Raw genomic sequence first — 142,787 nt, 5'->3', positions numbered from 1 at the left:
AATTTTGAACTTTTTCTCATTTGAATGTGGAAGAGAGTAGTTTGAACCGCACGATCCAACTGTGGTAAAAACCGGTTATCGGCTACGAAAAGGTTGCAGAAATGTCACAATACGGGCCTACGGCTCATTCACGCCATGTCCGGGGGGCTGCCGGCGCGGCATCTCCCACGCGTCTCTCCGCAGGGGCGGCGGCAGGCTGCGGCAGCGCTGTAGGAGCGAGGAGGGCGGTGGCGTTCAGGACAGGGCGGTGGCAGGCGACAACGGTCGGCATCAGTGACGGCAATCGCGGAGTCCTGATGGAAGTGTCTCTTGGCCTGAAACCGAACTGCTCTGTAAGTGTCATGCACTCATTCAAATTGGCCATGTCGGGCCAAGTCTGGGCCCCCCATATCGCTTCTTCTGCTGCCGGAAATCAGTCGAAAAGCTACACGGTTTATCCATGGTCTTTAAGAAAATACGGAGAAAAACAAGAGCAAAAACACAGGGAAACGATTTTTTTATTGACAGGAAATTGAGCGCGTTGTACGACATTAAGCTTAACAACACGATGGCTCAAATGCACTTAGAAGTCGAATCAGTGCGTCAATGACTCAGTCCAACTCGCTCTTACTCATCAAAACTCTTGAAATCACGTGGCCAATACTTCTCTCCCAACGCCTGACGCTAACTCATGGACAATGACGGCCTAAGCGCTCACTGGGGCTACTCTGTGAATTTGAACTGTCCCTTTGACAGTCTTGGTCGTGCTCAATCTACTACTAAGCTCGTTCTTTGCTCAAAGGACTTCTTCTTTGGAGACAAACAAACATACCGTCTAGGTATAAAAGTTTTAAAATTAATTTGTTCTTGTACGGCACAGCTGAACTATTTGAAAAGTAATGTACCTATTCTGAATTTGAAACGAGACATTTCACTTGCGGTAAAATATGCTGTAGAAATATATGGATCGCCATAGTTGTCTCATCGCGTTTCACAGCTTTCAACAACTTTTATGCGTAATCTGTCCAGCGTCTCGCTAACATACCGCGAAAGGATGCAGCGTGTGTTGCAAGGCGTCCGATTCCAACTGCTGAAGTTCGCCATTGGACGACGAAAGTGTAATTAGTCCAAGCAGCAAGTCCAAAATTATCAAAGCGTTGCTGTCCGGAAGTCGTTTTTCAGGTCATGGAAAAATGTATCGTGGTGCTTGATAGTACGTGATGACTCGTCAGCGTAGCTTTGGATTCCAATAATTTGGCCAAAAACTCACCCATCGGCAGGACAAGTTCAGTTTAAGTACAGCAGTCGATGCTTATCCACTGGCTAAATCTGACTTAATCGACCGAATCCACCATGTCCTCTGCTTGCACATCGATTGCGTCATTCAAAAAACATTGCGCACCATCCTGACCCGGACAATTATAATACGCCAGCATCATGCAAAATTCCCCATGAACAACAGGCACGGCACCATGCAGTGATCTTTAAAGGCTACATCTCGCAGGCTAAGAGATCCTACCATCAACTCAGCGCCCTGGCGATAACAGCACGCAAATTAATACCCAACTGAAGGGAATATTTCACATTTCAGGATAATGAAACAAGCATCAGATGTCGTGAAACAAGCTCACTTGTAGATAATGGTATATTTTCTAGTAGAAAAGGCTGCTCTGGACAACACATTTTCTCTGTTTGGTTAATATGCTCCTGGATACGGCATTGTCTGATTACGTCATCGCACCTTACGCAACATTGATTGAAAACCAACTAACGGCCGTTATATCTGAAAATTGTGCTCAAGAACGCCAGGTATGAACGACTCGATCATTATATTTTTATTAGTCTTGATCGCTGCATCGTTTGTGGACTGGCAAACGTTTCATGTTTCACGTTATAATGACGTTTATGACGTCATCATAACGTCGTAAGTGTCAAGTGAACTTGAAGTAGCCCCCTAAATAGTCTCCCAATCTTGGCGGGCGTGTAGCTCGTAAGCTGAAGGGGTTAAGGTCTTAAGAATGGCAGGGCTGTAAACTGCACCGAGGGATTTTTCAAGGTGGCTATCTTAGTTCACAGCCTCATAGAAATGTGGAGCACTCCCTTTAAAACGCAAGGGAGGTGTTTTACTAAGCCTGGAGCCAAAGTTACGGACCTAGTGCCAGTGGTAGCGCTTGTCGACAGCGAAAAGTAGGCCAGCGCAGCCATTGCACAGGTTGGAGCAATCAATGAAGGCTTTAAAAAGCGTCTTTTCCGTCACCGACGAAATTTGAAAGCGTCTGAATTGTCACCTGGAATCAAGTTTTTCAGAAACCGTTGCAATAATCTCTAAATGCAATAAACCACAAAGAGCAAAGACAAATTAAATGCAATACGGCAAAACCATCAAACATTTTCGTGTTGGTGAATTATTTGCACTTGAGTTTCATTTGTTGGCCAACAAACCCTAAACAAAGGTTGAGATTAACCTAACAGAATTATCAGATAAAGGCATGCTTACTAACCAGCCTAAAGGCATGTGGTTTCCTATTCAAATGGGGGAGAGGTGGGATTGTACCTCCTAACTAGGTATGCACTTTCCTATTTTTAGTTATAATTTTTATCCATTGTTTTTCATTTATCATAATTTGGAGACTCAGCAACCGAAAACTAATTTTGAATAACTACCCACCTGCTGCCAGCTGCAATTCTGTGGAGAAAACTGATTTAAGTACATCTCGGAGCCTAGCTGAGCAGTTTCTTTCTTCCCACATCCCTTCTTCCCCTTCCATCCCTTACCCCCACGCATTTTGCAAAACTGCATCCCTGTGGCCCTACATTTACCGACGACATGGTTCTGTAAGCACCTGAAACGATATCACTTCTATTTTCGTGACGCCGTCATACAATCGGGGCTGAAAGCGTTGGCGACCATTATCTTTTCAGGATCATCGCCGGTGCAGAACTGGCACTTTGTGACACATCCGAATTATTTAGGGCAAAATGCATGCAATATTGGTATCAGCAGACGCAAACGACATTTTTGAACATCTGCAGAATCTTTAGGTAGGTTTATACGCAATATGATGACAACTAAAAGGGTTTTATGTCATGCCTGTTCACCGATCAGTACGCTCAGTCTGACGTGCAATGGGCAATGTGAGAGGCCTACACCAGCGATGCTCAGCCTCTTGCCTCAAAGCTGCTGTTCCTCCCAGTAGCAGGAATCTCCAGATGAATTCTTGACATGTGTCGCTCCAACAACCTCCGTTTACCTCTGACGCTACAGCTCAGGTATCCACAAACAACAATCCTAGATAGGCAGGGCTCTTTAACCCTATTGCCTTAAAAATTGACGATAAGCTACGTCCTTCTAGGCAGTCCGCTTCTCACGATATGAACACAACCAACAACAGCCCACAGCCTTGCACTGGACCCAACGCATTACCGCGTGGCGAGCAATCAATCCCATCTGTCTCTAGTGATACGACGCTTCAAAACGCCGCTTAGCAAACTGAGCACGTTCGTCGCAAGACGCTGTAGCCAGCCACGACTTTTACGACTAGTAATAAGCCTAGTTATTTGGTATGTTATACTGTTTAGTTCGTGAAGCAAATCTCGGCTGAAAAATCTGTGAAAAGCAATGATCTGAGCAGCATTTGAAAAGCAATGTGTCACTTCTGATTTGTGACGTCAGCACTGATATAGCACGGTTTGTAGTATGTTTCTGTCACCTGCTCAAAACTATCCTGATTAAAGCTACTATGTTTGACAGTATTTTATGGCTCAACTTGCTCACGCAGCGAAACGTTAACGTTTCGAGAAGTGCTCACGCAGCAATCGTTAGCGGGTACAAATACTGAGCTTTGAGCTTCGTCGGGCTGGGATAGTCTGTCGTAATATGGTCTTGTTTGTTGAAATTCTTTTTTTTGTGCAGTATTGTCACCAATTGGTTTGCAAATATGTCAGTTTTTGTCACCGATCATATTCGGTATATCGCAAGCTTTTTCACCCCTGCAAACAATATAGGACAGGAGAAGAGTGAGGAGATGATCAAGGATGATATAACTCTTTTGGCCACTCTGTACCATAGCGAAGGTACGAAGATATTACAGGCATTCTGCCTAAGATCAGAGCATCTCCTGAATGGAGCGCAAGTGCGCTGCGGCGAACGCTGGAATAGGGAAACTTAATGAAGAGCTTGGCCTCACGTTCGGAGATGAGTGGCAAGGCCTTTCAATTCCAGAGACCTGTATCAGAGGGATGAACCCCATTTTTCTGGGAAATGTGTATACACCGAGTAGGATGTATAAACGGGTCTTTCATGGGAACTATGTTGTGGGTATGGGAGAGTCAACTTAGAAAATGTAGATAATGAAAATTCAAAACTACTCAACAGTGAGCCAAAAACAAAGTGCAGGAAAATACAGGTGCTGTTATGCAAATGCAAGAAGAATCCGAAACAAGTTGGTCAAGCCCCATGTTCGTATGCTTGAAAAAAAATGAGGTCAGTAACCAGTTTTGTAACGAGAAGCTGCTACTTACCTCTGGCTGATGGAAGTAATTTCGGCGTAGCTCCCTTTGTCCTACGCCGTTTTTTTCATGCCGAGGTTGAAATAATTTTAGTTCCGATGTAAGCGGCCGTTGCCATGACAACGATAGTTTTGCTTGAACCCGAGAGGTTTGGATGTTCATAATAAATATATCAACACCACTAAGATGGCATAAAATGTGTGGATATTAATGGGCTAGCTCGGTAATAGAGCTGTGATTTGTGTGACGATTGATTCTTGGACTAATTACCATCAATTTTTCGATTCGCTGGTCTTCACCTTTTTAAGATAAGCTAGTATTTACTTTTTACGCCACGAGGAACTGCGGTTACGCGCGCTAAGTAGTCAACCTTATTTCTGTACGTTTGTTACCTTTACAGGCATCGGTTTGTGAGGCCGCTATCTAAAGGCGCGTGCGCAATATACATTCCCAAATCGTTTTTCTTTCCTACCTTTGACTCTTCGCATGAGTGGCATATTAACGCCAGAAGGTTGTTCCAGTTTACATTTTAGTGACCTCGTTGCCTTCCTCAACTTTTCTGCTCCTTTGGTTTGCCTCCGTAGTGCAGGTCATCTTTCTACAGCGAAACCATGTGCGCCGCGAAAACGGCATTCCGGAGAGCGAATGATATGCGCGAAAATAAACTTGTGCTCATACTTGTTGCGCAATATGTACGCTTAGAGTTTCATAAAGTACCCGTCCTCTTTGAGCGTAAGCGTGTTGAAGCCGCCTCACTTCTCACAGTTATTGCAGACGGAGGTTGTTCATTGAAAGTTTTCGAAACAGGAAGATGAATGACGGAGTGATGAACTACGTCGCATTAGAAAATACAGGTACTTGCTACGATGCACTGGCTGTTGTTCCAGCCCTTCAAAACGATGAAAATTTCCTCTGGCTATATGCGAGTGGTGGTAGCCGTGGTAGTCGTGGTCGTCGGAGCTCGTTGAACTTGGCCCCTGGGACTGGGAGCTGGACATCGCATAGCAGTTCAGCAAGAGTGTCATGAATGATTATTTTGATGCGGTCCACGGCGTGCCTTTGCTTTGTGATTCCCAAATGAACCGGCACAACTGAGTTTGGTTGAGCGCTTCACTGTCGCAAAGCACTGTCAACACACCCACGCGATCCTGCCGAACAACAGGTACTAACCCAAGGCCCGATCAGTGGCCTTTGTTCACTTCTGAGCCGTCCCAAAGGAACAATAGGTGACACCTCCCTTGCAGCGAGCACGCATTTCACCATCTCCTGCTCCAATTACCCCGGCTCCGACGGCTCACTTGGGGGGGGGGGGGGGGGGCAACGGCCGCGATGCGCCACGCGCACAGTCTTCGCGCGCTACGCATGACCATGTGTTTTCAAATGGATAACACCTTTTTTTAGTTCTTGGAATGTCAGGACCAAACTACGTTCTTGCTCATGCAGATGAGAAAAAGCTCAGTAGCACAGAGGAAAATTGTTCTTTGTGCCCTGTAAAGGTTCATAATCCCTTGATCATTGCTTTTTCGGCAATAGCGCCTTCAATAATGGCATAAACGTATTCTGGACGGTTTACTGTTCATTGTATCGTATCGGTTTGTGTCGTGTTGGTTCATGGTATGATATAGGTAAAAAAACTTTTTTTAGCGAAAAAGATAGAAGCGTGAGGCAATTCGTATGCGAATTTAACGAAACGCTGCGCTGTGGCTTTGATTTCTCCCATGAGAATCCGTGGATCTTCTTAAAAATATCCCCATGATGGCGTTTAGTACAGTAACTCTGGTCGAAGGGCGCTTTGGCCTTGGAAAGCATCGTTTACTTGAATGGTTGTTGCGCCTAATGTTGCGTTTATAATGCCACTAGCCACATAGCTTGCTTAGCGACGCGCATTTTTCACTTACACACTATTCGCCAAATGCTTACGCGGCGCTGTGATAACAAACGTTCACTTGTACTGACAGCGCAATCATGACAGCGCAATACAGACCAGCGCAATCACGGTGGGAGGAAGTGTCATGTAGCTTAAGTGAAGATATTCGGCTCCACTTCGTCACAACGCATTTCCCCTCCGAGTAAAGCAGCTATATATCACCTCAACTCAATCACTGCCCACTCACTACACAGCCGGCGTTATCAGCATATCATTAACTCGCTCTTGCCATCATGATAAATCTAAAAATGGTTTGCTGAATTCAGTAAATATGTTGGTTTTCCTTCTCTTTCCATTTTACTTTGTCAGCACACGGGCTCGATGTGGCTCATTGCATATACCATTGTGCTGAACGGTTATGTGCAATTCAGTCACGTGTGGAGGCTGTAACTTGGATAAATGTCTGCAAGATGTCTACAATGTTCCACTCAACACGCAATGGTTAGCTTTCCCAAAATATCGCATAAAAGTTACAGAACATCTGCTCAGGGCACAACAGGGCTCGTGTCACCATACCCCGTCAAAAACAGCTGTCAAAAAATGTCAAACTAAACATCAGGAACAAACATACACAAACAAAAAATGAACAAAAGGTCAAACTAAACAGCAATATAACCCATTGCTGACATCCAAACAGTAAAAGGCAACAAGGTTTTGCTCTGTACGCACATGTCATCGGTGCCAATAGAATGCGCTATGATATTTAGTGTTTACCACAATTGCAATTAACAATTTGTAGGTTTGTCATGCTGGCAAGAGCACATCAAAATAAGGTTTTGCAAGCCTCCATCTGTGGTGCAGAATGCTTGCTGTAAACCTTTCCAGTTTTCCTGTTGCAGAGTAACACCAATACAAAAGCAACCATCAGGTTTTTTATTGGCGCCAGCGAGAAAAAGATTCAAAACAAAACCGTGCATGCATTTGCTGTATGCAGATCACCAATAGCTGATGATGATTTTTAATAAGAACCTCGACCGCTGCCTTTTGACCGCTGTTTTTTTCAAGTAGTAACATATATCTGCAAGCACATCAACAATCGTTAAACAACACACACACACATGGTGATCACACATGTGGGCTGAACAGCCACATGCAAGCATCGGCACCGGTCTCTGTGTCGGGGTCGACGCTGTGCGCACTGGGGCGATGACAGTCCTCACCCAACCCGCCGCGGCTAGTGTGTGCTCGTAGGAGTAAGCGTGAGTGCTTGTGGAAGTCAGAGGCAGAAAAAGTGTGTATGTGTGTGTGTGTGTGTGTGTGTGTGTGTGTGTGTGTGTGTGTGTGTGTGTGTGTGTGTGTGTGTGTGTGTGTGTGTGTGTGTGTGTGTGTGTGTGTGTGTGTGTGTGTCCCTGTGGGGTATGGGTGTGTGTGGGGGTATGTGTGTGTGTGTGTGTGTGCTTATGTGTGTGTATGTTGTGCGGGTGTGGGTGTTGGTGTGTGTGTCTGTGCGTGTTCGGCGGGGGGGCGGGGGGTGGGGTATGAGCTCGCACACATATCATGCAGGGTGGTCGGTTCTCGTTGGGTAATAACTCTCACTGAGCATGGACTGCTTGTCATTCTGTCATCACGTGAATGTTTTTCAGCTGTTACAATTGCATTTCACATGGTCTTGCTTAAGGTCTACTTTTGAAGCAAGCAATTTCATTTTGGCTTCACATTTCAGTTTGTGTTTCAAGTGAATCATCGTAGGCTGCGTTTTGGCATACCGTGACTCGTAAATAACTAGTTTGCCTGATATTACAAGAACTTTTCCTTGTTCCAGGTCAATCGGGAACAGTCAGGTTTCGGTGTCTATTACAAAGTCGTTTTGATAACATCCTAGGATTTCAGTATTGATGTTCTATATGCAGGCTTGAACTGTAAGACATTTCCAGTAGATATGGGCGAGTGGTTCAGCCTCTTGTTTAAAGAAAGTACAATCACCATGCTCTTTCACCCTTTTGCTCTTTTCAAATGCCTGTTGGTTGGAAGGATGCGAGTGGTAAGTTTGTGGTGGAGAAATATTATGCGTGTTAAATGTGAGGCGTTTATGACCTCTGTCATGATGTTCTCTTCGAAACATCTTATATCTCTCATACATTTCTCCACTGGCGTTGGTTTGCTCGCCGTATGCTTCTATGTTTAGATCATATGTATCATATGTTAGTGATGATGTTATATGCTAATTCAAATGCAATAGATAAATCAAATTTCTGAAGTGTACTCCAAATTCATATTTTTAAGCAGCATAGAAACAAAGTTCCAGTTTAGAATTCGGAACAGATTCTAAAGACAAACTGTTAATAACACCCAATGTCAAGCGCGCGTTTTCTCCGATGCATCGTCCCTTGGTGTATAAAATTGGACACGGCTTAGCGAGCTGACCTATGATGCGCTGGAGCCTGGCTGCAGTGGCGGCGGATATAATCCTGAAATGGACATTTAGCAATTGGGTTGGGTGCCACGCTTTTATCTCACTAGGGGGCATGCCAGCTTTTGGTATCACTGCTATGATGCCTGAAGAAGCATTAGGTATAACCATTCGGACCTAATGACCTCACTTGTTTCATTTTTTTGCAGCGATTCTGTTAACTCTTCAAAGCACAATGGCTGATATAGGAGTACGCATTCTTCGGCATTTGATCGTGTGATAACTAATGCTTTTATCAAGCAGACCATCAAAGCCAAATAGCATGCGGTGCATCTTGTATTTTTCAGAGGTCCTTAAAGAAAATTGTTAAGTGTTGAACACGTTTGTGTTCTTTTCTGTTCACCAACTATAAGAACAGGCACCAATTTTCTCACCGCGTTTCCTTTTTCCAAACCAAAATGTTTAGATCATTTTCCACTATTTTCATGCCACACGGTTTTAGATGTTGCAATGAGACCATTAATTTTAGGCTCCCTAGCGTTTCAAGTTTTTTACGCATTTTTTACATTCACGCAAGTGGTTTTGTACAGCAGTATTCTGCGTGGGCGTTGGATTACGCAGATAATGAGCCTCCTTTCCTTCTCTTTCATCCGTTTTGCTTTATGTTTGGAAAACCTTACAGTTTCTCCACGGATCATCATTAGAGTTGTTTCGTAGAACAAATCATGATTGCTGAGAAAGTGGACGAATTTATCATTGCGAGTTTCCGACAATAACTTTGGGGAGTAAACGGAAGAGCATACTGTTTCATCGCCTGTTCGCTACATGCCTCTACCATTATTATGTATTCGTCGTCAAGGACCGAGTCATTAAATTTTCATAGCCTTCGACCTCGCTGCGACACGCCGGTCTGCAAATTCAGTGATATGTGAGTTGCTGTTCGTTGGACCTATGCCTCCACAAATTACGAGGCTGTATTTATCGCAAAACAAAATAGGATTCTTCCTTACATTAACATTGGTTTCGTGAACGCAATCAAAGCTGTCTTTTTTCTGAATTCACAGTAAAACTGAAATCTGCTCTCAGAATAATGCGGTTACAGCCGCATTTGTTCCGAATGTCGTCTAAAGGGCATATCATTGTGGTTCTTCCCTATTTGGAGCATATATACATCCCAGCACCTATGCACCGGTGTCAATCTTGCATCCCAAGATGACATAATCGTCTCTGCCACACGCGAACTGGAACAGAAGGTCATGCTGAGGATTGCTACGAGTAAGAATTAACACTTGTCTGCTGTTGCTCGCATGGCACGCATGGTATGGGCTGCCTTCCCAAAGAAAATTGAAATACGGTAGTTTGTCTTTCGCGAAGTGTGTATCTCGAAGGAAGACCATGTCACAATCATTCCTCACAAGTACCGCGTCACGTCTCTTTGCTTGACTTAGCCTGCCAAGCCTCTGATGTTCATGAAAAAAGAAATTAGTAATTGCGACTTCCCAGAATCAGCTGCATGAGCACCCCTGTGACAATACATTTGTCAATGTGCATGTGTTTTCTTGGGTGTAGGAGGTGTGTGTTTGTGCACGCTGGTGCGATTGTGCGTGTTGGTGCGATTGCGTGAGTCACGATGTCGCTGATAAAAACAAGCTCGACTAGCGTTCCTATAATGGCCGGTGGCAGCGGCTTGTAACTTTTTGCCTTGAACACGCTATTTAATGACGAAGGTGACCTCAGCCGGCAGCCGGCGCTAACAGTACACCACGTCTGCGCCCGGCAGCCGGCGCTCGCAGTACACCACGTCCGTGCCCGGCAGCCGGCGCTAACAGTACACCACGTCCGCGCCCGACAGCCGACGCTCGCAGCACACCACGTCCGTGCCCGGCAGCCGGCGCTCGCAGTACACCACGTCCGTGCCCGGCAGCCGGCGCTAACAGTACACCACGTCCGTGCCCGGCAGCCGGCGCTAACAGTACACCACGTCCGTGCCCGACAGCCGGCGCTAACAGTACACCACGTCCGTGCCCGGCAGCCGGCGCTCGCAGTACACCACGTCCGTGCCCGGCAGCCGGCGCTAACAGTACACCACGTCCGTGCCCGGCAGCCGGCGCTAACAGTACACCACGTCCGTGCCCGGCAGCCGGTGCTCGCAATACATTATGTCCATTGGACTATTTCAGACCGCCGTGCATCGGAACATTGGCCGCTTCCAGCGCGGCAGTACCCTAGCTAGATTGGGCTAGGCTGCTCAAAAGTGCATACTGAAAGCAACGAAAAACAATGCATCAAGCCGGGCGAAGTACATAGTTGAATAACAGCCTTATAACGGGTGAAATAAAACAGAAAAATGAAGACATTGCAGGAAAATCTTGGCGTACACACAAGGAAAACACTCACGAAAACACAGCATTTACTTTCAAAATATTTCACACTCGTATCAACCACCTGGCTCTACGTTAGCCAACGAAGGTCAAGCAGCCATCACTGCATGACAGACACACGGCTCTCGTGACGACCGACCGCGCCAGAAAGTGAGCCAGACCAGAGAGACTCTGGCGGCCGCTACGTCTGGCCGGCGTGGTAGCCGTCAGCATCAGGGCAGGCGCCGGGCCGCCGGACGGGACGCGGCTGGCCGGCGCAACGGTGGTGGGTCGCTGGGCGCTGGGGCGGCCGGCGCCCGATCCCGATGATATCCGATGATTTAATCCATCTTTGGGTTTTTATGATGGCAAGAACACAGCATAATGGTGTTTTGGGTAGTTTTTTGCTCATGCTCATGTTTTACAATGTAAGCTTTCAGCTACCCCCCCCCCCCCCTAAGTTTTTCATTTGCAGGGTTTCGCACAGCACACACGGAAATGCAGCGTAGAAATACAGCAGAAAAACACAACACAGCATAGAAATAGGCATTGAGCATTTTGTTGAAAACAATGAGACATGAAGAGTGCAAAACAACATATTTTAGTTTTTCGCTGTTGGCATGCCATCACTGGCATACATCGGTAAGTAATCACAGCTTTTGATTGTTGTCTTCTCGCAAATGTCGCAGCTTCGACGCGAGCTGTGATATCCTGATACCACAATTATCAGGCAATGTTAGAAAGCAGGTCACCACATGTTTAACAGGGCTGTCTTAGCATCTTGGAAGCGTTCCTTCCCAATTTACACATGGTGTGCAAAATTCAACAATCATCCAAAAGGGTTATGAATTTAGCAGTGGTAAACGCCGTCTTGCGTCAATGACAAACGCCGTCGATGGTAAACGCCGTCTAGATGGCTGCGATAACGAGTCGGTGGTGCCCGCTGAAGAGAACTTTTCACAGGCCGCTAGGCAGTGGCCAGCCGTCAAAGTTCATGGTGATGGCGGACCGGTTGCAATGGTTGTTTGGCGGCCACGAACCTGCCGACACATTACTACAGACTGATCGTCCGTCCCTTATCACATTCTTAGACGTGATGACGCAGAGTCATTTTTATGCAACATCTGAGGCCATTTGTAGATTCAAACATGGCACGTGAAATTATACGCGAACAAGCTGATGGGGTGTTGTTTTATCTGATTCTTCTCATTGGCAGTGGCGGTCCTTTTTAAAACATCATTCCTGATAACATTTGACCTGGTGTTGGGCCATTCCCTGTCTGCGTGGCGTGCTAACCCAGGCGGCCTTTAAGAGGTCTGCTGACAGTTCGCCAGTACTTGACACTTTCTGAGTTGGTAGCTTTGCCATCAGTGTCATCAAGGTCCGATTGCCTCAAAGGCGTGGTCTTGTGTCTGGTCTATAGTTTTGTTATCACATGGTGAAATTTCAAAGGTAGCATTTGTCCAGAGAGTAGCACATGCACATAGAACTGAACTATTCCCATGCAGGTTTATCCCTGTACAACAAAGTTCCTGGAGGTGCAAAGAGGATGCACCTAGCACGAGGTGGTCTGTCATCATTGAAGCTGCTTGGCTCTCAACAAGACGGTGATGCATAAAAAATGATGTTGTTTATGATAAAAATTTCACAGCAATTCATGTTAAAAATAATAACAACTTGAGTTTTTTGTACGCTCGTTTTGCTTAGTCGCATTGCTATGCCGTTTATTGTGTTACATAGGTCATATCGGTGCGTTGCAAATGTCCAAGAACTGTTAAGGAGCTTGTCAATAATGCATAAATCTAGCCAGTATTCTAACGCACGTGTTGTGTAGGGAACCATACACTGCATACTTAGTCCATGAACTAGTGATGGCTTTGAGTAGAGTGGCAAGTGATGACAGTGATAATGCTGTAAGTAGGGTGTTGAGATGTGTGCTCAGATGCTCCAGTTTGGATGAAATACGCCTCACCAGGTGCATTTAGGAATAGCCATTATAGAAGCACCAAAACTGCAACTATTTTTTATTGTTTACATAACACTGCGTACATATATTCTCAAAGGGATAATTAAATAGTGCATCCACAGCCCCCTGTAATCATACATGATTTAAATTGGGAATAACACATTTCTAAAATGTCCAAGGCTACAGTAGCTTGGATCCAGCTACCATTTATCAGTGAATTACCACACAGAACGTGGTTGTTTCAGCACCAGTGCTAACGCCCTGCGTCCGTTTAACTGGATCGAGCTGCGCGTGGCCGGCCATGCTCTTGTGGCGTCTAGGCTAGTTACCCAGGCGCTGCGACCGACGGTCCTACTGCCGGTGCCGGCGGTGGCCGCTGCGACCGGCGGTCCTACTGCCGGCGCCGGTGGTGGCTGCTGCGACTGGCGGTCCTGTGGCTGCGACTGGCGGTCCCACTGCCGGTGCCGACGGTGGCCGCCGCGACCGGCGGTCCTACTGCCGGCGCCGGTGGTGGCCGCTGCGACTGGCGGTCCTTCTGCCGGCGCCGGTGGTGGCCGCTGCGACTGGCGGTCCTACTGCCGGCGCCGGTGGTGGCCGCTGCGACTGGCGGTCCTTCTGCCGGCGCCGGTGGTGGCCGCTGCGACTGGCGGTCCTACTGCCGGTGCCGGTGGTAGCCTCTGCGACCGGCGGTCCTACTGCCGGCGCCGGTGGTGGCCGCTGCGACTGGCGGTCCTTCTGCCGGCGCCGGTGGTGGCCGCTGCGACTGGCGGTCCTTCTGCCGGCGCCGGTGGTGGCCGCTGCGACTGGCGGTCCCGTGGTTGCGACCGGCGGCCCCACGACTAGCGGCCCCGCGACCGGAAACCCCGCGGATGCGACCGGAGCCCGCGAATGCGACCGGAGCCCCGCGGCTGCGACGGGAAACCCCGCGGCTGCGACAGGGAACCCCGCAGCTGCGACCGGAAACCCCGCGGCTGCGACCGGGAACCCCGCGGCCGCGACTGGCAGACCTGCGGCTACGTTCGCTGGTTGAGCCTGGCCAGGTTTGTGCACTCTATTGCGACGGGCTTTTGTGGTACCATTGCCCGCGCGACTATTCCCAACATTTGATGTCGATAAAACCGAGCCTTTGGTGCGTAAATTGGCAACAGAAGTTAGGGCTCTCCTGTCATAGGTTGCCATGCAATCGAAAAACTGGTTGGATGTTGTCTTCTTGGGTTTTCTTGTCACTGGGCTATAACTTTCTTCTCAAATGGTATGTGCTTTGGTGCTGTCTAGCGGTGCAGACGTAATTAAAAACCTTGTTTGAGTGAGTGTCCCACTTTTGGGGCAATGTGCAAAAACATTCTCTAGGGGAACATCAGGGCCAGTGACGTCTAACAATAGCACTGGGCAATGCCATTGCAGCACCGTCAAAACTTGGTAAGGATAACATTTTTAATCATTTTCATTCCAAAATACGCTGTCAACGACTTGTAGTAGCAATACGCCTCTCTTCGGTGTCGTCATGACAACCGCCGCGGCACCTCTGCATTGCGAAGATAAGAACGTTCGTCATTGGCCCAGGGGACGGCAAGGGTCTGTTACCGGGAAGCGCATTGGTTGGAGTTTAACCAGTCCGTCACCATGAGCCATGTGGTACTTCCACACCCACAGCCAAAGCACGCATCGAAAAGAGCCACTATGGTAAACGCCATAGGGGAGAAATCAAGGTCATAGTATAACGTGTCTTCGAAATCGCGGGGTAATAGCTTCCTCTTCGCTCATCTTTTGATCTCAACGGAGTTTTTCAAGTACGCGTAGCATTTATTACACAATCACTTTGACAAACGTGTATGTTGCAAACATAAAAGAACGCAAATAGCAGAAAAGCAAAGCGACTGAAATGCATTACTTTCATAGTGTAAGGCAAGGACCCCGTGAGGTTTCCCCTGCAGGAGTGGTCACTTCAAATCCAAATTCTGAGCTGTTCAGAAGAATTTCGAGAAACTGGTATCATGGAGACAATATGGTATCAAGTGTCTGATCTAACAACGAGTGAAAAACGTGCAAAACGTGGCATACTTCCTTTGAGAACATTAACACGTGCCCGGGTGGCCGGCTGGATACCCTTCGCTCGGTTGGGGGGGTCCCCCTCTCTGAGATCGCCCCTCCCCCTCCCCTGAGATCTCGGAAAATAAGAAAGCTGGAAACACCAAATTAACCTGTACGTGAGCTCACTTAGGTCAAGGTTTGAGATTCCTAGGTCAAATAACCTTTCTTCCTTCTTTCTTCCTAAACGTTTAGGTCAAATAAGACCAAACAAGGTCAAATTCTAGGGTAGTCTCCAAAGTGCCCCAGAACCTAGATAACTTTTTTACGCCGTCACCCAAGAACAGGTAACCAGGAGTGCCCCTCCCTCAATCCCAGCAACGCAGTAAACCGTACGTTGACACCAGAAAACATAAAATCAAGTCGCGGCACTCCCAGCTAGGAAGGTGAAACAAACGTAAAAAAGCAGGCGAAGAGGTGGAGCAGACCCGAAGGAATTGTGTTATGTGATAGGTATGGAAAAATCATAGATGAAAAGGCTTAGAGTAGTCATTAGCCAAAGTCAGCTAATGACAGCCTGCTATAACCGCCAAATAATCTATAACCACTCAATTCACCGTGTTAGTAAGGGCTATACAGTCACACAAGTCGGGGAGGGCAATTACCTGGTCATCTCTGTGCTGGGTTTTGAGCTGGATGTCCAGGGAGTCCACCCAGCTAAGCAGAGCTTGTTGCTGGGAGAACTCCCCGAGCCAGCGCCGTGAATTTCGGTATATGTGCATGACTTTATATCAGAAATTGGTTATGAAACATGGAAACATGAAGGAGGTCAAAAATGAAGTGCATTGGATATGTACAGCACAGGGATGGCAATGTCTTCAAATATGTTGGTTACGTTAATATGTATTCACAAAATGCTTTTGTTCGCCTCATATCCATGTCATTGGATTCGTAGAGATTGTAAATTAAATCGAATGATGCAGGGAGCTGTGAAGTTAGAAATGTGTGCATCACAATTAACATTTGAGATTTAGCAATATCCGATAGTTTCAAAATTTTGTATCGTTTAAAGATTGGCTCTGAGCTTTGTGGGGATACACATTTTCTATAAGACGCACAGCCTTTTTTGCAAAATTACCAACCGATCTAGTTGAGAAGCATAACTTATGCCCCAAATCAAGCAGCAGTAATTTAGATAAGGAAGAATCAAAGTGTTATAGAGTAGATGTGACATTGTTTTATCAATGAAGTACCTAACCCTACTTATTATTCCAGTATTTCTACTTACTATGCTTGCAACAAAACTAGTGTGGCTTGTAAACTTGAGAGATTTGTCAATGATTACACCAAAGTATTTAATTTATTTTTTATCTTCAATAGGTGAATTATCAATTTGCATATTTAGTCGGAAATGCGAAGAAAGGGTTGTGTAATGCTGTGTGAATGTTTTTGGTACGTTCAGGGAAAGAAAATTAGTAGCAAACCAAGAAGTTATTAGAAGCAAAAGCGTATTGACATTGTTTTGAAGTTCGACAATACTTTTATTTTTGAAAACAATCGCAGTATCATCAGCGTAAGACAAATCATGTTACTGCTTAACTTAGGCAAGTCATTTACGTTCATTAAAAAGAGGATTGGGCAGAGAATGGATCCTTGGGGTACCCCCATTGTTACGTTTTTCATTGTTGATAGATAAATCCTGATTTTTACACATTGAGTTCTGCCAGACAAATATGAAGAAATGATTTCATGAGATTTTCGTCGAATACCATATTTAGTAAGTTTACCTAAAAGAAGGTTAATGTTTACACTGTCAAAGGCTTCTTTCAAATCTAAATACAGACCAAACACATATTCCGTTTTCAAAAGCCTTAGTGATAGTTTCCTGCAGAAGAAGAATTGGCATGTAAGTACTTTTGTTCTTCTGAAATCCGACCTGATTTTGGTGAATTAGGTGGTTTTGGTTTAGATGACGGACGAGTCTATTATATATAAGTTTTTCGAGAATTTTGGACATAAACGGCAAAATACTGATAGGGCTGTAGTTATTTACAAATTGCGAGTCCCCACTTTTAAAGATGGGTTTAATGACGGCTTTTTTGAAAATGCCTGGAAATATCCCGAGGACAAACAGCTGTTGAAAAGATGGATAATTGCTGTGAGTATAACCTTATGAGATCACTTGCATATTTTGAATTAATATTGTCGACTCCAGCTCCGACGTTGTTTTGCCCATCGATTAGAAGAATTAATTCCTGTTCATTAGTGGGGGCAGATCCATTTCATTTTCTACATTTGTGATGAGCTGGAGGGGGTCGAAAGACGATTTAGGAGTCCTGTCTTTTAACTGTTGTCCAATCTCACTGAAGAAGTGGTTAAATGATTCTGCGATATCTGGATCGTCTATGATAATTTTATCATTAGTCCCAAAAATCCTGGTTGGGTCTACATCCTTTTTTGTTTTGAATTGATGAGAGTGTGTAATGTATTCCACGTTTCCTTGGAGTTCCCAGAATGTTTACGGAATTCATTACTGTCATATTTATTTTTGGCTAGCCTAAGAGATGCAGTTAGAATGCTACAGTAGGAAGTGTATGTTGCATTATTTTGGGGACTGGGGTTCTTCAATTTCTGTTCAAATAACTTGCTTTCACATGTAGTTGATAGAAGAAGTGCAGGTGACACCCATGGTTCGCATGAGCTGGTTTTTCTAGAAATGTACCTTGTGTGAGAAAACCTGGTGATCCTGGCATTGTAAATATATACAATTTGATTTGCAATAGCATCAGGTTCTGGCTCATTTTCAATATCAACAAGATGATCAACAAGGAATTGTTCAAATTCTTCCAGCCTTCTGTAATCAAATGTGGTAATGGGTGTTTGAACATCAGGGGAGTGTGGGTGTGAGGCATAGTTCATGGAAGCAAAAATAGGGAAATGATCAGATAAATCATGAAGGAGAATGCCTGTATGCATCACTTTTAATAAGACATTGCAGAATATGTTATCTAGAAGAGTACATGATGGATAGCAAGATTGAGTTGTCCTGGATATTGTAAGAAAGAAGCCATTTGAACACATGTTAGTGAAAAATGCTTGCACATTAGGATTGATATCAAGTGAAAACAGATCAAAGTTGAAATCACCCATAATACATGTTACTTTGTCCATTTTTTAAAGCCAAATTAGGCATTGCTCTAGCTCTGAGTTGAAGTGGTGTTTGTCAATGTTGGGTGACCTATAAATTTGGCAAATGATAATATTAGCATTATCACAGAGTAGTTCAGCACAAGCCACTTCAGTTGTAGAGAAAACTGGGTTCCAAAGTTGTATAGGATGAAGATGATCAGCAATGTATACTGCTGATCCACCACCTACCCCTTTTGATCTGCTGCAGTAAAAAGCTTGGTATCCAGGTAAGTCATAATGAGATTCCAAAGCTGGAGACAGCCATGCTTCAGATATAGAAATAACATGCCATGTTATATCAGTCTGGGCAAGCAGACTACTTAAATCATCCTGCTTCTTCAGGATTGAGCAAATGTTAACATGCATAAGGTTTAGTGCAGTGATGTTATGTGGAATAACAGTTTTTACCTTTTCAGGTAAATAGAATGTGCATGCTTCTCTTACTTTTTCATATCCATCATATGATAGTGAAGGTTCACTACCATCAATGTTTGAAGCAAATGGATTAAACACCTTACTATTTGAGGTTGAACCCAGATAGTAAGGTGTTGATGGAAAGGAAGGTAAAGAAATGTGGATGAGCTAGAATAAAGGTCTTAGAGGGAGTTCTGAAAAGGGAGACTATTTTAATCAGTTTAGGATGTTTTTGAATATTATGCTCAAGACTTCAAAATGAGAAAACATGTGCTGAATGATAGATGCCAAAAACAGATCATGTTGATGGGACTTTTCTGCTAGTCACTGCTTTAGCATGCAGGCATGACAAGAGAACATGGGCAATGAGCTTGACAAGTATCTAGAATAAACAAGCACATTATTGTGAGCAATGTAAGCCACCAAGCCAGGCACCACTGGCAAATTCCTCTTTACTAAAAATAAGGCATTACAATACAGTAAGTTGTATGTACACTGCAGCCATGGAGTCATATGCAAGTTTTCAAGAAAATCATAAATGTATGGGTAGTTAACTGAGGAATGTGCTGGCGGTAGCCTACCAGGTGACATCACTAACCAATGGACTCACTACTTTTTAGAACTTGAGAGCCTGGTCTCAGGCCCAGCCTGCCTGCCTTCAACTGTTACAGACTCTTCAAGATTAGCAGCTCTGTTTAGCACATGACCAGCACGAATGCAGTTCAGGGTCTGAGAGTATATGAACCTATTCTGGCCTGCTACACTTCTGTTCACCAAAGAGGATAGTATGGGTGAGTCTGTCATGGCTTTAATGATCTGCTCACTGTGAACCATGGCTGTATGCGTGCATATCTTTTGTCACGTGAGTTCCTTGCCAGAATGATGCCATTTTTAGTGTGGAAGTTCATGACCTGGTCATTTTCACGCTTCATATGGGCAAGAACTTTGACTTGTCGAGCTCGCTTATCAGTCAGGTTTTCATGAATGATGATGCCTGGGCCATCAGTCTGCCAGAATTTAGCGTGGTAAACATTGTTCCGATCATCCATGTCACCAGCACCCTTGTTTTGCTTTTCAGACAGTGGCATGCCACCACTCCACCCTTTATGTCTACCTTGAGTTCTTCTTTGATGACCTTGAGGGCAACACTTCTGGTCTCCTCAGTTGTCTCATCTGCCTTTGGCTCAGGGATGCCATCTCCACTGAGGATGAGGGAAGACTTACGCGAGTATTGCTCCGTGTCATCGACGACAGCCTCCAGATGTTTAACCATTTCACGAAGCTCAGAGTTTTCCCGTTTCAGTTTCTGAGTTTCATCTCTCAGGGAAGCTATCTCACGTTTAAATAGATCCGTTTCTTTTCCCACCGCCTCAGCTACGACATCCTTGATTTGTTCCATCTCCCCTCTGAACCCCGGAATGAACTGGTTTGGTTAAGTTACGTTAGATTTAACTATATCACATGAAAAAGTGGCAAAGTACACCTACTTGATTACATGCAAAGAAAAGAAAGAATTTACCTGAAGATATACGTTAGCGCCCTAGTACAAACCCTGCCTAGATCACTGAGTTTCGTTCGATCCACATGAGATGCGTCTCGTTCGTCACAACAAGGCACGTCCGCACACATCAAGGTCTGGAACACGACTCGAACTGCTTCCAAGCAAAAGTTCACATACTAATTTAAGGTCAGTGATCTTATTTGACCTTTTAAAGGTCATGGTAACGAAATGATACAAGACTGCTATGAATTTTGCATTTGAATAAGCGACAAAGATCACGCTAGGCAGTATGCTCCTAAAAACAAGATGTCGGCCTGGCTCATCTTAGGTCAATGACCTATTCTGACTTCTTACATGTTAATAGAAGATGTATAATGCGGTTCCTGCCATCGATAAATTCGAAATGAGCACCAGAAAGTATCCGATCCAGCACGCCCTAGAGTACCAAGGCAGGTTGGTTTTAACCTTGGTCTGACCTTCATACCTGACCGTAAGGCAACTTAATTTGCTCATGTAATACTTGTTTTGCCTAAGAAGGCATCTCAAAGATGTATGGCTTCGCCAAACACTTCGTTGTTGCATCAGATTGAACGATTCTCTAGATATTGCCTTTGTTGAAACCATGGACTGACCTGACATACTGCTTTGTAGATGGAATAATCTGGGAACTGCGCTAGCTTGCACGTGTGGCTCAGTCCCAGCACCTGCCTTCGCAATGCTAGTGGGGTGCTCCTGAGCCTCTACCAGGAGACTATCATGTCAATGATCATGACTATATATGATATTCGCCTGCGGTTTCCGCAAAACAGACAAACCTATTCCACGGAACTGGCGATTGATCGTGGGACGTAACCGGTTATTTCTGCGCCTTGCATCAAATGTCGCCTTTGAATGATGGCAGGACGCACTGCTGTTGTATTAAACAACATTGTATTGTATCGAACACTGACAAACGGTCGGTGCCGGCCAAATCAATTCTCCTGACCCGCGAACACAAGACGCTTCAATCTATGCCACGTGATCTATTTCACATGGCTGTGAATGTGAAAGGTTTGGACGTTTGGACGTCCAAACCCTCTAACCTGTATTCATGAGAATGCGTGAATACAGTAGAAGATTCACGTGAATGCTTCGCAATGCTAATGGGGGCTCGTGCGCTTCTACCAGACGACATGGACGACGTTCGAAAAGCCCCTGTGGTCATGCGTAGTGCGACGTAGTGCACCGTGTTCAAAGTGCGTTTGCAGGTCTGTTGTACCGTCATAAATAAAGCAGTTGTAGTCAAGTCTTTAAAGAATGAGGGAACGACAGAGGTGAGAGCGTACTCCTATAAACACCGTATGACGTACGTCCCATGGACGCTAAGGTGTTAAGGGATTTTAAACATTCGTCGCGGAGGCTTTTGTGTGCATTCAGTATGTTACCTGTCGGTCAAATCGTATGCCTACAGATTTTCTTGGAGAGGGTACGTTGGTTACAGGGCTGTTGGTTACATGAGGATACCCAGGGTCATTTCAGGTACTTGTTTCAAGTTTGACATCGCGTGACATCAGTGAAACCGAACGTCACGATCTAGAGATGTAAAATATTTTCAGGAACGAGTTCACATGGGGCCTTGCCCACCATATTGGTGTTGCTATGTTCATCAATTTTTAGTATTTCACGGGGTTGATTGACTACCAGAGGGCATCTTATTCAAGCTGCCACCAGAGCGTATTTGAAAAAGATGAGATGTAAGCCACTTCGTTGTCTCGAAACATATCACGACAAAGTGGAAAATGTGACCGTTTATTGGACATGAGTACAGCACACCCACCTACCAACAACAAAAAAGCGCCCCACAACTTCGGCCCTGTTTGCAGTTTATCTGCTTGTCATCGGAACATCACTGCTCTTCACTTGAAGCACTAAAAGCGAAAAATAGAAAACGCCATGCTTAAACCAAACCTTGATCTAAATCCAGGCTTACAATTGTTAGAAGTAACGAAATCCAAAACATTGAGCGGGGGGGGGGGAGCTTAGAGGAAGCACGACCTCTCCGTCTGTCCTTGATAACTTACGAACCGTTTTCGCAACCAAAATCAAAGTTGAATGGTGTCGATAGTGGGCCATTTAACGATTTTGACGGCAGTAAAATTTTGGGTCAGATAAAGTATTGTGAATAAAAAATCTCACAAGGTCACATCAGGTCACGGTTGGTAAATTGTTAGATTCCGAGATGCACAACTTTAAATTCTCAAACAATGTCAGCCGGTACCTACCGATTGCAATGCGTCAGAATATGAGCGTTGAGCGTGGTCCAACGGCCATTGACCTGAATGCTCCCCTCCATTGGCCTCATGATGCATTTGGCAATGTTCAGCCGCCTCTGACTATCACGATAAATAGGTAGCCCACACGCACACCGGTATGCAGAACAGCAACACAAGCGTCTGACAGCGCACGGCAATATTCGTGCAGCCTATCGTGAAGACGTGATGACAATGATGATGACAATGATAACAATTCAGGCCTGTCTTTCTCAGCCCTCACATGGCGCCCAATTAATCACTAGAACATTATGCCAAGATAAGTAGCACTGCCGCGAACCGTGAGATGGGAATTGAGGGGAAGCGGAGCGGAAATAATTCTAAACCAAACGCAATCGGTCCCGACTCACAACGTGAATGATACGACAGTCAACGGATAACGCAAAATACGATCACGAAGTAGCAACTCACAGAACGATCTTAACGTCTGGCGTTCTACGCTAGCTGCCTCTGCATATTGTGTGCTTCCATTGTCAAGGGGTGGAGGCCAGCCGGTCACCGTGCAGCAACAGGGTGACATCGGCTACCAGACAGTGAATCGATCTGTCGCCGGTTCGGGTCAATGTTCAGGCGGCCCAGCTGGGCGAAGGCGCATCCTGGCTACGGCACACTGGGTTGCCATACCCTCGCTGGTGAGCGTCTAGTTCTGGGTGCACCATTTTCATCACCTGCGAGAATGACAAGTGGTGATTCAGCCGCCAGCCATTATTGACGCGGGAAGCAGTCAGAGTAGATTTTGTCACTAGCAACCAGTGGCGTAGGCAGGGAGTCAGGGGACACGTGCTCCCCCGTTAGGTTATGAGGAGCCTCAGGGGTCTCTCCGGACTGACGATTAAAGGCTCATTGGCGGATCTGAGAGGCCGACCAGAGGTCATACTCAAGGGCCCAGCCCGCTAGGCCAAGCACTTCAATGCCAGCCAGAGTGCCCTTTGTGCCGATCGGAGGCCACCTGAGTGAGGGCATATAGGCCTTTAAGACACCCCCAAGGTCGCACAATTAAATCCTTGTCGGCATGGCCAAGGCCCCATTTCTCAAAAGGGGACGAAGCCGGGGCAAGCGATTTACATTGGTGGGGCCCTCTCATTTGTCATGGGTCCTCAGTGTCTAAAAGAGAGCTCTGTTTTGGCGAGGGACCGAATCGGCCGGGACAGTGTTCGAGGAAGCCCGAAGGAAGTCTGGAGGGCTCACTGGGACCGACCATCAAGGACCCGATTAGAGGGCATAAGGGCTTAAAGACTTGCCGTTGTCTTATTCAGGAGCCAGGCGTGCGGGGTCAGCCCTCATGTGGCAGCCGGAATGTCATTTGCACCAATCGAGGACACCTGCATGTCCATATGGGCCTGAAGGTCCACCCAGCGGCTGTCACGGGCTGTCTGGGACCCATTTTCCAAGCAGGAAAAAGGCCTGGACCCACGATTCGCATTGGTGTGGGTTGCATTTGCATGTTCAGAACACCCTAGTAGGACTGTGACCTCAGACGCCAGTCAGAGGGCCTCCATTTGCATGTTCAGAACACCCTAGTAGGACTGTTACCTCAGACGGCAGTCAGAGGGCCTCCATTTGCATGTTCAGAACACCCTAGTAGGACTGTTACCTCAGACGGCAGTCAGAGGGCCTCCATTTGCATGTTCAGAACACCCTAGTAGGACTGTTACCTCAGACGGCAGTCAAAGGGCCTCCATTTGCATGTTCAGAACACCCTAGTAGGACTTTTACCTCAGACGGCAGTCAGAGGGCCTCCATGTGGGCCAGGACCACTGACAACGAACAGTCAAGCTGGTGAATCTCTCACCAAGCTGATGAAGCTTGTAGACTGCACTGAACAGCCAACCCTTCGCCGACGACCGTGCACTTATACCCGTCGTGTAGTCCGCCATCTTGCCGGGTTTCGGCTACACATATGATTAGCAGAAATTTCACCCTTTCCACTACTCACAATTCAAATAGACAAACTCTGTTGAGTTTGTCCATTCGAATGCGGCTCTATATTCAAGTCTCAGGAAGAGACTATACTCATCCCTGGGATAACCACCCAGAACACAGAACAACCGCAGCCCAACATCTTAGAGACCAACAAATGACTAAACACTAGCAAGCGACTCAAGACCCCAACAACCCAGTCGCCTACCGCAGCGGCAGAGGGGACCATGTCTCAGGCTTCAGCTCGTACATGCCCGCAATACCCTATCGGCCACTAGCGCCATCTGTAGAGCTCATGGTTAACTACAGCCTCCACGTAATACAATACGGGAAGTGTTCCATCGTGACTGCAGTGGCTCCGGAATACTAGCGGGTGGTTCGGTAGACTTTAGTAGACTGCACATCGCCCAGCTGTGCGGGTGAGAATCGTGTGCGACAAACCCGCTGCAGTCAGCTGATTTAGGAGTTACGAACATGAGGGGTTATGATACACTAGGTCTTACAATACATTAGGTGTTATGATATATTAGGAGTTGTGTGACATTAGAGGTTACGAGCGTTAGGAATTACGATACGTTGGGTCTTGCGACACATTAGGTGTTATGAGACACTAGGTGTTATGATACCTTAGGGAATATGATATATTAGGAGTTGTGTTACATTAGAGGCTACAAGCATTAGGGATTATAATACGTTGGGCGTTATGACACATTGGGAGCTACGATGCATTAGGAGTTGTGATGCATTAGGTGTTGTGATACATTAGGAGTTACGATACCTTAGGGGTTATGACACATTAGGTGCTACGTACATTAGGCGTTATGAAGCGCTAGCGGTTGTGATACATTAGGCGTTCCGATACATTAATGGTTACACGCATTAGGGGTTTCGATACCGACCCCGCACTTCAGCTGTGGGAATGGGAGTACCACATGACCCGTAGTGATGCGCGGGTTCATACTTCAACCAATGCGCTTCGCGGTAACAGGCTCTTGGCCGCTGAACAAATCATAAGCGTTGTCTTATTTGCATCAGAAGAGGTGCGCAGAATAGTTGTGATGACGACGGCGGTCGCGACTGCAAGAAAAGAAGCGAAGTGCTGTTGCAAAGCGTTGACAGCGTAATTTAGACTCGAAAGCAATTCAAACTGATTGCAGTATTATGGACTGAGGGTGATGCAGTGGCACTACACAGCGCCATTCTAAGACGTAATTAGTCTCGAGGTTTCACTAGAGTATGCTTTTGAAATGCTCCAAAGGTTGGACACTCTTCAAAATGTGCAACTGAGTGGCGCAGCGTGCATTCGCGTGCACGTGCACGCGAATTGTTAAGCGGCGAAGTAGCACCTATCAGTTTGGGATGATCGGGTAATGTGTTTTATGCGTGTTTACCTAATGCCTGTAGGCACTGCGCATAATTTCATCACTTACCTCTCCAGATCAGCCAACGGAAGGTCACTTTGCAGTCGCGTACCCGTATGTTGTGTTCCTTAAAGCTCAAATGTAAATAAGCCGCCGGTGGAATTCGGAAGAAAATCAAATGCGCAGCACTGTGCTGAAAGTTTTCCGAAACACAGGCGGTTAAATCCGAACTTTTGATGAGCCATATGCAAAAATAATGGTAGTATCACAACTGGCAGTGGGCTTTGCTGTTCTTCACGACAAAAGGACCATTTTCAAATGGTTTGATGCATATTCGTATTGTTGTCTTAGCTCTAATTGCGACGGAGTATGTCGAAAAACTTTTAATGTAGCCTCAAACATCTTGCCCGGCAAAATAATAGCGTGTAGCCGGCTGTGGTTAATGCTGTTTTTTAGGGGTTTCACTTCATGCACGTGTGAAGGAAAAGAGGTTATGACGTGGAGATTAAACACTAAATAATGCACCGACGCACAATTATGAGGTAAGGAAAAACTGATTGGGCTTTTACTTCTAATCCGTTGCGTAAAACGGAAAGTAACTTGGCATTTCAACGTCCGTAAGATCCGCTTTCTTATGGGGACGTTTGAAGCAATAAGTCACTACACACTTGATTACGTTTGCCAATTCGTATGTGCATCTAGTGATGGTTAGTGCTTATGACATACAAACCACATGTTTGATCAGCGACCAGGTTTATCCTAAAACATCACAAAATATAGCAGAAGTGTAGTTTTTCTTCCTTTTCATGCTCGTGTCCAAAATTTTATTAAAGGGCAAAGCTCATTGAGAACTCATCATGCCTTAAGTTTTTCGGGAGCCATCTAGGTGAACACAAGAACGAATACGACCCTAAGAGGAAGGGACATCCACTTCCCTCTTGGCTGCGCCCGTATTGACACCCCGTCATGTGTTTTTTTGGGGGGGAGGGCTCATCTGTGTTGCGTCAGGCAAAATGCAAGAACATCGTGCGATATAATTTCGTCATATTCAGGCATATGATAAAGGCTGAAGATCTATATATACACCCGTTTAAAACATTTTCCGGCCGTTGTGATCGACACTGGTGTCCACTTTTCTCTAATCTTGTGCTCTACACGCACCCTTATGCGTACTGTTATGCTCTTTCGAATTAAGCGCTATTGTTTCGTGTAGTCCTTAGCAAAGTGACGTGCATTGGATTCCTTTGTTATATCGGCTGGAACAGTCTTCCGCACTGACTTTCTTTGAGGCTCGCTGTTATCATAAGCTTGCATTCCTTATGTGTGCAACGCCCACCACTACGATGACGCGAGCAGCCCAAATCAAATAACCGGCCAGTGTCTTCGGGGTGCGGGCCCGATGTTCGTGTGCTATTTCATAGTGCTGCGCTGGTGGTATTAAGTGCGCACGGATTCGCTCTCGGACTTTGGCCAACTACCGGTCTTGCGAAAGAAATCGGTAATAAAGAGGAGTCGCGATGGCAGGCTGTATGTTATTCGCTTACATGTCCAAGCTTTCTGAAAGGATCGCACCTGGCCAGACCACAACATATGATTTTCACGTGGCATAGTGATGCACTGCCCCCTTTTGATAGCCGTACGATACACAGCGGAACAATCCAGGGACGTATATTTGTAAAATAAGCTGGGCGGACCCAGAAAAAAGGCTCTGCTTCTAGAAGTTGACCAGTGTTTTTTTTTTCGAAGCTGGGGCTATAGCCCTCGCCATTGTATTGCAGGTCACATCCTTGAAACATTCTTTTGATAGAGAGCGGCAATCTTGATGGATTTAAAGCATCGCCATAAATTTTGTTGTATTTGCTTTGCTTCACAACCAGACACATATTCTGCAGTTTTTTTCTAGCATGCTCATACATAAGACAGTACCAATAGTGTTATTCCTCGGAGAAAACCAGGAGAGCGGAGATATACATGCGTTGATATTTCGGCAACCTGCCTTCATGGAAACGAATAGTCTTTTCAAGCTATTGATACCTATTTCACTAGCTCATTAGCAATATCATGGGTATTAGGGGCTGCCTGATGTGTGTGCATAATGTCCCTCCCTAATTCACTTCACAAGTTACGTAGTCATTGCAGTCATGTCATCGCAATGCTTTGCGACGGCTCCAATTCTGTGGCTTATTTTGGTGTGTTCCTCGTATGGAATGTGGCTAGAATGTTTCTCAAGGGATGTCAGTTTTTTCTCAGAGTCGGGGAACTTTTTCGTGCCCCGTAAATTTCGACAGATTTTCTGTAAAATAGCCCAGCATCCAGCGCAAACATTCTGGCTATTTCCAAGTCATCCAATTTTTTAAATAGCTATTCACTAGTTCAAGCACATGGTACTGCACTCGCGTGCCTGCCAGCTGGGGTTTTATTAAACTTGGCTATCCCACTGCATAGCGGCAGCGGCCACCAAATTTGGATAGGGCAGACGAGGTCACAAAACCATCACGACTGTTGAATAAAATAAGTGGATGCTAAATCATGCGCTCCATGCCTGGCGTTCTCTTAAATTATCATTGCTATGCAAAGTCATCATGTGTTCATTGTTACGTAAAGTCTTCATGTGTCTTGAGGTGCACTTGAGGTGCGCCGCCTTAAGACATTGAGGCACGGAAGCCGAACCGGGGATGGAGGCAGACAAATTCCTGGAAATTTAACATTGGCCCAGTGGGCGTTGGCTGGAAAGAAAAATCAAAATGGTTATCACCACCTTGTTTTCCCAAGGCAGAAGGACGTCCGTGGTTATATGCGGGTGGAAAATCTTATAGCAATTCCGCAGATTCCCAGCACAGTGTGTGATATATTTCAGGCCAGTTGGCTATATCAGTTATTAGTGTGTAAACGTGCGCATGTACAGTGGCAAAGGCTTCGCAGGGTTTTTATGTATTTTTCACCGACAGCTACGGTATGTCTTTGACACCCGATTTCAAAGTTTTTTGTTTGCCCATGGAAAAGTAACAGCGGAGTAAAATCGCTTACTGCAATGGTGACAAAAATATCCCAATGACACGCGTCAAGAAGACGTATGTATTATTAGAATACCCTCATTCTGGATTTTTAAGTATCCATGTTTCTCTCCATCGATATTGATGGCTGTAACAATATTATAAGGGAACATGTGCTTCCCGGGCTCCTCCTCTTGAATGATATCAAATACGGGGGCCTCCACGAGGCCTTGCCACTTTATGAAAGTCACGTGTGCGTTTCGAGCCCCATCTCAATCGTCATCAAACTATCCACCATGCCTATGACATGTTCCAATTCTGGCGCGACGTGTTTTGACTGGTGGGCGCCTTTCGCCGTGCTTCACCAAGTAAATTGTATCGAAATTTGTCAATAACTTTACATCAGGCGGATACCTCCTTCTGGACAAGTTATTCGCCCGGCCAGGAGGGGAGGGTGGCCGATGCCCCCCCTCGCTCCACGATTTTTTATCAATGTGACATATTGTGTGCAGTCTCGCTCAAATCTTTGATAGCTTCTGGGGTACTCAGGGCATGCGTGTTGACACCATAAGAGTGTCCCTCGCAATCCTGGTTTCAGAGTAGCGATGTCTTTTTACGAGTGTTGCACGATTTTCGAAGGCCGGTGGGTGCGGCGGGCGGCAAGCGACGGTTATGCGAACCACGCGCAGAAGGTTGGCAATGTTACATCAACGAAACCCTACATGATAAATGTAGCCTCCAAACAGATGAAACTACATGCTTTTGTACTTATAATTAAACAAGGGGCACGTCTTTTTATGTCCCATGCCACTACACTGCACGGTTTTGCGTATACGAGCATGCAAGGCTGATGTTTCAGGAAAATTTGACCCTGGACTTGGTCTAGAGAGATCAATCAACAACAGGAGACTTCTTACCGATCACGAGATCTCATTAAAGACCATTAACTGTTTGTTTGTTTTTTTGCGAGGTTTTGCCTTTCTTAGTTTGCAAACACCAGGAAATCCCCCTCCCCCACCCCACCAGTCCGCGTTACGAAAACCGGCAATCAGGGTTAAAATTAAAATTGCTGGACACTATCCTTTCTTACTTATTTCGTACATGTTGGTGTAAAGATATGCGTTTTAGATCATGAAAACATCACCTGCTACAGCAGAATGTCACATTTTATTACCAACATCTGAACATTGGCAGAAATTCCATCAGCAAGCCAAAATTGCCCTTTGTATGCAAGTAGCATGCACATCTAAGGTTATCTGTGATGTCTGTCTTGCGTAATGCAGGAGTGTTAAGTAAGGGTAATTTCTGTGGCACCGCCCAGTATCTATATTGGGTTGGGTCCGCTCAACTCCAATTCCTCTCGCCCCCCCCCCCGAACCAACATTTCTAGCTGAAAAATCACAAAAAGATGCAAGAAAAAAAGCTAACTGAAACACAGAACCATCTTCGCTGGATGTTGTTGACCATGATCCAGGGGCTGCTACCCTCCGCTTATTATGTACAAAAAAATTGGCTCTGCTGTCGTTATGCCACCACCACACAAACTACACTGACTTTTACTATCCATGTGGGCTACATATAAGGGAGGCTGTCTGCCTTCGCAACATGCACTGAAATGTATTCAGTGATTATGCTAATGGTCCCATGAGGACAATTTTGCAATTTATTATTCGCGAAACAGCGATGAAATATACCATATTTGCATTCATACCACGGCATACTCACAAGTGCAAAGAAAGTGCGCATATGAATGAGCACCGCAGAATGAATGACTTCCAGAGCTTTTCTTTTACAGTAGAGGTGCTATCATCAGGGAAAATCCAACATTGTCCTCAGAAACAACCAAATGTCAACCTTCCACGACCTCATTGGACAGTTGGACAGCAATACCGCATGTCGGGGCCTCTGACGTACCATGAAACCATAAAACCTCCTGCTATTTGAAGTAAAACTCTTGGTGAATAGTGAGATGGCAATGAAAGCTACCGCCTCATCGCCTACATATGCTACACCACCCCACTCCTGACTTGCATTGCCTTCCCATAGCCTGCATCATTGGCTATGATACCAAACCAAGATTCAGGTTAGCAAAGGGTTGAACTGGAATTACTGTTTGAATGTTATCAAAACATTGATGAAATATATTTTTGAATAAAGGTTTAGGAGGGGTGAATGGCAGTGTACCCCCAGTGTATTATGGCAGTGTATTATGGCAGTGTATTATGCAGTGTACCCCCAAAATATGGATGTTTCCCAGATTGCCACTCTTCTTTACAAACTTATGGGGGGGGGGGGGGGGTACAGAGCCCTGAGCTGAATAAAAAGTAGGAACACCCTTGATTTGAAATTGGCATTTCAGAACTATTACCACTTCCTATAATTCCCCTTCATAAGGAGTGCGATCAGACTTCAACATCAAACCCCGACAAAAGGCTGGTCGCTTGTGGCTGCCTCAGTGAGTCAACGGTCTTTTCGTTGTCTTGAAAAGGCGGTTCGGATAATCACAAGTCAATTTCTACCTTGTTCGGATCATCCGGCTTACGCTGAGGTGTCAATGCCTCTCGTCGCTGAGAAAATGATCGCCGCCAACGAAGAAAGCAAGGTCAAAAATTAACCCTAGGTAGGGACTCATGACACTGCAATAAGGGTGTCACTTGCAAAATTGCAGTGAATTGAAAGTCACTGTCCACCTCATATCAGTCGTATCGCAACGACTGAGACGTGCACTTGCGGCCCGATGAATCGCCATATGTTTTTTTTCAGTATTTTATATTGCCTGTTCGGGACACTGAAGGCCGGCTGTTGAAAACAGTGAAGTGGCCAGCCGCCCAGGCTACAGGAAATGCACTGATTTGTCGCCGACCTGTCATCGAGTCGGCCGACCAACTAAAAATCACAGGATAGTTTTGTCGCCGGGTTGGAAAAACCTAGAAAAGATACCATGGCACCCTAGAGTGCGGTAAGAAGTCCTTACGGAAACGTTTCCTGCTGTTGCGTGACGAAATGTGTTACCATGGACGCGTAATATCTATGTATGGAGACCTCATGTTATGCTTTGCGCGGTGTGCTGTATTTTTTGTCTCGGCCGCCAGCAAAATTCGTTGTCTAAAAACATATCTGGCACCGAGCTTTGCGTGGATGCATACATTTTTGTCGCCGACCTTTTCCATTAAGTTGGCAAGTTTTACCACTCCTGCTCGTAACTCAAAATTCGTGGCGCCGCCCCTGTCCTCAATGTTTGGGGAATGGAGGCATTGTCAGGGGGTAGGGCTGGAGCCACGGCACCAAACCTTTACGACTTTATGTTTTCTGGTCAAAAACCGCTTTCACGGTGACCACTTCAATAACATACTGACCTTGGATGAGATCAAAGACCACTGAAATGCCCGAAATCGCAAAATAAGTTAAACTATCCCATGCTGACATACACGTAGTTCTGCAATGTAAGTTGTGGGGCTAAGCGGGGAGAGATGGATTTAATAATCTCCCAGCATGCGTCCAAAAACTGGTGCACGCCATGTTAAACCTACTTGCTTTTAAAGGAAATGTTGTGGGGCTGGAGACTTCCCCCGAGGAAGTCTGGACTGAAGAGGAGAGGAGACTGAAGAGGAAACTGCGCCCCGGGCGGCCTGTGCATGAGAGTGATCGCCGTCAAACCTTCCCACTGCGCCCCGGGCGGCCTGTGCATGAGAGTGATCGCCGTCAAACCTTCCCGCTGCGCCCCGGCGGCCTGTGCATGAGAGTGATCGCCGTCAAACCTTCCCGGATCGATGCGGCACAGTCGACAACCTCCATCCTCTCCAGAACATGGCATCCTGTCACAACTAGTCTGAATAGTTCTTGGTGGATTTGGTGACCCTTGATCTGACAAAAGGTTACAATGTTCTTGGAATGATATGCTGTTGGCCATCGCACACTGTGTGGTGAAGGTTTGGTATCTAAAGGTCCCACAGGGGCGTAGGAACAGGGGGCCAAGGGAGCAATGACCACCCCACTCTCAATGCCCGCGCACTTGACGAGGTGTGGGGACAGCAATGTTAATTACGCTCCTCATCACCCCTTCGCGAGTTTAATTTGCGTTACGACACTTTTGCATCACCTTAAACGTGCATGCCGATTTACCTAATTCATCACCCATCTTCCTCAAACCGCACTGGAGGAAACTGCTGCATTTAGTAAACGACAGCATCTTATTTTATCGTGTAAGGCAAACCACGAAATATATGTCCGTGTTTCAAGCTGCATTAGCCCTTTCTTTTTTATTTAAGCCCAAATAGCATGCAGGGATAGTTGTTTAAGACCAGCACCTGTGACATTTCGTCGGAGAAGTTTACCTTTTAATCAGATAGCGTAAGAAGGATCATTTTACGGTAGTTGCATGAAAAGTCGGCATCATATGATACGCCAAGTACCTGGTTACACTAAAACCCCAAAACCGATCTACATACGGAACTTATTTGAGGAACGAGTGCACCGTCTTCCTTTAAACAAATGCAGATCATGGCGGCTTCGTTGAAGGAGAGTCAAATGAATTCCTGATTGACCAATTCATGTTTAAGGCAAGCAGTGTCCCGAATGTTTATTTCCTGCTTTGGTGTGGTGTAAGGGAAGATAGCTGTGAAGAATGTAATGTGGCAGGTGTCCCGTCTGCGTTAGTGATGCTGATCCATAAACATCAAACAAGGCATTCACACCATCAGTTCTCTATCAGTCATGTGGAGGCAGCCGGTACACGGCAGAGGCCGCCTAGGAGTGGTGCAGGGCTTGACAAGGAATATCCGAAAAGGTTTTTTGCTTTTTCCTTGGGTTTTAACAGGAAAACCCGTTTTTATGGTATTTGTTACACCGTTTTTGGCAGGAAGTATTCTGACCAGCCTATGCCCAGACTATATTTTGGCGCTTTTCTGTGGCGGCAAATGTATCCGCGATGGCGCAGAATGCTCACCAGCTCGTGGAAGCTCAGCTCCCCAAGAGAGCAATGTTGAAAGAGACGAGTACTTTTTAGGAAGCTAGGAAGTTGTATTTGCCGAATGGTATAAATGGGTCGAATAAGTAAGGTTGTGCACCAGTAAGAAACAACTGCGGGCGTATATCTAACATAAAACCATTATATTTACTTTTTCAGCATGTGGTACGTGAATTAGGAGCGAACAAAGCCCCTCATCTCTACGTCCCACGTCCAGGCGCCGGGCTTGCCTCCCGGTAAAGGATCCTGGAATACATGCTTAGCCTGCCCATGGCTGGAGATGGGGATGGGGATTTGGGGATTTAAGATCCAGGGACCTCAGGCCATTGAAGTCCAATTCAGCATAAAAGGGTCAACCCCTCCCCGACTTAGCCCGGCATTGACCGGGCTCCTCAGCGGCACACCATTGACCGGAGGGGGCAGATTTGACCCCTGCCTATCTCAAGAACGGCTGGGCCGAATTAAAAATATAATGTCCAGTGGATGAAACTGTGGCATGCGGTCTCAGACTATAAAACAAAGTCAATTTTAAGTGTATGTTAATGCTGCAGGTCTTGGTCAAATTCTGAAAATTATACTTTGGAATATATCATCACTGCCACGACACACTGGCCTTAGAAACGTATCTCATGGTGTGAAATCGATGCACCCTGGTCAAAGCTGCTACATAGGAAGATATCCAATGTTACGCACGCCGTATCAGACCTCGAAGCAAGGTCAGGTGCCGTGCGAATGGGAGTTGAAACCTTAGTCTTAATGTCTGTTTTGGTCTGACAATAGTATTAGCCTTATTCCTCGGAAAAAAAACAGGAGAATGGAGATATAGTTGGATTATAAGCCCAACTATAGTTCCATTTCTCTCGTTTTTCTCCGAGGAATAAGGCTAATACTACTGTCATATCTATGTGAATAATGGTCCTCGCTATTGCACGGAACAACTTTAATTTTGGTCTAATTATTTTCGTCATATTTGAACCATCTAAACCCGAAGTGAAAGAGCTTGGACGCAATTATTGGAACCAAACACGTGAACAAGAGCTGTTACTTGTTCATAAACCGTCTAAGGTCAAGGTCAAGTGGATGACCTCGATGGCGAATAAGCCGCTGGATCTATTTTCGCATTGTTTTCGACGGCTCAGACCTGCTGACGGCGCAAGCTGATACCCCTCAGCCCTGCCGCCAGTCACGCGCTCGTCGGCTTGCGTGGAAACTGATCAACGGCTTGCGCCGCCCCGCTGCCGCGCCGCTGCGACAGGCCAAGTCACGGCGCCCGCCACCGCCGGCCCGGGCCCACCTGGGCACGGGCAACATGCGATGCGATGCTTTTCAAGCCATAACTGAGTAGTTGTCACATGCGGTTGCTAGAAACTTGGTACAGGCATCCCTCATAGTCGTACCTATGACACCTTCATGTTTTCCTAATTTTGTGTTTTTTATCAGTAATTTGGTAGCGGAACATGTCAATTTTTCAATGCGGAATAATGAGACAACACAACGACAGGTTACATAAATGATTTACTTATTTGGCCACATTTCCCGTTGACAGATGTAAAATGCGTTCTTTTTCGGCTTCTGTGTCAGTTTGTCTACGACTATGCGTTTCTATAAAAAAAATAAACCGGCAAACATAACGTCACCCTGACGTCACTCACGCTCGATCTCTCATGGCCTTACACTTTTTGTTTTATTTTGACACCAGGCGTACAGCCTTTTGGTTATCGGTCACTGAAAATCTCGCAACGATGGCCCGAGGTATTTTCAATTATGAATATTGGAGAGGGGCAGCCAGATTTGACCCTCCCCGGTCCAATGCCATGTTAGAAGAACCCGTTTTAGACACTTCTTAGAGGGAGCGAGAAAGGCCCTTTAGTTACGGTCTTAAAAAACAGAGTTTTGAGAGAGGCTGATGTACAGGCCAGATGTCAGCGATAAATAAGCCTGCTGCATAGTTTGATGACCCGTGGATTCTCAAAATTTGGCGACAGATGAACCATGTGTTCCTTTTCGAACAGCGACTTTACACGTGCCTCCAAGAATTTCCCGACAGACTTATTTCCGGTCCCACCCCACTCCAACTACCTTTTTCATACGGAAGTTCATTCTGTCTTCCTTTGTTCGTCTGAAGGGCAGAAGACACGCATTTTTTAAACTTGGGCATCAGTCAAGTTGACCTTTTCGTAATAAATGGGTTTTTCGTCTCCCGACTTCCATGGCTTTTTCTGGACGGGACCTTTATGAGGTGCTATGCAGGATGGGAAAGTGGTGTGGCAGGGACTCGAACCCAGGGCGGACGGGTTCTGAATCGAAGACCCAAACCATTACACCACTATCGCCCACAAATTTCATGTAAAAAGTGATGCTCTTTTGAGCATCATTTTTTACCAAGATTTTTCCGTGCATAAGGTCCGTTCAAATTTCAGAAAAACGGTTCTCATAGCGCCGTTTTGAACTGCAAAGCTCCATATCAGCTATTCAGACCGGCACTTGATGGTCTACGGCATCCATAACCTTTCCAACGGGGTCAGTAGCAAATCAGAATCCTCTCTGACCATACGCGGATCCTCTTGGTCGATCCAGGCCCCATCATTATGATGGTGTCACGTTTCAGTCAGCGTTTCAGTCAGCGCAAATTTGGCCAAAAGACACCAGGTAACTCCACACCGCTACGCAGAGAGCCGCCGTTACCTTGCACTAGGGGGCAATGCGCATGTAGGCACTTTATGCATGTCAGCAGGACCATGTATAAGACTGATCCATTTTAAAGCAACTGAAGCATCCCTCAGTAATCTGAGGGTGTCTGAGCATCAGAATGGATGATTTGTGCTGCAAGGTTTACGAATATCCGGAGGGTCGTGAGGATATGCCGTCTAGTTGCCGTCGTTATACTTTCTATATAAGACCCTGCATTGTCGACCACCGCAAAGTTACCACGGAAATATGTTGTTTATAGTTTGGAGATCCAAAGAAGCTTCGTACTTACTCGTGCAGCTTTGAGCTTTTCTCAGAATTCAAGATGGCGGCCGCCGCCATTGTAATTATTTTCTTAACGTCGAGCTATCGCGCTCCCGGATCAATGCCAGCACCCGGTGATCATTCGTGCCACTAGCTAAGAATCCGTTCATTGCAACCACTGCCTCGCCTGCGACACCGCAATTGCAGCCACGTATAAAGAAGAGGATCCGTGTTCACTGTGGAGCAGCCAAAGCACTTCGCACGAAGGAAGAGCACTCCATAATACTCACACGACATATATTGGGTGTCCTCACATCTATGCAACTCAATATTAAGTCGAAAGCACTGCTTTATTGGGAGTAAAAGCCGATTGAACAATGGCACGCCACAGGCACGCCAAACCGAGATCTCTCGCGGATAAACACGCGCGCACCCACGCATGCATGCATACACGCACGCACGCATGCACGCGCCCACACACACACACGCACGCACACACACACACGCGCGCGCGCGCCGTCACCACCACCACCACCGCCTATCTCGTAAAGGTTGCCTCCCCCCCCCCCTTTTGGCCGGCCCGGGAAGACCATGGTACGGAGTGCCCCAATTCATGGGCACTCCGCACCTCATCGGCCTATGCATGCGTATGACTGCCAGCTCTCCGAACACCTGTTACTGGCGGTCTCGACCGGGATCGATATTTTATTCCGCACCGTGGCTGACAATCATTACACATAACTACCCCTACTTCGACAGCTGACCAAAATCCCCTCTCTCTGGGGGTGAACAGATCGCAACAGTCCACATCTTTGATATGCCTACGAAACGTCAAATCGCCGCACTCATTAATCTTTGATATGCCTACGAAACGTCAAATCGCCGCACTCATTAATCTTCTGCACTTGCGCAGCGACAACATCGGGATTTCCTGAAGCCAAATCCGAACTGTTTCATCTGCAGCGAGACCTGGTCCACTGCCAGGACCGGTCTTCATTGCTGTTCGTTCACGCGGCCGCAACACGCGCTGCAGGCGTGAGTGCTGTGAGACATTTATCCCTCTTCCATTTCCGTGTCCAAACACCTAAGCTACTCCCCCTTCCACCATCGGCATGCAATAGCTGGCCGTACTGATTGCTAAACGACATTCCATTCCTGCTCTGGTCACAAGCTACATTCATCTTCGCCATCCTGGTCCTGTACCCTGCTGTACCTAGCCCCTCATGCATGTCTCCTTTTGCTGTCCCCTGCAAAATATCTATCGGATCCTGTTCTTACTCATTCCCCGTCGCCTTCTCGCGCCTCGGCGTCTTTACCACGCGTTGGTTCTCTTTTCAGGTCTCCTTGATGGCTCTCCTCCTTTAAACTGTTCACTTCCATGCCTGTGTATGCCTCCCATACAAATGTTTCCACACTCCATCCAGCACGCCGCATTTGCATCATCCTCACAGTCATTCTGACAAGCGTGTGCTGCCCCGGGTTTTCTGCTACGTTGGTGGTTGTCAGCAATTGGTATTGACGCTGCAGGCCGTCAGCACGATCGCCTGCGTCACCCCCATGCTATTGGTAATTGCTCTACTGGACCACCCACATTGATCCATATCGCGCGGGTGGCAGCCCACTCCTTATGGCCTGTCCCATTTTGGGAGACCCCCGCGGGTACACTAACAAATAAACCAATCGTAGGCCCGCATTGCACTGGTCCCGCGTTAAGGTCATCTCCCGTACATACTCGTTTTTCGCATTTATGAAAGCTAGTCTGCATAATTCCCCCCCCCCCCTCCCCCTCCTCATTTGTTGATAGATCATTAATGTGTGTGGTAACACGAACAGCGCGTACGCCGCATTGTGCACGGCGTAGCAGCATCAACTTCTGCACCTTAATCACACTGTTCAGCTGCACTTCCGCTCCCGTCTAGCATCCCACCTCCGCTACGGTCTTCCACTGACTCCTCCCAGTCCCGTAATCAAGGCGACTGTTTCTGCGGGGAACGGCGCACGCGCCTTGGACACCGCTTAGGCTCCGCCGGCTCACTGTGCACAGGCCCTTGCCGCTACCCATCATCGCTGAATAAATCGAGCAGCGTTCCTCCTGTGCGTGCACTGTTCCCGTCGCTGTCGGACCCGTCCAAGGCTCATTATTGGTCGATTGGATGGTGTGTGCGATGCCCTCCCTGGCCTGATTATTGTCGCCCCCTCCGCGTGTGCGTGTGTCCCTTCGGCTGATTACCTGCAGCGGCTGGTCTCCCCCGACGCACCTCACGCATGCGCGTTACTCAGGAACTCCCACCGTTCGTGCTCAGAGCCAGCTTGGTGGGGTACCGCCCCCCCCCCCCCTCCCCCTCCCGCGATTGACGGCGGCGCTGCGGTCGGTCGTCTCACTGCTTCCCCGCGATTGACGGCGGCGCTGCGGTCGGTCGTCTCACTGCTTCCTCGCGATTGACGGCGGCGATGCGGTCGGTCGTCTCTCTGCTTCCCCGCGAGTGCGCCATTGTCGTAAATCCAGTCTGTCGGTATGCACTAGCCGTCCCTTTGCGTGGTTTACTCGCTGTGTAACAGTTCGCATTGCCCGCTTTATCTATGACTTTAAAGCCGACCTTCCAAAGTTTAGCTAGCTTACGCCTTTGCCCAGGCGCCACGCTAGGGGTGGCCAGCAACACCTTATCTCCGACATTTAATTTCCACAACCTGGCTCGTTTGTCCAACAAACCTGATTTTGCGCATCGCCTCTGTAACGTTTTCCCTCCCCTCCGCGAAAGGTTTTCGTGTTGTTTTCAGCAGGCTTCCGCATAGTCGTGACAACCACGCCATGCCGCCGCCTCGCCAAATCCCGTCACTGCGTCTGCCGGCAGTGCCGCCAAACTGCCATGTACCAGTCAGAGCGGCAAGTATTTGGTGGCAGCGTGCACTGATGGCTTTGTTACGAATTGGTACGGCGCAGTTCGCAGATCTCGATTTGTCTCACGTACTTGAAATAATGCAAGGATTTGCCGCACACGGCAAAGATCACCGCCAGACTTCCCTTGGCAAAATAGGCAAAGGTAACTCCACCGGGTACAAAACCCGGCTGGCGCGCACCGCGGAGTATGAACCGGCCGAGCCCACCTGGTGCAGAGCGGCTCCCGTCCCCTCATCACGGCCATCAGTATAAACATGGAATGGCTATTTCGTCGGGAGAAAAAAATCGGGATAACGGAGTATGGAGTTCTTGCACAGCCTACGCTACAAAGATTGAAACGCCTCCCTGCACTACCCAGTACACAAAGACGGTGAATTCTTTTTCAGCATGTGCAGCAATGGCTGAGCTACTTTCAAGAAGCCCGGCATAAAACTTTTGTAGACGTCTGCGATGCCGATGCAACTTCGAATTTCCGTCTCCTTTGCGGGCTCAGAGCTTTGATCTATAGGTTGATATTAGCCTTGTCATCCACTTGCGTACATTCGGCTGAAATCACGTGACCAAACCGTCGCGCGGACTTGCAAAAAAGTTTGGCCTTGCTGGGTTTGTAGCGCACATTGTGCAGCGTTGCACGCTCACATGCGGCCTCTAGCGTCTACAGGCATTTCTCCCCGCTGTCCCCCAAATCAAGTCATCTAGGCAGCAGTGCAATTTTCCCGTCGCATTGGTGGAGCGTAGACTGCACCTACCACTCTCTGCTAGGCTGTGGAAGCATTTTCAAATCCCATCAGCATCAGCAGCAAGTCCCAGCAGGGTGAAAATTACCGTGCACTGTTGTGAATGTAGCGTGTTTTTTTTTGTACCCTGGTTAGACCCGAATTTGGTAAAAACTCCTTGACATTGGCCATGAAACGGAAAACCTCTTGTGCCGGCCTGAAGCCACGAGCATTCGTTGCATTTTTGTCAGGGAATGGCCCATTGTCTCAGTAATCGAACTCGATTGACAAACGTCTGGCAGTCCCCGTTGATCCGTGTTCGATGTGGCGCCGGCTTTCTTTACAAGAATGCTAGGGGACGAAAACCGTCCAATGCTTATTCCACCAAATCATACCATGATATCTCTTTTAACTGGTACCTGAGTTTCTGTCTTTGGAATCATAAGCATGGATATTACTTTTATTATTATTAGTATTGTTACTGCTGCGCGAGCCTTGGTGAAATCCAGCGAGTGGCTATTCTAACGCTACAGTACATGCTGCATAGATCACAGAACACGCAACACGTGCAAATGAGACGCAATGCCAGCAATGCACACACGATGTTACAAAACATGAGCGACTTGTGATACAATCAGCACCTGCACGTCATGGCCGGTTAGTGGATTTAGGTAAGCTGAAAGGCATTGCTTTGCCCTTGAACTCATTTAAGTTCTTGCGCTGGCGCGTGGCAGCAGGGAGGCGATTCCACGCCGCTACGGCTCGACAGGGAAATGTCCTTTTCACGCACTCCAAGCGAAGGTGTTCTACAGCGCACGTCTGCAGTACAGTTTCGTCATCGGTGGCTCTAGTGTGCGGCTGAGATGCTTCAGATCGGCGCCTGATCAGATTGCTGATAGCCCGTGGCCCATCGGGCACGTAAATGGCGCGATGCAAGCATATGCAGTCACGGTGGGTGACAGCCTCGTTAAAATTGGGCCAATATAGCTGCTTTCGGGATTCCGTGACGTGATCTCGTCTGCGCTTGCAGGCAAAAATTCTGACCGCAAAGCTAATATCTTTATCCAGGCGCTGGCGCTGAACGGCTCTTGTCGGGGCCCACGCAGGTAAGCAATATCTGATGTAAGGGAAGACCGGTGACTCAACTAGTGACTTTATTGTTGAGCTGGGAAGCTCATGCCTAAGCTTGTTAACAGCTATGAGAGAGCCAAAACAACGGTGAGTGATTTTGGCCGTTTGATGCTGCTAGTTGAGATTTGTATCAATGAGCACCCCTAGTATTTTGATTTACTCTGAGGTAGACCGATGAGAGCTATCAAGATTCACACTCAGCCCGGCGGCTTTGCGGGTGTTGGTAGGTGTGCCAGCAACAATCAATTCAGTTTTTGATGGGTTGATATTCATCACATTGTGACGAAACCATACTGAGATTGCAGCCAGATCGGACTCAACACACGAACGCAGCTGTGCGAGACCACAGGCAGATGGTAATAATTCATGCATGAGCTGCATGTCGTCTGCATATGACACCAGTTTACACGTACCTGACACATAACGCTGGATGTCGTTGGTAAAGAGGAGGAACATCAGTGGTCCTACTATGCTGCCTTGAACCACGCCATACGCGACCTCAATGCTCGGCCCGTTTCCGGCCTTCATAGTCAGTCGGCGGCCGGTGAAATAATCCGAAACCAGTGTGGTGAAATACTGTAGCATTCCCGTTTGGTTAAAAGAGCAGAGCGGTCCACACAATCGAAGGCTTTTGGCAAGTCAGTTGAGCTAATGGTGGTGACCATACCAGCGTCCATGCTGTCGTTTATAGGGCTAACTATATCGATGACTGCATGTTCGGTGGAGTGGTGAGGACGGTACGCATATTGTCAGTCAAAAATATAGGCGACAGCACTGATTTCGCTCCAGGTCTTAGCCGTATCGTTTCATGTGCGATTTCAGTGCGTCCCGGATCATGACTCCCATCTGGCGAATATTGACCTATGTTGGCGCAATTGGGTTTCAAGTCTTTCACGCGCGGTCTTTGAAAGGGGATTCAGTGGGAACCGGTCGAGAAAGGCTTGTCTGCTCTCCCATCGTCACGCTCAGTTCCAGGACTTTTTCAAGTTTGGACTTTGGCCTGTCCTTGAAGGTGCATGGGCATCACCCACATTATATTCCCCAGGTTCAGAGTTTCCATCATTTCAGCATTCTCCACAACCTTCAGAAAATCAATGACAAACGTTACCTCCCATTACGGATCGGACGTCGGTAATTTCCGCAGGGCCCCTAAATTCCGTTCACGGGCCTCCCATACACAAATATTGGGCAGCACCTTCTTGATGAATGCTCTCGTCGAGTTCATTGGCGTGTTCTGGGTCGGGTGGCGGCATGTTTGCTATCTCAACGTTAAGGTTTTCCCCGTCCTGTCTGACATTCGCAAGATGTAGCGCGCACCGTCCTATATCGCTCACTCCTTCACTTCACGTGCGTCAACATGATGGCGCTCACGCACCTTTGTACTGGCACTGAGCTCTCATGCTCGGCCACTCTCACCTGTTCTCACTCTAAATCGCTCTTGCCTCTCGGTGCCTACCGCCTGTTGTGACCTCCCCTCGTCTCACGTGCCACCTGAACTGCTCGTCCCTCTATCTCGCCGTTCCGGCGGAGGTGAACGGCCATCTCTCGGCTGCTCGAGCTACGCCTGTGCCTGCAGTTCCTTCCGTCCTTGAAAGGTCCCCGGGATATTTAAGGCGTGGTCGCAAATCACCCATCCCTTTTACAGGAGCTGTTCCATGCGTGTGAACACTACGGATCAAAATGGGTCGGCAGTGACCAGCGAAGCAGAAATTTATTCGTCCGCCGGCACTCCGCACCCTCGAACAAACGGACTCCACAAAGGACATACCAGACCTTTCCGTGGCAACTGAGCACATTGGTACAGAGGACATCGGGACTCCCCTTGTGCCCAGGAGCGAAAATCTAGTCTGCCCAGCTGAGCCAGCCGCCAAACGTGCACACTCCGAAGAACTCCAGACCTCCCTGTCGTCAACTATGTTCCCGGTTGATACGCACCACGCTTGTTCTGACTTTCTCAACATCGAACTATCGCTTTCATGAATCAACACCAGCACTCGGTGATCATTGGTGTCACCAGCAAAGAATCCGTCCATTGCAACTACCGCTCCGCCTGCCACACCGTAACTGCAGCCCCGCATAAAGAACAGGATCCGTGTTCACTGTGGAGCAGCCGCGGCGCACCGCGCGAAGAGAGGAAAAATACCATTCACACGACATGTGTTGGGAGCATTCACATCTCTGCAAATCAATGTTAAATCGAAAGCACTGCTTCACTGTGAGTGAAATTATATTGAAGAACTTCATGCAAAAGTGAGCACGCACGTAAAGACGCGTACATCACCACCCATCTTGAAAAGGTCGTCTTCTTCCTTCGCCCTACCCGGGGAAGACCATGGTGCCGAGTGCCCCAATTCATGGGCGCACTCGTACCTCATCGGTCTACGCATGTGTATGACTGCCAGCCCTCTAAACACCTGTTGCTGTTGGTGTCGGCCGGGATCGATATTCTGCTCTGCACCGCGGATGACAAATATCAGACACCATCTGGAATACTGGCCCGGGTTGAAAGTTGTTTCCTCTGGGTAACTTAGAGGGCCGTGTGACACCATGTTGAGGAGGCTTTCTAGGACAGAGAGTCTGTTTCTGCAGCCATTTTGCACGCACGCTGTCAAGTTTAATGTCAAGTATAAGGTCAAAAGTCAAAAATAATCACGAATAACGAAAATCACGTCTGTTGGTTGATATGTGCCGCTCACTTTTTTCTTAGGTTCATTGTAAGGGAACCACTCCTAAGCTGCATGTGATACATACCATAACTATGTAAATATGTATCATATACACGACGCATGTTCTATCGAAAACGTTTTTTATTTCACTGGATACGTGTGGTCGGGTCGTCATGATGAGGCCCGGTAATGTCAACTATAGCGAACATTTTGCGAAAGTCTTCGATGTAAATACTTAAATGTTGCTTGGGGAGCCAAATTAGCTCGGTCCTTACCTGCGCAACTTTGCGCATGTCTGAGAAGTCAAGATAGCGACGGTCGCCATCTTGAATGTTGGTCCGGTTTCAAAGTTTTATCTCTGCACATTGAGGGTCATATGGCACCACTTTTTGGTTATTTTTTATGGCAGGGAGCCCATTTCTACTGCTATTTTTAATGTTTGGGTCAAAGCCAAAGTTTGGTCGAAAGTTTAAGGTCAAGCATGATCATGAACTGCCAAAACTCCCTCTGTTAATGGATATATGTCGTTTGTTGTCTTCTCGTAATTATTGTCGGGATACAACTCGCAGCAAGTGCATGTGTTATAGGTCATGATGATATGAACATGTGTTGTATGCACGACGTATGTATTATAGGATACGATGACGTATACATGCACGGATGTACTAACGTGTCCGTTCAGAAACTCGCTGCCGCATAGCGCTACTCTATGAGTGGCACGCAACTCTGCAAGGACGCGATATCTTAGCTCACAAATCAAGCTACTGTAGCTATATACCGAGGGGAAGAAACAATCAAACAAGAATGCCTTGACGGGCTATGACTACGAATCCCCAAAAGTTGCCGAAGCCCCATTACAGTGACTTTGATTTGAAGCGAGGCTGTCTGCTGCCTAGGAAACAGTGCCAGCCGAAAGGCGGCTAGACCAACGCATCTGGCTATAGGTCAAACTGTGCAAAATCGCAAATAAACATAGTGAAATCACGTTCAAGTAACAGTTGGTGAACCTCTGGGTCCAGAGTAACAGCTCCTGTGCTCAGTGCGATGACTGATCAGCATTCTGCTGACGCTCAATACCACCCTTGCTGCAATCGTCTCTGTGCCATTCCTGAGCTTCCGCCAAGGAGCCTGCCGACATCCTCCCGGTCGAGTGCTCTCGGGCCGGCTCCAGGTTGTCACTCAGCTCCTGATATGATTTCTTTCCATCAAGAAGACGACATGCGGGAGCACGGCTATAATGCGGCGGCAAGCCATTGGCGGGCTGTTCCAGGCCTTTCCGGTGGTCCTGCTGGTGATGCCGCCAGCGAGCGATGCGTCCATAGTTAATCTCACGGCAGATCTCCGGTGTCCCTTCACAGCTCAGGGCACCGGAGGGAGTGCACATCATGCCAGTGGGAAGTAAGTCGTGCATCATGAGTGTGCATCACGGGTGTGCATCATGCCCGTGTGGGTGAAAGGTGACATTGGTCTGGCGCTAAGTGTCGTCAGATTATACTAGATGTGCAGTTTGATGCCTGTGACGGGCAGCTGTGAGATGGGTATGCTGCATCCTGAGAGCATTGAGAGCCCTTTAGAGAAACACAAGCGTAGAGGGAATGGTGTTTAACTGTCAGGCGGCTTGTCGACCATCGGCACGAACACAACGGGTGTCTTCGACTTAAGGGCAAAGCCCGCCACCGACCGTTCAATGCTCTTGCGGAGCATTGAAACCCGCCCATTCGGCCGGCTCTTCAGTCTTGTGGAGTTCCGACGGCCATGCTACGTTTCACTCCTGACTGAACCTGACGGCAGTGGAGTGGATCAGTGACCCTTCAGCGAGCAGAACCTGTGTCAGGAGCTGACGTGTGTTCAGGTTGAAGGGCCCCTTGTAGCGCTGTACCTGCATAGCCTGGTGGGTGAGTGGCGAAGAGAACACCTCATTATCGCCTTTCTATTGTTGAGGCTGTATTCGAAAGGCGCCAAGAGGCACCAGGAGCTGAGGACTGCCTGGGGGCAGCCAATGAACACCTAACCAGAAGCACGTGAATGTAGTGCCTCTTCAAGACCATACTGTTAGCGCTCATGCTCCTGCGCGAAGTGCGAAACGACTATGTCTTCCTTCAGCAAGACTGTCTCAATGCAACGCACCGTATTCTTTCGTGGCAGGTCACCAAAGTTATGCTCGCTGACAGAGCTGACACGTGAGACAGATGAAGCACCTTCCCCAGCGTGCCAGGGAGGAGCTACTGGCGGGCCCGCACGTCTAGTGACACTCGAACAGCGAGACCGCAGTGCCGGCGGATCAGATGTTGGTTGACCTCGGTCAGCTGATGTGCCGCGTCGTCTGGCCTGTTCTTGGGACTGCAGGAGGCGTGGCTGGAAGCTTTGATACTCTCCTGGCCCACTTCACTCCTATCCCCCCCCCCCCGCCCAACGCGCTTCCCCGTTATCCCACCACCACGAGGAAGAGAACCTGGAGATATCGCCGACATCGGTTGGAGCGCTGAAGTCTTTAACAAAAACGATGTTTGGCTTAACGGAAATTGCATCTTCAGCCATAACTGTTGTCATTCAGTTATGGCTGTGCGCGAGTTTAAAGTGAAGTCGCGCGTGCGCTTGTTTCAAACGTGTTACGTTATTTGTTGCATAGGTTGATTCTGGAAAAGAATGCAGGTTCTCAAACAAGCATTGGCTGACCTTTTTCATTTTGCACCTCAGTTTGGTCCATTTTATTGAACACTAATGAGACCGATTACTTTTGCCGGGAAAGGGACACTGGGACAAACACTAAAGGTTATATTAACGTTGCCGCCAAAGTCTGAGGGGTCATTCCGTTCAAGCACTGCAGGTTGGTTACCGGCTACCTTTTGGTGGCACTTGGGGTGGCATTCTAGTGTATCCGGAGGCCGTCAAAGAGATGCATTGCACGTTGGGTCCCCTCCAGACGTGCGGGCCCGCCAGTAGCTCCGGGCGAGGGAAGCCCAGGAGTTGGTCCCATATCCTCATTTACTGCACGAGATTCCTTTTCGCCGTAAGTGGTCCATTAATTCGCGCTATTGGCACAGCGACTCCAGTTTACCTTAAAGGGGCCCCTTGGCTTAAATGCGCAAAAGCAAAAGACGCACCGTTTGACATTTGAGGGCCCGGTCTCGAGTGCCCGCCACCTTAATGCGACTTCCGGCCAGGCTTTTCGGGCCCTCAAAGTGGGACCTGGGAGGAAGGAGACACATGTCCCTGCACCCCCCCCCCCCCCCCTCCCCTCTGCTTGCGTTACTGCTCTGCAGTGGCTAGAGTGGCCCCATAGCATCTAGAAAGTTTCATAAGTGGCCGGGGAGGCCCTGAACAGGAGGGACATCGAGCTATTCATACGACCTCTGGGCGTCCAGACTGCCTCTGAGCGGCCGATATCCTGATAATGAGCCAGAAAGGCCCTGAGGCGGCTGGAGCGGCTAAAAGGGCCCTGATCGGCTAAAAGACATGTTCAGGAGGTTGTGAGGATACAGCCTGGAGCTCTCAGCAGCCAAGCAGGTCGCTCAGCGGCGGCAGTTCCCTGGCAGTCACTAAGAGCCCTGGGCGTCCAGAGGGCACCTGCGCAATGAGAGGGTCCACTACCAGCCGGAAAGACTCTTGGACGTACAAGTGGCCCCTGAGCGGCCAAAAGAGTCTGGATATCTTACGAGACTCCGCCTATCCAGCGGGTCATATGTGAACATCTAAATGGCTATGGCGATCAGTCTTGGTCGCTGATGGACCGAGAACGGGACCAGATCAACCAGACGAGCACTCAGGTGGTCAGAAGGCTCTTGAGCAATGAGAGGTACTCACTGGTGACCGGATGGATCAGCGAAGCCCCTGAGCAGTCTGTGGGTGCGCCGCCGGCCATGGGCTCCGCAGTGGCCAATGGGCTCAGGTCCCAGGTTGCAGGAGAGCAGCTAAAACAGCTCATGAGCAGCCAGAGGGGCCCTGCACACACAAAGGCATCATCTGAGTGATCAGTGCATCCTCTGAGCAGCCAAAGAGCCCTGTTTAGTTTGAGATCTCCGCAGGGACCAGTAAGGAATTTTGAAAGGCCAGGAGGACATTAAGTAGCTAAACTGGCCCTTAAGCAAGTAGAGTGCTCCTGGTGACCATCAAGTCTGTAAGGAACGTCCAGAGGGTGCTATGGTTTGTCTGAACCTCCAATTTGACAAAGAACCATATACGTTTCTTTATCTTAACGCGCCCGGGTGGCCGGCTGGATACCTTTCGGGAACTAAGAGGGCTAAATACATCAAATTTACAGGGTGTGTTGACCTGTACGTAAACTCGCTTAAGTCAAAATTTTAGATTCCTAAGATGTAAGTTTCAGGTCAAATAAGGTCAAACAAGGTCAAATTCTAGGTCGATCTCCAAAGCGCGCTCAGAACCTAGATACATATTTCTAAGCAAAAGGTTACAAGCCCATTTAAGGTCAGTAACCTTGTCCGACTTTTGAAGGTTATGGTGACCAAAATAATACAAGACCGCTCTGTGTTTTGCATTTGAATAAGCGACAAAGACTACGCTAGGCAGTGTGTTTCTACAAACAAATTGTTGACTTGGGTCATTTTAAGTTAATGACCTATTCTGACCTTTAGAAAACCGATAGAAGATGCATAATGCGGTTCCTGCAATCAATAATTTCGAAATGAGCACCAGAAACTATCCCATACAGCAAGCCTTGTAGTTATAAGAAAGGTTGATTTTGACTTTAGTTTGACCTTCATACCTAACCTTAGGTTAACTTAATGTGCTTATTCAATATTTGTGTTGCCTAAGAAAGCATCTCAGAGACGTATGGCTTCGTCTAACGTTCCGCTGTTGCATCAGATTGAACGATTCCCTAGAAATTGAATCCGCTGAAACCATGGCCTGGCTTTGACCTGTCATAGGCCAGCGACCTTACCACATACACAACGAAATTTTTGATACCGAACAATTTGCCATTTAATTGTATACAGCTCTGAAAAATGTGGCGCTGCTTTGCCGCGCCGTTCAGAAACCATTCTGGAGAAGTCCTTTGCGGGGGTCAATTTGACCCCCACCCGAGCGCGTGTTGAGGAGAGTGTTCCACATTTGAATGAGATGTTGAACTGAAATAGACATCTTGAAGATCACTCGATGGCGTTCACAGCCCTGTACGTCTTAATTTCTAAACCTCCTAAATTCGGAGTAAAGTGCCAGAGAAAATGTACATACTTTTTGCAGGAGAATACTTCAAGGTCACTCGGACATTCATGACGCCGTGAACACGTTATTCAAATCCTGCCGGCCCGTTAGCCATGCGGTAATCAAGGCCAAGAAATATATGATTATCGATTCGTTCATAACTGGCTTTTGGGAGCAACTTTCCAGATAAATTGGTTCTCATGTGGCTATAAATTGGCTATCAATCAATGCTGCACATCGTACGATAACGCAATTGAACAATGACGAATTGCGCTTCTAAGCAGAGGAATTGAGTTGTCTAGAGCAGTCTTTTCCACTTAAAATGATGTCAATGGTTACAAGTGTGTTTGTTTCATCATGCCTGGTGCTGCTGCAATATATTCAAAAGTGGAACATTCCCTTTAACTATTTGTGCTCATTCAGGAGCTGTGGTGATGACATCACTGCGAGACTAAACAAGCTCCGACTCATTAAAGCAAGGTAGGTCAACACAAATCTTCATATTTTAACACGCGCCCGGATGGCCGGCTCAACACTCTTTGCTGGGGTGGGGGTCAATTTGACCTCCTGAAATCTCAGAAACCAAAGTAGCTAGAAACACTAGATTTGCAAGGTAGATTTGCTTGTATATGAACTCACTTATGTCGAAATTTGAGGTTCCTAGGTCATAACCTTGAGGTCAAATAAAGTCAAACAAAGTCGAGCTTGGTCTATGTCTATGTCCAAAAGTCCATGGAATCTGTTGCGGTCCTTGTCAATAATAAATTTGAAATGAACACCTGAAACTACCCCACAAAGCAAGCACTCGAGTACAAAATTAGTTTAGTTTTGACCTTGGTCTGACCTTCATACTTGACCCCAAGCCAATGGAATTTGATGTAATTCGAAATTCAGTTGTGTATTACCTAAGAAACTATCCTAGAGATGTACAACTTCGTCTAATACTCCGTTGACGCTTCAGATTGAACGATTCCCTAGAAATGGCCTTCTCTGACAGCCAAGGCTTGACTTCGACCTGCCATAGGTCAGTAGCCTTGCACAGTACACCTAACTTTTATGTGAAAAGATCTGCTATTCAATTGCCTACAGCACGCAGTTTGACACGGCCACGCCGGTCCCTTCGGAAATCACTCCGGAGGAAACTTTCTGGGGGTCAAATTGGCCCCCACCCGAGCGCATCTTCAAAGCAAAACTGGCGAAGTGATGCTGTGCCGGTTCCGCGTAGGCCGCACCTACGAGACACACTCGTACCTGCTCTCTGGGGCACATCCGACAACTCTCGAAGACGTAGAGCAGTAATTTGTAGGAGATGAAGATGTAGTTGTCTCCGGCGCCGAAGAGCTCGTTGAGTGTCGGAGATCCGAGATTGAACGGAGCCGGTATCTCAACTTGAATCATGTTCGCCTGACCTGGCTTCTATGAAGTTATCTGCCGATCGGTCCCTGAGCGGTTTTTCTCCTCCTGAGAGGCGTCGACTTCAAACTCCTATTCTCACCAACTTAGACTGCGCAGACGGCACATTCCATGTTGTTTGGACGCATGTTTGGCCGACGTAAGTTGTTAAGTGCATTTGCGAGGAACATTATGCACCTGGATACGGCAGTAGTAGTAGCACTATTGCTTGCAGAAAAGCCATGAGAATGGAGATGTAGATGCGTTATAGATGCGTGCGATATATATTTTGATCTTCCAACGGGGAATAAGGCTATTACCGTTGTCTTATCCATGATTTCGCCTACTTACATCTTACTGATTTGGTACGCAGCCGAGAAGCACCCCGATAGAGTATGCAACTGCTGTTCATCTGTCCATACCCACTATTGACATTTGGCACGCGAGTGTTTGACAAAGTATCTTAAAATCTGGGCATGGGCGCAAATAACGATTGCAGTGGACCCAAAATAACTAACTAATGAATGGCATTTCCTTCAAACTTAGAGGTCCTCACTGGCTGCCATTCTGGTGATTCGAGAGCCGGGCCCCCTGAGCGATCCGAAATACCTCAGAAGGACACACCATACATCGGTCCGCTTCTGGGCACAGGGAGCGCTCTGGCCGGGGCAGTTAGCCCCGGCTCGACGCACAGGCACTCACTGACGCCACAGAGGCGTCAGTTTTTTTCCGCTTTTGCCAGCTATTGGACTCTTGCACCTTACCGGTGCAGGAGTCCAATAATTGGCAAAAATTACAAAAAGCGGCAAAAGATATACCAAGGGCTGAAGCGTGGCACAGTTTGGTACTGGGGCCTTCTTACATGCGGCCTTTTCATTGCCTGATTGTGAAACCTTTTATTAAGATGCCCTGTAAGACTCGGAGCGCTGTGCCTACCTCATCTTGTTCAGAAAATGGTCCTCTTGACGACATAGCTTCCCCTGTTATGCACTGTGCGCCCCCTGGTCAACACAAAATTCCTCATGGCCTCAGACTCTCCGAACGATGCAACAGACCTTTCAAGTGGCTTTCGCGAGGCCAGGCCTTACCCTGCTTGGAATATGGCCGTCAGGCTTACAGTGGGCTGACGGTTTGGCACTCTTGGGCTCTGGCCAGCAGTGGGACCCTTGTTGTCCCAGGGCCGGCGTAGGGGTGATCGGCGCGGGACGCCCTCTGACTGACATTCCACGGCACGGTCCGGGTAAGGTCCGTCCTGTGGCGGATCGGGGTTCGTTGATACGACTTCCGGCCAGCCCCTTGGGCCCTTCGAGCCCCGCAGTGGATCCAGTTTAGCCCCTGGGGACCTAAGGAAACACGTTTCCTCTGTGCCACCCTGTCTACGCACATGGCCCGCGAGCTGCCATAAATATTTTTGGTCGGCGCAGGGTTTTTTTGAGAGGCCAAAAGGGCTTTGAAAAACTAGCCTGGAAAAGCTAACCTAACTAACTAACCTTATCTTCTGAGGGTCGTGAGGACACGACCAAATGCTTCTGGTGGCCAAACGGGCCGCTGTGCGGCCGGTGGACCCTCAGAGGCCAGGCGAGCACTTACGTGGCATGAAGGACCCTGCGCGATCACAGGTCCCCAATGGTGACTGGGGCGGCTCTGAGCGACCAGCGCAGCCCTAAACGGCCCGAGGGGGGGGGGGGCAGACGCCGGCAAGCGCCCCTCAATAACCGGAGAGGCCCGCGGTGGCCAGAATGGCCTGGAACAACTCAAACGGCCCATGTGTGGCCTGGTATGCCCTCGGCATGTGGGCCCCGAGCGGGCAGTGAGGCCCCTGAGCGGCCAGAGCCCTGGGTAGTCCCAAGACCTCCTTGATGTCCTGCGGAGACATTGAAAGTTCAGAGGGCTTTAAGTAGCTATAAGGGCTCTTACACTCTCCCTGGCAGGGGTGTTGTGGCAGGGGGCCATGGGGCTATGGGCCCCTACTTTTGAAGGCTGGGGCAACAATGTTACCTGCCCCCCCCCCCCCCCCACTTTTCAGATTTAGGTTGCGTTTAGCTTACTTTTTACTACCTTAAACATGTGTGCTGATTTACCTAGTTCACCAGTCATTTTCCTCAAGATGCGTCATCTTTTTCGCTTGTCATTGGCCATTTACAGACACGGAGACGACGCCGCGCAGCCTCTGGAGACTGCAACACCGGGCGTTAGGCTGTTGACAAGATCTGCGCGAGCGCATGTTTCAAACCATGTTACATTATTTTTCTCAGTTATCAATTCTGACTGAATGTTGAAAAAATTGGATGGACATGGGCTAGCCATGCTAATACAAATTTGGAACCCCATTTCGATCTGCGATCTACGTGCAGGGGTCGTCGATATCTTTGCAGAACACCGTAAAAAATTGAAACTTGAATAAGTGTGACAATTATTGAGCCAGGAATTTTGTTGCGTCGATGAGGACTCCTGTTTTGATTCAGGGGCTATTGCGTGTGTCGGAAGGCCTCCCGCGTCAAAGGGACCAATGTGATATGATGTGTCCTTCTAAGAGCCTTCGAATCGGCCAGGGGATCTCGCGCCGAGCCACCAGAATGGCAGCCGGAAGACATCCCGCTGTGAGACGGAATGGCCATTCAGTTCTTGACCGGGAACAGTAAGGTGTCCATAGCGTTCTATTCAAAGGGCCCCTTGCCCGGAAGGAAATACGGGGTCTCATTATTGTTGAATAGAATGTGTCGAAGTGGGTTCAAACGCGATCAGAGCCACCCAGAACGGTCATTCCTTTGCCGAATCGATTAGGGAAACAAACTGCATCGAAAGCCTTGAACATGCGCGCCCACAAAGGAGCAAGGACTGCGATGGCCTGGGTTGCAGCTTCCGTCAAACCAAACGGCGCTGGCGACACCAGGCGGCGGTCGCGGTGCTAATCTGGCCTAGTTACAGCAACACGAAAAATAGAGACTATGCCTTGACTTTTCCAGTTCCACTACCAAATTCCATTACCACTTCGCGGTACTGGCAGGGTCAGTCTGTTGTTATCATTAATTTCAAAGTCGCAGAGGTGAAATATACACCCAGACTACCCTCTTAATGCAACATTTGACGTCCGACGCGTTCATAGATTTCAGAAGCCTTACCATTTTCGCCCACTTGTTGGCCACGGTTTAGTGTACGCGGCTGGGCCGACGTTGCGCGGTCTACGGAGACTGCAACGCCTGACATTGGGTTTTTGTTGCTTGAATTTGCGTGCGCGCATGTTCAAAACTGCATTACATAAATTGTATCACTAATCGATTCCGACTGAGTTTTGAACATTTCCAGACACATGTGGCTTGGTCATGTTAATACACATTATTGATCCATTTCGATCTACGATCTACCTTCGCGAGGTCCGTAATATATCTGCAGAACCCAGGAAAAAGCTTCTGACAAAGCTTCCAAATTATATCGGTTTAAAAAAGTGCGCTGCACCAATCTGAATTAAAAGCGCCGGTTGTTTGTTCCTTGCAGTCGTTCAACGCCTGATTTCTGTGGTTTATTGACTACAAAATACAAACCGCATTGATTTCGCGGTAGCTTTTGGCTTCTGTTTCTATTCTGATAACAAGGCAAAGATAATAATAAAACAAAGAACATCGCGTCCGGTGTCAGCAAGTAAGATGACCTTTTTAAGGAGAGGGGTCACTGTCGGGGGAGGCTTTCGCCAACCCTGTGCCCAAATACACAACCATATCAATTCAGTTACATTGAATGAGGGGCAATTGAGCATCCATCCGGGCCAAGTCATGCCCAAGGCAGGCAGTTGCCCGAAAGCTTATTTTCTGCGGTGGTGTGGTGTGATGGGGGGTAATTCGGAAAAAGACATTGTTGCAGGTGTCCAATATATGTTTTGCACAACAGTGGGTGGTAATACGGATCTATACATATGCAGCAAAGCAGCCATGCCATCGGTTTGCAGTCGTGCAGGGGACAGCTGGGCCAGAGCAGTAGCTGCGGACGGCTGACGGGAGCAGGGCCCAGATAGGAAATATATGACAGAAGGACCTTCATTTTGTGAGTTGGGTTTTTGCAGGAGAAACTCTGGTCTTAGGGTTTTTGTCATATCGTTTTTGGCAGCTAGTATTTGAAGCTTCCAAATTTGTTTCCGCCTATCTTATCTCTTGAAAAGAAGCTTGCGAAATCTTGGCATATGAAAACTGGCGCACTATGGGCCATCGATTTGCACCCAATATTCTGACGTCTACGTGAGTCTACGTCCGGGTTGTATTTTGGTATCTACCCTGTGGGGGCAGGCGCCTCCTCAATCACCTAAAATGTCTAACCGCTCGGAGAATTTCGCCTTCCCAGGGAAAACAATGCTGAAATGGAAGAATGATCTTGGGAAGCCTGATAACCTTATTTGCCGTATGACTTAAATGGGTCGAATAGGTAAGATTGTGCGCCAGTGTGGAGACAGCTGTAGGTGTATATCTAGTATAGCAACCACGGCATTTCATTAGTTCCAAAATCTCTTGTGTGAGTTAGGAGCGGACAATAACCTCCATATCTATCCCCACCCCCACCCCCACCCCAACCCGTCACCGGGCTTGCTTCCCGGAAAAAATTCTGAACCATATCTTGAGCCTGCCGCATACTTTTTGAAACGTTTCTGCGCCTATGATGCCAGGTGTACACTGTTAGTGACCGTGATGGCCGGAAAGGGCACTCTGAACGGCCAGAAGGGTAGCGGGCTCTCGAAGTGTGGCTAATCGAGCATCCAGAGAGGGCAAATCGTTGTCGAAACTTTTATTTTACAAATAATAATTTTTTGCGAGTTTCCCATTCAGTGTGGCCACTTTTTAATCGCGTTGCGCGAGCCGAGGAGCCTTCTCACGGGCATTTGGGCAGCTGGACCCACTATCTTTGGACTCCTGGAACCCCCTACCTTTTCACCCACTTTTGAAACGATCTTACGTCCATGCTGTCCTATAAAGGCAGGGAGCGTGGGATCGAATGTAGCCAATTTTTCCAGTTTAGGTACTTTGTTGACTAGAAATGACCCAAGCACACCTCCTTACTCGCGCTTCTGGTTATCAGCCATGGCACTTCGAATGGCAAAGGTTTGGAAGCATTTGGCCTCAAGGGCTCGGAGCATGAGGTCTTCAACAAGTTTGGTTAGTTGTTTAGTCCTCGTCCAAATCTGGTAGATCGTTCCCCAGCGCCAATCAGCTGTGTGAAATGACGCGAGATTTCCCGGCGCGCCGCCGCCGACAAGAGGAGGTCGTTCGCGGGGGTGCTGTCGGTGTCTTCTTCGGTGCAGGGTTATTGTGACGGGAAGTGGGCCGTCTCACATCCTGCCGACTGGCACAAGCAAGGGAATTGTTTCGGTGTCCATTTTGAAGAACTTGTGACACGTGACAACACCACGCTCCGAACATCCCCTGCTTCAATTGACCAGTCACCCCTGCTTTCCCCGAATCTCGATCGCCTGTCTTGGTGCCTATTGGCACGCTCTCATGTGCCATGTTCTACAAGGGATGTGCACATTTGCAACAGGCAATGGCGGATAGTAATGTTATTCGTGATTACCAGCTGATAAATTCATGGTTTGTCAACTGTGTAAGCGCAGAAGCCAGACTGAAAAAGGTATGCTTACAACTGTGCATGAGTTCTATGTGTGAGTGGTATGGTAATTTGCCTATGATTTTTCAGCACAGTTTATTCCCTATTTCCACTATTCATTGATCTATGTGTGGTTAGCCTGCTGCTTTCCCACAGCTGCATTGTGAGGTAGTGTTCTGTTACGCCTTGCTTATAAATTCCCATGATGTTGTGTGTTTGAGACAAAGTGTGTCTAATATTTGCATCATTTGATGCAGCATGTTTTGCAATAGCTTAAGTTTTGTGCCAGTTTGTGTTATGTGGTGAGTGCACTTAAACATTGTTGGGGACGAGCAAGGTTGATGGCTTCAGTCCTCACTTTGTGATGAGTGTACTAGAGATAAGTGCTTGTGGGCATTTTCAAGCATTGAATGTGTTTTATATAACAAGCCTTTTACACAAGTTTGTTGAGCATTATATATACATCATGATGTTCACTAATTCACTCAATACTGTTGTACCATTGTATCAAGACAACTTCTTGTACCCAGGTGTCATGCACCCTAAGGGAGTTGGTACATTGAGTATCAGAACTAATGTCAGTCACTTTATCACAAGTTAACTCTGGCATCACACTTGTGTCACATTTTAAGGTGTTTTTTTATTTTGTTTGGTAAATTGTATGTCAGCATAGAAACATTACATTTGAAATGCAGTGGTTGCATAATTTCCAAAAAAGATGTTTATGAATTATTGTGTTAAGTTTTTTTTTGACTTATTGTGTTGCATTCACATGTAATATTGCTATATTGAAGTAATGAAGCTGGTCCGCATTCTTTTAATATTGCTCAATTGAAATTTATGCTTTGAATGGGGCAGTTAACATTATTCCTGATTAACTGGGTTTTGTTTGAAGTTGCATGTCATTATTTTAGCAGTCTAAATTTTAAGCAATATTTTCAGGTGTTGGTGGTCCTGTATTATGCCCCATTCTGCACTCTAACTGTGCTTTATTTAGAGGGTCATAAACATTATTGGACCTCGTCATGATATTCACCAATTTGCGTTGGTTTTCAGGCGCTGACATGTATGTGTCAGGTTTGTCACACGTTCGGACCTCGGCTGCATGCCTGTCTGAGCTGCATCTATTTTGGCTGCCTGAAACCCAAGCACATCCACAAACATGCCAGTGAAAGAAATCACCCGCTAGGTAAGGTTCATTCTAGCTCTATGTGGAATACTGGGCAGGTTTACTGCTTTTAAAGCAAGTGCTGGTTGCCATCTCATCACAGTTTTATGCTTATTTGGTGTTATCAAGCATGGTCATAGGTGTGTTTTGGGCAACAAGACCCTGGTTGATTCTGCTGACCTGACTGGACTCATGGTACCTCCATGTCACTGGTTCAGGTGTTATCCTGAAACCCATTGATGTCAAGATATATTCCCAAAGGTGTGCATGTGCTGTGATGTGTAGGTCAGCACATTGAGGGTCACACCCTAGCCCACACTTTAAGCATGCATAGCAAAACCCTTCTACTCTGATGCTGTGCCTAGAACCCCTCCACTGAGACCTATTCCCTGATCCCTTTAAGCATGGATGCATTTATAACCTTTGTACTACCTGAATTGGCTGTGCCTTTCAGCCTGTCTGTAGCAGATGACTGGCCCAGTCCCCCTCCACAAAAAAAAAAAAATGCTGTGAACCCTCCCCCATTCAAAGACCAGTGCAATCCATTGTTGGAGATCTGTGCATGGATCTGCCATGTTATTGACATGGCCCATGTGGTTACCAATAGAGACTATGAGACTATCTCTTGAAAAGCTTGGTACTGTCCCTCCTTTCTCTTTTAAATATGTGCACCATGGCCTTTTCATTGAACACCCCTGCCTGGACCACTTCATTGAAGACCCTTGCTCTGACCCCTGCTGACGACCCACGCCTCCTAACGACGTCCATCGTCCTAACAGCGCTGGACCTGACACACGGCTACGTCTACTGCTTCGAGTGCAACGACTACACCTACAACTGGACACTGCGCAAGATCTGCCGGCGCAATAAGGTGCTGGCGGCCAAGGCGCTGGGTGAGTGCAGTCGGGGACGCGGCAGCGTTCACCAGGTGTAGCTGTGGCGGGCCCGTGACGGCCCAGCAGTGGGGGCAGCTGTTCCGTATGGCTGGGTCTCATTCTCATCCAGTCTCGGCTATCTCGCGACGGACCATCCCTGGGACGCCTTTGCCTGCAGCAGCCGACACGTGATGCTTTCTATGATATACGACAGTCATGCTCGCGGCACGCACTCGTATGATTCAGAAAAGACTACATTGGTTGATGAAGCAGACCAAGTTTAATAATCAGGGCTCGTCTGGGAACTCGTCACGACCACACCACCTAAATCGCATGTGGAATATTGATGGCTGGTTTGCTCTGAGAGATGTGACTTTTTGTGAGTGGGTGCGTCGCACGTGGCGCTCCTGTCTGCGGCGTCAGCGACCGTGATGGCCATATTGGTGCCCAACTACCATAGCGCGACCGGAATTTGAAACCGGCCCGCAGGCGGTCGCCCTCAGTCCTACCCACTCGGTCACTGCACCCGCTCCTGCACCCGCTCCCACACGCCGTTCGAGGTGGCATTGCTGAATAAGTGATTGCGCGTTCAAAAATAAAGGACTTCCGAGACGCATCGGGGGAGCTGCAGTATCGTCGCGATAGTCTCATGGCCTATGGCTGAGACGCATCGGGGGAGCTGCAGTATCGTCACGATCAGTATCGTCAGTACCGGGGGAGCTGCAGTATCGTCACGAGATAGTCTTATGGCCTGTGGCCGAGACGCCTCGGGGGAGCTGCAGTATCGTCACGAGATAGTCTTATGGCCTGTGGCCGAGACGCCTCGGGGGAGCTGCAGTATCGTCACGAGATAGTCTTATGGCCTGTGGCCGGGACGCCTCGGGGGAGCTGCAGTATCGTCACGAGATAGTCTTATGGCCTGTGGCCGAGACGCCTTGGGGGAGCTGCAGTATCGTCACGAGATAGTCTCATGGCCTGTGGTCAGAGCGGTAGTCGGTGTCAGAATCAGCGTCGGAGGCGGAGTCAACGTGTGTGCCGGGCTCAGGTGTCAGATATTTCGCGGAGCGAAGGTTTTGTAGTCACCGCTGTGCAACTAGAACGTAACGCCGCGTTCTTGGTAGATGCAGTCTCTTTAAAGCGCCTTAAGATCATGGCGAGGTGGCCTACAGTGGACATCGCGTGCCTTTGGGGCATACATGGACATCCTCAGTCGGATTTCAACCCGCAGTGGTTGTGTCTCGAACACAGGGGATGTGCCTCTGATCTTAGTTGGAGCTAACCAATAATACTAGTCGGTGCAACGAAACCCGGCTTTACCCCGAGTACTGTTATTTGTGATGGTCCGAATTTACCTGCCCTGGTGCAAAAGTTGATGTATTTAGCGACTGTTGTCAGGATTAGAATAATCCTTAACATCGCCTTTTCTGGACTGCTTTGTTTGCGTCACATCGCTTTTTAAGTGTGCCGATGGTCATCTCGGACCCGTTCTCTGTCGACGTCATCCGCAGCAGAGGTCATAGTGCTTCTCGGTTGGTTGTCTTCCCCCGACAGTACCATATGTAGAGGACGCCCTGAGTGCTCCTCGTGTGCCCGACCGGGCTCTTCGCTGAGGACCAGCACCAGCTGTGCCGGTCGCTGCGCGGAGGGCGCGTATCGACTTTCTGTGCTCCGCTGGTGCAAACACCTGTGGAAGAAGCGCGTTGATTCCGTGGCTGGGCGGAAGACACGCCCTGTTTCCTTGTGGGACTTCGCGGATGGGTCACCACGGCCCTGGCCACACCTCCCGGCGGGGGCCGCTCATTGGTCGGTGCGGCGGTCACGTGCCGTTCACGTGAGGCCGGCGATGACTCAGGCGCGCGGCCGGGCCGGTCGGCGCGACTCGGTGCCGGGCCTCGCGTGGCCTCGGCTCCGATCGGCTCCCGCCAAGGCCGCTGGCGTCGCCCTGAGCAGCGGCGTCCTGGCAGCGCTCCTGTCCGGCACCGCTCCTGTCATCCCCGTGCGCGGCGAGCACGCCCGACGCGGCCCGCTCCGCCCTGGCCTGCCCCGCCCCGCCCCGACGCCGGTGTCGCGACGGACGCTACCCCGGCCGTGCCAGGCGGGGCTCACTCGCGGGCAGCGCGCCTCGCCGCCGGCGTGGCCTCCGGCGCCGGGGTGCGACGTTTGGCGGCGCTATTTAGCCGGCGGAGATCTCGCGGGCGCAGTGACGTGCGGCGGCGGCGCCTCTGCGCGCGCCGCCGCCGCCGCCGGCACGCCCCGGGCGGTGCCCTGCGCCGCTCGATGTGATAACGATCGCGGCAGACTACGCGTCCACTGCGTGCTCCGGGAGGACGCGGCCCGGTCGATCAGCTGACGCCGCGCGGTCACAGCTGACTACCCAGAATGCCGCGGCCCGTCAGCTGACGCGCGACGCCGCCGCGCTTCCGGCCGTTGGCCACGCTCAAGGTCAGGGTCAAGCGGGGGGGAGGAGGAGGGCGCGCTTGTCGCTGCGTGTGGCACGCACACCTGTGGGCAGTCATGCGCGTGCGCCGGCCGTGTGGCAGCGCAGTTAACGGGCGTGCCCCGGGGCCGTGTGACGTCACACGGCGACAGCTGATCGGTGACGCCGCGCCGGACCGGTGCCGTCCGAAGGTCGGCTGGCGCGGCCCACGGAGGTGCCAGGAGCGCTGTCACGGCCGACCCTGAACGCGAGAGTCTCTCTCGACCGCCGGCGTCAGGGCCCGCCACACTAGCGTTATGCGCAGTGTGTCAGCTTTAGGCGGCAGCCGGGTCTAAACCCGACGCTCCGAGGAAGGTTGGAGCGGAGCGGCGGCCAGCGCGTGTTGGACCGCGGCGGGCGCGTGCCCGCGTTACGGGTTTGAAGGGGTTACACGCAAGCTGGACCCGGAACGGCCTGTCCTCCGGGGCTGGCCCCACCTCAGCTTGTCCTCCGGGGCTTGCCCCACCCCGCCTGTCCTCCGGGGCTTGCCCCACCCCGCCTGTCCTCCGGGGCTTGCTCCACCCCGCCTGTCCTCCGGGGCTTGCCCCACCCCGCCTGTCCTCCGGGGCCGGTCTCATCCCGCCTGTCCTCCGGGGCCGGTCTCATCCCGCCTGTCCTCCGGGGCTTGCCCCACCCCGCCTGTCCTCCGGGGCTTGCCCCACCCTGCCTGTCCTCCGGGGCTTGCCCCACCCCGCCTGTCCTCCGGGGCCGGTCTCATCCCGCCTGTCCTCCGGGGCTTGCCCCACCCCGCCTGTCCTCCGGGGCTTGCCCCGCCCCGCCTGTCCTCCGGGGCTCTCCCCACCCCGCCTGTCCTCCCGCTCCTGACTCAGGGTCGGCCCGTTGGACGGTCTGTCAGCCGGGCCGTTCCTGGGACTGCTAAAGGAGCGCGATTAGATCTGACTATCGCAGCCCACTGCAGACCGGCTCAGTGTGGTGGTCGCCAGGCTGATGTCTCGATCTAGATAACGTCACTCCACATACCATACTCGTATGCACTGTTGCATCCGGATGTAGCGAACAGATGCACGGCTGACTCAGTTGTATATGCTCATACAAATGGCATGCCGGGCGAGGATTTCCGTAAACACAAAGAGGGTTGTTCGGGGCGTGACGGGGTTCACTGACCTCGAGACCAACCAGCCGTACAGGCAAGCTAAACCGGTGTGGACAGCCGTCGGTACGGCGCGCTGGTGTGTGTCGCCTCGCTGCAGGCTGCTCACTGAGCGCGTGGCTCCGCGGAAATCTCAGGTCGGCTCTGGACGGGGTCCGCGAGAGACCGCTGCATGGCGCCCGTGCCACCTGCGGACGCATGGTGGCCGGCCCGGTCCTGAGTTCGCCGCAGCGCGTGGCTCTGCGGAGAACTCTTGACCGGCTCTGGACGGAGTCCGCGAGAGACCGCGGCGTGGCGCCCGTGCCACCTGCGGACGCGTGGTGGCCGGTCCGACGCTCAGAGGGGAACAATGGACCGGTGCCAGCGCCACACGGCCGCCAGGGGGCCAGATGAGAGCGGGATGACAAGTTGTTCTCGCTGGTCAGGTACACGACTCATGCTTCGATTTGGCCATTGGTGTTGAGGCAATGAGACGGAAAAGACATTATGTTTACCCATCATGATCGAGGCCTGGTTCGTTTGGTCTTCCAACCTAAACACTTCTGATTTCACCAGAGATTCTCAGTGTTTCGCACGACTCTGGGTCCGCTGCGCCACTGAGCACCAGGTGAGCACTCCGGGGAAAAACCGCTACGCTACCATGATATCTGAGGCCGGGCGAATGATTCAGCGACTGTGATTCACAGCCTGGTTCTGTTACTCCTGATGCTGAACTGAATTGGTTCTCGGGCCGGTGTCTTTCCCAGGAGCAGTCGCGCTGAATGGTGTCTTTCCCAGGAGCAGTTACGCTGAATGGCATTGTTTTTTTGGCACACTCGGGAAACACTGCACAAGAAGCGAGAGGACTATCCCCTGAACGCTGGTTGGTCGCGTACCTGCGACAAGCGTCCGTTGTCCGATCCTCTCCGGTCATGTTCGCAGCATGTGTGAATTATTCTATGTCCGGGCACCACGGATATGCCACGACGTCGCTTAGTGGCCGACGCGCCGCCTCGGTAGCGTCCTGGCGCTCGTCTCTAGTTGTGTGTCTCACTCGCCAGTCCGGTGGGGCCCCCGTCTGGTCACGTGCTTCATGTGTCTCCCCGGGTGTGACATCACTTGTGCCGCGCTCCCAGAGAGGCCGGCAGATGTGACGTGACCCGTGACGCGTGACGTTTCCGGGTACTCCGGCCGACGTGACGTCCCGTGTCTTGCAGAACAGGCCGCCGGCCTGTGACGCCGTCACGTTCGTGACGCGTTATAGACGCGCTGCTGTCCCGTGTGACGGCAGCGCGTCTATGTGACGTGTGACGTCGAAATAGACGTCACGGGTGACGTCTATGTGACGTCGCTCGCGCCGGGTTTTGTCACGTAACGTGCGTGGTGTCGACAGGCATCCCAGCCGACAACTCTTGGGAGCCGTGCCCCGAGGAGATCGAGCTGCTCAAGTACCACACGGACAGACGCAAGGTCACTGCCAACTCCACCATAGGTCAGTGCTGAAGCCTGGGGCCAGTTCAGTGCCGCGCCAGGTCAGCAGAGCGTCGCCGCCGCAGACCAGCGCGTGTTGGTGATTCAGCTACAGGCCAGGGCTCAACTCTGCGTCATTGCTCGCGCAAACACCGGCGCTGATCTTTTCGTAGCAAGCTCGCAATTTCCAGATATGTGCTGCATGCGTATTGTCGGCTATTCCACTCAGTTTAAGATTTTGCTGTTTCATGTACAGGGCTTTCCCACTCCTTGTTGCACTTAGCACACTTCCTATGATACGCTTGCGTGAAAACGGTTTGACAATGGGTGGAACAGTACTGTGGCGACCCCTGTTGGGCCGTCTGTACGGCTCGAACGTCTGGCAGTTGGCGCTCTGAAGCGTTGACGGCGGACGCACGCTGCTGACGGGAGGGCCAAGAGAACGGGAAGGCGGCCACCGTGACCACTGCGCGACGCGACACGCCGCGCACGGACGGCAGCGTGTGTGAAGGAGCGTGATTTAACGCACCGTTCCTCGCCGATCGTAGAGTGCTCAGTGGGCACTCGAAAGGCACATCCGTGCCTTCCCCCCTTCTCTCGCTTCTTGCTTCTTTGTCTCTTAAGCTGCGCCCCTTTCCACTCCATCTGTGTATCACGCCTTTTCTTTCGCCGTTTCTCATAGCTCTGTCCTGCAACCCTTCGCCCACCTCTGGGCCAAACTCCATGTTACTCGTCTTCCACTATCCTCGCCGGGCGGATCGGGTCCATTGCCCTTCCCGCTCGGCGTATCCCTGTTCTGCCCTTTCACGCAACTTCTCCATTCTGTGAGGCCTTTCACGTTTCATCGTTTCCTCCCTTCCGATGCTTCTTCCCTGCTTCCCGCTTCTTTGTGTCTCCTTGTCCCCCTCTCCCTCACGTCTGCTTGCTCTCCGCTCCCGACCGTCTTCACCTCCCCGCCCTCGCTCATGTCCGCCGCCCGGCCCCCGTCCGTCTCCGCTTTCACGCTCTTGTTGGTCTCCTTGCTCCCCGCTCCCTTTCGTCACCTCTCCATCCGCCCCGCTCGTCTCCGCCTCGCCGGCCTCGCTCGTCTCTGCCTCCCCGCCCCTGCTGGTCTCCGCCTCGCCGGCCTTGCTCGTCTCTGCCTCCCCGCCCCTGCTGGTCTCCGCCTCGCCGTCCCGCTCGTCTCCGCCTCGCCGCCCCTGCTGGTCTCCGCCTCGCCGGCCTTGCTCGTCTCTGCCTCCCCGCCCCTGCTGGTTTCCGCCTCGCCGTCCCGCTCGTCTCCGCCTCGCCGGCCCGCTCGTCTCCGCCTCGTCGCCCTTGCTCGTCTCCCCGCCGCCTCTGCTCGTCTCTGCCTCCCCGCTCCTGCTGGTCTCCGCCTCGCCGTCCCGCTCGTCTCCGCCTCGTCGGCCCGCTCGTCTCCGCCTCGCCGCCTCTGCTCGTCTCTGCCTCCCCGCCCCTGCTGGTCTCCGCCTCGCCGCCCCGCTCGTCTCCCCGCCGCCCCTGCTCGTCTCTGCCTCCTCGCTCCCGCTCGTCTCCGCCTCCCCGCCCCACTCGTCTCCGCCTCGCCGGCTGACGTGGCTGCCACTGCCGGCAGGTCTCCGCGGCATGATCAACCTGGGCAACACCTGCTTCATGTCGACGATCCTGCAGGCGCTCACGCACACGCCCATGCTGCGCGACTACTTCCTCAGCGACAAGCACCTGTGCTTGGCACCGGACCCGGACCGCTGCCTGGCGTGCCAGATCAACAGTCTTTTCCAACAGGTCGGGCCGAGCGCCGCGCCGGCGGCCGCGGACCTCAGGGCCTGGTGGCAAGCGGGCGCCGATCTTGTGACGAGTTGGCTGTCGATTCGGCAGGGGGGGGGGGGGGGGGAGCGGAATGGTAGGTTTCAGGTGCTTGGAGTAGCGTTGGAGAGTGGTGGGAGTGGTGTGGCTGGACTGTCGCCTGGTCGGGTGGGATGTCTGTCTTGGAAGAGGTGGGTGAAGGTGCTCTTTTTCTATTAGGAGGGGGCGTGGCGGCGGCTTTGTGTATGTATCATGGGTGCTGGGACGGGGGAGGGGCTGGCTGAACCGACAGCTGCTGGGCAAGCGTCGTGACTCAAGAGCGACCTTGACTCGTAGTCGGGTGCGTGGCAGGGGCCGTGAGTCACTGGACGGGTGGGGACAGCGCGGCGTGCTGGTGGCCAGCGCGGGCCCAGCGCGCCGAGGCCGCTGCCCGTGACTCGTGTCGACAGCGGCGACCGAGTCAGGAGCGCTCGCTGGGGCCTGTGGCGCGGCGGGGCTGCGGCGCCCCCGCCCCCCCCCCCCCCCTCCCCCCTCGTGCGGCCTCGCCCTCGCTCCTCACACCTCCCGCCCCGTGCCGTGTCCGGCGTTGGGTCTCCTGGAGCGCTGACCCGTCTGGAGGCACCGGATGGGCCGCGTTAGGAGCCGGGGCGGTCGGACCCGCTGGTGCCGAGCACCGGTGACGGCGCCGCAGACCGTGCGCCGTGCCCCTGCGTGTGCGCGCGCTGACCTGATGTGACCTCGGCAGTTATACGGCGGCCAGCGGACGGCGCTGGCCCCCACGCGTCTGCTGCACATGATCTGGACCAGCGCCAAACACCTGGCTGGATACGAGCAGCAGGTGTGTACCCGTCGGCGGCTGAGACGGGCCTGGGTCGGGCTGCGCCCCGGGCAGTATCCTGTGCCTTCCGCGGGACTCCTGAGCTGGCCACGGCTTGACAGTCGCTCTAGCGACAGAGTGGCTTCTGCTGGCGAGCGGTGTTGTCTGGCTCCTGTTCGCGAGAGGCGACGATGGCTGGCGGGGCTGGCTGCGTGGGCCAGGCCCAGCTCTGGCTGCAGCCATGGCTGACGCCCCTCCCCCTCCCCACTGGCAGGACGCTCACGAGTTCTTCATGGCGATCCTGGACCTGCTGCACCAGCAGATGAAGCCGTTCCAGAAGCGCAGCGAAGAGGGCGGCGACGCCAACGGCTGTCGGTGCATCATCGACACCATCTTTACGGGCGGCCTGCAGAGCGACGTGGTCTGCCTCAGCTGCAAGTAAGCACCGCAGAGTCAGGAGTCCTCGACTCGACTGAGGGCGAGTCGGTGGGAGTTGCGCGTCGGCTGGGAGCGGGTGCCGCGCTCCGTCTTTGAGTGAGTCCGTTAGAAGAGTCACCTGTGAAGGGTCGGCGGCAGGCCAGTGTCGCGCGGAGCAGCAGTTCGCCTTCGGTTGAGCGATTGGTCGAGAGTTGTGGTTCGTGCACCAGCCAAACATGGACTAGGTCACGGGTTATGTGTTAGCCGCGGGTACTGACAAATGTTCCGCCCGGATCTCATGTGATTGTCTTGTTATTAGTATTGCCTTAGCATTGACGTGTTGTCGGACTGTGAGTGGTTATGTCTCACTTAATATTAACGTCATGTGTCCCTTGGAAACAGCTCATAACGCGTGACAAGTTCTCATTTAAAGAAGCTGCCGTCACAATCCCTGTCACTGGCGTAATGCTGCCAGATGTTCCGTTTGATTTGGCGTGATGTCGACACCAGTGCGTGCGGTTTCATGCATGTGGTGCGAGCGTCTCATCCAGGGGAGCGTGCTTCCAGCAACGTGTCGACGACAATCGATCCCTTCTGGGACATATCGCTGGATCTGACGCCTCTAGAGATGAACCAGTCGTCTCCCACCACCCTGGAGGACTGCCTGGAGCAGTTCACCCGCCAGGAGCACCTGGGTGAGCCCCCTCCCCCTGTACCCTGGAGGACTGCCTGGAGCAGTTCACCCGCCAGGAGCACCTGGGTGAGCCCCTCCCCCTCTACCTTGGAGGACTGCCCGGAATAGTTCACCCGCCAGGAGCACCTGGGTGAGCCCCCTCCCCCTCTACCCTGGAGGACTGCCCGGAGTAGTTCACCCGCCAGGAGCACTGCCCCTCCCCCCCCCCCCCCATACCCGACCAGCACCGCTCCATACCTTGAACGACCACTTGCCAGGCACACCTAGATGCAACATCCAACTCTGTCAAACCAGCTGGCATTTGTGTGACCAGTTCTTCCCACCTGACGATGATTCATTTCAAGTTGGGAGCAAAAAAACGGTAGCAACATGGGCGTGTGTGCTGATGGCGGTGTTCCACGGCGGTGTGATAATGCAGTTGATCTGTCTCTGTGTGGATGCCTCTCCACATCAATATCCCTGCGTGGGCCGCAGGGAGCGCCGCCAAAATCAAGTGCGCCACCTGCGACAGCTACCAGGAGTCTACCAAACAGCTGACCATGAAGGAGCTGCCGATCGTGGCCAGCTTCCACCTCAAGGTAGGGTGTGGCCCCGCTGGCCTGCCGGGCCGGGCAGCCGCGGAGGCTCCGGTCTGCCGCCCGTCGCCCGTCGCGCCGGACCCCGAGCTTCCGTGGCGCCACTCTCGGGTACCAGCCCCGCCTGGCACCTACCTTCCGTGGCGCCACTCTCGGGTACCAGCCCCGCCTAGCACTTACCTTCCGTGGCGCGACTCTCGGATACCAGCCTCGCCTCGCAGCTACCTTCCGTGGCGCCTCTCTCGGGTACCAGCTCCGCCTAGCACCTACCTTCCGTGGCGCGACTCTCGGATACCAGCCTCGCCTCGCAGCTACCTTCCGTGGCGCCTCTCTCGGGTACCAGCTCCGCCTAGCACCTACCTTCCGTGGCGCCACTCTCGGATACCAGCCCCGCCTCGCAGCTACCTTCCGTGGCGCCACTCTCGGGTACCAGCTCCGCCTAACACCTGCCTTCCGTGGCGCCACTCTCGGGTACCAGCTCCGCCTGGCAGTGCGCCTTCAGCCACGCCAGAGCTGGTCACCAAAGCTGGTCGGCTGGTGGCTCCTGGGTACCTTCCCAATCTCGCCGATTTTTTTCTTCAAAGAGAGCTAGCCATTCTTCGTGCGTGGAAAAGCAGCACAGATGAGCCGGTCCTGCTGGTCGTCATGGTAACGGGTGCAGTCCGCATTGCTGGGCACTCGCGGCCGATGCAGATACACCTGGTTACCATGGCTGGACCAGTGGTCTACGCGTCTTGGGTGTGTAGGGCGAACGTCCCAACCTGGCCAGTCGCCCTCTGGATGGTTGCTGGCTACGCCATTGCCCGCCGTTGCCAGGCTCTTGTGCTAGCGCTTACTTGAGACCAGGGATATAGCCGCTGGTTCGGGCAGTCCAGGCGTATGCGCGTCGCCTTGCAGGCGATGCGCTGCCACATGAACGCCATTGTAAGCGCACATCTCGCGCGCCCATGGAGAATTAGGACATGGTGTGTGGGTCTTCGTCGGATTTCGAACGGCGCTTATCATTTGACCAAAGCCGACCATGTGTCGGCATTATGCTGGTGTCAGGAGGCGTCGGATGCGGCGCGCCTCGAGCGTGAGCTCATCACCGCAGCGACCGCCCGAGTCTGTTGGCCGCGGGAGCGCGTGGGCCGCCGTTGCCGCCGCCTGACGCGGCCGCCGCCGCCTGGACCGGCAGCGGTTCGAGCACACCAGCCGGCTCCGGAAGAAGATATCGACGGTGGTGCGCTTCCCGGAGGAGCTGGACATGACGCCCTACCTCTCGCGCTGCCGCAACAACAACAACTTCCGCCCGGAGCGTGTGTTCAACAACAACCTGTGAGTGGGGCGCCGCCCGCGGCCGCCCGGCCAGCTTGGTCTCTGGGGCTCCGCTCTGCTCTGACATCTGATCATCTGTCACACGACTGGTGTGTTCACGGGTGTCACGTGACTGGCGTGGTCACGCGGCTCGGTGTCACGTGACTCGTTAACCACTGCGCGTCTGGGAAACCAGAGGTACGGGGTTCGATTCCCCGCGGTGCCCGCCCTTCCTGCCAGGGTGAGAGGCAGGTGACGCCATATAGCCTCAGTAGCTGAGTGCGTCGTAAAGCCCCAATGGCGCGCGGTGTCACGTGACTGGTGTGTTCGCGTAGACGGGTGTCACGTGACTGATGTGTTCACGCGGCCGGATGTCACGTGACTGGTGTGTTCACGCGGCCGGGTGCCACGTGACTGCCTGTGGTGTGCGCAGGTACTCGCTGTACGCCGTGGTGAACCATATCGGCACCCTGGAGGCCGGCCACTACATCGTGTACATCCGGCAGCACCGCGACAACTGGTTCAAGTGTGACGACCATGTCATCACGCGGGCCACCCTGCGAGACGTGCTCAACAGTGAGGGGTCAGTAGACGGGCCACCCTGCGAGACGTGCTCAACAGTGAGGGGTCAGTAGACGGGCCACCCTGCGAGACGTGCTCAACAGTGAGGGGTCAGTAGACGGGCCACCCTGCGAGACGTGCTCAACAGTGAGTGGTCAGTAGACGGGCCACCCTCCAGACGTGCTCAACAGTGAGGGGGGGGGGGTCATTAGACGGACCACCCTTCCAGACGTGCCCAACAGTGAGGGGTCAGTAGACGGACCACCCTTCCAGACGTGCTCAACAGTGAGGGGGGGTAGGGGTCATTAGACGGACCACCCTTCCAGACGTGCCCAACAGTGAGGGGTCAGTAGACGGGCCACCGTTCCAGACGTGCTCAACAGTGAGGGGTCAGTAGACGGACCACCCTTCCAGACGTGCTCAACAGTGAGGGGGGGGGGTTAGGGGTCATTAGACGGACCACCCTTCCAGACGTGCTCAACAGTGAGGGGTCAGTAGACGGACCACCCTTCCAGACGTGCCCAACAGTGAGGGGTCAGTAGACGGGCCACCCTTCCAGACGTGCTCAACAGTGAGGGGTCAGTAGACGGACCACCCTTCCAGACGTGCTCAACAGTGAGGGGGGGGGGGGTAGGGGTCATTAGACGGACCACCCTTTCAGACGTGCTCAACAGTGAGGGGTCAGTAGACGGACTACCCTTCCAGACGTGCCCAACAGTGAGGGGTCAGTAGACGGACCACGCTTCCAGACGTGCTCAACAGTGAGGGGTCAGTAGGCGGACCACCCTTCCAGACGTGCCCAACAGTGAGGGGTCAGTAGACGGGCCACCCTTCCAGACGTGCTCAACAGTGAGCGCTCAGTAGACGGACCACCCTTCCAGACGTGCTCAACAGTGAGGGGTCAGTAGACGGGCCGGGGCTCACTGACGCTTACTTACGTGCGCTCATGCTGACCGATGCACTGTTATTCATCCATGCGGATAGCCGGCGACCTGAGCATGCGTCTTGCCCGCCAGGTACCTGCTGTTCTACCACAAACACCGGCTGGAGTACAGCTATGAATGAGTCTCCGGCATGTGGGCTTCGAGCCGCGAGCTTTCGTCCTTCTTCTCCTCCGCCGCCGCCTCCGCCGCTGCGTGCGCGCCGGCCACACTTTGTACCATTTGTTTGCGCAAACCAATCAAAAATCGTGTAATTAATTGTACTCTGCGTGTCTTGTGATCTATTTTATGTGATACGTGGTCGCTTGTCAGCGCTGGGGCGGGACAGGCATACCGCTCCGGCTTGTCACGGGACTCGGCCTATTCCAGCGTTGGTGGCGGTGTCCCCGACGGGAAGCCAGTTGGGCTAGGTGTTTGTGTCCACCTAGTTTGCGCCGATCTGTGGTGGAAATTGTGTTGCTGTACCTATAGGGCAACGACCGTTGTTTTGCTTCAACACCTCAGGACACTATAGTATCAACTTCAGTTGTATCTGTTTGCACTGCCAGATTGGTTTCTCTTTCATCGTTTGTGTTGAAATCCCGCCGTTGATTAGCGTGCACTGTGTTCGGAGCACGTGCGCGCTCCGTCCCTCCGACTGTCCCCTGCGGCTCGGACGGCGTCGGCGTCGGCAGCAGCGCTCAAGTAAGCCGTTCTCCAGTGTTCCGTCGCCTGTCGGCCGCGAAAAAAGCTGTGATGTCCGGGTCAGCCGCTAGATGTCGCGGACGTGCTGTGTCCCTGGTGTTGCCAATGTGGGATGGTGAGACCGACGGGTGGCCGCGGTTTGGTAATTGGGCGCGGCCGGACTCCGCGCCCGACCGTCGGTGTAATCGGCGCCGGTACGTGGTGGGCAGGGGTGCCCAGTCACTGCTGGCGCTAGTGTCCTGTATAGTCTGTCGCTAGGTGGCTGTCGCTGGGTGTGGCCGGCAGATGGCAGTGGTGCGGCGCGCTGCCGGCTAGAGCCCGGCGGGTAGCTGTGGTGTCGGAACTCAATGTCCGCCGCCCCACAGGTCGGGCCTCGCTCATTCAACCGTAGGCTTCCTTCCGCGCCTTCTCCCACGGCCGGACCGCCCGGCCTGTGTTCTCGGTTCTGGCGCGCAGGCGCGCTTGTGACGTCACCGGCCCGTGAGTCGGTGACGTCACGGCTACCCGTCCATGGCGCCGGGCCTGAGTCCGACGTGGACCTCTGTATGACCTCATATCACGCACGCTCTGTTGGTTGTAGCGCGCCGGCCGGCGGGTGTCAGGTATACTCGCGCGCGCTCCCGCCCCTCGGGCCCACCGACCCGGACCTGGGGTCACCGACCCGCCGGCCGGAAAAGTTCCTATTTGGTTGTGCATGCTTTTGTTGATTGGCCGGGGCGCGGGGCCGCCCCGTGTCCTTCTCCCGTGAAGACTGACCAAGGCGCCGATCCGGCCCAGCCCGGCCAGGTGCCCCGCTACCGGCGACCGAATAAACGACTGACAGTACGCCAGCTGACCTAGCGGGTCTGGAAGGTGGGCGGCGCTCTGGTGTCGCGGGCTGTGCGGAGCACATTGGAGGGTTGATACCACGCAAGTGATGCTGCGTTAAGCCAATGCCTTTCCGCGCTGTTGAGATAAAAGTTGCGGAGTGGTGCTAGTAGCATTCTCAGATCCCACCAATAAAGTCAACTCCCACCAAGAAAATTGCAACTGAAATTTGACTGCATGCTGAAATGGTGCCACGTGCTCGCGTGGTTAACGAATGACCGTGCAATAGTGGGTGACTTGATCCGTGTAATATGGAGCTGGGACTGCGCGGGCGCCGTGGAGACCAGCCGCGTCGGTGGAGCCGCGACCGTGCTCGTACTCGGTCTGTGGGGCCCAGAGGTCGGAGCGGCCCGTGGATGTCCTGAGCTTCACTATGCCATACTACGGTATTTATAAAATGCTGAGAAATGCAGCGGTGAATGGATGGCGCCCCTGACTCAAGCGGTAATGGGCTTCTCACGGGCATGCCGATGCATATCTCTGATAGTAAGGGATAAGAGGATCCAAATACACGCGGTCGAAATGGAGCGAAGCTAACGCGTAACTGGAGCTCCAAACCCGTGAGTCATACGCGCGCGTCGTGCGTCATGGCGTGCTCGTGTCTGCCTAGTTTGAGAACCACAAACACCGCACCTGCTTCGCTGCGTGCCTGGCGCGCGGGGATTCATCAGCCGGGCCGTCCGTTACCGGAAAGGCCGGCCGTGCTGGGACGCTGCCACTTCTAGAGCTCCGGGCATCTCTCTGTCTTCTGCTCTGTATTCGTCTTGTATACATGCAAACACTGCTCACAAACGTAAACCTTGCCGTTCTCGTCACTGTCCAGATCCGCGCTAGTCAGCGGATCGGTGGCTTGGCTACACTCCTTTGTCATATGTCAACATCGGTGCGTCCTAGGGCGCCTGCTGACCTGCTGAATGGCGGAACTGGAACCGTCCAGAGGCAGACATTTCATTGGCGACTCGGTAGCGATGCCGAAAGTTTTGTCACCGTACTCTACTGACGCTCGCTGCCGCACCGCTGTCAGCGGCACGCATGAACTAGCTGTCCCGGTTGGTGGCGACGACACCGTCTCGTCCGTGGTTGGTTGTATCCTCCGGCTTGTGGGTTATTTTCCGCCGAAGCTGCCACCTGCGGTGTATGTCGCCCTTTGATCACGCCGGCCGTGGAATTGGCTTTTGGACGTCCGGTGACGTCGGGACGATGGTGGTCATGTCTGACCACGCTCCGGTGTTGTTCGCCCCGGCCAGTTCATGCGTAAGACAAGATGCGCCGAGCGGTCGGGAGGGACGCTCTAGTCCCCCCCCCCCTTCGCCATGGAGTGCCTCTCGCCAGTTGTGTTGCCGAAACGCAAAACACTACCATTCTCATTGGTCACTGAAGGCAGGGTCTGTGACTGAGGCTGGTCTCTGGCGGCGTCCAGTGGTCTATAGCTACATTTTCACCTCGGTCAGCTTGTCAAGGAGGTCGGCGAGGAGATTGGGTGCCACCAGAGAGGTGAACACCGGCACCAGCACTGGCACGAGCAGCACGCCGAACAACGCCAGCATCAGCGTGAACACGACCTCCAGCACAGACGAGTAGTATGACACGTCGTTGCGGAGCCTGGAGTAGTCGTAGTACACCTGAGCGCCGCCGGCAGCGCCACTGTCGAGAGCGGGTGCGGCTTTCGCATAGCCTGGACTGGCGTACGGCGGGTACGCCGGAGGGAAGCGCGGCGGCGGCGGCGGCGGCTTCGGCTTGAAGATGCCCAGCACCCGACCGGATCGAGACGCACTCCGACTCGTGACGTCACGCCGCGTTCTGACGTCACGACGGGGCTCGATTGGGCTAGTGTTGCTCAGTCCGCCGTGGAGGGCCTCGGCAAGCGCCGGTCGCAGCTGGTCGACGAGCGAGGTCAGCTTGTCGTACAGGTGAGCCGCTGACGTCACCAGTTGGGCCGGCGGTGTCACTCGGTCGTCAGGTGACGTCACATTGGACTGGCGGGCGCGGCTGACCGCCACGGCGATCCCGCGCAACAGCAGACTGGCCACTGATCCAAACAGGGAGTCGGCCGTGCTCTCCTCCGTCGGCGGGCCCCTGATAGCCGGCGGTGACGTTACTGGTATTGTGGATGACATCACTGGTGGGTTAGATGACGCCACTGAGATGCTTGATGACGGTACTTGGACCGCGGAGGCAGCCACAAAGAAGTGGCAGCAGGTGAAACGGCGTCATGCTGGAACGGAGCCACATGTGGACTGATCAGAAAATGGAAACAATTTAACATCCTGTCTAGATCGACCACACCACTCACGTCTCACCCATCTCTGCATCAAGCGTTACAAATCAATACAAAACAACGGCACGCTACCGCCGAGTCGTTTCATTGCCCAGTCCAGGGCAACACAAAGAGTGAAAGTTGAATGTGCATCAGGATGTGAACACGTGTTTGACAGCAAGATGACGCAGGCATTCGCACTCATGACGCTAGCGCTCTTGGGCGGAGATCGAGATCTTGGAGAACAGTTGGTGTGGCAACGCAGCTGGAACGGACATTTTTCTGTAGTGTGAGGGCCGACTTAACCTTGTCTTGAAGTGGGTGCGGCCACTACCATGCTTTTCACACCTCACTGTTCAACCAACATGGCAGCATGTTGCCGTTCTTTTTGTGTTTAGCAATTACTTTAGTATATGCACGGCATACGAACGTGATGAACCCGCGTGGTTATCAACCTGTCCTTTGTGTAATGTGTTATTTATAGAATCAGTATCTACCAACTAACATCATTTTTCCTTCAGCCTTCAATGGCTATGGGGGACACCTAAATTGCCTGCTCAGTGCGCTCCCATCAATTCGTCAGCGGAAAAAACGTATGGCGAGGATTTTATGGCGCGGAGGAATAAAGGCAAAACGTCCTGTCGGTATTTTCCAGCACATCACTCTAGTATGATATGAATCACTCGATGCCGTGTGATAAGTCACATCTCACCTGCTGTTGATGTGGCAGATCTCAGCGCACCGTAAGTCCACAACCACACACACTTGCGCACACTCTACACCTGCAGAGGCGCGGCAGAGGCGGCAGGTATGCGCTCTCACTGCCGGCTGTCACTCAAGGAAGTGACCTCCCAGAACGGGCTTCGGCAGACCCCGGCCTGCCTCACCCGTCTCGTCCAGGGGTATATTTGGGTCAGACAAACAGGACGCGGATGTTTTGGGGGGGAGAAGGTCCCAACTGACGGATAGTAAGGCGTGATGGCCGCCCGCCAAGCCCAGCAAACCAATCACAGGGAATCTCAAGGCGCCGGAAATGCGGGAGTGACCATGTGCTGGCGGTTTCCTATCCACGCAGCATTCTTGGTCAATAGCATCGCACTTTTTTCCCGGTGATCGTGCGGCAGCCGAAGTGCAGGTGGCACCCATGGGCCTCGCCTCGGACAGGATGTGGGAGGGGAGTGAAAGTCTCATTATCGCCTCCAACTCAGCTCTGACTCGCAGAGGTGCCAGGGATGACAATTCTCGTAAATGCGGCAGTTCTCCAACAAACAAGTCCGCAGTAATGTTTGGGGGTGAGATATTTCCTCGGGCTCAAGGGATTGAGACCATTCTCACCTGATTACAGGGGCATGGAGCACAGGGGGCATCCCTCGCCTCCTCTGTACTCGGGCTCAAGGGATTGAGACCATTCTTACCTGATTACAGGGGCATGGAGCACAGGGGCATCCCTCGCCTCCTCTGTACAGTGCATGTTTTCCAACATATCACACCACCTAGTGGCGACCCCGTCTGAAAGCTTCGGCTGCACCTTCCACCCACGCAGGCCGTGCGCAGCCCTGTTACGCGCATGCGCCGTCCCTGGCCCACTCCGACACCAACTGATACAAGGACTTATCTAGCCATGCGGGACCGAAGCAGAACGCGGGGGCGGGTCGGCAGCGCGGGTATTTTCATTGCAGTTACGTAATCTAAATGTATGCTGATGTCAGGGGCACGGGTGTAGTTTCCTTCTTGGGCTCCAACTCCCCACCCCCAACTCAGCCTCCAACCCCCCGCCAAACACATTTTTGACAGAAAAATGGGTCAAATCCGGGGCAAAGCCCTTTTGTTGTGGAATTTCTGGGGAAGGTTTTATGATTCTTCGTGGATCCGCCCCCTAACTCATTTTTTGAAACTATGCCCATGTTTGAGGGTTTAGCTTTCTATTTAGTTGGGGCGCTTCAGCCCCCCCCCCCCCCCCCAACGTTGGGAAGAAAGTTGGCCAAAGTTGGGGAAAAACTGATTGTTGGCATAGGGTTGATTTTCACTGTTCAGCCCTACCCCTCCCCCCCCCCCTTCATCACACCCGCATTGCACGTGGAACGTAGCGTCTGCGCCCGAGTGGCATTTCGATACACCCTCAAACGCCCGTTTGCCAACACCGCTGTCCCCAGACACTTGCGCTTGTAATATGTGTGTAACAATGTCCTGCCTTCTGTTGCACGTGCATAATTCGGGTACGCATTCGATAAAAAAAATGGCAGAACAAAACGCAAAATGCTACTGTGGCCGGTACCAGCACATGCATTGTCGTCACCCTTTCAGAATACGTCCCCTGGGACAACGTCCTTATCTAAAGCTTAGCACGGGCCCGCAAAAGCCTGTCACAGAACCAGCCAAGGCCAGAAGCCGTGCTGAGCGCCACACGGGAGCGGTCTACACTGCCAGACCGCGAAAAGCCAGCTCGCCAGAGCACCACTTCACATTGTATTATACAGCAGCGACACGTCGACATGCACAGAAATCTCGATTAAAGCAAGAGCTTGAACGCACAAAAACGTGGACACACACACGCACACCACGGATGTAGCACAGCGGCGTATTGCACGATGGTCTGGGTAAAACACGCAGCTCCGCGCGAAGCGCTTCAGCCCGCGCTGCTCGAGCGTGCCAACAGGAGCCGACCAACATGCGAGGCGCACGCTTCTCAAACAAAACAAAAAACTTTGGCGCCCTTTCATCCCAGTGAGAGCCTCAACAGCCGCCTATGGAATGGTGCCAGCTCCCCGCCTCTCTCCGAGCGTCAGTGGCACACGGTACAGACTGAAACACAGTTCTCTTGGCTAAACGCTCCGTCGTTTTGATGCGGGATGATCTGAGCATGCAGTGACATCTATGAAGTGACCGCACAAGCCGCAGTGCGGGGCGCCTCCGCCCTGGCGACATGGCGTCACGGTGCCAGCCGTGACGCGAGCGGTCACGGCGCGTTACGACACGTCACGGTCGGCTGCCGTGACCGGGACGGGAGCAGTCACGTCCCCGTCCCGCCCGCCGGGCAGGGGCGCCACTGCGCAGGAGCGGCGGGCCGTCGGGTGGTGACGTCATGCACTATGACGTGCCGCCCGTGAGCTGCTGATAGAGTCGGCGTCCCCACCAGGACTCCAGATCGAAGGGCTCGAAGTCTGCGAGAAGACGGAGAGGCGATGAGGGGCGCGCCCGGCCGCTGGCGACCGGAACAAACCGGCTTTGTCCAGTTTTCGCGGGCTGTGGCTGGAGAGTTGTGCGGCGGGGCGGGGGAGGAAGAGGGAGCTACAATCCAGGAGATTCGTCAGAGGTCTCTCCACATGAGTATGGCATTGCCTGGACCTCCAGTTCGTAACTCATGAGACAAAGCCGTAGCAATGATGACGCTTTAACGGCGAATAAAAGGATCAGAGGATGCCCCACACGCCAGGCACACAACAGCCGAGCACCAGCGGTGCAGTCGCTGGCGCTAAACAAGAGGATGCGTGGTGGCTTGCGTTACGTTCTCTCTTTTAATAATAATAATAATCAGAGGTGTAAGCCAGCCACGGCCCACAAGGGTAGGCACCGCATCGGTACCGTGTGCATGTGTAGACGTTACCTTGTAGCGCAGGATGCCGCGCTGGTTCCTGGTAGTACAGAGAGGACATGTCTGCAATGAATGGGACGAAGCGTCAGACGGTCGCCCCAGGCAGCTGGGCGCCCAGCTGAGGCGTGTGTCACGCGCTGATTAGACACAAATCCGCCGGGATCAGGCTGTCAGAGGGGGCCAGGCTCCGCATACTGGAGGCGGCATCACTGAGACATCAAAACGCCCCCAGGACACGCTTTGGTCATCACTCAAAGGGCGCGGCACGAGCGTCGCGACGCTCATAGCGTGTTTGGACCGGTTACTGAGAACACGAGCGGTGCGTGACTTCATGCTCGGAGTTCCAACCCACTCGGGAATGTACTGCTACCAACCCCATCACACAGAGGAGCACTGTGCGTCAACACTCACCTGCGCCGGAGTTTTTCGAGTTTTCGCACTCCTCCTGTACGCGTCGCCATGCTGGGAATGGAGGAGCGTGCGGCGTGAGACAAAGTCCACCCTCGGGTAACGGAGTGCATCAAAAGTCACCGACAAGGGAAGAGCGGTGCGAGGGAAGGCCCAACTGGAGGCGCTCATGACCAGGACGCCGACGCCGAGGACGCCGGTCGGACAGGCCAGCATGGAAGGTCGACGGTTTCACTAACGTGGCAGCAATGGCTGGCGCAAATCGCAGCCAAGCGAGGACCAGCGCGAAAATCACATCAACCGTTCGGGGATTATTGAAGCTCTGGGGCCGCCGCGTACAGCACACTCGGCTTACAGTGTTAGACGTACGGTACACTCGGCTTACAGTGTTAGACGAGTTTCCTGGACCGAAGCTTGGATCAGGATCTATAGAACACGAGACGTATCCCCCCCCCCCCCCCCCACACACACAATGGCACCCTGCTCCGGTCCTTCCGAAGCCCACCGGGAAGTGTCACATGCTTTACGACGCGTCTCACCACCGCGATCACTACCGCCGCGCTTCCCAATCGCGGCCGGTGATCCCACAAACATCTCGCCGTCAGCCTCGAACTCACGACCTTGACCGGGGCGCATGCGCCGGGCGTCGCGCTCGGACCCGGCCGGGCCACTCACTGTAGCTGAGGTAGCGCACGTCCTCCTGGTGCTGCGCGCTCATGGCCGTGTCCTGTCGGTAGCGGGCGTGGTTCTGGTGGCGCCGCTGCTGCGTGAACGTCGGCCGGGGCGAGCTGTTGGCACGGACACGGCGCGGCTGTCAGACTCCGGCGCGGCGACGGCGGCGGCGCCGCTGACCGCGGGTCGTGGTGCACCGACAGGAGTCACCAAGCCATGCTGGCACGCGCTCGGCCGGTGCTGGCGCTGGCTGGAGGCGTACTGGGCGTGGACGCCGACATGGGTCACCAAGCCATGCTGGCACGCGCTCGGCCGGTGCCGGCGCTGGCTGGAGGCGTGCTGGGCGTGGACGCCGACAGGGGTTACCAAGCCATGCTGGCACGCGCTCGGCCGGTGCTGGCGCTGGCTGGAGGCGTGCTGGGCGTGGACGCCGTGACATGAAGGCCTCCACCGTCAAACGATTGCAAAACTCTGAGGATCAGTCGCATGCGTCGCGATTGGCTCCAAGGGAACGCGCTCTTCTGTAACGGCGTGTTAGCCGTCGGGTTATTTATTGATGCATGTTGCCGCTTGGCACTAGAAACTATACCGTCGGATCGCAAGACATTAGCGTCGGCAAACCCCGGGAGCAACGGGGGCTAGTGAACACGATTTGCGGCGCGAATCAAACATCAAACGTCTCGAGCCGGGGTGCCAGTGCCTGTCGCCGCCCGGCCGCGTGCGTCAGCCCGCACCGACCTCATCTCTGGCGAGGAGGCCGGCGACGGCTCTGAAGACGACTTGTGGCTCTGCTCCCGGCCTGCGTCCAGCGCCTCGGCTCGCGGGGTCCGGCCTGGAACGGGCCGCAGAGGTCAGGCGAGGGGGGCGGGCAGGACGACAGCGCTCAAGTGGGGGGGGGGGGGGGCACAGGACGGCAGCGATCAGGCGAGGGGGAGGGACGCAGGACGGCAGCGCTCAGGCGCAGGGCGGCGCAGGGCGGCGCAGGGAGGCAGCGGTTAGGGCGGGGGGACGCAGGACAGCAGCGGTCAGGCGCAGGGCGGCAGCGGTTAGGGCGGGGGGGGGGGGGGGAGCGCAGGACGGCAGCGGTCCGGCGCAGGGCGAGGCATGTTCCGCCATGGTATTGCTGGCACTGGGCTGTAATCGGATGATTTTGTTTGATATTTATCCAGTTAGCAGCCAACGCACAGTAACAAGCAATCAACACACAGTATTAGCAATCAACGCACGGTGATTAGCAATCAACGCATAATAGAAAGCAGTCAAAGCGAAAATCGACGCACAATGCACGCATTCAGAACAGCCTCGCAAAAAGCATTGCAGCCTGCAATGGTCTGTGGCGTTGTGCGCATGCGCATCTCGCCCGACGGGAGAGCTATACCCTGGTTCTTGCGTCTGTAGTACCCGCATAACTATACAAGCGAGGATGCTTTTAAGAGGAATGCGTGGGCGGGTGACGACACGACGCTCCCTTGCGCGACCGCCAGGCGCCAGTCGGCGTACATAGGGATTAGCGCTGCGCGTCCGCCCATTCGCTATTCAAAAACGGCTACAATGCAACCCCTGACCACGTGGCCATCGAACCGCGCACCGCAACAAGCGTGGCCCGCGGCTGGATACTGGCGGGACCCTTCTCCCTATCGCCGAGCCGCTGCTCATTCAACCCGCCCCTCCCCCGTACGCTCCGGTCCCGAGGGGACCCGTGGCACGGCGGTCTCGGCACTGACCGCGCTGCTGAAGGCGACCCTGGCGTCCGTGGGCAGCCCAGCGGCACCACGTGTCACGCGCCTTCAGCGGCGGCGTGTCGAGCGGGCCCCCGGCCGGCGCCTGGGAGGTGTCTGTACCCCGCACTTCGGGCCCCGGGGCGTCGGCATGCGGAAGACGCGCAGAACGGGCGGAGGGTGGCGCGGCCCGGCGTCCCCTCCCCTTCCCAGCCGAGTTCTCGGAAGCCGCACTCCTGTGGGAAGGGATTGGGCGATGCGGCCAGTTTGGTGGCTGTCGCGACGCTCGCTCTCCCTACCGCCTAGGCTAGGCACCGACCAAGTGCGTTCAAAAGATGGTCTGGATTACAGCATGCCGTGACAACGGAGGCGTGATCGAGGAGTTCGGTGTGTCCCGGCTCCCAAAAGGAGTGCATTCGAATGAAAATCACCGCCGGATTTGAGGGGTTATGTTTATTAATGTCCAGAACCATGGGCAGAATTTGTCGTCTTCCTAAATGATTTTGAAATCAAGCAGGCTGATAACAAGAAATTATCAATTTCAGTACAATGGAATTACGCCAAGCCATATCTCCTTCATGCAGCAAAATCGCATGGAAAATGGGCTTCCAAGTTGCTCCTGACCTCCCCACGCTTCTTGAGACGTTCTTACCACAATGACACGAAGCAGCTATCTTTTGTGTTTCCTCACTTCGAAACGCTATGCAACAGCCTTGCTGACATCTTGCCTAGCTCTGCTCAAATAAAACATGCCCTGGAACTCAGAGCTCACGTACCGCTCACAAACCACAGGCTACTGCCACGACCCCGCGACAGAGCGCGCGCCGCAGGGCCGTATCTGAACAGGACCAGTAACACAGGAGTGTCTCGCGTCACGTCCGCCAGGGGCACCGGCGAAATTTTCCAGTCCTTTTCCGGCCCGACAGCTCCCCTGGAGCGCTTCTCGACTCTGGCCGCGAGTCGATGGGCATAGCATAGAAACAAATGGTCTGGACGCACTACTGAAAAGCTAGCGTTCCTCGATTTTAAAGAAGCTCCGGCCCTGCTTGGGCGGGGGGGGGGCTAGGGATCTCCGTCGCCACCCACGCAGAGCGCCGTCCGTCCCTGGAGCCCGCGGCCGTGACGTCGGCGCAAGGGAGGCTGGTCGCCGCCAGCCGGCTTCCCCCGGCGCCGTTTCTAGCGTCGCTGGACGGCTCGCCGCCATATCTGCAGATGAAGCGGCCCTCCTGGACGCAGCAAACATCCGGCCGCCTGCTAAGAGGCTAGCAAGGGGTTCACGAATACACCGATGTTTGAATGGAAAGCGAAAACGGCCCACCGCACGGTGGCTTGATTCACGTCAGCATTATGGCTCGTGATGCAGTCCACATACGCGTGAGAGTAGCCTCCGGTGCTTCCTACAGCTTCGAAGCCGAGTTGCTGGCTTCGCCCCGATGTCTGTCCCACGTGGTAAAAACTAGCCTCTCACTTGACAGCCAGGGTCGTGTTTTCGAGTAATTATATCATAACAGTCCAAACTCGGATGTGTAGTGCTTGGCTGAATTTAAAGCACAAATTCACCGGCTGAATTCCGCGTGTTCCATTTATACAACGTACATGAAGCGCAGTATTTCACGCAAGCCCAAATCGGATCCGCTTCTAGACTAAGACTGGTCTGAAACTAGTCTAGACTAAGGTATTCAAGTTTTTACCTAGCGTTCACGTAGCCACGAGTAAGTACAGATGGGCACCGGTGGTACCTGCCGCGTTTTCACGTATCGACAACGACCAAATTTACGTCGTACGCACGTAAGTACACACTTTTAGTACATATTACAGTAATTTTCTCCATGCCAAGCCTTCAGAGAAAGCTTTCGTCTCACCTTCTCGACACAGCGAGTTATCCAACTTGCCGATAACTGGGGTGCAGCCACGATTTTTGGGGGGATGAATGATACTCATCACGCCGACCATAACTTCGTCGGAAGTCGTCAAAGATGCTAAACGAGAACGATGCGGGTCTGAGGAGTGGTGAGATCCCTTCCGCGCGTCTCATCCCAGCGCTGTCCTCTCTCGCAAGTGACGCGAATCTTCAGAGCACACTGCGGCCCGCATGTCGGTCAAGGCAGCGCGAGCAGCCCGCGCCGCTGCCGGCGAGCCGCCCCACCGCCGGCGCAGGTGGGCGCTCCTAGCCTTGGGTGCTGCTCCCGTTCCCGGGCGCCACCCCGTACACCACGGCGTAGAAGCCAAGGCCGACGCCGGGGCGTGCGCACGCGGCTCGGCCCAGGCGGGACGCCGGCCTGCCCACCGCCGTTTAAATCGCGCTACAGAAGTGTTAGTAGGGATGAGCTCACGACGTGCAAGCAATGCGATTGAAGCAATAGGCTCTGAGATGAAAATTGGTTTGATTTCACCGTGAGTTCTAACATTAACACAATGTCTCGTACACGCACAATAGGTTTCACACTGCTCCCACAGCCTAATCGTTCATGTTTTGAACACAACCATGCAGAACAATTATTGAGCTGAAGTGCAGCCAGGGATGGCCAAGGTGACCGTACTTCCCGCTCCCGTTCCTTTAGCCTCGAGATTACACCGATTACTGGGTGATTTCGCAGGAATGTGAGGAATGTGGTCTAAATTAGTACGCTTTTTGGAGAAAACTTGAAATGTGCTGCTTGGTGAGCAAAATTTGTGTTCAGTGACTGAGAGCACCGCACAGTATCGCACGCATCAGGAGTGAAATGCGACATGGACGGAGCTTGACTGTTTTGAGAAAATGCCGTCAAATCCCCAACGTTTCATGAAGTTGGTGTTAGGTCTAAGGCATCGCGTGGGCAGCACGGGTGCACAAAACCTATTTCATCCCAAACTTGAGTTAAGTTTACTCATCCCATACCAAGCTTAGGGAGGTCCGTTCCAACTGACCGACCAATTCATATAAATGTTGACGGCGGGTCGCTGAGCTGCATCATGACCTTGTGCCTTTCTTCCGCCAACGGCCGGCCTTCCGCGCGGGCCTCCACAAGCACCGCGTCAGGGCATGCAGGGCGTCACCAGGGCGGCCAGCTAGGGAGGACAATCACTAGGATAGCCAGCTAGGGAGGACAACCACCAGGGTGGCCAGCTAGGGAGGACAATCAGCAGGGTAGCCAGCCAGGGTGGACAAACTACGTGGGGGGACTGATGCCCCGGCTTGGGAGGACAAACTGTCAACGCAGTGGGACCGTTGCTGGCGTCAGGGAACGATGCAAGGCTTCAGGGAGTCCCTGAGATCCCTCGCTAACGAAGCCCCACTTCAGACTACTTTGCCGCAATCCAATATTGTCAGGGAGCCAACGATGGCAAACGCGACCTTGGCGGCCTAATTCACGCCCTTCAACTTCATTTATCGCCTAAATCTGAATGTGAAAAGAAGGGCAACCAAGATGTTCTTCCTGGATCCGCCACTGGCTAACACCGACAGTTTTTCACTAAAATGCAAAACCAAGCTTCTTCAGGAATGCCTCAACGGGTGGCTAAGCCTTCGCACATCAGATCGTTTACCCCGAGCTTTCGGACAATATTCCGCCGCAGGTTTCCCGATTATATTTGCACTGATTGGCAGTCCAAGCCAATCCTGAGCCGCGAGTAACCGACGCTCAAGTCTTCCCGCCAGCCCGTACACTGAGCCTACGTCAACAACCACCTAACTTTTCTTTGAACTCCGCGTGGGCATGATGAGCAAACCGGTACTGGCAGATATCCCATGCGATTACGTAACCCATGCGCCCCAAAACGTTCACCGCCATGCCAGTGTGTGATCATTACCACGGCGGTCCGCTCTATACACACCACTCATCAAAAGCACGCAGTGCACATCTCACCTGGCCTAGTTCGCGTCACTATTCTGCTTGGGCGCTTCGTCGTTGTTACCGCGTACATTTCCAGCGTATTGATGTTCGCGCAATGCGCAACCAGCGACGCGCGCACCTCGTCTTCCCACCGTACACCACCAACGCTAGGACTGATGCCAATATGCGCCATAGTCGGCGCAACGCAGTCAGCTGGCCAACTAGTCAGCTGACGCTCGATAGTTAGCTGAGCCGGTCGGTAGGTGGCGCCGCGAGCGCCCAGGACGCCTGCAGCAATGGTGAAAGCGAGCAAGGCCTTAAGGCTGCGAGTCAAGAAAATTCGCGAGTGCTTCGGCGAGGTAGTCAGATTTCGACGGATCCATTTTGCCTCGGTGTATTATCTAAATAGCATGAATGGATCTTAGCCGTGTCATGCGACTACACGACTGTTGACCGTCCTGTAACCAGGTTGACATTATCAAGCCAACGGCCAAATGGCCCGCTTTGATGAGCCACGTACCAACACTTATTTTGCAGGGCGAGCCTGGAACCGCGCATTTCGCCGCACCATGAATGCGGTCATAATAGCCCTCACGCTCTACCAAGGTTAAGTTTGTTTCACAACGGTTAGTGTTTTTACGCGGCAATATCAGAGGCGGATCCAGGGGGCATACGGTCACAGGCCCAAAGGCTCCAAAGGGGTCCATACCTGGCTGAGCAGAAGAATTTTCTGTTACACAAAACGCAGAAAAGCCTGATGTTGAGAAGACAGGAAGACAATTGGACCATGAGGAGACGAAAATGATTATTCACTAATTAAGGGGTGGTGATTGAGAGATTTTAAAGCTCGCTATGGTGTCCAGAGGCCCTTTGCTATTTCCTGGGGACTTATACGTTCACTTGCAGGGTCATTCCATCGTTAGGAGCCTTTTACGTTGCTATCGTTTCTTTGCATTAGCTCGGAAGCCCCTACGCTGTCGCTGGGGTCCTTCCTTCCTGCTAGGAGAAAGCTTGTCAATCAGGGGCCTTCCGCGGATCCAGTAACGGACCCAGTATCAGGGGCCTTCCACAGATTCCAGTAGCGGATCCAGGGGAGGAAGGGCAAGGGACCATGCCCCCCCCCCCCCCTTGTGCCCCGAGGAAACCCATAGGCTCCGAATGGTCCCTTCACCGGCCGAACGGCCGCAGTGTTCTAGCACAAAACATAATAAAATTGAACGTCTTTAGGCCTCCAGTCAACCAAGAACAGTTGCAAGCGAAAGCGAAGGGCCCCTAAGCAGATAAAGTTGATTCTTCGCTGATTGAGAGGATGGTGTTTGGGGGAAACTGTGAGGCCCACTGCGTTGTCCAGAAGTGTTAACCTGCTGCCGGGACCCTATACGTCCACTTGCCGGGTCAGTCCGATCGCTAAGGAGCCTTCCACGTTGTCTTGATCTTTTTGCATTTTCCCCTAGGGCTCTACGTGCTGTTGGGCGTGGGTGTAGGAACAGGAGGGGGGGGGCAAGGGGATCATGTCCCCACACTTCTCAGGGTGGGGGTGGGGGCAGCAGTGTTAACTGACTCCCCACTTTTCAGGTTAAGGTTGTGTTTAGCTTCTTTTTGCGCTACAGTAAACATACATGAAGATTTACATATTTCACCCGCCATCTTCCTCAAGATGCGTCATCTTTTTCGTTCGCTCATTGGCCATCGCTTACTGTCACAGCCGCGAGGCCGACGCCGCGCGGCCCATGGAGACTGCAACGCCGGGCGCCGAGCCTGTTGTTGCTACGACTTGCGAGCGCGCATGTTCAAGACCACATTACATAGTTTTTAGCGGCAATCAATTCTGATTGAACCTTGGACATTTTAAGTTGAACATGGATTAGCCATGTTAATACAAATTTGAGACCCTTCTCATCTACAATCTACGTTCAGGGGGTCCTGAATATTTCTGAACACAGAAAAACATGGAACTGGAGTCTATGTGACAATTATTGGACCACCTGCGCTGATCAGGAATGTTGTTGCCTCAATGAAGGTTCCTGTGTTGATCCAGGGCCAACCGCGCGGGTCACAAGGACTCCCGTGTCAGGAGTCCTTTTGAACAATGTGATATGATATATCCTTCTTCTGGCCTTCGGATGGACCAGGAGATCCTGTCCCCTGTCGCCAGAACGACAGCCAGAAGACGGCTCACGATGGGGCGGAGTGGCTTTTCAGCCCTTGACCGGAAACGGCAATGTACCGCTGATGTTATACTCAAGGGGCCGCCTGCTCGGAAGGAAATAAGGGGTCTCATTATTGTTGAGTAGAGTGGTGGTCCCATTATTGTTGAGTAAAGTGGTTTGAAATGAGCTTAAAAAACGAGCAAGGCCATCCCATGTTTGCCTGAGAACGCTCATTTTTTTCAGAACGGATTGGTGAAACCAATAACATCAAAAGGTTTGAACCGCCCGCCCGCAGCCTCGAGAGCAAGGACATTGATGACCTGCGTTGCAGCTTCCGCAAAGCGAACGGCTCCGGCCACTGGAAGTGGTGCCAGGTGGGCGCCGTATTGATCTGTCTTCTGGACAGATAACTTATTACAGAAACACGAAAAATAGAGATTCTACCTTTACTCTTCCTGTTCGACGACCAGATACTAGCCCCACTGCGCAGTACTTTAAGGACCAATCCGTCGTTATGATCAGTCTAAAAATCACACGTGGAATATGAGCCCAGACTGCCCTCTAAATGTAAAATTTGATGTGATGAAGGGCTCAAAGATATTGCGTTCAGAAGCATGATCATTTTCGTCCACACGTTGGCCACGGCTCAGTATTAGCTGCTGGACCGACGATGCGCGGCCTTCGGAGACTGCAACGCCTGGGGTCGAGGCCTTTGTTTCTAAGATTTTCGGGTGAGCATGCTCAACATTACGTCACATTACTTGTATTACTGATAGGTTAATGTGTTTAAAGCCTATTATTTCAGAAGCATCATCATTTTCGCACACCGGTAGACCAAGGCTAAAAGTTGGCCACCGGGCGAACGCTCCGCGGACTGTGGAGACTGCAACGCCTGGTATGGAGGTTTTTATTGAGATTTGCGGCTGCGCATGTTAAAAAACCACGTCACATACATTGTTTCATTAATCGATTCTGACTGAAAAGTAAACACTTCCAGACGAGCAAGGCTTTGCCATGTTAATACACATTGTTGACCACTCGATCTGCAATCAAATTTTCATCCTCAAATTTTCATCAGACATATCGATCTAATTTACCTTTGCGATGTCCTAAATGTCAGAAGAACCGAGATAAAAATTCTGACAAAGCTTCTGAATGCTATCGGTTTAGAAAACTGTATGCGTTGACTGATGGGTAAAGAAATGTCCGTGGGGCCAATTCATACCTAAGGTAGCCAGCTTCCCGGAGGCTATTTTTCTGCTGTGGTGTGATGTGAGAGAAGATAATTTGGAAAAAGGTGCTGTTGCAGGTGTCCAACAAATGTTTTGCACACCAATTAGTAGTGATACTGATCCAGAAATATGTAAAAAAGCAGCCATGCGATCAGTTCACTCGATCTGCAATCAAATTTTCATCTTCAAATTTGGATCAGACGTATCAATCTAATTTACCTTCACGATGTCCTTAATGACAAAAGAACCGACAACAAAAATTATTGTCGGTCATGCGGGAGACAGTCGGGCCAGGCCAGTGGCCGTCGACGACGGACGGGATTAGGGCACAAATAAGAAACATATGACAGAGGGGCCTTCATTACGTGCCTTGGTTTTTAAAAGAGAATCTCCAGTTTCACGGTTTTGTCACATTGTTTTTGGCAATTTCAAGGTTTCGAATTTGTCTCCTCCGAAAATACTGCGACAAGTCTTATCTTTTGAAGAGAAGCAAGAGAAACCAAAGCGTATGAAAAATATGCCGGTGCGTGAGCCATCGAATCGCTTTCGAAATTCTCACCAGCCTATGTCCATGCCGTATTTTGGCATCTACCCTGTGGAGGCAGATGCCTCATAAACGACCCAAAATGACAAAAAAACATCCGCTCGTGGAGTTTCGCCTCCCCAGAAAAGGCAACGTTAAAATGGAGGAATATTTATGGGGAGCTGGATAGCCTTATTCGCCGAATGACATAAATGAGTTTAATGGGCAAGATTGTGCACCAGTAAGAAACAGCTTTAGATGTATATCTAGCAGAGCAGCCATGACATTTGAATAAAGAGCGATAGCAAACTCCATCTCTAGCCCCCCCCCCCCCCCGGTCATCGGGCTTGCTTCCCGAAAAGTTTCTGAAGTACACCTTGAGATTGCCCCCCCCCCCCACTTTTTGAAACTTCCCTACGCCTATGCTGTTGGGGCACTATTTGATGACATGCCTGGGTACTCTTGATCGATCAGGGACCGTCCACACATTCTTCCCATTTGCCCAAAAGCCTCTATACGCTTTTCTTGGGGTACACCAAATGTGGGGTACACTCAGTTATTCAGAGCCCTTAAATATTCGTCTCCGGTTCTCTCCACTTGCTCGGAGGGCGTTGTCCTGTTGTTGGGGCCCATAAAAGGTAAAGCACCTAGTCACTTGATGTCCAGGGGCCCTGTACATTAATCTAGGGCTATTTCTTGATCTCATTAGAGCAGGACTCTTCGTACCTATTGGGACCCTCTCTGTTCATCTGTCCGGGCACTTTTGATCTGTTGAGCATTTATTTGTGTACACTGGCCTCAGAAACGTTCCCTTTGCTCAGAGGGTCCCATGCTCTGGTTGGGGCCCCATATGTCAGCTGGCCGGGGCAATGCCGATCGTTCAGGGGCCCACGACGCTGGTCTTGGTGTCTTAGCCTTAGCGCAACAGTTGGTAGTGCGCCGATGAATGTTTACGCGCCATTGTCGACCATAAATTTGCGTGCCGCCAACGTCGTATCGTTTCATTTTTGATGCTTGTCAAAGCTGTGACACCTAGTTTACCCGTACATCACATTTTTTAATGCAATATGAGTGCTAGACTATTTTGTATTAATTCATAACAGCTTAAGTAAAACTCTGCATTTGTCATCAGCCATCAGCTAATCACATCAACCAGCCGGCTAGCTGTAAATAAGCCAGGACTCAATTTCGTGCTTAATTTTGATGGTAATTAGCGGCAAACGTTAGACTATTCCTCTTTTTTTGAAATACTTGTCCCTAAAATCACAGGATTCACCATGATCTGGAAAAAATGAGCATGCTCGATGTATGTTCATACGTAGCACGACTTTTTAGGGCGGCGCACAGTTAGGCGGGCTCACGTATAAAAAGTGATCTACTTAGAACCTTAGAATCTAAAAGCCGTAATGCAGGGATTTTTTGGAGTTGGCCCAAGCTTTAGGGCGCCCACAAGGTTGTGTGCCCCCCTTGATGAAATCCTGGATCCACCCCAGGGCAATATAGCTTTTGCGAATATTTTGTGCATTTCAATTAACGGGTTAGGAGAAAAGCGATGTAAAATGCCCCGTTACTAACCACTTAAGTTAAAAGATATCATGAGTGACCTAGACAGCAATCGGGCATAGTTAAACTTGGATTAGCCCATGACGCCATTGACTGGATCAGTGGTATTGTTTTTGACATCCCTGACGCTGTGTGGGACGATATCAGGGTAAAGTTTGAGCTTCATCTGGAATATGTGGCCCACGTGTATTGGTTTTTTAGCTGCGTTCTTTTACCATTGCAGGTGGTGCCGAAAAAAAATGCATTCACTTATTTTCCTGTCTGGGTGGTTCCGTGATCTGTAGATGGATGTGCTCTGTAGTCACCTGCAGGGCACAGGACCACTCAGGAAACTAAGTGAATACAATTTTATAAAAAGTCGGCGACCAAATCTTAACCGATGGGGCTCATCATGGCCGATTATGCGAGTGTGATGCGTGTCTTTATGTGTGATGTGTGCTAGCTTAAAATCGTTTACATGTGTAAGTGAAGCCTGACGCGTGATGTGCGATGCCTGTTCAGTTGAAATCGCTTGCATGTACAATTGATGGGCGATGTGTGATGCCTGTTTACTTCAACTTGCTTGCTTGTTTGAATGAAGCGTGATGCGTGATGCCCATTTGCTTAACTGCGTTTGCATGTACACGTATGTTCGCACATTCTAATTCTTAGATAAGCACTGTATCGTTGTTATGGCTGACAATCGCTCTTTGTTTAATCCCCTGAATGTTGGTGTCTTGTAAAAACTGTGGCTTGCTGTTTCAAAAAATAACCCTGAAAAATCGAGTAGGATCATCGACAGTGAATTTTGAATGCACTGCCGATGACTCAAGGCTATATATTCACATAAGGCAATTCAAGGCTAATACTACTATTGTCTTACTTATGTGAACAGTGTTCCTCGCTAACGCACTGAACAACTTACGTAATTTATCTCGTGCTTGTTCTTACATGGATCTTATACCTACATACATCAGTTTTTGTAAGACCGCTTACGCGCAAATAATACCGGTCATGCGGACCCGAGCCGCAGGGCCGGGATTCCTAATACGATCTCCACCGAGTCCTTCGGGCCCTTCAGAGCCACGAATCGGGTCTTTGATTGTCTGTCCCCGGAGCCCTTGGGCGGGATGGGGCGGGGAAGGGCCCCTGTACGTTTCCTGCGTGCGCTACTGGAGTTACCTGAGCGGTGAATGCGACCCCTGAGCGACCAGGGTATCCTAGTAGTTTTCCAGTTCCCTTAGTGTCCATAGTTTGAAGGGCAACAGAGGTTTAAGTAGTTGTAAGGGTCCTGAAATATCCGTGTACCCCTGGCGACCAGGAAGTCCCGACTGCACGGCCAGAGGGGGTCTACGAGTTCATCAAAGAGGTTTCCTTGGCTGCTAGACGCTGCTACGTATCATGAGACTTTCTGTCTGGCAATATGTTTTGCTCTTCTCATTTAGCATAGTCATTTTTTGGACTTCACGTTTCCAAAAAGAGCTCCTCCCTTCCTGGGTTCCTGGATCCCTCGCCCTTCTCCCCCCCCCCCCCCCTCAACAGTCAGACCCCAATAGAATTTTCAGAAAAGATTTGAGACCCATGCATTTCCTGATTGAGGCTGAAGGACTTTTCTGGCCCCTTTCAGATTTCCCATCAGTTACTATTAATGCATACGATACATTGGTCCCTTCTCTGACGCCGAAGGACCTGTGACCGGGATCGTTGACCCCAGATCAACGTGGGGCCACTCCCCGACCCAAAAAGGTTCCAAGCGTAGCGGGTTTAATAAATAGCACAGGGATCCCGGTTCGGCGCATTTGGGGCCTAGAGAAAACGGGCAGAGGGACGCTGTCCGGTGCCGGTTCCTGACTGACACGAGGCTCACTCATTAAGGCACCTGTCAAGAAGAAGGAGGGGGGCTCCGGTCCAGCACGAGCCAGATCCCGTGATGTCCGACATGTCCGGATGTTCGGTCCGCCGGGATGTGTACCAGGACGAACCGAGTGAAACCGAGTCAGGGGCCTCGGGTTCTGACGTGAAGATGGCGGCAGTGTTTCGACCGCGGACGGGCTTCCCCACGCACAGGCCACGCGCGCTTGTGGCGGAGTTCCGTTCTCGGACGAGAGACGGTGCGCGCGTGAACGCGTTCTTTATTTGGCGGCCGGGCTGCCTCGTCCGTCGGCCCGCCGCTGGCGTAGCTGCCGGCCGGGCCGTCGAGCTGGGCAGCCTCTGGGCTGGTGTGTGTGTCCGAGCTCCGCGTCCAACAGATTGCACATTTTTATTCCCACATATATGCAGTGATTGAGCGGAAGCATTGTCTGCAAATTTGATGGGCGGCGGTTTGTTTGTCGGGACGGGCTGTAATACCGATTGAGGCTTTACATCTCACCGGCTGCTATAGCTATTTCGAGGCGGAACACCTCTTTTACGCGTTTATCGGACATCAGGTACGTGGGATGCGGTAGTGGTGTGGCCAGGACTCCATCCCAGGATAGAAAAGTCCAGAGATGAGCACCCCAACCACTAACCACCATGTCATCATCGCTCCTCTGCGGCGCGAACTGCACCCGTCTCGATAAACTCCAGACTGGTGTTGCTGGACCCAAATTCTATGGTTAGGAGGTTCTGAAGCGTAAAAGGAAAAAGGCGTCGAGATTGATGAAGTGGGTGGCGAATACAAGCTCACGATTCTCCCAGTCCATTCAGCTGATATATCGCAAACCAGCTCAATGACATACACGCGGCTCCGCTGTTCAGATGATGAATCAACAGTGTCTTTAAGCGCAGCGCGTGCGCAGTGTTTTGCGTAACGTTTGGAAGGCAGTTGAATACATTCGCAGTCAACGTTTACTTTTTTACTTGCAGCCGGGAGTGCGGTTCCCTATTCAGTTGCATGGGTTTCATCCCGCGCCGTAACTTGGGTTGCAGCCTGCATATTTGTGAAAAAGCGAGCCAAATTCAGAGGGAAACCAATTTGTTGACGTATTATCACGGTACTCTACGTTGCATTTTCATCGCTCAACCGGCCGACTTATTTTGGTAAACTACGCCCGTTTAAAACGTACCTGATTGAAGAGACGAATTGTTTGTAGGCTGGGCCATGAGACGTACCTCGCCAGGGAGTAGTATCCGGATTCAGCTGATGAGACAGCCCCCACCCCCTCTCTTTGAGAGTAAGGGCATGTAGAATTCAGAATAAGTCCCCCTTGCAGCAGCGTGTGAAAGAATTTGCAATTGGGGGAGGAAGGAGAATCAGCCAAACAAAATCACAACAATGTAGGTTAGCGTGCCGGGAGTTGGAGATCTATATGCGCGTCTACCTGGAGCAGACATCAAATCAGTCTGCCCTACATATCAGTCATCAATTCCTTCAAAAAATGAGAAACATCACCAACACATACAGTAAATAACGGAACCAAATACCGCGGATAATTTCATCCACAGCCCACAATACCAAACAGCAGGCACCTCGGCAAGTGCTTTCCACGAGAACCGTGCAGCTAGTGCCGAGTAGCCAGCTATTTCCGATCCCATGAGCCAGGGATCAAAGTTTTGAATTATTTAATTCCCCTGCTGCCAAGGGCGTGCTGACGCGGCAAAGTTGGTGCGCTCAAACAAAACGTTGTCCATATCCATGCACAGCAGCTTAACTGGGCTACACTGTGCCGCATGACGTCACTCGTCGGCTGAGGCGGGCGAAATCAGCTCCGGTAACCCTCTATCGGGCAATACCGAACCATTAGGTGAAGGGTTGGGAGGAAGTGGAAGAGCACCAACCCGTGGGTCTCACGCGCGCTGGACTTTATGAACACTGGACTTTATGAACACTGGACGCTGAGAACCTAGACTTTATGATTCTCCTTTGTCCAGGGGTTTTGGACGATTTCTGGACGTTATGGGCGCTGCATGCTGCGATTCTGGACTTTTTCACCACTGGACTTTATGAACTCTGGACGTTTCAATACGCATCTGTAAATACGTGCATACATGTGTTGGTGCTGGGAGGCGTCGTGGGGCTGCCACCAGCTGGGGATGGAAGGCAGAAGCGGTTCTCAGCAGCACCTGCAGCTCCTCTCTTTCCACGAGAGAAGCAAATGTCGATACAAGCGTTTAAGGCGGGACGAGTTTGACGACGACGGCGAGCGATGCCCTCCTTGGGCCGAAAGTTGCACGTTCGCTGCTATAAATGGCAGCACGGCACGGCTATCGAGAAACAGCATTTTGCGGGACAGAAGTTGCACAGGTGTTGGTAGGCGGCAACTGGCTTCTAAGGGGAGCAGTAGTGCAGGCAGGGGGCACAGGGGCACGTGCCTCTCCCCTCCATATGTTCCGAGGGGCCCTTTGGGTCCCTCGGAACCTACGACTTAGGACCCGATTTGGGGGCCTGAGGGGCCTGAAAAGACCTCCGGAGGTCTCAATCAGGGCCCCTGGCCCACAGGGCCGGGCACTTCAATGCCAGCCGGGGGGTCCTGCACGCTGGTCAGGGGCCCACTGAGTCCATAAGGGCTTATATTTCGGTCAGACACCACCAGCAAAGCAAAGTCGGCTTCGGTCCGGTGTGCCGGTCGTCTCATCGCTTTCTGTGCCCAACAGGAGCACAATGAGAAGTAACTTCGGCTGGATTGCTGCATATCTAGTAAGCGAGCTCCCTTCAGGCTAGATGACAGACCGGCCAAAAACGGCCCATATATGGTACGTAAGCACGCATGTCGCACACAGAGACATGCGCCCATTATACTATCGCCTTGGTGATTGAACATGTCACTGTGCAAGAGATCCCGACCGATGGTGCCCAGCCGGTCGAAAATTGGCCAAATCCAACAACGGACCTCACGGCAAATTAGGTGCAAGACCACCCAAACTGTTACAAACGTAGCAAATGTGTATGCGCGTGCATATACCAGAACTGTACCGACCATCTCATCGCTTTTGGGTCCTAATATTAGTATGACGCGCAACTTTGGCTAGATCACTCTCGCTGTTGAGTTTATGGTACGGTTTCTTGGACCTACCCGGTCGCATGGACATGAGTGTTAAGTCGACGAAGTCTCACGTTGGTTGTGTTATCTTGTCCTGGATCATCGGAAACCGGTCGGGAAAAGTATATGTCGGTGCAGTGATGGGCGTGATGCTGAGGTTTTACGCTGACCCAGCTCGACCTACCTTCGTCCTCGGCATTGCGGAACGTATCCGTAGCGCCCGTCCACAACACCGATGCTGGAAGGCTCGTGCACTCGGTCTGTTCACAGTACCGATACCGGGAGGCTAGTTCATTCGTCCCTGAAATGCCGCTGCTGGCCATGCTTCTTACAGCCAGGATAGTAACTATGGCGTCTTGCCCATTGAACGTGAAGTGACCTTCGTGTACCACATAGTATATAGCATGACGTGCAACGCATAATGTGTGTAAAGCACAGCTTGGTGGGCGCTGCTGTCCAAACACATCCATCAGAGCCGAGCTATTTTGGCTGTTGCGGCAGATGATCACAGGGAGCTAGAATCGGTTCTGAACTAGGGTGGGAGTGAAAAATTGCATCGCAAAAATACCGTGCGGGAGTGAAAAAATCAATTTACAAAAGGTGGAACTTATGAGCTTGTGACTGATGCTTAATCAAACAAAGACATCTATTTCAAGTTGGTATGGACGTAATATCAGGAACCTGACAAAACTATTTCGTTTTCTAACATCTTAGGCCATTAAAGTGAAACATAATACATTAACATGCGCTCCGGTGGGGGGGGGGGCAAATTGCCCCCCCCCCCCCCGACGGCTTTTCCCGAATGGTTTCTGAACGGCGCGATGTAGCCGCGCCGTTCGTCGTGAAACTCGCTATGTCATGATGACCCGTAGAACGCCGCTTGCGGCAGGCATCACGGATAGCTTTATTCCGTGTCAAATGAGCAAGAGCAGAAAGAGAAAAATGAGCAGTTATTTTGGCTTCATGCTCGAGATAATGCTGAGAAATAAATTCAAAATTATCTGCTGATGATGCACAATTTTTGATTTGTTGTTGTTGAGAAAATAAAATTTTTCTCCAGTCAAAGTCTTATGAGATGACCAACATGCAATGTATTATACAAGGAGCAATCATAAACTTTTACTAAGATGCAATGCAGCTATATCCTATTGCATCTTAAAAATACGTGTCGTGCATGGACACAAATTTATGTAACTCGGCATCAGGCGTCACGCATGCATGCAAGCAACTACCAGCTAGCACGAATTAAGACCCTGTCACATACGCAAATAAATATATGCATACATATGTATATATATATATATATATATATATATATATATATATATATATATATATATATATTCATACATGTAAATATATTGGTACATTTAGGTAGCAAATTGTCTTCTTTGGGAGTGCTGTTAAAGACTTAAGTGTCAATACATTTTATAAGTTTTTTTCCGTCCTTCCTCGAGTTTTCTGATCATGGCTCTCTTCTCATCATTTAGATTGAAAAGTAGCTCGCGTATGTTTGGTGTCTATTGATGTTACTTAAGTTTCGAAATTAGATATTCCATTTTGAAAGGCCGACGCATACCGCATAGAAATGACGAATATATGATCACATATCAAAGGTAGGTATAACCAGTAAGGTAAAAACAATCAGGTTTCATCAACTTCATTTCGATCACCATATTTTATAGTATTTACCTTAGGTGGCCGGTATTTTTTCTTAGAAGCATAGGAATTCAAGCGGCAAAACACATGCTGAATATACCATACCATGCGATATACCATAAACGGATGGCATCGATCGTTCCTAACTGAGGTGAAGGGTGCCTGAGGGGTTGGACTTACTTGTTTAGCAGCGGTGACGATGTTTAGGTCGTGACAGCTTCCAGAACACAAAGCTCCCTCCTGTTTGATGATATTATGATGGCAGTGTTTCTGGTGAGGCCGTCTCGGTTGATGTTCCGGCCGTATCTTTCCGCACGTGCTCTTTTGGGCCACGTCAGCCAAGGACATTGTCAACCACCTTGAAAGTGGGGTGGTAATAACACCAACGTAGTTTGATATCTTTAGAAACCTGCAGTCTCCTGCGTCACAACGCAGTTGGCAAAAGACGTTGGTTCGTTTCACCGGGTCAGAGTTGGCTGTTAGATTATTTTTCACGAAGATTTGGGTGACCTTTCTGTTTTGATAGTAGGTGGTGACTGGCATATTGTTGTCCTGGTTGACTGGTTTGACGTTTTCAGATCTTATTTTCCTGAGGATACGCTGATGCGTGATTTCGACACAGATGTGGTACAAGAAACAATATCAAAATGAAATACAGGTGGAGACCAAAAAACGGGCTGTGTGAGTGTTCACTTTGACATACGCCCGGTTGGCTTGTTGGATACCCTCCGCTCGGGTGGGGGTCAAGTTGACCGCCTTGAGATCTCAGAAACTCAGAGGGCTCGAGACACCAAATTGACTGGGTGTGTTGGTCTGTAAATAAACTCACTGAGGTCAAATTTTCAGGCTCCTAGGTCATGAATTTTGTGCCAAACAATGTCAAACTCCACATTTGTGTTCAAACTGTCCCCGGAACTAAACACCTGTTCTAAGCAAAGGGTCACATGCTTATTTAAGGTCAGTTACCTTTTTCGACCTTAGAAGGCTATGGTGACGAAAATCATAGAACACTGCATTGAGTTTTGCATCCGAATAAGCGGCAAAGTTAACGCCAGGTAATACGTTCCTAAAAACGAAATGTTGACCTGAGTCAGCTTAGGTCAGTGAGCTATTCTGACTTTTAAGAAGACCGCTGAAAACGTCTAATGCGGTTCTTTTATCAGTCATTCCGAAGTGAGCACCAGAAACTACTTCATACAGCAAGCCGTAGAGCGATAACACAGGTTGGTTTTAATCTTGGGCCGACCTCCCTACCTGACCCAAGGTCAATGGTCTTCGGTTACTCAATTGATGCGCTGCCTAAAAAGTGTCTTAGAGATGTTTCGTTTCATCTAACACTCCGTTGTCGACCTACTGCCGTAGGGCAGTAGGTCGACCTGTCGTAGGTCAGTGTTATTCACTTGCTATTAAGGTGTATCAACATTGATGTAAAAAACGAGATTCCACAATTTTTGCACATTTTACAAATACCTTAACTTCTTTTGAATGGTGAGAAGTTGCAGTACTACTTTGAAACCTATTTCATTATAGCCCATATTTTGGTTCTGTTCCAAGGCAACACTTCAAAAAAGTCGTTCATAGCACGGAGACCTAACATCGTAACTAAGCGTTTCCATAGAACCTCCCAAGTCCACACTGACCGAGGTGACTGTGGCCTGCCGACAAGTGGTGGTGACCCGACTTTCCTGCTCCACCGCCACAACCTCGCTCGGTCATTCAACAACATCTGTCTTCCGTCTACTGATGCCGAATCAGCTGAGCCGGCGTTAGGAGTTGCTGAACTTTGGACCTGAATGAATACACGGGTTTTTATCTGCGTAAATCCGATTAAGAAGTGCGGAATGCAGCTTAGCATGCAGCTTTGTGTTATTTCCACCTATGATCAACAGTCTACACTAAAACATAGATTCATGATTGTTTACGGCCCATATCAGTCATAACACATGATAGATCACTTAAGAAACATGTTTGATACTGGTGGCGCTTCTATGAACAGAGCACAAAAATGGTTCTTTAGAGAATCAGCTTTTGTTTAACTATTAGCTATTTTTGCTCTAAGGGTTCTGCAGATTTTCTTTTCCTTATTGCATGCGCCACTTCTTGCTTTATTCTAATGCGTTTTTGTGGTTGACGACACACCTTGAATTGTACATGGGTTCCATCGTTTTGTATCGCGGGTGTGTCGTCTGTGTCGTCTGGAGCATGTTTTGATGAGGTATTTACTCTGTTGAATCACCCTAAGTGAATATCCATTTGATGTGAATATTACATTTTGTTTCATCCCTTTCTGGCAGCTGCTTCGTTAGAGGCAAGGCATTGTGCCCTCAAAGGCTGTGCGTGAAGTACCGCAATTTTGATTTTCACGGTGTCAGCTAATGTGAAGGGCAAGGTGATAGGTGCCGAGATTGGCTTGGTGTAAAAATTGGAGTACGTATGGAGTATTTGGTGCAATATTTGATGCATGGAGTACACTTGATGTATGGAGTACATACAGGAGATGTATGGAGTATTTGATGTATGGAGTACAAAGTTTTTTGCCAGTCTTATGGGCCGTGAGCAAAGTGTTGAGGTACGGAACATCCTTAGTGTTGTAGTGATCCGTTCTAGCACCCCCTCTACAGACAGATAGAGGGAATGCCTATGAGGAGACGTATTGGCCCACCGCTTGCAACTATTTTTGTGCACATGTAAGTTTTGCTGTTCCGTGCCTCGCCTCCGGCTCACTGGTACACTCAGTACGTCCAAAGTCACTTCTGCATTTGACAATCGCCACAGGCACTCCACACAGTCCGCCCCGCCGGCGTGCCTGTCCTTGCGCCGGCGGCTCTCCGAATATTATTGTTATTACTCCTCTCCTCGCCCCCCCCGGCCGCGACCCTCGGATGTATGCCTGGGGCAGGAGGATTGATTTTGATTTCATGGTCAATCAATTCGGCCAAAGAAAACATTAGAAGCAAAGGGCTTTCAACATATCAGAAGTTCGGGTCCTGGTCACATCTGAATGCGAGCGACAAAGCATGACAAGGCGAGCGTGAATGACACCGTGGGATAGGCAGACGACTTCTCGTCAATTGCAGCCCCCTCCGAGACGAACAGGGACAACCTGGCCCACGCAGCGCTGGTCGCGGATCGCTATGGGCGTCTCCAGTCGGGCCACCTCTGCAATCATAAACGCATTTGAACAGGAGATAAGTCCTCTAAGGTCACAAGTTAGATCCCACGACCCGCACTGCGTCATACTACGTCAATAATACCCTGAATGTTGGTCACCTCATAAAACTGTGGCTCGCTGCTTCAAAGAGAAAAAAATAAAAAATTGTGCTTGAATGTCAGGTGATTTTAAATTAACTGCCCATCATCATCCCGACAAAGGCATGAGGCCGAACTAGTCGTCAATTTTTCTCTCGTTTTTCCCAATTATTTGAGAAGGAATAAAGCTATCAGTTCTGTCTTACGCATGAAGCAGAGCATCCTGCCTGCCGTAAGCGGTGTTCTGTTGGTCATCATGGTATAGCGTGTTTCTCTACCTGGCTGCAGCTCAAGCTACAAACAATTTTTTCCCAACCTAATTCGTAAAACGATATATCTCCTAAGCCAAAAAACAGGAAACACATAACATCAGCGGACTTTCACAGATGGCACCGTGCTTTGAGGTAACACGTTTTGCGAACGTAACACGCTGCCAAGTGCGTAGCTGTTAGCACACTTGTTGCTCCAACGAATGAAGCCTGTTGCCTCCAGTTGACTCATTCCTGTCGTATTTAAGACGGTGGTTGAGTGACGTATCTTCAGCACCTTGCCAGCACCTAGCGCAAGCAACTTCCGTCATTATGTTCTGTCTTGGCCTCCTGGTCCTGTGCTTGGTCGCGGCCGCCACGGCTAATCCCACTACCGAGGGAGTGGGAGGACACACGCACTTGACTCTGACGGAGGTGTTTAATGCCATGAACACCGACGGCGACGACTGCATCACCACGGCCGAACTCAACGCTTATACCGCCACCCTGAATTCAGACGCAGCAGCGATCAAGTCGGATGTGGAAAAAATGGGCGATGATGCCTCCCGACGCAAGTGAGGCGGATGCAGCGTCACCGGCGGAGTGCCGAGTCCGCGACTGGCCGGTCATGGAACAACTCCGTCAGGCATCAGAAGACTTTTCGGAGAGGAATAGATGTCTGAACAAATGGCAACGGTTTTTCACCAACTAAAAAACGATTGTCAATTGCTGTGCGGCATGGACTCTGATCAGGTGGCCAACTTGAACAGGCGGCGCGCAATGTTTTCGAACGAATTCGTAGCATACGAAATAAACGTGTCAATACAAGGCTGTATATTAGCGCGCAGCGTGAAAAGCTTGCCATGTGTTTATTCTCACGCGCTTCGCATCATTGATATTTTTTGAAGTGCACGATTGTCTGATCATTGCTAGTTATGGACTCCTAAAAGTGCGGTGATCATAGACACGGTCATGACACATGATGTTTGTAACAAGCCAAATGTTCCGATTTGCATTTTTCGGGGTCCCTGACACACGTTGTCAGTCAGGGGTCACAGGGGCAAGATAGACGACAGAATGGGCCATCAGATTGGTGTAGGTTTTTGCGCCACGTGACACGCGGCACGTGCACACGTGTTGCAAAAAAAGGAACTGGCCGTTTTTGACGCTTTTGAAGCCACATTCACACATGACGTTTATAACAAGTCAAGTCTACATCTCGTAAGCTTAGATCGGTCTTGGTCTAGATAGAAAGGAATGTATTCTACAGAGCTGGTAAAGTTCGTCTTTCATTCATAGAATATGTTTTGTCGAAAAAGGTATATTTGGCGATAAAAGCGTTGCCTGGAAGGGTACTATGGCGTTGGTGTTGGGTTTACCACTACGCGTTGCTTAATCAGCGGTAAACATTAGCTACTTAGCGGACCACCGCAGTGCTTGACCTATCATGCTGCCCAGTTGGGGAAACGCCATGCAATTCCTGCATGGCAGGGTCGTGAGAAAGTGTCACGCTAGGCGACCTGCTGATATTGGCAGGTAGTAGATATGATGTTAACGATGACGCAACGGGTCACACACTTTTTGATTGAAGTGCATGTTGCTGTTGACTCGTCCAGTGGTTTTCCTCTCACACACACCCAGAAGTGTAACATGCGCGTCGGCGTCAGACCAAAGTTACACGGCTGGTGCGACCTGCGTGATGACCCCGTTAGCCGCGGCACAACGGTCTGATTACGTTCTGATAACAGCAGCGCATAATTTAGACGACGAAAAAGTTCATAATCTAACCTCGCAAATCATTCCTGAATTCTCAAGGCCATACTGACAGTCCAAAAAACCGGTAAATACACCAACAAACTTAACAATAAGCCAATGCGCTCTGTGCAAATGCTGGTTCAAATGTGAGCAGAACCTAAATTTCTGACATATTGGAAACCGCCTGCTTCTGTTATTTCCCTTCACTGAGTTGATCAGACCATGTGAAATCACACCTCGGGACTTACCTAAGCCCATTTATGCTTTTGTCTTCACGCTTCGTCTGCATTCTGTCAAAAATTGACAGGAGGTTTTTGGTACATTCTTATGTAATGAATATAAAGAAGACCAAAATATACGGGCATCAAAAAGAGTATCAATTTTTGCGGTATTGCTCCATGCAGTTGAAATCGTTCCAAATGGTATGTAAAGAGGGAATGATGCGTGATTTTGTGACACATATGTGGTACGAGAAACAATATCAAAACTAAATGCAGATGGACACCAAAAAAAAAAACGGGCTGTGTGACATACAAATTTTAGATGCACCTTGTAAGGTCGCTGACCTATGACAGGTCAAAGCCAGCCCATGGTTTCAGTGAAGGCAATTTCTAGGGAATCGTTCAATCTGATACAACAACGGGGTGTTTGACGAAGACATACACCTCTGAGATGCTTTCTTAGGCACCACAAATAATGAATGAGCAAATTACGTTGACCTAAGGTCAGGTATGATGGCCAGACCAAGGCCAAAACCAACCTGATTTATTACTCGAGGGCTTGCTGTATGGGATAGTTTCCGGTGCTCATTTCGAATTCATTGACAGCAGGAACCGCATTCTACATCTTCCTTTGACTTCTTAGAGGTCAGAACAGGCCATTGACCTAAGATGACCCGGGACCAACGTTTTTTTTTTTAGGAACATACTGCCTAGCGTACTCTTTGCCGCTTATTCAAATGCAAAACGCAGAGAGGTCTTGTATCAATTTGGTCACCATAACCTTCAAAGGGTCAAACAAGGTCAATGACCTCAAATGGGCTTGCGACCTTTTGCTTAGAGACAGTTGCCTAGGTTCTGGGGGCGCTTTGGAGACCAACCCGGAATTTGACCTTTTTTTATCTTATTCGACCTGCAGGTCATGACCTAGGAAGCTCAAACTTTAACCTAAGTGAGTTCAGGTACAGGTCAAGACACCATGTAAATTTGGTGTCTCTAGCTTTCTTAGTTCCCGAGATCTCAGAGGGGGGTCCAATTGACCTCACCCCCCTTCTCCCCCCCCCCTCACCCGAGCGAAGGGTATCTAGCTGGCCAACCGGGCGCGTGTAAAAGCATAGTAATTTCATGACAGTATTATGAGCATGACAAATTTCTAACACCAATAATTTGATGCTGCACTTTTCAATTCCCTTCCACAACACTTTTAAAACAAAACGAAGCAAAGGAATTCAATAACAAAATAACAACAGAATATTCAACAAGCATAAAACGCTACAACAACAAAAAACAGTGGACTCCTACATATCAGCCCACCACCAAGTCAAACACAATAGACATACTTCTGGCTTCTGTTAAGATGGGGTCTGGGAAAACAAACATTTTGTCGCTGTTTCTTACAAAATACCAATGCTTGTTTATATGAAAGTAGCCTAAGGCTAACCTAAAGAGGCCTCACATCATCGCATCCTGTATAACCTGTTTGCATCACAGCAGCAGTCGTGAGTTGCTGATTCTTGCACAATTCCTATTGCCACTTGCCATGCACTTGACCAACTTAACCTAACTTAGAGTAGCCCATATGATGAACATCATCTCAACTCATCTGTCTGTTGACAGCAGCTCTTGTGATAAAAACATGATATTTAAAGCTAGTTTTTGGCTGGTTTCAAGTTGCATTTTCATTCAGTTCATTTGTGTATGCCTGTTAACATCAGACAAAGTTGACAACGCACAAATCAAAAACACTTTAAATCCCTTTGAACAATTTCTTTTGGTTGTCATGGTTAACCTATGTCAAGGGCCATAATGGGTATGCTCCACAAAACAATCTCTGTTCTCCAAAAATAACATAACTTTTAGAAGACCATGTCAGGATTGCTGCTTGCCTTTTCAGCTGCAGGGATATGCGTCCATTTGGGCTTGCTTATTCATATTTAATGACAAAGTTTGAGATGCTGGCTTCACATTTTAAATGGGGTGGTCTATTTGTTACATACCAATATTTAACTCATATTATAATTGCTATGCAGCTTAGAGTATCCCTGTGTTAAATATACAGTGCATATATACAGCACAGTCATTTGCCGGTCAGCAAACCATGACAACTATAGAAAACATCTGGTCAAAGCAGCCATGAGGGACCACGTTAAGAAACTTCCGGCAAATAACCAAGAATATGGAACAAAATAAGCCCATTGCATGCCTTGTGGCATCATAATTTGTCTTATGGCAAAACTCGATGCACCAAACCAGAAAATAGCTAACTCTGGTTACCAATCGTGTGTTGAAAGCATGTAAGGTAAGCAATTTCTTGGTCCACAGGAGACTTGCTGACTCCTTCCTGCTCCCCCCAAAACAAAAATTCAGGACCTTTGCGTGGTCTGCTGGCAGACAGAGTCATCCGACTCACCCTCCCCCCCCAAATATAAATATCAATCATGCTCACCAACCTTCGAGATGAAGATGCGAAACAAGTAAGAGGTGTGCATGATAAACATCTCCAGAGGGCAGAATTTCGCCATCAAACGCTTCTGTACTAGCTGCGTCATGTCTGTCCCAAGGCTTGATGTGGCAGCATTATGATAGCCTTGCCAGGTAGCCTGGTGAATCAGACACTCGAAAGGTTTGGATTTATCATTATTGAGCACCGCCATGAACCAAGAAAACGGTTAACCGAAGGTTAAAGAGGGCAAAAATGGCGGCAAAAATAAGTTCCATGCTTCAAATTGTCTCCTTCATTCCCTGTGAATTGTTCACGCTTGGGTGCATATCAAACATGTTTGGGCGGCTGGCGAATTAATCCAATTTATGTATGAAATACGTACAAGTTTGCAGTTGGAGCATCTTGCAGAGAAATTAGGCAAAATTTTAAGCAGCAGATGGTGCCTCTAAAGACAATCGAAAAGGAAGGAAGAATAAAGTGGCATACACTGGTATGGTACCAAGAAAAACAAAAGTAGCTAAATCAATATAAATACTGGTACTTTTCTCGAACAATTTCGTTATCAGCTGATTTGACTTCAAATTTGTTAATAAAAGTGCTCAAATGGTGATATTCATCTTGTAAGTTTAATTTAGAAGACGTTTCTTGAACTTTTCACTCATGCATTTCGGGAGTGATGCAATTTAGTGGTCAAGTTTCCTTGGGAAAAAAGAAATACGTGGAGTAAAATTATCTACCATGCCTTGCTGGTGTTTGCACCAGGCTCTGCTTTTGTGGTGTAGTGGTGAGACCCAAAAAATAGGGGATGCGTGGAAACCTTGCATTCGGCGCACAGGTTCAGATTGTGATGCATTTTGTAAACAAACCAAACTTAATGCATGCAAGCGGCTGGGGTCGCTAGGGTTCTTGAGCTTGGAGGTACCTGGCGCCCTTGCTCTGTGCATACATAGACATGATTCAGATGTAGGTGAGGCAGGACATAGCCATGGGTCTCCAGGTTCTGCGGAGCCTCGTTTATGCTTGGTGGTTTCAAGTGAGGTCGATTTTGAATGACACCTGAAAACCTCAGAAAGCGAAATAGGGGTTTGGCGTGTGCGATTAGACAATGCCAGGCAGGAGTAAAAAATTCACATAAAATATGGGAAAAAGGAGTGAAAAAGCCCTCCTCATAGGGTGTTGCTTTACACCTTAAGTCGGCAATTCCAGGACACTGGATGGTCATGGTGTGCGCTATGGCGCCCGGAATGGCAACTCACTGTTCCTTAGTGGATGTCGCTAGCTGTTTGTGGGTGGGTGGTGCTGAAAGTTGACATGGTGTGCAGGTACCGGAAAAGCGAGTCGTCGCCTTGATTTACTGATTTGACGGCTGCATTGCAAAACAAGTCATTGGCGTCACGCAGTACCCGCATACCAGCTGTTTTGTTTCTCTGCAAAGACCATCCGGTAACTGGCAATTACGTCACATGCTAACCATATTAATAAAAACGCGAAAAATATCTAGTCACAACAGACCGCGTGATGGACCTGCATCGCACGTCCAAATCCCCAGCGCTTGATGTAACAGGCTGGGGTAAAACGATCCCATCGTTCGGATATCTTTGGTGGTGGTGTCAGTCCGCGTGAAGACGATCGCGCATGTCGAGCCTCGGATCTGGACACTTTTGTGCCAATAATTAATCTGACTTAACTCAGTTTGCTCTCTACACTTTATATATATATATATATATATATATATATATATATATATATATATATATATATATATGCATTGTGCTTGCCTACAAATTCTGATTAGCCTCAAATATCCAAAAACACATTATCACCAAATGCCGCGTTAGTATTCAGTCGGCTCCTGCCGGCCAGTCGCGTGTGTCAGTCGGCTGCAGTCCCTGTCTCCAGCCGGCCTCAGTCCCTGTCTCCAGCCGGCCGCAGTCCCTGTCTCCAGCCGGCCGCAGTCCCCGTCTCCATTCGGCTGCAGTCCCTGTCTCCAACCGGACTCAGTCCCTGTCTCCAGCCGGCCTCAGTCACTGTCTCCAGCCGGCCGCAGTCCCTGTCTCCATTCGGCTGCAGTTGTCCTTCGCCGCTCTGGCACGGGTTCGCCAGGAGCCGACAGGGCGCCGTGCTCCGTCACTCTGTCGCGAGCCCGCCAGGAGACAAGGCGCTGTGCTCCGTCGCTCTGGCGCGGACCCGCCAGGAGACAAGGCGCTGTGCTCCGTCGCTCTGGCGCGGAATAGCCAGGAATCAATAAGGCGCTCGCCTACTTTCGACTGCCAGGAAAACACCACCTCCGTACGTGTATAGGGTATATTCACTGTACACCGCGGCGCTAGCATGACACTCTCACGCAGCGGGCTCGCTCAGAGATCACGGGCTGGTGGCTCTCAAATGCCACTCGGTCGGCGGCGCACAGTCAGTCAGTGGTCCTCACATCCATGGCCGGGTCACATGGACCGCTGGTCTACCGAGTCAGGCCCACCACACACCAGCGCAGCGCGTGCCAGCTAAAACCGGCTCAAACCGGACAAATGTGGGCCGCCGTGTTCACGCCGACGACGGTCGACCACGACCAATCTTTGACGGGGCTGGCCACCGTGCTATGTACAGTTGGCACTGACGGCCGCTCGCGGCGGCGTGCACAGACCTTGCCGAGCCCCAGACCACCGCCCTCCCGGGCCGTTGGCACATCAGAATTCACGGCCCCGCAAACGCTTGCGACGCTGACGCCTAGGCTACAAAAGAGCGGGCTACATGGAAAGACGCCGCCAGTCCACACCGTAGTGCGACGATGAAACGTACCCTGTTTTTCCACGCAGCAGCGCAACATGCCCTTGACCCGAGGTCAGGGTCGTGACGAAGGGAACGCGTCGCCGCACTGGGTCAAGGTTAAAAGCTCTGGGATATCAGCCGGGCCAAGACGTAGCGCAAATGTTATTCGATTATGTAGATCAGCAACGCGCACTTCATACCTTTTACACCGTCGTTTTGGCACTTGAATGGAAAACAAAGTATCATCGGATTTCGCTATCACAAGTATCCTGACGCAGTGCTCGACCAGCAACGCGAGCAATGTCAACCTCACCAGCTGACGGGTAGGTGAGGGACTCGCGCAGCAGCCGGTCAGTAACTGCTGTATAATCTCACAGCTGTCGCTGAAATGGGCACGCAGTACTGAAGCGAACATAGGCAGACACGAGCCCTGCCCAGACGCCTTCTATCTCCGACGTCTCGCCCCAGCGGTCGGACCCAGCCAACGTTGCCGCTACGCTAAACGCTCTCATCCATCAATTGCACTATGTACATGCATATCACAGTCTTCACTTTGCACTGATAAGCAAAGGTTACGTAGCATCGGCACAGATAAGAAGAAGCAATCACATCGCAGGCCGTGGAGACGAGCCCTGCGCTCGCGCCGCTCTCCCCGCGCGGTCCCCTCACCGCCCCCGGTCGGCCGCGGCTGGCGTCACCGGTCCCGGCGCGCGCCTACGTCTCCAGCACGCACTCGTTGGTGGCCGACCGCTCGGCGGCCGCCCGGATGCGGCGCCACTCATCGACGGCCAGCGAGCACGTGACCATGGGTACGCCGAGCCGGTGCCGCCCCATCAGCAGGTACTGGGCGCGGCCGGAGTGCGCGCCACAGTGGCGCGGCACGTACACGCGTCCCCTGACAGCCGTGTCGGCCGTCGCCGCACTGTCGGCGAACTGCACCGCGGGCCGGTACCGGTCGCTAACGTGGTTGCTCAGGTCCCCGGCGGGCGCGTCGCCAAACGTTAGTTCGCCGTTCGTTCGGAAGATGTCGTTCGTCTGCCGGATGACGCGCGAAGCGCTCAGCAGCAGCGCACTGCGGTCCAGCCGGTCGTGGTGCTCGACGCCCGTGATCTGGCCGCGCACAACTGCCGACAGAAACGGTCTGTCAACGAGCGGTCACCGAACGGTCACTGGGCGGTCACCGAACGGTCACCGAGTGGTCACTGGGCGGACACCGAGCGGTCACCGAGCGGTTACTGGGCGGTCACCGAGCAGTCACCGAGCGATCACCGAGCGGTCACATAGCGGCCACCGAGCAGTCACTGGGCGGACACCAGCCGGGCCATCGGTCGGGCGCGGCCGCAGCTGGCAGCCGGCACGACACGCGAGACCCCGCGCGGCAGTCCGGTCCGTCCGCGGCCCGGTCCAGCGCAGCTGAAGACGGTCAGTAAAAAGGCGGCTCGGTGGCCGCTTTTCCGCGTTGGTGCCGCCCGGCTGTGGGCGGCCTCGCAGGGGGCGGGGGGGGGGGGGGGGGCACAGGTGGAACGCCGCTTGCTGCAGAACGGGGCGACGTGTTTAACGGGCGATCAGGTCTCCAACAGGGCGACGTGTGGGAGCTGCAAGGAGGCAGCACAATCACGCAAGAGCTGCGAAAGGACAGCACAGTCCGTGAACTATACAAGAAGACGGCACAATGCTATGAGAGTTGCAAGAAGACAACACAATCCTCCGCAGCCGAGGCAGACAACACGAGATCTCGTGCGAGCCGCGACAAGACGGCACGATCCGCCACTACGAGCCCGACAGCTGCTGAGCGTGCCGGCCGGCGGGTCCGAAGCTTGACACCGGGACCGCCCCGCCACTATCCCAGCACACCACCATCTCAGCTTCTTCGGTGAAGCGTCCGGGGCACACTTCACCGACCGGATCCTCAAGAACGGCCCGCGCGCGGGTATGGACGCCAGTCCGCAGACCGGACACCCGGTGGTGGCGCACCTGGCGGTCGTGCCGCGAAGCTCCGCTGGGGCTCCGCAGCGCGTGAGCAAGCGAGCCCGCCTCGCTGTTTTTGTTACGGGACGCGACGCACGTGGCCGGGAAGCGCGTTTGTGAGCCGTCCGAGACTACAGTGGTCACGTTAGCACTCAGGAGCCGTGGAACAACCGGGAACCGAACTCAGGACCTGCGGGAGCCGTGGAACAACCGGATATCGAATTCAGGACCTGTGGGAGCCGAGGGCGCTGACCTTTTGGCCATAACGCCAAAAGGTCCAGCACATATCTCCAGCTGGAGCTTCGTAAACGAGGCCAATGACCAAGTGCTATTTCACAGGTGATGACGTGATGACAGAAGTAATGACGGCACACCATTGCACGGGCCCTGCGGCATCGCGGCACAGACAGCATTCGCCAGCCGACACTCGCGGGACATGCTTGGGGAGCTGAGCCAGCTATATGGAACTTCTCGGGCCTGTTCCCTCCATGCATCGTCATACGCCTAATGCACAAACACACGACGCGACCGCCAGTCGCAAAACCTGACGTGATGAACGCCCCATGCTAAAACAGCGCATTCCGCCAGTCACCCCACCGCGACGTTACTCCATCATGGTGGCCTCCTGGTGGATGCGTTCGAGCATCGCTGGAAAACGACGGTTTGGGTCACGCGCCGTTTTTGCTTCGCTTTAGCCATCAACGTCGCCACCGTCAACTTTGTCACTGACGAAAACAAGCAGCGTTCACGAGCCTGCCATACGCTCATCAATGACGGCAGCCTGCGGTCTGGAGCCCGGTCCAGTACTCCCAAACGCTCATCAATGACGGCAGCCTGCGGTCTGGAGCCCGGTCCAGTACTCCCCAACGCTTATCAATGACGGCAGCCTGCGGTCTGGAGCCCGGTCCAGTACTCCCAAACGCTTATCAATGACGGCAGCCTGCGGGCTGGAGCCCGCCCGCCTGGGCTGGAGCCCGGTCCAGTAGTCAGCTCCTAGTCCTCGACCTTTGAGCAGGGCTCAGCAAGTAAGAGCAGGTCAGCACGGCAGCCGGCGGCGGCCGACGCGGTCGAGGCGGCGACTCACCGAAATCGCTGGTGCAGTAGCTGAGCAGCACCTCGCTGTCCGTGCACGGCCGGCAATCTGCAGAGGAGGAGAGGTAGGTCACGGTCGGTCACGGTCGGTCACGGTCGGTCATGGCCGGTCACGGTCGGTCACGGCCGATGACGGTAGGTCACGGCCGGTCACAACGCCGGCGGCGGGCTCGGTCGGTTACCGGCACGGTCGCTCGGCCCACCACGCCACGCGGGCCCGCTGGAGCTCGGGCCCCAGGAAGGCCCTGGAGAGGCCCGCTGGGACTCGGGGCCCCCTAGGAAGGTCCTGGAGAGAGGCTCGCTGGAGCTCGGGGTGACGAGTCGGTGGCATCATCGCCTGTCAGACCGGGCGCCAGTGATCGACACACCACGCCGGCGGGCGGTCATTGCAGAGCGTTCGTAGCTCACCTGTCGCCGCAAACGACCCCGTGCACGCGCGTGTCTGCGGTACGCACAAGATACATGGCACCACGATACCAGGAGGTGAGAAAAGCGCAAGCCGGCACGGTGCCACTGGTGAGGAAGGCCCGACCCTGACCGCGCCGCGACACACAAATACAGCCCGCCGTTTCTCGGCTCAGATTTGCACCCTATTGAAGAGAAATGTAATGGACAGCGTGCACGCATAATGCGGTGCAATTTATCGGCGGCGGACGCGAAAATTTCAATTTTATCTGAATCTGAATCATTTCAATCAATTATATCTGAATCATTTGTGCATCTTTAATAAAAAAATAGTACGCAATTGATTAGCTTACTGAAAAGATAAACATTCATCTGAATTAATCTAATCGCCCGCGCAATCTGAATATTTCGCCGCTGGAGGGCGCCCATTCCGACCCCTGTGCAGCACTAATCTGAATATTTCGCCGCTGGAGAACGCCCATTCCGACCGCTGTGCTGCACTAATCTGAATATTTCACCGCTGGAGAACGCCCATTCCGACCGCTGTGCTGCACTAATCTGAATATTTCACCGCTGGAGGATGCTCATTCCGACGGCTGTGCAGCACTAATCTGAACATTTCGCCGCTGGAGGACGCTCATTCCGACGGCTGTGCAGCACTAATCTGAATATTTCGCCGCTGGAGGACGCTCATTCCGACGGCTGTGCAGCACGCTCTTCTCTGCAAATCCTGCCAGCGATGATCAGTGTCCTCCCGGTCGTCTCCCGAGTCCGCTGTTCGTGACTTCAGACAGCTGACCCACCTCCGGACCACCAGAGGGGAGGGGTGGGAGGGGGGGGGGGGGTTACGGCGTCGCCAGCGGCGGAGAGCCCGCCGTACCAAACGGGACAGGGGTATGTGGCCGGCGGCGCCCCCTCTGGCGCCCATTTTGGCGCCGCCCGCACGACATCCCTGCGGACGGCGGACCTCTGCCATGGCCGATGACCTCAAGAGAGAGCAGCCGGGCCTTTCGGCCATGACTGGGCTCCGGGGGCCGCCCAGCAGGGACAGGTGGCGCGCCCTGCCACTGCGCTGGGCAGGCGCGGAGACGTTCGTCCCAGCGCCGGCTAATGCCACCACAAGCCGCCTAATGCTCGTACAGGAGCCAATGGCAGCAGCGCCGCTCAGGACAGACTGAAAACTTGTCATCAGCCGGTTCAAACACAAACATTTCAACCGCCTCAAACCAACACCACAAAAGCCTTTGCATTCATAACTCATTCATAACGCAAACGCAGCGTTTCGCCAGTGGGGATCAACAGCGTCCATCCGCTTCCCCCTCCCCCCCCCCCCCCCCGATTCGCGCGCCTTTCGCCACCGAGGTCAGGTCGTCACGCCCTCGCCCCTCGCCCCTAGCCCCTCGCCCCTCGCCCCTCGCCCCTCGCCCTGCCCTCAGGCGCCTGTCTTCCATCCGCGAGAGATCCGCGCATCCGCAGCGTGAGCGCCTAAACTTGGCGAGCAGCGCGGCACACGGCCCGCCAAACGGCCCCCATCAAGGTGGGCCTGGCGAGCGGCGCGGCACACGGCCTGCCAAACGGCCCCCATCAAGCTGGACCTGGCGAGCGGCGCGGCACACGGCCCGCCAAACGACCCCCATCAGCCGGACCCGGCCGCCAGTCCCTCCCGATCACCCAACGCAGTAGCACCGTCCGACACTTTTACGACATTCCCCGACAGGAGCCTGTCTTCCGCGCGCGCGCGCCGTTCGGCGCCGCGTCCGGGCAGGAGTGGTCATCCATCTTGGGAGGAGGCGGGCGCGGCGGCGGGCGCGGCGGCGGCCGCCCGGTCGGTGAAGGGTTGGCCGGCCCGTTACCGGCGCCCTCGCCGCCGGTGGCGCGTCTGCCAGGGGCCTGAAGCCGTCGCCCGGAATGTTAATACCGCCGCCTGTTGGGACACTGGACGCGGCCGCCGCGGGCCAGCCCGTCCGACCCGTGGCGGCGCGGCATCGCTCCCGCTGCCACAGAAGACAGGCGCCCGGAGAGATGACCTCAGCACGCCGCTCTGCTACCGGCAGGGCGGCCGGCCCTGCCCAGCCGGCGGCAGCGCCGCTCGACCGTGACCGGTCACTTCGGGTCAGGCCGAGCAGGTCACGGCTGAGGCCGCGGCGCGACACGGCCGGCGCGCCTGTCACGGCACTGATCTGTCACCACTCTGTCACGGCGCTGAGCTGTCAGCAGTTTGTCACGGTGGTAACCTAAGCACTTGCTGGTTTGTCTGGCTTTTTGAAACGTTCGCCTTTCTCCCGGGCAGGAGGAGGCTTTCTTTCTTGGACCGGCCTGTGTGACCGTAGGCGGATATTCGCCGATCCAGCCGCTGCCTTCGTTCTATTATCTACTCCATCTGTTTTGCCGCGTCGCAAAGTCCGCCACAGCAGCGAGCGCCTAACACAATTGCTGCGCAGGGTAACGCACCGCCGCGATGAGAGGCGCGCGTCAACCTGCGCTCCGCCGGAGGGCTGAGGACGCGGCGCTGCAGCACGCCCAGATACGCGCCTGCACAGCCGCGGTCCGCTGGCGCGCACGCCGGCGACTTGCAGAGGTCACTTCCGGGGATGTGCCAGAGCGGCCAGAGGTTCACCGGCGCTGGCGGTAGGACACGCGCGCGTGCGGCGCGTCGGTCGCGTGACCGCCCCGGGCACTTCATTCGAGGAGCACGCAAGGCTGTGACTTGGAAGCCTCCGCTCATTACGTGCGGTCAAACTCATGTTTGCGCGGCGGCACCGGTCTGCAGCATGGAGCGTCACATGGGCTGCTGGTCCTGGTCCCCTGTGTGCCCCTGGTCACTTGGCACCCGCCGCCTATCAACAAGCCCGCGCGGGACAAATCGCCGGCCAGGCGCCGCCAGCGCAACTGCCGCTGACAAGGCACGACGCCGGCGCGCTGCCCAAAACAATCCCCGGCTGTAAAACAACACCGACAGACATCGGGCACGGGTCAGGGGAGGGGAGGGGAGGGCAGGGGGCGGTCCCCGTGCCGCGGACAGCGCGGCGCCTCCCGCCTCGCGCGGGGCGCCGCGCCCGCCCGCGACGGACGGGGTGGCTCCAGTGTCGCCGGGTCAGGCGCAGGCGGCGCAAAAACACCCACGGTCAGGGCCGAGGAGCGGGGGACGCGGCTGCACCCGTGCCGCAAAAACGGCGGCCACGCTCGGCTCCGGGCGATGGGGCCATCGGGAAGCTGCCGAAGGACGAGCCGTCGCGCCGGCCGCCCGTGGCAGCCAGGTGGTTAGGGTTGCGGCGAGGCTATTTTGCGAGTGGCATCACGTGGTCTCCAGATGATGACGAACGATGAAGAGCCGTCTCAGGCGGTCACCCACCAATGGAGTTATCCGGCAGCCCAAGAGTGGAGCTACCACAGACAGCACCAGTGTGGTGCCGTCATGTGAGCGCCAGGCGAAGTTTGCCATCATGTGGCCGCCGGGTCACATTTGGCATCAGGCGGTTATGGGCTGATGGCCACCTGATGGGCTGACGCACCATCAGATGGCCCCCTGGTGACGAATCCACCAGGGGACAGAACGGTGTCATCAGAACCATTAGCCTACCTGCGTCGCCGACCCGGGCCGCGGGTCGACCCTCTGACGGTTACCGTGGTGAGGTGGCGGGGGGGGGGGGGAGGGGGGAGGGACGGACCGGGTCGCGGGTCGACCCTCTGACGGTTACCGTGGTGAGGTGGCGGGGGGGGGGGGAGGGACGGACCGGGCCGGGGGTCGACCCTCTGACGATTACCATGGTGAGGTGGCGGGGGGGGGGGGGGACGGGGGAGGGACGGACCGGGCTGCGGAACCGACACGGACCGCCCGAGGGCTGGTCGGACCCACGCCCAACCGTGGTTCCGCCCCTGGGCCTGTCCCGGCCCCACAGGCTCGGACGGACGGGCGAGGGTCACGCCGCGTGCCGACACGTGGTCCGGCTGGGCTGAACAGGCCGAGCCCTCCCCTCCGACCACGTGCAGCCACAGACCAAACAGCAGGAGCGGTGGCAGGGGCGGCGGCGGGGGCGGCGGCGGGGGCGGCGGCAGGGGCGGCGGAAGAAGCGGGGGCAGGGACGGCGGCAGGGGGCGGCAGGGGACGGCGGAAAGAGCGGCAATAGGGGCGGTGGCAGGGGGCGGCGGAAAGAGCGGCAATAGAGGCGGTGGCGGGGGCAGGACGACAGAAAGTCGACCGATGCACCATTCGGTGAACACCACAAATACCGATTAGCGTTCAGTGCTATCTTCCTCCAGAGGGCCGTTCGCATCTCGTATCGTACAGCCGATAGCGGTCTCCTTCGCTGATAGCGGGGCCCGCACAACTGCGTAGCACCTAGGTAAGCCCGCACTGCGCAGTTGTGGGACATATAAGTGACAGCCACTGGCGCCACAATCACTACTCCAGCGCACAGGCGTCAGCGTCGTGTGGCCTGAAGTGTGATGGGCGAGCATCGTAGGCAGCCAAATGACTGACCATAATGACCTGCGAGCTGCAGGGCTTAATCACCGATAGCAATAAGCCTGAGCTATGCCTCCCCATCATCAGGTCATCGCCGACTTCAAATAGGGCCGCCTCATGCTGCACACCACGTGCCCGGACGCTGTCGGGCTGCTCCGCCGTGAAGATGTGCGACCACCGCCGGCACATTTGTCTCCCCGGGTGACGGTTCGTCTTCAAAGCAGAATACATATTTGTTCCCGCACCCTTCCCCTCTCGCCCCCCTCCCCTCCCCGTCCTCCCCACTCTATGCCACCTGTTCTCTGGACGTTGGCGGCCACCGACCCCCGAGGCAGGGGGGGGGGGGAGGGAAGGAGAGTAAAGTGGTTCAGTTACCCGACACGGACGACGGGCCTATTTCAATATGCACAGAGCCGACCAATGTCGGCGAGGGTTGAGATGAACGGCCTCCCGTGGCGGCGCAGTGTTCACGGAAGACCGGGTCTGCCGAACAAAGACCATCACAACGGGAATCGGGCTCGAGCTCGAGGAAACCAGCCGAGCCAAATGGCCGGAGCCCGCGATACAAGTGGGGTCAAAATCAGTCCTTGAAGGGAAGCCCCCGCTACCGCTGCGCCCACCGTCCGACTGTGTTACGGCTCCTCCAGTTACAATACGGGAGAGAAGCGGCGGATCTTACTGTCCCCGGGCGACAACGCATTAAGTGGATGGCCAGGCCGCTCTCCTGTCACTCTTGTCTGCGTACCCCCAAAAGGTCACCGTGATAGACAGCGACGGCACGCGAGTACAGCGGCGGGCCACTGCACACCTGACTCATGCTCCTACGCCAATACTGGCCATACGAGAGGCCAATACATCCATACTGGCCTCTCGGAGCTAGCCATGACACAATCCTCCACTAGACTCACCCCTCCACCTTCTACCGCTCCGCACCACCCGTAACATCATGCGTATGCATGTCCATGGTGACCACACTCGATGCCACTAACCGTACCACCCGTACCACCGGTGCCACCCAAGACATCATGACATGATGTTTTGTCAGCAGAAATGGGCCGACCTGTCCCGTGTGACTTGCACACTTGCAGCAATTCCAATAGCGTTTTGGCTGTTGCCACCGAATCAATTTTACATCGGAATGAATTCCTGCACTGGGTCACACCCCGTGAGTGCAAATCGGAGTTGGCTGAAAGCTTGGCCGCAGCGCTGAGAGTCCAAGTAGAAGCCAGAGTCGGTCCCAGCCAGGCGAGATCTGAAGCAGACCTGGTGACGGGATCTGACCCCAGATCTAGATCCAGAATTTGGTGCAGTGCGGGCCGCAGCGCCGCGCGACGGCCAGCATGGGGAGGATTTCCCGCGACGGCGCAGACGGCGCATGGGGCCTCCATCTCGTACCAGGGGCGTGGTTTTGCAACATCAGTTGGTGGGGAGCGGTGGAATCGGCTAAAAATGACTAGATCTACGCCCATCTTGACGCAAAGCCGAATTTCTCCACGGATTTGGCCCACTTCCCTTTCCCTTGAGCCAGATTTAGCCCAATTTCCGTTAGAAGGTGGAGAGGGAGGGCGCTGGCGGCATAGTTGAGGTCAGAGCTCTTTCAAGCTGCCTACGAACTGGTGTCCATCGGGGTTCATCGTGCTCTCCCTCCCTCGAAGGTCGCAGGGGCATAGCTTCGCAAAACGAGGTGGGAGGCTGAACAGTGCAAAATAACGCAACTTCCCCAAATGCCAACAAAATGGCCTCTCTCTGGATTCGGCCCACTTTCTTCGCATAGTTGTGGTTGGGGGCTGAAGTTTGAATTGAGGGGGGCCGAATCCCCCACCCCAACATAAAAAGAACCTACACCCCTGCTTCATCGGGTGATGGGCGTTGGGCAGGAGCGGCACCACCGGTTGGATAATCACCGGACGGAGGTAGCGCCACGGTCAGCGGGTTTGGCCGGCGTTTTAGCTCCATTCTTTGCATGCAGCGCCAAACCTATGCCGCCAAATTCCAAGATATGGGGGCATATATCACCAAGGTGTCAGCCTCGCGCCTTTGCGATCACCGTCTTCGAGAACACTGCTCTAGCGAGTAGATGTTCCCCCAAACAGCGCATGATAACTTGGCCGTTTCCCCAGACAGCCGTGGCGACACTCAGCATTTGACGCCCCTAAGGCAGCGGTGCAGTTTCGTGTTCCGTTGAGGGAGACGGGGCGCCGCCTCCCAACTTTGGCAAAAAGTGGACCGAACTCGTAAACTCGTAAAAAAACGCTTTGGGCTTATTTGGGGGGGGGGGGGCAGGATTAACCAATTGCCCCTCCTTAGCATCCAACCCATTTCGCGAAACTAAGCTGCCTCGCGGCGCCACGGGAGCCGTCTTCCCCATCAGCCGGCCTCCGCGTTGGCGGCGGAGCTGATACGTCGAAAGGCCGCGCCCGTGCAAGACTTGACTGTCTGCAGCGCGCGGCCAATACCGATCAGCCAATCAGCGCCGCGTCGCCATAGCAACCGGGCGGGGCGGTGGCGTGCGCGGCGCCGCGTCGCCGCCGGCGCTCGGCGGCGGGCGCCCGCGTCACATTCCTGATCGGGCGCCGGGGGGAGCAATCATCGCCGCCCCCCCGCTGCCCCGGCCGGCCCGCGTCTCCGGTCAGGTGAAAACAGGGGAGCAGGGGAGCGCCAGCCGACCCCCGAGCGCGCAGGGCGGCGGGTCGACTGGTGGCCGACCCGGGTGGCGTACGGCGCGCCGCCCGAGCCCACACAGAACAGCCCGAACAGCCCGACGCCCAGTTCGGCGATATAGACGCCCGGTTCGGCGAACACGGACCTCGGTGCCCTGAGGCTGGATGGACGCACTTTTTGTTGTTGTTGTTGTTGCGGCAACGCGTGATCACGATCTCGGATCAGCGGCGGATCCAGAAACGCCCAGAAGGCGGAACTTTGGAAGCTAAATACAAACAAAGTTTCAAACGTTTCAGATATCACTTACTTTACTCCGAGGAGTGCTAGGAGTGGGGAATTGCTTTCATTTTCCACAAAACTTGAAGAGGGTCCATTTAGCCCGCTTCTCTACCTCTTGGGGGGGGGGGGGGGGTATTGCCTCTCGTTGCTCCCCAACCGGAGCCACAGTGCTCCGCACGCGGCGTGACCGTCTTGGGTCAGACTCCAAATTTGGGAAATACAAGTCGCGCGCGAAGATAACTCCCAGCGAACGACCCACCCTATCCGTTCCTCCTCCCCCTTCCCACCAGCGACGCTGACATGACCACCACTCTGACTCAGCAAATCATATTCGCAGATAGCATCGCGCCGCCGCTTTCGTCTCGGCCGCTGAGCATTTCCGCCGGGCAGCACCCACCGACGCGCGCCACGCGCAGTCGTGCCGAACGTCCGGTACGGCCGGCCGGCGCCTGTTGGAGGACGGCCGGCGTCTGTTGACGGCCGTCCGGCGCGGCGGCGCGGTCATGTTGGCCGAGTCGCTGCTGCGCCACAATGGCCGCCCGGCTCACCGCCGACAAAGCGCGCACAGTCGTGTCTGTTTGAAGTCGGCCCTGCCGGCCGGCGCTGCTCAAACAAACACCTGATTGGCGATTCAAGTCACGTGCACTGGGCAGATCCCGCGGCGGGGGATCGGGGGGGGGGGGGGGGGCTGCAAACAGCTGGCTTCTTATGGGGAATGCAGCATCGCTGGCAGATGAGAAAACACAAATAATCCACCTGTTTCACCGGACACGACGATCTCAAACGTCTCTCTGGATGCACCAATGCTGCTGTTGGCATGCGACTGGTCACGTTCCGCAGGCGGTACAGCTGATTGTCGTCCAGAGGCAGAGCAGCAGCAACACCGCCGTCGTGCTGTGTGCGAAGGGGGCCATCCACTCGCCCGCCGTGCTCCACGGCTCACCAAGGGCTCCCAGATTCTTAAGCAGAGAGCTGCATAGATCCGGGCACTTTGTGGCTTCGGTGGCAATGCGGTTGGGTGGAGCCAGGGGTCGGGAAGGAGCCAGCTGATGCATCGGGAAGGCCCGACGTCTTGGAATTGTTCAGGAGACGTCCTTCACATTGCGATGGGAAGAAGGTAAGGCCCTGGAGGCCGCCCCCCCCCCCCCCCCCCCCACCCACCCTGGTTCCATTTTTGGTGACAGCGATGATGTTGCGTTGCCACCAGCATCAGCACCAAAGCAATTCATTTTTCATTTGTCCCCGCAAAAGGCACAAAGTTTAAGCCGCTGACCAGCGGTCGCCACCGCGCATCCAACTCAGGAGACGCCTGCGAGCGGTCCCACCGCTGCCGCCAGTGCACCAGGAGGCCTCGGCGCACTTGGGGGGGGGGGGGGGGGGGCGCTGTGAAGCCGTCACGTCAGTGTGACGCCCGACCAAAAATACGCGGCGTGTTTCAAACACGCTCGAATCTTTCAGGCGTCACGTCCTGTGTCGCTCCTGAAGACAAATGTTTGGTGACGAATATAGCGGGGAATGCGCCGTCAAACAGCAAAGCAAAGAATAGACTAGGGAGATCAGCCCCGCGCCCTCATCACGGGCCAGCGCCTGCCTCTGAATCACGGCGGAAAGGACAAAGAGGCTAACGTCGAAAGGTTGTTCCGTTAGCCAGCGAGCGAGACCTCAGCGGCCAGCAGCAGCCGGCGCTCACCCTCGCCAGTGACGTCAGCCTCGACGGCCGAGCCGCCAACAGGTTCGATTAAGAGGCTTAGCGCCCCGGCGCGGCCGGCCGCTCTCCAGGGGTGGCTCGAGACCGAGCTGACGGGCAAACGCCGCCCCGGCGCGGCCGGCCGCTCTCCAGGGGCGGCTCGAGACCGAGCTGACGGGCAAACGCCGCCGGCTTCTGCGGCCCGGCGCGGCCGGCCGCTCTCTTCGGGCGGCTCGAGACCGAGCTGACGGGCAAACGCCGCCGGCTTCTGCGGCCCGGCGCGGCCGCTGCGGCTGGCTCGTCGTCGCGCTCCGCGCGCCGCGGCGTCGCGAGCCTGCCGGTGCCGCGGCGCTGTAGGTCCGGCCGGCCGGCTGACGTCAGGTGAAGGGTGACGGGCCGGGCGGCATGAGGTCAGCACGCCGCCGCCGCCGCCGACACACGGACCATGTTTGCGCCATGTGCGCCGCCGCGGCCGGAGCCCGGGGCGGAGCCGCGCCCGGAGCCGTGCCCGGATCCATGCCCAGAGCCGCCCCCGGAGCCGCGGGCGGAGCCGCGGGCGGAGCCGCGCCCGGAGCCGTGCCGGAATCCATGCCCGGAGCCATGCCCGGAGCCATGCCCGGAACCGTGCCCGGAGCCGTGCCCGGAGCCGTGGCCGAAGTCGGCGCCGCCGCAGATGCGCCGGTGGACCAGCGCCGGCGGACCAGCGCCGCCTGCTGGCTCGGCGCCGGTCCGCCGCCCTCAGGCCACAGTCCCGAATGCAGCCATCACTGCTGGTCTCTCCCTCTCAGCCCCACGCCGCCGTCCACGAAGCATCTAAGCAGCGTCCGACAAAAGCCTTGACGCGGGGCTGCAAGGCAGGCACCGGCAGCGGCAAGCGTGGACACAAATGGCATCAGCCACGGCGGGATGGATACGGTGCCGTGGGTGCGCAGGGGTGCTTGTGCGCTGTACAGGGGTGCACTGTCCCGCGGTCTTCCCCGTCTCCGTTCGTGGCGGCTCGGTGCAGACGGCAGCCAGTCACCAGAGGCAGTGTCCACAAGACGATCCAGTGCCACCCTGTCGCCGCGCCGGCCGTGGCGTGCAGGGGCGGCGCATTTTATACACAGCACCACTACTCGGCTCCGGACCGGTCAATTGTCCTCCAAATAAGGACGGCGACAGATAGCCGCCGCTGCCGACAGAGCAGCGGCAGCCCCGCGCCCCGGCGACAGGCGGCCGCCGTCAGCTCTGCTGCCGACCGAGCGGCGCGCGCACACCGCTGAGGGGTTGACCTGACCTCGCGCCGGTCAGCCGCAGCCGACGACGCTGCCGCTCCGGGTCCACGCTCCACACGGACGGCAGGCAAAGCCTCATCCGGCTGGATTCGTCACTCAGCAGTGATTTCAAGTCAGGCAGACCCCGCTCGGCCATCGTCGCTGAGCCCGCGTCCAGCGGCGCGGCAGCCGAGCTGACCGCTCGGCTGCCCCGAGCGCCCCCTCGCGGTCGGAGCGAACGAGCCGCCGCCGCCAGAGGGCGCGCCCGCCGATCAGCACCCGTCCGCCCGTCGCCGGCACAGCAGCGGTCGAGGCCGATACTCGGCGGCTCCAACCGCTGACAAGGCGGCCCTGGCGGTCCCAGCCGGCTCGGACGGCACGGCACGGGACGGCGCGCGCCCGCCTGCAGCAGGCCCGGTACTCCACTCGATGACGGGCAGCGGTGGCGGCGCAGGCAGCAGAACGCCCAAGATCGATGACGACTCGGGTACCGCGGGCTTGGCGCGGATCGGGTTCGGATCAGGTGTGAATCGGGTGTGAACTGGGTGTGATGCGGGTGTGAATTGGTTGTGAGTCGGATGCTAGGCAGGGGCGGGTCGGGTGGTTAGGCGCCTCCCCTCATCTTAGACTTCGCTTTCCCTCCCTACTTTGATAAGAAAGGGTGACTGAATCTGTGACGAAACCCCTAACTGACGAATTCTGCCAAAGACTTCTTAATTTTCGCTGCTGAACCTACTCCCCCCCCCCCCCCCACACCACCTTACACAACTGCGCTGCGGCTCAAGTGGAGTGTCCGGTGTCCAGTCAGCTGGGACCAAGCTGGAGTAGGTCCCAGCTGGCTGGGCGGGGTGTCAGTTGTCCAGTTAGCTGGACCCAGCCGGAGTGGGTCCCAGCTGACGCCGAGTCGTCCAGCTCGGGTCCGCCGGGCACGGCGGACCGGGTTCAGGTTCGGATTCGGTCTCGGCTCCAACACCACAGATCGGGCCGAAGCCGAAGGCCACGGCCATCTGGGCCGTGTTAACAGCCACCAGATCCGTGTCGGTGTCAGCCAAGGCCTACAGCGCTCGTTCGGGGCGGATACAGCGCAGTCAGCGCCGGCTCCGAGCCGATGGCTGTTTGTTCGGCTTATCTGGTGCTGACGACAGAAGCAGGCCCGCTCACAGGAGGCCCGCTGAAACGTTCCGTCACCGACCAATCAAATAGCTCGAGCGGGACATCGCGTCTCGCTGGATAACTGATAATCCCAGGAGCCAAACCTCACGGAAATAGTGATGGGGACGGGCGAGAGGATCACGTTTGCCCAAACATACGAAGGCTTTATGGGCAGGTTCGGTGTCTGACGGCTTTCCGGTCGCCTACACCGCCTATCGATGAGTGAGATAAACATGGGGAAAGGACAACCCATCACGAAGAGACACGGTTCCTCCCATGGCCACTCGTGGTTCCAGTCGTGTGGACGAAGTCGTATGGACGAAAGGCAGCCCCGGCCCGCTATCGCTGCATCTCAGTCGAAGCCTTCAAAGGCTTTAAGCCTACCAAATCCGTTCTGTGCTCACATGGTTCCGACAACGAGCAGGAAATTCCGCCCTTAAAGGCAGTTTTTAAACCCTGGCAAATCCCCAACAGGTGGCACACTGTCAGAATCAACCTTTGCCTCCAACACACTGTCATTGGCCTAAACATGCCGTCGAAACTGGAGTATCACTATCAGGCATTCCAATCCCACCATGCCAGCGTTCAGATAAATCCTTCACACACTTGGTGCGCTATAAAGAGCCCTGTGAGAAAAAGCATGCAAAATAAGCTCTGGTGTTACGCCGCAACCTCCCACACCATGAACAGGACACAAGTCACCCACAGGCCCTTAACCACAGACCAGCAGCGAAACACGCAGCATCAAATGAACAATGCTAAGCAGCAGAAGCACGTCTGATAAACCATGGGAAGTACACCGGTTAACCCCGCGGAAGTACGATGGCTCAACCAGCGGAAGTACACCGGTTAAAGCAGCGGAAGCACGCCGGTTAAGCCAGCGGAAGCAAGCAAGTACGCCATCCAAACCTTCAGTTGAACCAGAAGCATGATGGTTGAGTCAGATGAGGGGCGTTGTTCAAATATGCCAAAGTAAGTCAGCCAGACCAGCAAAAATACGCCGGTTAAACCAGCGCTTAAAGCAATATCACAGAGCAGCATGCATCCAGCGTCACACAGTCCAGGTGAGTGTCACCCCCACCCCCGCGACGGCCCGTGAGCCAGCTGGACACGTGACGTCACGCAGCCCAGCCGTCAGCCGCCGTGACGTGCGTGGTGGCCCGCCACGGCCGGGGTCACGGCCGGGGTCAGCTGAGCGGCGTCGTTCAGCGACACAGCCGGCCTGGTGACGTCAGCGTGGGTGGGGATGGGAGAGGGAAGGTACCGCCAGTGGCCACGGTGACGCCCTCTCCGCCCCCCCCCCCCCCTCCACCCCTTCCACAGTCGCATCCCACCGTGCCCGTCCGCTGGAAGGAGCGCCACGCTGCGACATTCTATCACGAGCCGAAAGTGAGAAAAGCTAGGCCCGGCCTCACAACGTCCGGACAGATGTCAACAGTCACGCCGACTGTCCAGACTCGAGCAGACTCCGCCAGACTGTCTAGACTCGGGCGGACTCCGCCAGAGTGTCCAGACTCGAGCGAACTCCGCCAGACTGTCCAGACTCGAGCGGACTCCGCCAGTGTCCAGACTCGAGCGGACTCCGCCAGACTGTCCAGACTCGAGCAGACCCCGACAGACTATCCAGACTCGAGCGGACTCCGCCAGACTGTCCAGACTCGAGCGGACTCCGCCAGACTCCAGACTCGAGCAGACCCCGCCAGACTGTCCAGACTCGAGCGGACTCCGCCAGACTCGCCGGGTCTAACACATCACGGCTTTCGCCGCGCTCCAGCAGACCGAGCTGGACCAGTCAACTCGCATTTACGCGAGCAACTCTGCACCACTTAGAGCGATACTGCATCTTTGGGAGCGACACTGCACCACTGGGAGCGACTCTGCACCCCAGGGAGCGGTTGCAAAGTGCAGTGCCGCCGGGGCGCGCTGCGTCGCGGCCGGACTCCGCCCCGACACCGGACTCCGGACTCTGGACTCCGGACCGCAGCGCTGCTTACCCACGGCGGCCTCTCCGAGCTCGCAGATTCGATCTCGTTCATCTGCGAGTCGTCGCCGCCCTCAGCGCTGCACGCCGCGTCCCGACCCGACGGCCTCCGCGCCGAGCAGCGCCGCGCGTGTGGAGCGGGCCGCGCCTGTCACCCCACATGCCCTCTCTCCGATCTGGCACGTCATGCTCGGCGCCCTCTGCTCTGCTCGCCGCTCTCCCTCCCGCCGTTCGGCCGCCGCGCTATCGTCCCTATCACTGACACATCTGAATGTGGCTAATTATCCAACAAAAATACCGCTGGCAGATCGGCGCCGACGTCCGCGGGCGCTTTATTAACGGCCGCGCTCGCTCTCGCCCTGCCCGGGGCCGGTCGCGCGTCAGCTGGGTGTCGGCAGGGGCGCCTTCAGGTCCGCCACAGCCCCGCGCACCCCCCACACACCCACACCCACACCCACACACACCAAACAGCTCCCCCGCCCCCACCCAGCCGCGTCGGCCTAGTGACACCTGTCGGGTGATCGGGTCGTCCTTTGACCCTCAAACGTTCCGTGCCCGGGCGCGCCCCTGGAGGTGCGCGCCCCGTGTAGGCCGTGCTGTGTCCAGCCCAGGCGTCATCTGCGAGTGAGGCTGCAGCCATCAGCGTAGCCGTCGGCGGCACCCCGTCCAGCCAACCGCTGACTCCAAGCGCAAGGCAAACTATTGCTATAACTGATATCTGCCGGACACCCGGGAGACGCCTGCGAACCCTGCATCAGAGGGTGTTGTGTGTTTCCGGAAAAGAAATCCGAGCGCTGCGAGCGCTCAGGTGCGTCTCTTCAGGCCGGCCATGGAGCCGGAGTCCCGTCCATCTCTGGGTCAGCATCCTCTGAGAGATCAGACCGGCCATGGCGCCGGAGCCCCGTCCATCTCTGGGTCAGCATCCTCTGAGAGATCAGACCGGCCATGGCGCCGGAGCCCCGTCCATCTCTGGGTCAGCATCCTCTGAGAGATCAGACCGGCCATGGCGCCGGAGCCCCGTCCATCTCTGGGTCAGCATCCCCTGACAGACCCTCAGCATCCCTTGGGCGGGCTGCGTCAGCCGATTCTGATCTCAGCGGCGTCCGTTGATTGGATAAAAAACGAGTCCGCTCGATCACGCCGGCCCGGCCCTGACACGGGGAATCCGGAGTCCTCCGGCCGCCACCCAGCTGGCCGCGACACCGGTCGGCCGGTTGGCCGCCGCCGGCATCAGTTACTGAGCTCCTCCGCCGCCGTCCACTGGCGCTGGTTCGGCCGGGGGCATAACCTCGAGGTGTGTTCGGCCGGGGGCGCGACCTCCAGGTGCACCCGACCGCCAGGGGCGTGGCCTGAGTAGCTCACTCTTGAACGCGCGTCGCCGAACGGGCGGAAGCTGGCCCGGCCAGTTTCACCGCCTTTGCCCGGTACATTCCCGGCGCACGTCACCTCGTCACCTCGTCAGCGCTGCGTGCGTCACATCCGTCACGCCGACGGACGCTCGTCGGTGGCTGGATTCCTGGCGCGACGCCGTCGCTCCAAATCGCACGGAGGGCGGCAAACGGACAGACTTTCGTAAGACGCTCCCGTTTCCGGCGACCGAAGCCTGCGCCAGCAAAAAGTAATGCAGGGCATCACGATACGCGCCTACGCTCGGAAAGAACGCGCAATGCCGCCTGCTGGGAGTTCGCGTGACGCATCAAGGATGAAGAGAAACTCTCCAAAACAGCCGCCTACCTTGAGCGGTATGGACGGCCAACATTTCCTCGCCTCACGTCGATACAGCTCGGCGATGGGGCAAGGGAGTGAATAAGAAAGATCAGTGCTCGGCAGCTGAGTCGCCGGATTGCATAATCGTACGCACGGAGGAAGCTGCGTGCCCTATGTATCGCTGACCCTCGGCAAGTGGCGCAACTACCGACCCGACCCGACCCGAACTCAGAGTCGCGTGGCTCTGCGACTCAGCACCGCGACTCGGGCCGCGCGCTTTGATGTGGCGCGCCAAATTAATTGGCGCCACTATGTGGCAGCGGGAGCGCGGCCGGCTGACCTTGAACAGGTGGCTGGCTGGCCGTGCCGCGGTCCTGGTCGCCGGGACGGGCCGGCCTCCTGCCGCTGGTTCAGTTTGTGGCCACGGGGGACGCACCGCAGGGGACGGTGGAACAAGCCACCCGCGGCCACCGAGGCAGCGCCAGCAGCCTTTGATCGTCCCCTGACGCGTGTAGTCGATCGCATCGCTTTGCCGGCGCAGTGGTCAGCATCAGAGGAAACATGAGTCATGAGCAAAACTGAGATGCACAGCACCACCGTCATAAGCTGGCTCGCACGACTACATCACTGCTCGGCGTCCTGAGCAGGAGCGCCTTCCTCTCACCGAGTCGCAGGCCCCACAGAAATAAATCACTTGGAAAGCATCCACACCCGATCGTGCCGGCTTGCCCACCAAGCAGTTTCGAACCCCCGCGCACCCTGCACCACGGCCCTGCGAGACTGCAACGCAGTGCACCAGCGGCGTGCGGCCTCGGCGCACCCGCCCGCACCGCCCGCCGGACTAATCCGCTTGTTGCGTCTCCGTCCCGGTCCCGGCCCATCCCGCACCTGAAGCCGACGGCCCCGGCCGGCAGAGGGGAGGAGCGCAGGCAGAGCGGAGGGGGCCGCGGGCCGGCCAGTCAGCTCCGCGTGGCCGACGTGACGCTGGCGCGTGCCGTCTGGGCGGGTCACGTGGCCGGCATCCGCCCGCGACCGCGCGGCTCGGGCCGAGTCACGTGACCGCGCGCCGCGCCGCGGCGGGAGAAGCGGCGGCGGGCGGTGGCGAAACGCGTTAGGTTGACGCCGCCGGCCCAGGCCGGGCAGGCGCACGAGTGGAAATGCCGACCGGTTGCGCGGCGGCAGCTTTGTCCCGTTGCGCCATTCTCCTCCGAGGCGCTGGTTCGACGTTTCTGAGCGTGATTTATGCACCCAGCGAGGTGATGCAGCCGAAGGGTCGATGACGAAACTAATGCAGTGCAGATCTGATTCGTTCAGATGGTGGGGGGGGGGGGGGAGGGGTAAGGAGCGAGATTATAAAAGTGGCTACCCATTATAACATTGGAAAGGAACGCTCTGCCAGTGCAATGATGAAAAATCGCATTCCTCAGCAATGTAGAGGAACGATAAGACACATGACGCTGGAATATCGAAACGTGGCAACATCGTGCGTGCATGAAGTGAATGCATGCATATATATATATATATATATATATATATATATATATATATATATATATATATATATATATACGAACTACTGAAAACAACTAAACGAAGTCATCATCACGCAGGAAGGGCGGAACGAAGAAGAGGGCAGAGAACGAATAAAAAGGATGGCAAGCAGCGAGAACGCATGCACACGAAGAGGCCGTGAGATCGAGGGCGATACAGCGAAAGAGCGAGAAAGCCAGAGAACACGGAGACAAAAGAAAAGACGAGGAGAAACAGATCGTGTGAAATGCCTGATAAGAGGGGGGGACAGGATAGAGCCGGGCGACCTGGACCAGCCCGGCTCCGCTGATAAGAGGGGGGGGGGGACAGGATAGAGCCGGGCGACCTGGACCAGCCCGGCTCCGCTGATAAGAGGGGGGAGGGACAGGATAGAGCCGGGCGACCTGGGCCAGCCCGGCTCCGCTGATAAGAGGGGGGGGGGACAGGATAGAGCCGGGCGACCTGGACCAGCCCGGCTCCGCTGATAAGAGGGGGGGGGGACATGATAGAGCCGGGCGACCTGGACCAGCCCGGCTCCGCTTCGCCGCCGCGCGCCGCGCGCCGGACGCCTGAGTGTTTACATCCCAGCCCGTCTGTCATCCCGCGCGCCGCTCCCACGCTCCAGTGCCGGAAGCGGGTCGGGCCGCGCCCGGGGCGCCGTGCGACGCGCCGGCGGAATGTGCTGCCGCTGTCGGTGCCGGTGCCGGTGCCGGTGCCGGTGCTGGTGCCACCGGGGCTCGGCTGGCCGCGCGGGACGGAACGCGGCCGCCGGCGGCACGGTGAGCACCTGTGCCAGGGGCACAGGTGCTCAGGCGACAGGCGCCGGACGACAGGTGCTGGACGGTAGACGTCACGGCTCCAGTCACGGCGGCGCGACATACGTCATGACTCCAGCTACGGCGGCGTGACAGACGTTACGGCTTCAGTCACGGCAGCGTGACAGACGTCACGGCTCCAGTCACGGCAGCGTGACAGACGTCACGGCTCCAGCCACGGCAGCGTGACAGACCGTCACGGCTCGTCACGGCAGCATGACAGACGTCACGACTCCAGTCACGGCAGCGTGACAGACGTCACGGCTCCAGTCACGGCGGCGTGACAGCCGCGCCGACAGCCGTGGCCGCTGAGCCAGCCGGTTCACCACCTCGTCCTCGCCGAGGGCTGCATTGGCCGATCAGGTCGGCGGGCCGCCCGCGACGGGCACGCGTCCACGCCAACGCGTCGTCCAGGACGCTGACGTGGCTGCCCACGGCTGATCTGACTTGGGTCGACCCTGGTTCTGGCCGATCTGACCCAGGACCGAGCGACCAGAGGTGATCTCCCGGCGCCGACTCACAGACGCTCCCTGGTCGTCACCGGCCGCGTGCACACTGGACCGCCATTGGCGAACCCCGCTTGGACCGGCCACGTGCCCACCCATCCGAAGGCGGGGGCGATAAAAAAGGCCCGGCGAACTGCGGGACATCTGAGCTATTTAGCGATAATGCGCGTGGGGGCGAAAAACCGCGTAGAAGCCCTAGCGGAGCGTGCAAGAAGGGCGGACGTACTCAAGCATGGCGACAGAAGAAACATTGTCGGCTTTTGAATAAAACATACGCTCAATATGCCCCGATGGATCATTGCCGGCAAAAAGTTCTCCGACGAGAAATGGCAATCCACAGCTTGTTTAATTCAGGTTATGTTCGGAGCTAGTCATGCCTCGACCCGTCTAGACTTAATATCCACCTAGAAAAACGCCGAAATCTAGCCAGGTATTTGCCTTCGGAGATACAAAAGCCCCGGACGAACAACTACTCTTTGTGCACGAGGACATCTATGTTTCCGAGCGCGTGCGTTCACCTCTTTTTGCCTATCCCCGTCTGTTTTGTGCATTCGATGTCCGATTGCAAAGTCTGAATATGAATGATGATCAAAATGGCTGCCGTTTTGTTTTGCCGCGTCGCATGTGACTGGCGTCCCGTGCCGCTGCTTATTGGCGCGCATGCGGCGATCAAAGGCAGGCAGCCAGCCCCCGCCGCGCGGTCGACAGCGGTACATTCCGCCAAGACCGAGCAGCTGCTCTGCGTTGTTTTCGCGAATGTCTGCCGTGATCAGGCAGCCGGGATGCATCGCCAGCACTGATGCCGGCGCTGGAGCTCTTGCCAGGCGGTGACCCTCCCAGCCTGCAAGGGTCCAGCGCCTGCTAGCGTCTCGGCGCGGCCGCGGACTGCTTCATCCCTAAGGTCAGACACCTGGGCGCAGCCACGGATCGGTTCAGCCTAACGCTTAACAGCGTGGTGTCGCCTCGGATTGGTCCAGCCCTGACGTCAGCCGCCTTGCGCGGCAGCTGGTTAGCTTAGCCCTGACGTCAGACGCCCTTGCGCCGCCGCTGATTGGTTCTACCCCGACGTCTGACGTCTTGGCGCCGCCGACTGGTTCAGCCCCGACGTCAGACCCCTTGGTGCCGCCAATTAGTTCAGCCCTGACATCAGACGCCTTGGCGCCGCCGCTGGTTGGTTTAGCCCTGACGTTAGACGCCTTGGTGCCGTCGCTGATTGGTCCAATCCTGACATCAGACGCGTGGTGTTGGGCCGCGTCAGCGCAGCGGCCGAGTGTTCGGTGACAAGCTGAGGTCACCGGTAGCGCCAGAGGAGACTCAAAAGTGACCCAGCCACACGACACCGGGCGCCGCGGCCAGCGACGTCCGTCGGGACACTTCTATGGAGCCATTCTCCCCCGACTGACAATAATACCATGGGAGTCGCGACACCAGTAAGGCCCATCTCGCTCCCACCTCTCGCGCTCCCGACAAGTGCCCTTCAGAGCACGTATTTTTTTTTGTTTTAAAACATGTCCTTTGTTTCCGGTTTCGCAGACCACGTGACTGGAACACGTGGCCCAAAGTTGCTGCTGCTCGGTAACGCAGCTGAGGCCCTCAAATGATCTGCTGAGTAGGTGCGAGGGTAGATGTCAGAGCTTAATAAGCATCACTTCACCCGGTAATGATTTTTGTACGCGTGAGAAGGCACGAAGGGGCATTTACAGAGAGGCACGAACAAGTGCCATTGTTTCTGCTGGTTTGCTGGTTACGCTTTGGTTGGTTGTAACCAGGCTGATCAATGGTGCCAATAGAATTGGGACGTGGACAGGATGTGAACGAAGACCTGGAGCATTATCTCTCGTTGCCAGCCGAGAGATGAAGAGCGAGTATAGCTCGATGCGAACCTAGGATCAAATATCTTCCACGACCACAGAAACCAGCTCCATCCAGCCGATACATACGTATGCGCACTCATCTGAAACTGCCGATGCCCTCCCCCCCCCCCCCCCTCTACTGAAGCGCTGGCCATAAGCTAACCTACGACATGGGTCACCTGCGCAGCGCCACCATTATCCGTGCCACCCGTCCGCTTATTTCCGCCGAGCCGCGGACAGCGCCGCTCCGATCACCCTCCAGCTCCAGCTCCAGCTGCAGTTCCGGTACCAGTACCAGTATCAGTATCAGTACCAGTACCAGTACCAGTACCGGTATCAGTACCAGTGCCAGTACCAGCTCCAGCTCCAGTCAGCGCCCAGCCGTGCCGTGCCACTCACCTTCCAGGTCGTCCCAGAGCCGGTCCGACTCGGTCGGCTGCGCGTCGTACTCGAAGCTCACGCCGCTTCTGACTAGGGGGTCGGCCCGCTCGCCGGGCGCCTCGAGGAAGAGCGAGGCGGCGCCGCCGCGCGAGACGAAGCAGCGCCAGCGGCCGGCGTCCAGACCGTCGTCCTCGGCCCAGAGCAGCTGCAGCCGCCGGTGCGTCTCGACGAAGATGCGCGCGCCCCGGCTGCCGGCCTCGACGCGCAGACACGCGCGGAAGTCGAAGGCGTCGGACGGGTCGAGCGCCACGCGCAGGGCGCCCTGCGGGTAGCGCCACTGCACGCGGCCGGCGCCGCAGCCCAGCGAGACGACCGTCACGTGGCCGGTCGTGCCGTGAGCAAGCCCGCTGCAACAGAGGCAGGGTCGCGGGTTAGAGGAGAAGGCTTGCGTGGCGCGGATGCGAGGAGCGCGCTTCAGTGACGACGAGTGACGACAGTGACGACTCTGGGGGAGTTCGGGGGGGGGGGGGACGCGGTTTGTGCATCGATTATTTCCATACAACGCTATGGAGTCAACCTTATCTTTTTTTGAGCGAGACGAGGTAACTGTCCCTCCCTCTCGCCGTTGTGCCAGACACATTCTCTGAGATGCGGCAGCATGAGCTCATCGTGGGCCCAAGCCGTCGCCTGAGTGCCGTGATCTGTTTGAACATCAACGGTCACGCGCGGCGGCGGGCAACGGAGGGCAACGGTCACGCACTTCAAACTTCCTGGACGGAAGCTCAGGAACGCCTTAAAGAGCATAGGAAAGTCAGCTGCGCGATACCGCACATTGCAGTTTACCCTAGTCATGCAAATCGGCGGGGAGCAGCAACAAGACCATCGGACGGCAGCCAGAGGAGCGTGGAATAGGCCACCGTCATACTGCGACCCGCCAGTGTCGCTCACGCGCTCTTCCGCGCAAACGCCGGCCATCAAGGCGCGCCATTCGACGAGCGCGGCCGCTGGCGGACGGGCCGCGGCCCGCTACGCCTCCAGCCGCATTAACGCCCGAGAGGCGAGTGTTTTCTTCGTCTTCCCGACGCATACCTGCGCAGAGTGGCAAGATGGCGGCGGCCGGGCCGCGGGCAGCGTCGGCCGTTCGGCGCCGCCGCCGCCGCCGCCGCGATAAGATAATGCTAATGCCCGAGTCAAGTTCGTTTATCAGTGTATTAGCGAGCGGTGCCAGCTCGGTCGGCACGGGCGGATGTGGACCTGACCATGGCAGTGCGTGGGGGGGGGGGGGACCTGACGACACCGTTGCCGTCGGCACGGGAGGGGCGCGCCTCAGGGCGCCGGCCAGCCGCCGGCGGTGACGGTGACGGGGACGGTGACGCGGCGGTCCTGCACTGCGCGGACCAGGCGCTGGGCGAGGTCAGGTCACCGGCGGACGGTCGGCGGATCGTACCGGAGATCGAGAGACAGCGGATCGTATCGGAGATCGAGAGTCAGCGGATCGTATCGGAGATCGAGAGTCAGCGGATCGTATCGAGGGCCGAGAGACCCAGCAGTCCACTAAGGCAGCGGCTCCATTCCGCGACAGGCCAACTTTCAAGCCGACGCCGACTTCCACACCGCCAGTTCAGAGCGTCAAATGCCGCCCGAGCACTGCGGCCACGCCAGTCGCTCGCGGTTGTTTGATGACGAGATGCGCCAGACGGCGCGGGGGCGCTATGTTTGGATTGTTTCACAGATATACATATGACTGCCACCAACAGACAGAACATCCTCTCAGTTTCCATTGGGTACGCCCCGCAAAATCGGCGGTATTTTCCAGATGTGCATCGACGTCCGTGGGTGCTGCAGCGGCCGGTCTGCCCGCAGTCCGCTTAAATTCCTCTCTAAAGTGACCTCGGCGCGCGGGTCCAATTAGATGCTCGCGGGAGGAGCGCCAAAAGACGGGAATATGAATAATCAAAGTCCAGGCGCATTCTTCGGACCCGCCACGAATTAATCACTCCATTTATAAACAGCCGGCGTCGGGTGATGGCAAAACAGGGAGGCCGGATGGCGTCTGGAATTTGACGGCCGGCTTTGATCAGGCCGGAAACAGGCCTGATCCGGCTGGCCATCAGCCTAGCTCTGACACACAGCCACCAGCCTGGCTCTGACGCACAGCCACCAGCCTGGCTCTGACGCACAGCCACCAGCCTGGCCCTGACGCACAGCCACCAGCCTGGCCCTGACGCACAGCCACCAGCCTGGCTCTGACGCACAGCCACCAGCCTGGCCCTGACGCACAGCCACCAGCCTGGCTCTGACGCACAGCCATCAGCCTGGCTCTGACGCACAGTCACCAGCCTGGCCCTGACGCACAGCCACCAGCCTGGCTCTGACGCACAGCTACCGGCCTGGCTTTGGCACACACCCACTATTCACAAGTTCACGCACTAACAAACAGGAAGGCGGATTCTCCGGCGATAAGTGTAGAATTTATCTGTCACGCGTAATTGAAATGCTCCATCATCTCACAGTTCAAGCGCCTTCGACGTAGTGTCCTAATTGACCCAGCTGCACCTCCGGGAGAATTCTGGAGCCTGCGGGTGGCCGCCGGCGCAGCTCGCCAGCGCCGCCAGGCCAGAAGACCCCGGCTTCAGCCACGCCCGGCGCCGCAGCACGCCGTCCGACCGCCGCCGCCTCGCGACCCGCGCCACTTTTTGCGCGCGGCCGCGGGAACCGGTCGGCGCGCGCCTTTTTTCGGGGCGCCGGTGCGCGACCGGACAGTGACGCGGCTCTCCCAGCGCGCCGGTCGGCGTCGACCGTGACCGGTCACTGGCGGGCCGCTCCGACCGAGTAGAGGGCGGGCGGCGGGCGGCGGGCAGCGGGCGGCGACCGAGGCCAGGCGCCGCACGAGCGATCCCCGCCCGCCGATTAGGTCCCGATCGGGCCCGGCCTTCTCGGGTAGGGCACGGGCAGGCGCCGGATCGACGCTGGCCCCCTGCACCGGTGTCATCGGCGGATAGCGCCAGCGGCGGCTAGGCTAGGCCGACAGCGAATGTCGCAACCGGCCAGCTGGCGCTGCGCTGTTTGATCCTTCCATACAGTCTGGACCAACAGAGCACCACAGATGGCTCTTGAGCAACAGGTGTAGCATGAGAGCGATGCACCCTTTGATTGGCTGGCGTCGCCCGGCGACAGGCGTGCAAACGACCTTAAAATGTCGAGAGCGGCTGATAGGCGTCGCATGACACGGGATTACCAGTCCCACGGACGCGTTACCGGGCGGCGATCGACCGTGTTAAGCCGGCGCCCCATCTCAGAGCGCGCCGCTAACACCCGACAGCTGACAGCCGAGCCGGAGCCGGAGCCGGAGCCGGAGCCGGAGCCGGAGCCGGCGCCGCAGCAGGCGGGTCGCCAGCGGGGCCGGCTGTCACCACCACTCCCTAGACGGGGCGACATGTCGCGTGCGCCGCACGGGCCGCGACCACCGCCCCTCCCCTGCCCCGCCCCGCCCCGCCCCGCCGTGGCCACAGGCTGCAGGCGCAGACGCAAGCGCTCGTGTCCGGCTGGCCGTCGCCGGTACCGAGCGTGCAGGCGTCGTGCACTGTGCAGCGTGCAGCGGCGGCGCGCGGCGTCCGGCCCGCCGGCCAGGAAAACAGCGCGCCCACCCCCGTCACGGCACCGATCGGGATTCCCGCCGCGTGCCGTGACTAGCTAATTGAGGCGACGCGGTCTCGTGCCGCGGCTACAAAATGGCCACTTCGCCGCCAAATCGGCCGCTTTGGACGGGGAAAAAAGCAAACCGCCGAAAAACTGGACCTAGTTGAAGTGGCGCCTTTCCGACGCTTGCGGCAAAAAAAACAGAGCGGGGTCGCGGCTCGTCGGTGGGACTGGCGAGCGTGGACGACACCGCGCTGCCCCTGGGTCAGGCAGGCGTGACCCGGCGGGAGGGCGTCACTTCCAGGCAGCGGTCCGGTCGTGACCGGTCACGTGGTGCGGTGACCTGACCCGCCAGGCAGCATAGATCTGCAATAGGGGGGGGGGGGGGGAGAGGAGAGGGCGTGCCGGAGGCACCTGTGTGCCGGCACGCCCACTTTCGGCGCTCGCCAACGTCCTTGTGGATTGCAAACGCGTTACGATTTACTAAGGCAATATGACGCGAGAGAGCAATGGCAGCCCGATAGTGAAATCTCCAAATGGAAAAATCTCAAAGCAATCTACTCTCATCTAAAATCTCAGAAGCAAACTGTTCTTGATATACAAAGTTGGTGCTACGGTGTACTGGAAGCAAGCGAAACGCACATGCGAAATAAAGAGCAAGGAAGCGAGTATCAGTGGGTATTGAGTCCGTGGTTAGTGTGTTAGAGCCACCACGTGGTTCTAACCGGTTATAACGATGTCTTAGCCGGCTGGTATGCTCTATTCAATGCCACTGTGTCGTAAAGTGACTTCTATTGGATCCTCCCCGTGTCAGCCCACATCAGTTTCTAAAATGATGTTTAAATTTATGATGGCACATACGGTAAAAATGTTGTCAACAATGAAGATCGCCAAAGTCGTCCGAAGACGATTCTTATGCATGATGATAGTACCAGCTATCTTGATATAAAACTGCTACGTAACCCCTTTAACACTACGGCTACTGGGGCCGGGGGGGGGGGGGAGGCGCCAGAGTATCAGAAAGTCTCTGAATTCGATCGCCTCTTGAGTGAGAACGGGACTGAGCCTGAGCGGGACGGAGCCTGACAATGACGGACTTCATGAACAGACTGTAATGGCAGGCCACTCTCGAGTCGTATTGTATTTAAAACTGAACAAGATGACCGTCTCATGTCTGTCGCTGGGTCTTACGCCTTGTGCCTAATTGCCCTGGCGCATTAACTAGAACAAAATGCTTCGATGTGGCACCAGAATGGCTTCTGGCATGCGAATTTGCATCAATGGGGGTCATGCCTACATTTCCTCGACACTGCGGACGTTAACCCCTTAAGCGCATACAGTCAACATCAAAGCGCTTCGCTTTGACTCGGGACGTAAGTCAAGCTCCGAATCATGTCACTACATACGTTATTTTTACAGCTTTGCAGTAGTTTATTGCTGCGGGTTAAAATTGAGTCATTGCTTGATTCACGATGGGGAATTAATTTACAAACGTAACAAAGAAAAGAGCTAAGCTACGTGCAACCGGTTCTGACCGTTTGCTACTGGTTCAACTAGTGCCATGATCACCGTATAAAAATAAACAAGCAAAATTCGCGTTTGTTCCATCTACCCGCGCAACAGCTTTCAGACCAGTGGCGCTTGGTCTACAGATGTCTCACGAGACGTATTACCGCTAGTACAATGTATGCTCCCACAGCTTCCAAATACCTCCACGCACTCCTGAGTGCAGTCAGGTCTGGCAGACTGGGCCTTGGTCCTGTCTGCCAGGTCCTGGTCCTGCAGCTGACGCCCAGCAGGCAGGGGTCAAAACTCACGCTCAACAAACTGTACCGACCACGGAAGACTACAGGCTACACAAACTAACTACAGACTATGCAGACTCTAGAAGACTGTGCACTATAAAGAATAAAGAAGACCGCAGACCATGCAGACTATAGAAGACTAGTCTGCACAAACTATAGAAGTTCTGAGGGCTGAAAGACCACACATCTCTAAAGGAACTCATAATTAGATATGTTGATCCTGAATCTGAACCCTAGTCATTTCTGAATGCTTCAGAGCCAGTAGTGATCCTGATCGCACGCTGCTGGACGCTGACTGTGCGTTGTGCGAGAGGGCCTGGTGCATTTGACTAGTCAACTTCACAGAAACGGGATCACAAAGCAATGGTCACGATGTGCTGTATGCTCGAAGACGCTGAGGCAACACGCGGGAGATGGTACAAAAGGCACCTACGCATCCGCCGTCGCTTTTCGCACGCTTGTCGAGGTTATCTTTGAAGGGGGACGGCAAGGCCGAGGCTGAAGCTTGTAACAGAAATATGGCGGGGTTCAACCACCACACCCTCCGCTGCACCAAAACCTGAACACTACGCACAACGTTCGAAATCCCGTGCCCATCAACACACGGTGGTCAACACACTTCTTGTGATACGGACTGTCGCGAATCCTGAAACCAAGCCATTTTCGTTAAGAATGAACTAGTGTAATTATTTATGTTGCCAGGTTCCAGTACAGCATCGGAGCGCGACGTTACGCATCGCGGCCGTGAGGCTGTGCCAAAGGCCCTCGGCGAGTCGGTCGTCAATGCTTTATCACGCAAGTTTCGCAGCTACAGAACAAGCTGATCGCAGTGTCAGCCAAGCGGCTCAAACCAGCTGATCACAGCCTCAGCCAAGCAGCTCGTTTGCCGGAAGTCAGTCGCGTGCGTTTGTCTCCCAGCAACCACGGCTTTCTCCGACCACTTAGCAACGGAGCGTTCAGTCACGCGCGCCAGCGTCTGTTCCGGCTATTGGGCGCGCGCCGGTGGCGTCAGGTGTTGGTGTCGTGGTCGGCGTGACCGTCTCCGTGCACCTGTTCCCACGGCCCGGGAGACTCGCACGCGCGCTCAGATAGTGCGCCTCCGCGCTGCCGCCGCGGCCGGCGCCGGATGCGTGACAGGCCGAGGCGACCGGAGCTGATTGCGGCTCTGGGAGGCTGCGATCGTAGACAGGAGGACCACAGCTGAGCTGAGGGGGGAAGGTGCTGCACGTCGCGTGCAGCGCGCACGGCGAGCAGGACCGGTGATGAGCTTGGCTGAGTCGCCTTGACCCAAAAACGACGGCTGGACGGTTGGCTCTCCAGCTTTATTCCACACGAAAATACATAAATAAGGAGAAGCCCGTGCTTCCCGTGCATGGTACCAACGTGCGCGTAAAACAGTCTTTCAAACCTGTCCGTACTCATCCTCAAATGTGGATGGGGGCTAAGTTATGATGAGCTTACTATGAGTAACGGGGCTCGCTTCCTGGGAAAACCGTTGGTTTCGTGCCAGCTGACAGTTTAAGACGGTTCTTACCACCCCCTCACGGCGAGCACATCAACGTAAAGCGCTGTTTACCGTAGCCGCTCCCCCCCCCCCCCCCCCACCTGAGAGCGACGACGTACAGAACGTACACAAGACCCATCGTTCAGTTGAACAACCATCGGCTAAGTCGGACCGCCAATACCCGCTGCACCAAGCAGGGTCTCAAACTGATAACAGGCCCGTGGGGAAAAACAAACCTCAGCTAATGCACTATTCTACGAACGCATGTGCCACATTAATGACGCCACGCGGCACTGCGAGCGATCACTGCAGCAATTGTACCTTCAGACTCCGGCAAAGCCCCTGTGACTTAATGTTCCTGACACGAGAACATCGACTTAAGCGAATAAGCACACTAGGGAGGGGAGAGGAGCGAGCAAGGAGGGGATTACCCAGCGCACGGTCTCAGCACATGGTTGCCACGAACGCTTCCGAGATTACACCTGTCACCGTGGGTTTCTCACCTGCCCTTCCAGTCACAGGTCAGGGCCGCCCCCGAGCCAATGGCGGCAGCCAAACACACTGCCAGCATCCATCCGATCTTCCAACAGTGTACCTCCATCTCACTACCTGCACAGGGCAGACGCCATCGTCCAGAAATGTGGGACAGCCCAACGTTCCCACGACCCCACGCACCCGGCGCAACCCCGAGACTAACTGAAATCTGCCCGGCAGCCGGCGCATAACTAGCGCCACGTGCGGACAGAATTCCAACTAGCCGGCCGCTGGCTCGTCCCGGCTTTCGGCTCGCCACCGCCGCGCGACCAAAGTCGGCTGCGCTGAAGTGGCGGCTGCCCGCGGCGAAAGTGCGACCCGCGGATAAAATTGGCGGTCACGTCAAGAGTGATGGCTGGAGGTTGGGACCCGAGAACCATTTGACCCTAGGGCGGCCCAACCAGTTGAGAAAAATGCCACCCATTGACGATGTACGCTCACAGGTAGCTACAAAAGGGGCACAGAAGAGTGGCAAAAATAGAAAGGGGAACACAAAAACGTTGCGTGTTTGAGAAGCGGGAAAGCAATATAATCACCAAATTAAGGAGTGAAAGCTGAGAGGAACTAATCTTTGCCGACAGTGGCCCCCTTCAGTAACAAATAAAGTAAGCTCCGTTGGGTCATTATTTCCGATCGGGGAATCAGAAACCCATGGTATTACAGAGCATGGTTCAAGGATTGGTTCGCGGATGGGCTGTGCCGCGGCCCTCCAGATATAATGCTGTATGATCTACAAACTGTTGGTAGTTCTGCCTATGCCTATCAAACTAACCCGCCTAGATTTGCACGGTGTGCTACATCACCGTGCATATCAGTTATTCGCGCAGCTGTGCGTGCGAGTAAATGGAAAGCTGGATGTTGGTTACGTTTATATTCATAAGTTAGGAAAGCCACTGAAGTGGTGATAGCGTTCCACAAAGGCACTTGTCATCTTGCACTTTTCGGCTCGCCCCGCAGTAACTCTGACCTACGCTGCGAGGTCACTAAGTTTTCCCTTGCCTGTCATCTTTACGTCCGCCTCATCGACGCTTCCGATGTTGATTTCATACAGAATGCCTTCATGTCATGAAGGTGCATTTCTAGGTCAAAGTGCAGGCGGCAATAAAAAAACTAAAAATGGCATGTATGTATGGCATGTTATCATTCTTGAAAACATAATAATGCATTCCCGGATGGATATCAACATTATTTTGACAAGCCCGCATCACTAGTTTTGCGGTACTGCACGCACCCACGAAGCACGTATGCTTGTGCTTCTCCACAACGCTGTATACATATCCCTGATGTTATGCTGTCTCTTCTTAGCTCAATGTACCATGCAAGCGACTGAAGAATAGAAGTCTTGGCTAAACCCATGGAGCTGGACACAGTCAGCTTTTTTCACCGACGCAACCCAGCTCCTGTCTAAAGGTTTCACAGCCTTAGAGCTTACATCGCTGCGAAGTGCGAACCCCTCAGGCTTCAGTAATCAAACGTCTACCTATTTGATTAAGCAAATGCGGTTCCTCACTTTGTTAGAACCTTGTCGCCATATTCGCCGGAACGGTGTTTGGTGAGCGCCCATTGTTCGGCGAGGGCTGGACATTCCCGGCGTTTTATCGCCCGCTCCGCCTGCCCACGGCTGGGCCAGCGGACCACAACGGGGCGCTCCAGCTCGGTTCGACACATTGAGCCGCGCGAGCCAGCCATCGACGCATCAAACCGCGTGAGTCGGGCCACCGACACATCGAACCACGTGAGCCGCGCCACAGACATATCGAACCACGTGAGCCGGGCCACAGACACATCGAACCATGTGAGCCGCGCCACCAACACATCGAGCCACGTGAACTGCGCCACAGACACATCGAACCACGTGAGCCAGGCCACAGACACATCGAGCCATGTGAGCCGGGCCACCGACACATCGGACCGTGTGAGCCGCGCCACAGACACATCGAACCATGTGAGCCGGGCCACCGACACATCGAACCACGTGAACTGCGCCACAGACACATCGAACCACGTGAGCCAGGCCACAGACACATCGAGCCATGTGAGCCGGGCCACCGACACATCGGACCGTGTGAGCCGCGCCACAGACACATCGAACCATGTGAGCCGGGCCACCGACACATCGAACCGCGTGAGCCGGACCAGCGACACATCGAGCCGCGTGAGCTGGGCCAGCGACACATCGAACTGCGTGAGCTGGGCCAGCGGCACACCGATGGTGACGTCAGCTACCAGCACCTGCTGGGGAGGAGAGACGATGGAATCGGAGCAGTGGCTGGGGCAGACGCACGGATAGTTAGGCCTGAGGGGCTCGTGCCGACTTTGAGCCCTTTGCTTTCCGCATACTGAACGTAACCATACCACGGAAAAATGTCTTAAAGTTATCCGTGTTTTTCATAGTCGCAATACAATCCCTTTAAATAAAAATGAAATCCCATTAAAATCTCAAACGGTTGACACCCCAGGACAAGATGCATTTCGGGTGTATGTTGGACTATTTCCAAGACTCGGGCCTTTTCAAGGCTCACGTAGCCCCGCACCTACGCCATTACCGCCGGCCCTGGTGAATGGAAGGACCAAATCCAACGCGCACGTCCCGAGGACGGAAAGTGGCAAGTGTGCGTGTGCCTTGGACAAGGACGAAAGAAAAGGGCGGGTGGGATCGCCTACCACCGAGTCACGTCTTCCAGCATATGAGCATTTATGGGAGGAAAAAGACTGCGTTGTTCATTGCAATTTCCACAGATATGGTTGTCTCATAGACTTTAGGGTGTAATTCTCCAGAAAGGAAGCAGTTCACATGACATGTCTTCGCCAAGAATCCATCACAATTTATTCATTTACATCATTTCGTAATTGTCAAGTTACCTCCTCATCCTATCATCTCACGCACGTGGCTATGGAAATGTGGTGCCCATAGCTACTATATGGAAATGTGGTGCCCATAGCTACTATATGGAAATGTGGTGCCCATAGCTACTATATGGAAATGTGGTGCCCATAGCTACTATGTGGAAATGTGGTGCCCATAGCTACTATGTGGAAATGTGGTGCCCATAGCTACTATGTGGAAATGTGGTGCCCTATGCCAGCCACTCTTCTGTCAGTCCGACCGTGACAGCTGGCTGCGTATTGATATCGATATTGATATCGATATTGATATCGATATTGATCGCATGCTGCCCGCCTTGGAAATGCATAGAAGTCGTAGGCACAGTGCAATTTCAGGGTCCCGCGTGTCTGCCAAGCGGAAACGGCCGTTTCCACGCGGGGGTAAATCCCAAAACAGACCGATGCCACTATAAGGCGTGTTCTGCATCTTCGTGCCTTGTAAATAACTCAGTATCCGAGCTGAAAGTGGGTTCACTGGACAGCTTGCAAGCCTGTTGGTTGAATGGAGCAGTACCGGTGGTGAGACATGTTGTCAAAGGTTTGACCCACCATCCGAATTCGCATACTGAAACCTGTCTGGCCATCTGGCTGTACCAACACGCAGGGGCAAGCGAAAGGGAGGGGCTGCCCCTCAGCCCTATAAAAGCCTGCATTTTACCTTCATCACTGTAGATCGCTACTGGCACAGAAAGTTAAAATACGACGTCGGGTTTCTTACCGAGGTCCATCCCCCCACCCCCGCTTTAAAATATTGACTGCGTCCTTGCCCACATGTATCCAAACGGAAAGCGACGAGACGCCCTTTCCCTGCAGTGTCCGGTGAAGTCACGCATGCAGGTCTGCTACCCAATCACCTGGTGGTCCGACGCCAGGCGGAGGTGGGTACGGCAGCGGGAACGACCACGGGGGGGGGGGGGGGGGTGGGATGCCGAGGCCCGCCGCCTTCACGTCCACCACTCCCCAATGTCTCCGCCCGTAAATCCGGCGCTGCCTTTGTCGCCGCTCTTCGGCTGGACAGCCATAAAATCGCGTAAGCGGCTATCGTCGGAGATCCGCACGAAGCTGCCCCGATCTGTCGGCCCCGACTCGACGGCGATCACGGGCGCGCCCAGCATCGCAGGACAGGTGAGGCGCGGGCGGGGGGGGGGGGGGCGGACGACGGGACTGAGCTGGGTCAGCAGTTGACACCCGCCTGAGCGCGACGTGCACGAGTTCACTCTTGGAACGCCGCTGCCCGTGATACGCCGTAGTAATCCGAACCATCGCCCCCTCCCCTCCGTCCCCCCCCCCAATACCGGCACGAATCGCCTCTGAATAAAACTGAAATTGGGCTGATATCAGGGGTAAGGTGGTGGCCTCAATGGACACAGTTTGGGCGTCTTTATTGGAACTTGTCCGTCCAAGGCTACCGGCTCCCTAAATCGGATAAAATGCTGCGAAATCGGATGTCTCGGCAGACGGTGGCGTTGTGGAATAAATTTGT

General features: G+C 53.5%; 4 protein-coding genes and 1 long non-coding RNA gene across 8 annotated transcripts; 2 read left to right on the top strand and 3 right to left on the bottom strand.

The window, feature by feature from the left end:
- The first annotated feature begins 16,529 nt into the window (after positions 1-16,529).
- On the top strand, positions 16,530-19,925 carry LOC119113831 (uncharacterized). Of its 2 annotated transcripts, none has more exons than XR_005095971.1 (3): positions 16,530-17,277; positions 19,343-19,513; positions 19,801-19,925. It is a non-coding gene; the product is annotated as an uncharacterized LOC119113831 (long non-coding RNA). The 2 variants fall into 2 exon arrangements; XR_005095970.1 differs by lacking the exon at positions 16,530-17,277 and adding an exon at positions 17,300-18,871.
- Positions 19,926-55,926: 36,001 nt separating this feature from the next.
- Positions 55,927-70,970, top strand: not (ubiquitin carboxyl-terminal hydrolase nonstop). The gene is made up of 12 exons (XM_037238062.1): positions 55,927-56,304; positions 57,337-57,469; positions 58,228-58,341; positions 63,283-63,381; positions 64,954-65,123; positions 65,890-65,982; positions 66,236-66,399; positions 66,946-67,073; positions 67,547-67,650; positions 68,825-68,964; positions 69,377-69,526; positions 70,521-70,970. Exons 1-12 carry the CDS (start codon positions 56,182-56,184, stop codon positions 70,567-70,569), a joined length of 1,467 nt encoding a protein of 488 aa, XP_037093957.1. The 5' UTR covers positions 55,927-56,181; the 3' UTR covers positions 70,570-70,970.
- A 1,769-nt stretch (positions 70,971-72,739) lies between these two features.
- On the bottom strand, positions 72,740-75,708 carry LOC119113828 (uncharacterized). Of its 2 annotated transcripts, none has more exons than XM_037238061.1 (2): positions 75,669-75,708; positions 72,740-74,211 (listed from the first exon to the last, which is right to left on the bottom strand). In XM_037238061.1, the coding sequence occupies exon 2, from the start codon at positions 74,111-74,113 to the stop codon at positions 73,427-73,429; it is 687 nt and encodes a 228-aa protein (XP_037093956.1). In that variant the 5' UTR covers positions 74,114-74,211; positions 75,669-75,708; the 3' UTR covers positions 72,740-73,426. The 2 variants fall into 2 exon arrangements, with proteins under 2 accessions (XP_037093956.1, XP_037093955.1); XM_037238060.1 differs by having other exon boundaries at positions 74,966-75,692.
- A 990-nt stretch (positions 75,709-76,698) lies between these two features.
- LOC119113827 (MAPK regulated corepressor interacting protein 2) lies at positions 76,699-84,623 on the bottom strand. Of its 2 annotated transcripts, none has more exons than XM_037238059.1 (6): positions 84,489-84,623; positions 79,664-79,757; positions 78,929-79,041; positions 78,257-78,307; positions 77,858-77,908; positions 76,699-77,414 (listed from the first exon to the last, which is right to left on the bottom strand). In XM_037238059.1, the coding sequence occupies exons 1-6, from the start codon at positions 84,544-84,546 to the stop codon at positions 77,341-77,343; spliced, it is 441 nt and encodes a 146-aa protein (XP_037093954.1). In that variant the 5' UTR covers positions 84,547-84,623; the 3' UTR covers positions 76,699-77,340. The 2 variants fall into 2 exon arrangements, with proteins under 2 accessions (XP_037093954.1, XP_037093953.1); XM_037238058.1 differs by lacking the exon at positions 84,489-84,623 and adding an exon at positions 82,506-82,684.
- A 22,098-nt stretch (positions 84,624-106,721) lies between these two features.
- On the bottom strand, positions 106,722-138,564 carry LOC119113826 (meteorin-like protein). Its single transcript, XM_037238057.1, has 4 exons — positions 138,388-138,564; positions 130,955-131,343; positions 110,254-110,310; positions 106,722-108,325 (listed from the first exon to the last, which is right to left on the bottom strand). Exons 1-4 carry the CDS (start codon positions 138,483-138,485, stop codon positions 107,916-107,918), a joined length of 954 nt encoding a protein of 317 aa, XP_037093952.1. The 5' UTR covers positions 138,486-138,564; the 3' UTR covers positions 106,722-107,915.
- Between the last annotated feature and the right edge of the window lie 4,223 nt (positions 138,565-142,787).

This window comes from Pollicipes pollicipes, unplaced genomic scaffold (assembly GCF_011947565.3).
Source record: "Pollicipes pollicipes isolate AB1234 unplaced genomic scaffold, Ppol_2.1 Scaffold_7262;HRSCAF=8765_pilon_pilon_pilon, whole genome shotgun sequence".
NCBI classification, from domain to species: domain Eukaryota; kingdom Metazoa; phylum Arthropoda; class Thecostraca; order Pollicipedomorpha; family Pollicipedidae; genus Pollicipes; species Pollicipes pollicipes.
This window is presented reverse-complemented; position numbering and strand designations above follow the sequence as displayed.

Coding starts and splice junctions, on each gene's coding strand:
- LOC119113826 (XM_037238057.1), bottom strand. CDS start 138,485: ATGGAGGTACACTGTTGGAAGATCGGATGGATGCTGGCAGTGTGTTTG. Junction 131,344..138,387: donor ACCTGTGACTGGAAGGGCAG/GTGAGAAACCCA, acceptor CCTCTGTTGCAG/CGGGCTTGCTCACGGCACGA. Junction 108,326..110,253: donor CTACTGCACCAGCGATTTCG/GTGAGTCGCCGC, acceptor TTCTGTCGGCAG/TTGTGCGCGGCCAGATCACG.
- LOC119113827 (XM_037238058.1), bottom strand. CDS start 82,596: ATGGTCGGCGTGATGAGTATCATTCATCCCCCCAAAAATCGTGGCTGC. Junction 79,758..82,505: donor TAACTCGCTGTGTCGAGAAG/GTGAGACGAAAG, acceptor GGCCCGTTCCAG/GCCGGACCCCGCGAGCCGAG. Junction 77,415..77,857: donor GCGGCATCCTGCGCTACAAG/GTAACGTCTACA, acceptor GTCTTCTCGCAG/ACTTCGAGCCCTTCGATCTG.
- LOC119113828 (XM_037238061.1), bottom strand. CDS start 74,113: ATGTCATCCACAATACCAGTAACGTCACCGCCGGCTATCAGGGGCCCG.
- not (XM_037238062.1), top strand. CDS start 56,182: ATGTTCTACAAGGGATGTGCACATTTGCAACAGGCAATGGCGGATAGT. Junction 57,470..58,227: donor TGAAAGAAATCACCCGCTAG/GTAAGGTTCATT, acceptor TCGTCCTAACAG/CGCTGGACCTGACACACGGC. Junction 65,983..66,235: donor TGGCTGGATACGAGCAGCAG/GTGTGTACCCGT, acceptor CCCCACTGGCAG/GACGCTCACGAGTTCTTCAT.